The sequence below is a fragment of the Chrysemys picta genome, chromosome 14, assembly GCF_011386835.1.
Source record: "Chrysemys picta bellii isolate R12L10 chromosome 14, ASM1138683v2, whole genome shotgun sequence".
NCBI lineage: Eukaryota > Metazoa > Chordata > Testudines > Emydidae > Chrysemys > Chrysemys picta.
This window is the reverse complement of record NC_088804.1, coordinates 37,265,793-37,388,439: the sequence shown is the minus strand read 5'-3', so window position 1 is coordinate 37,388,439 and position 122,647 is coordinate 37,265,793. Positions and strand designations below refer to the sequence as shown.

Genomic DNA, 122,647 nt, shown 5'->3' with positions numbered 1-122,647 from the left:
AAACCCACTTCATCGGATGCATGGAGTGAAAAATACAGTATTGAAATACATGATGTTTTACATTTTATTTTACTCATCTCCCTTATGGGGCTGTTTAGCTGTTTTATTTGTTCCCAGATGCTTGATTCAGTGTCAGAACTATTTTTCCTAAAGGAATTCTTCCCAGAAAGGATATGCATGCATATGCAGAAATTTAGAAGGGGAATTCCAGGCTTCTCTGGCTGCCTGGATACAGACTTGATTTCCCAATGTCATAAAAGCTTCTCTGGCAGTTAAGTTGAAGCTGTCCTGGTTAGCTTTGCTGGTGCAATAGTACTATCTTGTTCTTGTGATATATAATACAGTGGACCCAGGGGCTGGTGGTGCTTATGAAAGTGCCATTTGGAGGAGGTAGAGCGGAATTCCTCTAGTGCCTTCTTTATTGTCACAAAGCGGCTGGCTCTTTAAGGGGATATGAGTTTCAGCCTCACCTGTGACACAGCCAATCCCTCCTTCCCAAGTGGGCAAAATTAAGGTCATGTGACCCAATCAGGCTTCTGGTTGTAGATAAGACAGGCCTGGGGAAACATGTAGATATAGAAGGGGTGGGAGTTGTTGCTTGGTAAAAAGTAGTAAAGTGGGTTTACTGATGGCTTCTCTGACACAGACAGGAAATGGCCCAAGGAAAGTTTTGGATCCTCTCCTGGGGGACGAAAGGACTCTAGGTACTGGTAGGAAGGCCTGAGTGTGAGGGACTGATTGAAGAGTAGCTAGTATGGGTTGGGAGATGCTGCTTGATGGAGAGTGTTGATAAATTGTATAGTCAATTGCATGACCACATGTTGGTTTGTTGTTTGAGTATGTAATATACTCAAGAGACCAGATAACCAGTGTCAGTAGGTGTATTAATATGGTACAAGGAAAAAAAGTTCTATATGATACCAGTCTCTCAAGAGCAGTCCTGTGCAGTGATGTTACATTCACCTTATCCAGAAGGTGTGCTCCCCAAGTTACACATTTCAGCTGGTATTATTTATATGATTTTACAAGTGATGCATTTCTTTACATGTCACTAAAATCTAATCTATCAGGTTTTTCCAGTTCCCTAACTTGTTCTGTTCCTCCTTATCTTTGTCTTGCATTCCAGGTGCTGGTCCATGAAGCTACTTCCTCATCTTCTATTAAGACATAGAATGAACGCATAAGCATAGTTTGACTTACTTGGGGGAGCAGTGCTAGTCAGGCCAATGGGGCTGTGTGTGGGGGGGGGGGATTCTGCACCTGCTTGCAGTTTTGGGGGGCAATGCCCTTCTTGTGCTCCACAAACTATGCCCATGAGTCTTGATTATTATTTTTTGGCACGTTTCCTATCTGCTTATGCCAAATCCTTACTTGAGCAAATGCAAGGAGTTATGGAATACTTGGCACATGTGAACAGGATTATGGTATAGGCCATTTTAGGCTATATCACTTACAAGATTTGTACTCAAGGGTATTGGTGCTTGATGGTCACTAATGTATAGTATATCTATGGTGCAGATAATGCATGATATTAATATGGTCTATATTTATATGCTAGCCAACATATATTACTCAACAGGAGCAGACTGGGACTGAAGTGGAGCCCCAAGATGTATTGAAGATGCCAGAGCTGAGTATGAACTCCTGTGTTGTGTTGGAGTTAATTTTGGGACTTTGTGGATTGCTTTGAACTAGTTATGATAACAAACTAGCCCCCGGCAGTGGTGGTCTTGGTAATAAGAGAGCCTCTAGTGGAGTTTTCAAGGAACCTGAGGGGGAACTGAGGCAGGGTTGCTGCAGGACCAAACTAGGTCACAGTAGAACCCTGTTACCTTTCTTATAAACCTGGAAATGCTTTCAGTCACTACTAGTTCCGTATATGGTGTTTACCTGGTCTATTGTATCTCTGATCTTTGAGCAGAGATAGGCAGAAGAGGCCATGCTTTGTTATTTGTCTTATAAAGTCTCAGCAGCTGGATTTTTGACTTTGGAAAACCCAAGTCAGTGGTGGTTGGGACGTGGATTCCATTTGATTGAAGCCACCGATGTTCAACAGGGTTCAAATGACAGATTTCAGTTTGGGCTTAGCTCTCTAGCTCCATTTTCAGGATGGACACCAGCAATGTCTTTCAAGACAACTCTTTTAGGAATGATAGCTCAAGCTAAGGCTGCTGTTTTGATTCTTTTGTAACCGGTAAGACTCAATTCTCTAAACAAACTAAACGTCTCGTATCCATGAAAAATTTCTCTGCAACATGGAACATTTAACATATCTGAAGGGTCTAGCTCCCCCTTCTTTTTTTCTGGATGATTTTCTTTTCTTAAATAACTATAATCATTTTTGAGGGGAGGTGGGGTGAAATTACTGCTGGTAAAGAGTGCTTGCCTATTGATGTTCTGGAAAGGTGGGCAGAGCCTATCTAAAATTAAAGGCCTGCCTCCTCACCTGAGGGAGGGACCACAGAAGCAGATACAACTAATTTCTTGGGACAGCAAATGGAAGGAAAAAAACCCAGAGATGGGAGTGAGGGTCAGAACCAGGGCACCGGATGGGGACACCAAGCAGAAAACCCCACACGGCACCTACTGCTCTATGAAGGAGTCAGTAGATGCCAGATTGAGATTCTCTGTTGTACTAATCTGAAGATAAACAGAGAGCTGCCCCACCAACATGCTTAAACCTTAACGTGAAAAGGGGCTTTAATACTTGTTTAATCTGCATTGCCCATTTAGTCCTTCATGAAATTGATAACTTATACTTACATGGCTTCCATAACCATAGTATCTGTACCTCACAATCTTTAATATACTAATCCACCTGCTTATGAGATAGGATAGTGCCATTATCCCTATGACTGTAAGAGGCTAAATGACTTAGTTTAGATCACAGGCAAAAGTCTGTGGAGGAACAGAGAATTGAGCCCATATCTCACAAGTCATAGGTTAATGCTGTAACCACTGGCCCAACCTTTCTGCCACTGGTGAGAGTAACAAAGGTGCCAGTGGTGCTGGCCCTGTGATGTGGACAACTGTCCAGTGGGCGCTGGGCTGAGACTACTAGATCAGTTCACATGGGATATGATAACAGAATTAGGTGTTTAAAGCTGTTATTTCTTACACTGATTTTACAGCAGTGTGACTCCATTGGCTTCAGTAGAAGGACTCCTGTTTCTACACCTGTGTAAGTAAGAACAGAATCAGGCCCTTCATATCTTTCTTCACTAAACTTTCCCTCCTAAAAAATGAATGCAGCCACCCTTATCCGTATAAACATTGGGCAGGGTCTCAGCCCATGAAGGTATCACAGCCCAATGAACGTTGATCTGCTACTGCCATAGCACTTTAAGACCCCACTGCAGAAGGTGTGAGAGAGGGATTGCCGATTCTTATTGCGATTAGAAAACTAGACAAATACTTAACACAACTTGCCCAGAAAAAGATCAGACTCTTAGTCACTGTTGAGATGGGGTCATAATTGGCAGCCTAGGAACAAAAAGCTCTCTGAGGCAAATCGTCAGTGGTGCCAAACTCACATTTCTAACGGAGATAGGGGGAGATAGTAGCTCTGATACCCCTTTCCACTTCCCTTAATCCTGGAGCTGTGGGGGCCAAAGTGGCCTCTGGCATAGCTTAGACCAGCCCTTAGGTTGCAGTTACCAGTGTGGGTCTGTTAATTGTTGTCATGGGCAGGGCCGGCTCTACCTTTTTTGCCGCCCCAAGTAGCAAAGAGGGGGGGGAAAGCTGCTGCCGTCATGCCGCCGCCGAGGGAACCGCCGGAGGAGCTGCCACCGAAAGCTGCCACAGTGCTGCCCTAAGACCGCCCGGGAAGCCGCCCTTTCCCATTTGCCGCCCCAGGCGCATGCTTGCTAGGCTGGTGCCTAGAGCCGGTCCTGGACATGGGGCCACTTTACATCAGTTAGGCTGTTGCCCAAGAGCTGTAGGGCAGGGCTAGTTTCTTCTCCCTTCTCCCTCTGCCTCCCACATGAAATATCCCCATCACAAAGTGGCCCCCTGGGCCTGGAGGCATGTTGGAATGTTCTGGAGGAGTGTGGGAAGGGCCACAGCCAGGATGAAGCTGCAATTCTGCATCCCTTCAAAGCCCCAGAGGGCCTCTCACAGCAGGGAGCACATGTTAAAGTCATTCTCAAGACATCTTGTCTGTGACAAAGCCCTGGCTGGGATGATTTAGTTGTGGTTGGTCGTGCTTTGAGCAGGGGTTTGGACTTGATGACTTCCTGAGGTCTCTTCCAACCCTAATCTTCTATAATTCCAAGCAGGGATGAATGATCTCTTATTTCCAAATAAGTGAGCCTGGGAGTTTTGTTTGACCTTTTTGCTACAGAGTAGCAAATAAGGCAAAGCACAGTACCCAATATATCGTCACTAATGAGAAGTGATTGCCACCTGCGAGGTCTTCTTCATTAGGGCCTGCTCCTGCTCAAGTCACTGATTGTCCTGCCATCCTCTTCACTAAGAGCTCCAGCAAGCCCTGACTCTGGCGCCCTTACAAATGGGAGTCTGTCTGTTCTGGAAGATGTGCATGGAACAGATCAAATCAAAGGTGAAAGGACAGGAACTAAAGAGTAGTAAGAACAATTGAGTGTAAATGTGGGTTTAGAGCCTTTGCTAGTGTAAACTTCATTGCACCACGACTCCCTTCTGACAACAAAAATTACTACACAACCCCAGGAGGGGGGGACTGAAGCCTGAGCCCACATGACCCCCACTGCCTGGGGTGTGGGGGAACGACAAAGCCTGAGCCCCACCACTCTAGGCAGGGGGGCCAAAGGCGACCCTATTTGGAGAACCACTGGCATAGCTCCATTAACAACAACTATGCTGTACTGACTTGACTTTGAAACATACACTTGACATATGATGATGATATGTGGCGAGAGGGCAGCAGCACAAAGGTTGTTTTCTCACCTTCAAACTTGGTTAAAAAGAGAGTCTCTTCCAGAAAGTCAGGCAATGAAATGGTTCACGATTGTACCTTTCTGATATCCTGTATCAGGGCAGCCATGATTCACTACAGAAAAAAACCCCTATAACTGAGAGCACTATGAATAACAGCTCTGATTATTTTTGTTCGTAGTTATGCACAAATCAATAGTAACCAGAAAAACATACATTCGGCTGTAACATACATTCTGGACTTCACAAACATATATAATTAAACTCTCAGTTATATTGAATTTCCACAGATATAAAGGTCTAAGAAATAAGGTCATGTTCCCTTAAAATGTTAATTCATACTTATTACCCTTTGTCAAACCATTGATCCCTTTATATAAATTCAACACTATTCACTGATTTCCAGTTTCTAACAATTGCTCTTTTGTCACCATCACTACCATAAGCCTGAATGCTTCACAAGTCTCATTGATCCCTGAAATGCTCTCTGTATCCCTTATTCCCAAAAGTGTTGATTTCTATTAACTATCATATGCATGTATCAATACATCATAAAGGTAGACACCAACCCTTGCTAGTATATTTAGACGTGCTGGAAACTGACAACAGAAAGAATTGAACTGTTCTGCTTTATGCAGTGATGTTGGATATGTTTCTGGATTTCTTAGGTTGCTTGTTCCAGGAACTGAAGACATTGTTTCTGAATGATTTAATTATCAATATGGTATCACATGAAAATCAGTTCCAACTAACAAGACTTGTCAAAAAATTTAATCAAAGTCATGACACCACTGGTACTGCTTATAAAGAGGCAGAAGAATGGTATGTACACAAAGCCCAGCTCACCAGGCACCAGTTCCAAGAAAAAAGATTGTGCAACACGCACTTTTATTACCACAGATGCTTCATTCTGAATTTGTGTGTTGCTATTTAAATATTAAATACTGTAACCTATCCCACTTGTGCCTGCAAGTTTTGTGAGTACATGAGATGTGGATTCTTAATGTTAGGTATCTAACTGCCTAACTTACACACCCAAACAGCTCTCATTAAAGTCCATGGAAAGACCTTCATTAACCTTGGGGGAGGGATAGCTCAGTGGTTTGAGCATGGGCCTGCTAAATCCAGGGTTGTGAGTTCAATCCTTGAGAGAGCCACTTAGAGATCTTGGGTAAAATCAGTACTTGATCCTGCTAGTGAAGGCAGGGGGCTGGACTCGACTCAATGACCTTTCAGAGTTCCTTCCAGTTCTATGAGATAGGTATATTTCCATAAGTGAAATTCATTGGGCAGGGCCTGAAGTGTCTCCACACTCAGGTCCATGTCTTCCGCCTCCAAGCCCTGCAGAGACTCCTTTATGGTGCAGGTAGTCTGGCGTGGAGAGTAGGGGCACGTGCCTTCCTGCGCCACTTCCAAGGGCTCCGATACGACCAGCAGCTCCTTTATCTCGATCCGAGAGGTCTTCCGTGAGACCTCCGTGGCGGCCACCGAGGGGGCTGATCTCCTCATGGAGCCCCTGCTACACAATCCCCAGCTCCGTGTGCAGGTGGCGGAGTCCCCCGCGGTGCGCCAGAGGTTGGTCCTGGTGGAAATCACCAGAGTCGGAGACCTCCTGGATTACAACCGGGGAGACTGGCTGGATCCCCTGATGCTCACTTGGCGTATGGGGCTCTCCAGGCCTTGTACTCCCCACCGCGTACTTCAGGAGGTGGGGGCCGCTTTGCTGCCTGCTGCTCGGGCCTACCTCGACCGGGTCCTGCACGAGGGTGAGCACCACCCACCCCGTGCCCTCCGGACCTTTTCATCGGGCCCCTGCCTCGTGGACCCAACCGCCCCCCTGCCCCTTCTCCGTGAGCCAGCTGCACAATCTGCAGCCGGTCCACTTCCAAACCGCGCAAGGAAACACTTATACACGCTTGTGCTCCATACCCTTCACTTCCTCATCCTCGTGTCCCGCCTCGACACAAAGTTTAGTGCTTTTAATTAGGTACCTTCTGCATGTCCATTCTGCGTGAGAGAGAGGGTACAGGGGTCTCTGTGGGGAACTGTGACCCTCCGCCACATGAGGCGGGCCGGGCATCTTGTTATTCTTTCTGCCTTGTCCCTCAGGCTGCTGTCGGGCATAGGGGCACCAGTTTAATAATACTGCATAGGGCCCCATAAATCCTAAGGACGGCCCTGGGGGTGCCAAAAAGCGGTGTCCTGGCTCGCCAGGGAGGAGCCGGCTTCCGGAGGCACCGGAGAGCCAGAGTGTCGGCTTGCAGCGGCGGCGAGCCCCAGCCATGGAGGAGCTGGTGCAGCGCAGGGGGGCAGGAGCCTTGCAAAGGCGGTGGCACCACTAGCGGGGAGCAGCTGCGCCCCCGCCCCTCCTGCCCAGGCTGTGGCCTGGCACCCCCCCCCAGGGGGCTCCTGCAGGCTGCAGCAAATGCATGTGGGCAGAGGCCCCCATGTGCTCCCCCGGCTCCTCCCTTGCCACGCTCGGGCTCTGCGGCACCTGGGCATGTGAGCTGCCGCCGGGGTGCGGGGCCTGAGCCTGCTCTGGGAGGGGCAGCAGCGGCAGCAGCTCACGCTCCCGGGAGCCGCAGAGCCCAAGCGTGGTGAGAGGGGAGCCGGGGGGGGCGCACGGGGGCCTCTGCCCACATGCATCTGCTGCAGGAGCCCCCAGAAGACAGCTCCTCCCTGCCGAGCTGCAGCAGCGGCCCAAGCCCGGCAAAGCCAGTGAGTGGACTCGGGGCGGGGGCTGCCGGCGTGGGGTGAGGAGAGCTCACGGGGGGGTGGGGCTGTGCACCCTCCAGGGGAGTTCAGGGGGCAGGTGGGGGGAAACCTGATCCGGGGAGCAGCCCCTGGGCATGGCTGGCCCCTGGGGTCTATAAAGGCTCGTTGGGATTTGCCCCTCTATGAACTGATGTTATGGGGGGTGGGGGGACGCAAGGTGGAAGTTTCGCCTAGGGTGCAAAATATCCTGGGTGCGGGGAGGGAGGGGGAGACGCTGATTGGCAGGGCTGCCGGTGGGCAGTAGGTGCTGGGAGCAGGGGAAGGGGAGAGCTCCTGTGGGGCTGCTGATGTATTACTGTGGCTCTTTGGCAATGTACATTGGTAAATTCCGGCTCCTTCTCAGGCTCAGGTTGGCCACCCATGCTCTAGACCTTTCCTGTGTACTAAATACTCAACATATGTGGCAATATTTGCTGAGCCCAAAGTGGAAATGGCCCAATTAAAAAGGAAAACTGGAAAGGGCATTCTCTACAAATAATTAGGAGATGGGACTAGCCGTTTGACACTGCATCCAAACCATGTGGCTGGCCCCATAGCTAGAACGGGCTGATCCAAACACTCCTTTACTTTGAGAAAGTTCAGATCTGGAATAGAACTTCACACCTCAACTGCTAGCAGAGCACCTCACCCTCCCTGATTGAACTAACCTCGTTATCTCCAGACTGATTTATACCTGCCTCTGGAGATTGCCATTACTTGCATCTGAAGAAGTGAGGTTCTTACCCACGAAAGCTTATGCTCCCAATACTTCTGTTAGTCTTAGAGGTGCCACAGGACCCTCTGTTGCTTTTTACAGATTCAGACTAACACGGCTACCTCTCTGATATATGGCAGTATAAGCACTTATATACTGATAACTGTATCCACAGTCAGTAGTATTTTTTGCCACTTCAACTATACCAGTATAGTGAAAGGAGCAAAACTTTCTAGTGTAGATAAGCAGAGACGTTGCTTTATGCTGTTTCTTTCAATGTCCCACTAGATGGCATTCATGCAACAAGCAAAAATCACGCACTGCAAAAAAAGTACCTGTGATTTTTTTTCAAAGTTTGTCATCGTTCAGCTGTTTACACTTTTGTTTTAAATGATTGGATATGCAAAATGCCAGTTTCCCCCTTCTGAATCTTATTTATAAAGGATAGTTTGTAAGCATCTGCCATAATAACAAATGGAAAATAATGAAATACCATAATAAAATGGTGTGCAGGACTTCAATAAAAATCCCTTTAGAAAGACTGAAATCAAATCATCGGCTGTACTGAATTTTTATCTAGCCTCCATCCAGCTTGTTATATTTTCAAACAAGCACCATCATGCTTTCTCCCCTGCTGCTCCTTATGCTTCGGAGGAGCTCCCCATAAACATCCACAAAACTAGCCTGCTTTATCCTTCCTCACATCCCTCCTTGAATCTCTCCTTTGCCATGAGGCCTACAAAAATCTTGATAACGGTTGGGCTGCTGGTGTGTTGAGACCACTGTCATTCAGACCAATATTGTCTCATTGTTTCCTTCTTCTCCCCCGTTTTGTCTGTCTGCAATTACTTGTCTCTCGTCTTATATTTAGATTATAAGATTTTGGGGGCAGGGGCTGTCTCTTCTCCCCCACACACACACAGTGTTTGTACAGCACCTAGCATGGGGGAGGGTACAAGTCTGTAGACTAGAGCTCTTAGGCACTATGATAATTCAAATAATAATGTTTTGGGGCCTTCAGGTGTAAAGAAAATGTGAGGCAGATAGGCCTGCATATAAAAATTGAACACCTAAATAGTGTGTGTTTTTAAGGAGAAAAAGACTTTACTCTGACCACCCAGATTCAAAAAATGTGTGTCAAAAAATGCTGTTCAAAGTCTGCTGCTTAGTATTGAAATATAAAGGGGGAAGTTAAAAGCATCTGTCCTTAAAAGAGGAACTGTCCCTCTCTGTGCATGGCTGAATGCATGTATGATCAGCATCTTCACAGGATTTCCAAATTTTGCTACCTTTAGGATGGTTGAGATAATGCCTTGGGACTGACCCATGACCTCAAATGTCTCAAACTACCTCGGATCTACTGACCAGGTATATTTTTGGATCTATGGACTTTCTTATCCCAAATTTACTGGAGCAGGAAGGTTCTTCCTTTGTATAAAGGTGACCTAATCAGCCCCCATTTGATGATGCCAGTTGTCACAGTTGTTAACTGCACTTCTGAACCCTCCTGGGCAATTCAAGTACACCCCTTTCAGGTCTTGGGCCTCAAGCTGTCACCTCCCTTTTAGGATGGAATCACATGATTCTTCCACTCTGACCATGCCTTGGGCTGCAGAGCAGTCCCCTGTGATCAGCCGTGATGACCTCATCAGGTCTGATTTATGTTCAGCACCAGCAGTCTTCCTGTCTTGAAGAGCAATGATGTTGGTATTCAGGAACCAGGGCCGGCTCTGGCTTTTTTGCTGCCCCAAGCAAAAAAAAAAAAACCCCAAAACTTGCGGCGTGGCCAGAGCCAGGGTGCAGGGGGACTCCCTGCGCTGGTGCCCTGGCTAGCGGGGGAGAGAGCGGGGGGAGAGAGAGAAGGGGGCAGCCAGAGCTTCAGTGGGGCGCTGTCAGCAGCCCCAACCGCCGAGCCGCCTGCCGGGAGAGCTCCGCGCCGCAGTCGGCTGAGAGGGAAGGATGCGGCTGCCCTACCGGGCTTGCTGCAGGGCGCTCCCTTCCTCCGCACCACTGCCCCCTACAGGGCGGCTGGAGCGGAACAAAACAAAACAAACAAACAAACAAACAAAAAGCGGCCGTGCCGCCCTAGGATTGGGCCGAATGCCGCCTCGTACAATCCGACGCCCCAAGCACCAGCTTGCTCGGCTAGTGCCTGGAGACAGCCCTCTCAGGAACCAAGCAGTCTTCTTAAAGCAATGTTTTATTTATTTTGGAACAAAAGCATTTAAGAGAAAACAGATCTTAAAAAATAAGCCAGTCTCTACTCATGCCTGCTTTTCCTTAAGCCTTACCGTTCCCTAGATCTGGGAAAGCCCAGCTTTTTCAGACTCCTTCTCCAGAGCCTCTGACTATATCAGGAAGTCTCCTTGGACCGTTCTTGACAATTGACACCCCACCCACACATGTTTTTTTAAACTGTTTATAGTCTTTCATCTTAGTTCCCAGAACTGGCAGAACAGCTGTGTCACTTTGGCCTGGAGCATGGAGCATGGAAGGATGCCATTGTCCTGTCACTGCTTCCCTGGTATTAGCTGAGAAGTTGCTTTTCAATAGCTATTGTGTTATTTTACTGCTTGTTTTCCCCATAGCCCCCTATAAAGCTAGGTCAATATGCTGATATACAACAACTTCACTTCACTGGCCAGGTCACATACAGTGTTTTCATAAAATTATCACATCTCCACATTGTTGGATTGTTACAGAGCATCTCCTCATCTGTCACACCAGCAACCTCAGAAGTGGAGTGACACGTTCTGATTTGCCTAGAACAGGGGTCGGCAATGTTCGGCACACGGCTCGCCAGGGTAAGCACCCTAGCGGTCCGGACCAGTTTATTTACCTGCTGATGTGGCAGGTTCGGCTGATCGCGGCCCCCACTCACCGCGGTTCGCCGTCCAGGGCCAATGGGGGCGGCGGGAAGCAGCGTGGGCGAGGGATGTGCTGGCTGCGGCTTCCCGCCGCCCCCATTGGCCTGGGACAGCGAACCGCAGCCAGTGGGGGCCGCGATCGGCCGAACCTGCCGCATCAGCAGGTAAATAAACTGGTCCAGACCGCTAGGGTGCTTACCCTGGCGAACTGCGTGCCAAACGTTGCCGACCCCTGGCCTAGAAGCTCCTGAGAGAAGTTCCAAAAGGAGGAGCTAGCCAATACACTATCATCAAAAAGCTGAAGGAAAGGAAGAAGCCTTACTGTTGGCTTGCTTTTTCCCCCTGCACTAGCTGCTGCTGCAACTATCAGTTGCTGGTCTCCAGTTATGCAATGCCGCCATGCCTGACAAATCAATCTGTGCTTCCTACACAGTTCCCTGGCAACTGAGGAATAGGAGTCCAGCAACAGGCAATATCTAAGATTTGACAGCTACAAGCAAGTAACTTTAACCAGCTAGCATGTTAGTTGATGCTAAACATCAGCAACATTAAGACCACCAGTTCATCTTTTTAACCCTGTACCAGCTTCCTGAAGCTGAATGAAACCACAGTGGTTGTGACAACCATCCTGCATAAATATCAACCGGTTTGATTGGGTTCTGTTTTCCATTCTGTATTAGTAGAGGGACTCATCTATCTCAGCATTTTGCGCTTGATTTTAACTCCAGCAGCTGCCTTGTAGTGTGAATGGGTGTGAGTGCTTGTGGCTAGAACCCACAGAATGTATTTGAGAATGGTACCTATAGATTAATACCTCAAATAGCTAACTGAGTCCTAATTTAAACAGCCTTTCTCTCTAAAAGATCACACATAAGCGTTGCATGTTAATCCTGAGAAATAATGTTTTCACTTAAATTTATTATTTGACCATTTAATGTAACAAGCTGTATCACCTTGTATTGTATTGGAATGTTTCATTGTAACGCTGTGATGGAAGAGGAAAAATAGCTGATAAAGCAATAGCCAATAATCTATTAGAGTTGGCATCAGAGGGGTAGTCTGACATTCCCTTCAGCAGGGGAATGATGTGGCTGGAACTGAACTAGGTCCATTGGCGTTTAGATTGATAATGCTCTGTTACTTTTGGGGGTGGGAGAAAAGAGACGGCAGTAACATTGGCAGGGGTTGCAGGAGCGGGGTATCTAGCACAACTCCTACCCCATGCCGTGAGTGCAGGGGAGAGGCACAGGGGTAGGGCACTGCCCAGAGCTCTTGATAAGCTAGAGCGGCTCAGGCAATTGTACTTAGATCCAGCTGCTTAGACTGGGCAGCTGGGGCGCATGCGCAATGCCTAACTCTCGCCTATCGCGGCCGCAGGAGGCGTACACACGCCGCTTCCCAGCCAGGCAGGGGGCGCACGCGCACTTCCGAGACGCTGCTGGAAACCGGCCGCATTACGCATGCGTCTTCCCGTGAGCGCCGCGCGGCCGAGGCGCAGGCGCAATGCGGGGAATCTCGCTTCCGGCGCGGGGCCGCGCCGCCCTCTCTCCTCGTTTCCGGGATTCGCTGATCCTGTTGCTCAGCTCCGCGCTGTCGCTGCCCGCAGAGCCAGGGGCGCCCGCCGGGATGGGCTCGGCCCTGGCGCGTGCCGCCCCGCGCCAGCAGGACCGGGGGGCCGGGCTCCGCGCTGCTCTCTGAGCCGCCGGGGGCCCGGCGCTGAGGGCCCGGCTGCGGTAAGTGCGGGGCCGGGGCGGTACCGCGCCCCGGGGCCTCCCCCACGGACCCTCCCGGCTTCCGTCCTGCCCACCTAGAGTCCCTGCCCCCGCCTTGCTCTGCCCCCCAGCTCAGCCTCCTGCCCCCGCCGCCTTGCTCTGCGCCTCCCTCTTCTCGCCCGTCTGCCCCGGTCTTGTTCCGCTCCCTCGCCATCCGCCCCTTCTGACCCCAACCCCCAGTCTTGGTTCCTTCTCCCGCTGCCCCCCCCCCTTGTCCCGCTCCCTCAGTCCCTCCCCTTATCCCCTCCCTGCTGTGCTCTGCTCCCCCAGCCCCCCCTTTGTCCCCTCCCTGCTGTGCTCTGCTCCCCCAGCCCCCCCTTATCCCCTCCCTGCTGTGCTGTGCTCTGCCCCCCTTTACTCTGCTCCTCAACCCCTCCCTCTTGTTTCCTCCCTGCTGTGCTCTCCCCCCAATCCTTCCTCTTGTCTCCTCCCTGCTGTGCTCTGCCCCCCTTTACTCCGCTCCCCAACCCCTCCCTCTTGTTCCCTCCCTGGTGTGTTGTACCCCCCCTTTGCTCTGCTCCCTCAACCACCCCTCGTGTCTCCTGCTTTCCCCAATCCCCATTCTTGGTTTCTTCTCCCACGGTCCCCCTTGTTCTGCTGCCCCAACCCCTTCTCTTGTCCTTTCCCTGCTGTGCTCTGCCTCCACCTTGCTCTGCTGCCCCAACCCTATCTGCCCCTGCCTTGCTGTCCTCCCTGTGTCGTCTCCTTATCTTGCCTTCTGTTCCTGCTCCCCCACTCTGGCACCCCCATCTCTCCCTGCTCTTTCCTTTCCCCACTTGCTTTTGGTCTCCGTTTTGGGGGATTCTCAGCTTGCCCCCACAACACAAGTTTCTCCTCCTCTGGAGTCCTCTTCCCTGGTCGCTGGCCAGGGCTCTCCTATTGCTTCCCTTGTTGTGGGGGGAGGCTGGGATGTGCCTTGGCACTAGGTCCTCTCCCTCCCCATGGCCCAGCCCAGGGCAGTGTCTGCATCTCATTTGTTCAGAGGGTCAGACTGGGAGGGAGCTGAGTTTAATCAATAAAACATCAGACATAACCAACTTTTCCTTCCATCCCCACATCCATTCCCAACATCCCATTATTGGTAACTACAATGAACAGAGTGTGAATGTGTGTGTGTCAGAGCTGGGATTTGCTACTCTCTTTGGCTGGTTGAGTCTGCTGGATAAAATCAATTATTCTCAGTTTCTGCAGCCATTGAATAAGAAATTGGTTTCTGAGACTTTTAATCTCATGCTGGTGCTGCAGTCTAAATTGAAAAATAAAAGGACTTGAAGTAAACAGTGCTAGCATCACAGTGAATAAAAATGGCAACTTACTTCCCCTCAGCTTACTTACGTTGTAAGTAATAGAGATCTGAAACCTCTCTTAAGCAATGCACTAGTGCTGAAGTAGGTGAAGAAGTTGTTGGTGCACCACATATTCTAGTCTACAGTTTCTCAAACTTGTCTGGGCAATGCTTACTGGTGGTCCACAGAGATCTAGCTTCTGAAATGGAGCTGCCTCTTTGTTTCCGTCTGGGAGGAACAGAACACATAAAAAGGAGAGATTAAATTAAGAGCATGCAAATAAAGACATAATTCAAGTGGAAGTGAGGTATCCACAATAAAATCATAATGTGAGCTACACTATGAAGTTGGATAACCCCTGGGGTAGGATACACTGTACTATGGTATCTAGACACCAAGTCATGACGACTTCACTCTTCTGTGGTTTGCTGGAGATATGAATGTATAAGCATATGCCCTGATCCTGCAAATGCTTACGCGCGTGCTTCAAGCACACAAGTAGTCCAATGGACTTCAATGGGATTACTTATGTGCATTCATAACAGGCTTAGAAGATCTTCTGAAATATTGACTCAGTCAGGGGATGCTGTATCTAATTTGTCAGAGTTGTAGAAAAACACTGGGACCTAGTGACTCATGACAGATAAAATGGATGTAAAATCCCTTCAGACTAGAGTTCAGAAGCTGACAACCCTTTGTATTGAAGTAGCGCATGTCAAATCATCTTACAGTTCTGTCTCTATAACTTGCTTGCTTTGACTTTGATTTCAAATACTTTGTGCTGTGTGTATCTGAATAAAATAGTTCTTACCTGTGTTTTATGACGGCATTAACTGGGTTACTCCCAAGGGGAATAAATTAATAGTCTAACACAGCAATTTAGAAATTGAGGTGCTGGTGAAGCATGGAAAAGAACTAGCAGATTTTGCATGTGTGGCATGCTCAGAAGACAAAATTGTTGATGTTTTTAAATAATAATAATAATACTTGTCACGCTGTTTTAGATTAATACTGAAAATGAATAACTTGACAGGCTTGTGAAAATAGTTCAGCTTTGATCTGTGTTGACTTGTTGAGTCCTGAAAGGAAAGATTACTTCTGGGGCACATTAATTGACAGAAAAATGTGTTGCAAAGTACAGTCAGTAAATATGGCAAACCACATTCAAATGGTGGTAAGGATTTAGCTTAAATTGATAAACTTGGAAATGCTAGAGCAGATACATTAAAACTTGTAATTTAGGATCTTAACACATCAACTCATTAGTAGCAAGTAGGAAATTTTTCCTGGCCATTGCTGCAGAACTTGCCCTTTTTAAAAAGGCAGTAGCTTTCTAGCCCACTGGAATGTGAACAGAGGAAGTCAGGTCTGCCTGAATCTGAAAAAATAGAGATCTGAACCATCTAAGGCCCAAATTCTACCACCAGTGCACAGCCCAGAGATGTAGTCTGTGTGGTGTTCTTCTCTATCTGGCTGCTCTGTCCTTTCTAATGTAACTCAACTACTTGAACCTCTACTATTTAGTGGATCTATGAAGAGGTAAATCTGCTACCGCTTCCGCCAAATCCCTGCTGTGATTGAGGTCCTATGGAGGGAGTTTTTTGCATGGGTTTTCCAACTCCAGCTGTGGAAGAGTGGACTGAAATTTTGCTAGAAATGTGAACTGCCTATTCGTTTCGGTGGGTTATCAATTCTGGGCCTGTTTCTCAACTGCCTTACACCTTGGCTAATACTTTTACCTGTGTAAAGTGCTACTAAATCAGAAAGGTAGCATATTACACCCACTTTCCGCTTACTTTACACAGGTGTAAAATTGCTATAAAAGGTGCAAGGTAGTGGAGAATTGGGCCCTGTGTCTTAAACCTAGGCTGCTATAAGTGTGGAACTTCAGGAGTTTCAGCCAACCCAAATCCTGTGTTGACTTTGAGCACAGGCAGTGAGTAGGTCAGAGCTTCTGGTTAATGCCTATTCGAGGATTTGACAATGGCAAATCTAAATTCTGAAAAGATGTTGGGGGTAGATGGACTCAATGAAACAATATTTTTAGCATGATAATAAATGAATGTATCTCAGTGATAGCAATGTAACTTGAATGTATCTTTATAAAGATGCATTCTCAATACTTGTTTTTATGCAGGGTATCTCAGCTGTAGTTTATATAATGAGGGGTGACAACCTTGTGAACGTCTAATGGTAATCTTACAAAAAATGTTTTAATAGAAAAAATTCCAGATAGCTGTGTTAGTAAATAATACGCTTCCTTGGTAGTGAATTGTATTGTTTAGTATTCTTTATAAGGATGGACTGTTTTAGATTCAGAAGCAGGAGAAAGAACATAGTGGTTAGAAGAATACTGCTGTCAGCAGATTTTTGTCATTTCTAAATATAAAATATTTTCATTAGTAATACATTATGTCCTTTTCTCCATTGTACTGATAACTACAACACAGCCACATTTTACTCTTTCTTGTGAGGTGGTGGAAACATCTTCAAGGTTTAAAAAAAAAAAAAAAAAAAAGTTAAAGGCCTAATCCTGTGATGTCCTGAGCTCCCTCAACTTTCATTGACTTCAGTAGGAGTTGAGGGGTTTTGTGCCCTTCTTTGCTGAGCTGATAACACAGTTTTTTAACAATAATTTGTTTAGTACTTTATGTACATGAAGACGCATTCCCTGCTCCAAATAAGTTAGTCTAATAAGACAAGGCAAATGCAGTACACCAGGAAAACAGCTTAGTGAAGAAAATATTTATAAGGAGGAAGGAGAGATTGCCTGAAGTGGTTTAAGGTGGGAATAAGAGGAGACTGGGTAAGCCAAAGGGATCTAGGCCCTGATCCACAAAGGTATTTAGGCTCATAACATCTAATGAGATCAGTGGAAGTCAGGAACCTCAATACTTTTGTGAATCTGGGCCTAAGAGAGCATTGGGAGGAAAAGTGGAGTAGGGAGACAGAAGCAGAGAGAGAAACGAATGTTAGATTTTTATAGGACTCTGCCGTGGGAAGAGGATAAAGAGGTGGCATGTGGGGGAATGGATGATGTGATCAGAGCGCAGGGAAATGAAAGATGTCTATAAGTGGCATTTGGACAGACTGGAAAAGTTGTGAGAGGCCAGAAAGGAAGAGGTTACAGGAATCAGTGCTTCAGGGAATGGTTAGGCTGGATGATATTCAGGAGAAGGAAGTTGACAGGTACTTGGGCAGGGCTTTGGATACGGAACGAGAGGAGGGAAAGGTAGGAGATGAGATGTTCATAGATTTAAAATCACATCTTAAACTTACCACGGCATCTGCAGACCTGTGAAAAACTCAACTTTGGACTCCATGTTTCACCTGTATGTGTATTAATAGAAGCACACAATGAATTTTCTTCTTGTTGGGTAAGAGGAAGAGAAACTGACTTTAGCTGTCTGGGGCAGGGAGGCTGTCAGGACTTCCTGATTCTTAAGCTATCCCTGCATACTCTGTGCCACCTTTGCATTTCCTCTGTTTTGTCCAGGCCAGTGCCTACCTGAATATTTGGTATATGTGAAAGCAGACTAGGGGCTACCCTAACTTCCACCTGTCATACTCCTGGGTTGCTTTTACTATTTGTTTTGAGGCTGGATTTTGTGGTATGGGTGGCAGTGTACTCAGAAATCCCACATCCCTGCCTGCCAGAGCCAGTTTAATACAGTTCAGGGTGCAGTGGAAGATGTATCTTACGGCTTGTCTACATGATGCCTTAGTGCGCACCCGGAGGCGTGTAAATTCTAATGCACACCAGCATGTCATGCATGTCAGCAGGGCCCACACAGCCCAGTTAGTGCAATAAAAGTTCCCTGGTGTATATTAATGTAGTACTGTTTTGAAATGAGACTACATTAACATGCAATAGGGAATTTTTAATACATGCAAGCAGAGTCCACATGGGGCAGTTAATGCGTGACACACTAGTGTGCATTAGAATTTAAACCTTTGCTTGTGCACCATGTAGACAAGTCCTCTGTCAAGGATTTAACAGACTCACTGAACCATTTCAGGGACAAGCTATGCAGAGATTTACATAAACTTAAAGCTAATTTTGTATTGTAAAGTTACCAAGTTTGTTGCTGATAGGTGATATTTATAAATACCAAGGAAATGCTATGTGATTTGATAATTCCAGCTTCATTTTGCTTAATTGTTTGTTCAGAATTCTTGATGGAATGTCTTAGTGGCATTTGTAGGGGGTTACCAACATAGAGGCATGTGCAGTCATGTGATGAAGCTTTCATTGATCTTGGCACAGCTGAAGTAGCCATTTTTTTAAGCAGCGATGTTTAACTATGTTGCTTTTTGGAAGGTTGGGGGGTGAGGAAGCATTTCCTTTTTAAAGGTAAAAGAGGAAGCTTCCAATATTTCTTTCTTAAATGCATGTACCTGCTGTAGAATGAAATAATACAAAGTGGTGATAAGCAGAGACAGGCATAATAAAGGACATTAGAATAGTTCTCTAGATTGTACCATGTAAATATATACTCCTATCAAAATTCACCTCTTGATCTCAGAGATGAGCCTTTACATAAGGGTCACATGGGGAGGGGAGAGAGAATCCTTTTTGAAATTCAGTTGCAGAAAACCACGTTATTCTGTTACTGCCTAGGCTGTTACAGTGTGACCTTGAATATTGGATACCTGGAGTAAATAATAGGTGAGTCATGTGCTGAACAGTAGCTAGAGCCAGCCAGAGCTGTCATCTTTTAACAAAGGGTCTTTCCTGGATCTTAGCGGTATAGTGAAAAGTGACTTCTTATTCTACTAAAGTAGACACTGATTCTCTTTTAGTAACTTAACCTTTGTGCACAGAGAGATTTTATGTGATGCCTTAGCTTTGTCTGACAGCTTGAGGATCAGGATTACATGTGTACCATTGTGAAGGTGAGTTTTATCAATGTCAGACAGTTGCGATCTGCTGTCCATACCTCCCATGGAATTGTATGCAGTGTCATGTTCCTTCAGGTGTGAATTACTGCAGCATTTTAAACTTTGACCTTTCAAAGGCAATCTGTTGCTTTCAGTTAGCTAGAAGTCTGTTGCACCAACCCTGTGCTTTGTAGGTAACTTTGTCTTAAGACTCGGGTGGCTTTAAGTAAATCACATTTAAGCTTTAGAAATTGACCTGTCAGCGTCTTACTGTTGTATTCTAATACTGCATGCCCTGGCTTCTCTGCAGAGATCTATTGGTGGAGTTGTTGGCACCAACTATTAAGTAGAAATGTTGAAATAGAGGTTTTTCATTTGCAGCGCCACAATCCCAGCATGGATTTTATTTAAAATAAAAACTGTTCACTGTGTAACATAAAAGGAAACCTAAAACAGAAAGTATCAGAGGGGTATCCGTGTTAGTCTGAATCTGTAAAAAGCAACAGAGGGTCCTGTGGCACCTTTGAGACTAACAGAAGTATTGGGAGCATAAGCTTTCGTGGGTAAGAACCTCACTTCTTCAGATGCAAGTCACCTAAAACAGAAAATATACTTTGATTGCTGAAGTATTTTTAATCTTATTTGTATATTGAGGTTTTTTTCCTGTTGTTGTAAGATACCAGTGAGGGGACTTTCCAGAACGATGCTATTTCTTATAAAAAAGATAGTCTTCCCTGCTGTAGTTGGTCGTAAATCATGCTTTTTTTTAAACTTTTTTTTTATTTTTTTACTTTAGTGAATAACACGTTCACAGGTTGGGACATACTAGTTATCCCCTTTCCTTTTCCAAAAAACCCTTTCTACTCTTATTGGAAGAAAGTTCTTGAGGACTACCTTGATGCAGTATCTGATATTAAATAGTGCTGCAGTCTTGCAGATGCAGTGTGTGAGGGAGTAAAGGAGTTTGCCAGCAACTGTTTGTATGTAAGGAAATTGGGGACCTGGCTCAGTGCTGTGGGAAAAGCTTAAGATTTTTAAGTAGTTGCAATAGTCATTTGTGTAATACATTTTTTTGTGATTATTAATTTTAAATGTTATTACATTGTGGCATAATCTGCGGTAATGTTGATAAAGTAGCTTTTATTTTGTAATCTCTGTCTGAGCAGCCTGGTAGTCATTTGTCTTAATGTCATTATTATTCCAGTAATATGTCTGCAATTTGGGTTTACAGCATTTCACTAAACAAGGGACACAAATTATAGGATAGATGGTATATTCCAAGGGAAAATCTCAGTTGTGCTAAGATTGATACCTAAATTGGAATCAGGTTTCATAGAACACCAGGGTTGGAAGGGACCTCAGGAGGTCATCTAGTCCAACCCCCTGCTCAAAGCAGGACCAATCCCCAAACAGATTTTTGCCCCAGATCCCTAAATGGCCCCCTCAAGGATTGAACTCACAACCCTGTGTTTAGCAGGCCAATGCTCAAACCACTGAGCTATCTCCCCCCCATTAATTTTGATTAATCATTTGTGCAAATGGTTATCATAAATGGAACATACTGTGCATCTGTTATTTTCTGACACAAGATAAAGATTTTGAGGATTTTGGAGAAAAAAATTGTTGATTGGACTAATGCTTAGTTTTAGTTTAAAGCAGAATACTTAATTTCTTGAACTGTGTACTTAGAATGTGTGAAGAGCATTGGCAGACTGAAAATCACACATTGTGACAAACACATTGGGGTAAACAAATCTGTAGTCCTGGGCAAAGCTGCGGACAACTCTAGAAGAACCCTGAGCACTTATATCTTCTGTGGTGGGAAGCGGTGGCCAGCACATCCCTTGGCCCGCACCACTTCCCGCAGCCCCCATTGGCCTGGAGCGGCGAACTGCTGCCAGTGGCAGCCGCAATCGCCGAACCAGAGGACACGGCAGGTAAACAAACCGGCCTGGCCCGCCAGGGTGCTTACCCTGGCAGGCCACGTACCAAAGGATGCTGATCCCTGATGTAAATGTTGATATAGCATTTTGACTTTTTAAATGTTTCACCCCCAAAGATTTGGGATGTGGCATCTTTTCACCAATGTCTCTCTTTTTAGATTTATGAAAAATGGAAGTTTAGATTGATAATGTGAGTAACCTTAAATGATCATGTGATTCACTTTACCAGCATTCTCCTTATCAATATCTACTTACATTTACATTGCAGCAAGCTGATGGTCACAGTAATAACTAGTTTGCAGTGGTGTAACAGTGTTGGTCTCAGGATATGAGTGACACAAGGTAATTGTGGTAATATCTTTTCCCGCATCTGAAGAAGAGTTCTGAGTAGCTCAAAAGCTTATACCTTCCACCAACAGAAGTTGGTCCTGAAAGAGAGATTACCTCACCTATCTTGTCTCTTTCACACCAATTAATACTTAGTAAATATAAATCGTGAGAATTAGTATAACAAATATAAAAAAATAAGCAAAAGAAAAAATCCAGAAATCCCATACAATTAAGCATCTGCTTAGCTTTCAGAGGAATACACAAACTTGTTAAGAAAGAGGGGTAGAAGTTGAGAGCTGTCACTTCTTGTTTCTCCTGGAAATCTAGTGGCTTGTGTTTTCATTTTTAATAATACAAGAAAATATTGATGAAAATATGAGAAATTCTATGTAATGTGTTACAAAAACTGGCTTAAGAAGGAATGGCTGCTTTGGAACAGGGGCTAGTTTTACTGGAGTTCTTTCACTGAATATAGGTGGTGGTTTAACATTTGATAAATTGCGGAATAGGTAGAATATTTGTTACTACTTAGACTTATGAAGCTGAAGCGTCCAGATTAAATGGTATAACTGCTGTGTCAGGAAGCTTAAAGTGGGTGCTGTGGACTAAACTGTTCAGAAATAAACTTAGTTGCTTGTCTAAACTTCTCAGATTTCTCTTGTCTGAACCCATACCGTAAGGATAAAGCAAAAATTAATTTAAGAATCCTTGTTACTATATTAATAACCTTTCATGGTAAGCTAAAGATGTTTAATTACAAGCCATATGTATGGTAATTGGTACTTGCACCCAACAGAGCTGAGTTAAGGATGCTATAGATATTTTTACTCTGTCTCCTCACTGTTTTTATTGTATAGATTAACTATAAAAAGTAATACACTGCATTAGTATATCTTAAACTGGACCACTGGTGATCTGCAGTGCACTGTTAGTTAATAGTAGCACATAGCTTCAAAAAGCACCTAATACAGTCCATTTTCTTTTAACTGTCTTGCAACATGTACATTTAAACTCAAATCAAGCAGTGAAACCATTGAGATTTTGATTGCAATATTGATTTTTTTGTCGAGCATATATTGAATATTAAGATGCATATTTACCAATGTGGCAAATTACCATAGTTAAGATAATTTCTTTTGTTATTTAAATTTTCATTGGCATAGATTTTTGCATTTACATCTCTACCCTGATATAACGCAATTCGATATAACATGAATTTGGATATAACGCGGCAAAGCAGCGCTCCGGGGTGGGCGGGGCTGCGCGGTCTGGCGGATCAAAACAAGTTCGATATAATGCGTTTTCACCTATAACGCGGTAAGATTTCTTGGCTCCCGAGGACAGCGTTATATCTGGGTAGAGGTGTATTAAACTGACTGCTTTGAATAAATAGGTTTGAATAATTTGTTTTATTTTCAGCTTAACCGTAAGGGGGGCATTGATCATTAGAGTAGGAAATAGTTCTAAACTTACAAAGTAACTTACCCTTTGATAACGTAAAATAGAGAACATGCTTGCCTTACCCAGCTGTTACCAAATGCCTTATTGAGAGCTCCCTAACAAAAATGGCTTGACTATTACTCTGGAGGCTGAGGCCCTTTAACACACTATCTTATATTTTCACCAAACAAGAATAAAACTTGACTGATAAATGATGGAGGAATAGATCATGGTTAAAGTATGCGTATCTGGTCTGTCTAGAAAAATTGAAGAATTGCATAGCAGAACAGACTTCGCTAATTGTTTACTTCAGTTAGGTAATCAACACAGTTCCTGTTGTAGGGTTCTATATATTGATTCCATGACTGATCAGTCCTAAAATTACTTCATAATTGATATAGATTTGCATACTATACTTCTTACACTTCCAAAGTCCTTCAGTTGTAATAGATTATGCGTACTTAAAACTATTGCCCTGAAGCAACAATGCAGTTCTATCCAGTTTTTGACTGTCTTTTCAGATTACATCAGATATGACCATGTGCATATTAGAAGCCTGAAGGAAGGGCATGATGTCAAAATAACACGCACAACATTTGTGAGGTATGTGGGTTTTTGTATTATGCTGAAACTTTCACCCAGGCTACATTTGTCTTTAATACAGTTGTTAAACATAAACAAACTACAGTAACTTGAAAATGAAAGGGTCTAAAGCTAAAGTAGATAAAATATTAAAAGAATCAATTTCTAAAGTTCTCATTTGTCTTGAAGTATAATAGGCTGGGTGAACTGTTGGTTGGGGATGTTTTTGTATGTTGTTGTTTATGATGATTTGTTTGATTTTTTTATGCTGCTAAAGCCTGGCTCCGGCTGAAAGATCTTTATGGATTACTTCTCATTTTTGAGTCAACATGTTCGTTTACAAGCCCTTTGAGTTTTACTGACTTTTGCTACTTTAATTTGTGTGCAACAAGTTCCAAAAGCTGTTGCATCTCTAAGTCATTATGATGGGTAAACTTCCTGACATAACACATTATGTTGTTATCCTGTTGGCGTCCTATAGAGTTTGTTTTGCCTTCCGTTCTTTGGGTCATGTTGAGTTTCAACCCCCAAGTCTGAAAGCTTTGCTCCCTGCAAATTACATGTTACTTCCTTGTAATATATTCCGTTGTAAAGGTGCTTAAAAGGTGTATTTTCTTAAGTAATCCTTGTATAGTCTTCTTGCTTTCCAGGGAAGTCATTTTTGTTTTGTTAATTAACATAAATTCCAGTTATCGGTCATATAGTGTATTTAAAACTTCATATTACAGCTACAAAAGAGAGCTAAAAGCTTGATCCTGAGAAGCAATTCAGAGTCCTAGTGATGCTAGTGGGCATATGTGTACGGGGCTGCAGTATTAACTGTACAAAATTAAAAACATTTGTTTTTAATCTGGTTGCTCAAAGGTTAAGTCATTTGGAATTGTCACTGAATATTAAACACTAGAAAGAAATACACCTTTCCTAACCAGGTTCATTTAATCGTGAATTATATGGGAGAAATAAAGTTTGTTTTCCCAATACATTTTCTAGAATGCAACTATCTTTACTGTCATTTGTAACTAGGCACATTTTTAATGTATTGCATTCAAATGAGAGAGGACTTTTGTATAAAAGAGAATTTACTTGACCAATAGCTTCATGATTTACTGTTGCTATGATTTAAGAACATTTACTTTAATGGAATAAATTTAATTTAGCTAATCCAAATCATAGTTACAATATGTTAATAGTGTCTGTCCTGGGAAGGAGTGAGTCTTTGATTTAGCAATCTGACACTAGAGTCAGAGGGAGGGAGTAGATGGAACATTTTTAATTAGGATAGCTAAGAATTAGCAATAAAGTCTAGAAAAATGCTGAAAAATTTATGTAACTTTGTCTGACAGCTACCACAAGTGTGAGTCCCTCAGAAATTAATTGGTAAATGTAGGCATTGTAGATTATAATTTTGAATTAACAAAGCAGTAAATATACTCAAGGTTTTGAGGTATGACCTAAAGTACCGTAAATCCCAGTGATCATATGGAGGCTACCATTAGCGCAGAAAAAATACTGGAGACATCTGCTCAGCTGTCACCAATCAATATAATGCTTTCAAGTTTCTCTCGGATATGGCCTTTACTAGTACAGAATCAATAGCAATTTTAGGACTGAGTGTACTTCTAGGATTGCATACTATTCTTGGAACTTTGTGTTCAGACTGTAATCTGTCTCCTGTTTGTTGATAAAACTTTAATTCTACCATTCCACACTGCTAGTTATAGGTGGCTGGAAAAAATTCTGTTTTACAAGAACTTTCACGTTTTTGAACTTTGTTTTCATTCTTAATTAGCATGAAAACAAAACCTTTGGAAGGTTTTCACAAAACAGAGCTGTATCAAAACACCCCTTTTCAGATTGAAACGGTCAGGTTTTTGATATTTCTCTCCAGAAAGTCCACACTGGACCTGAGAAACCATCCTGTCAAATTTCTTCGGCAATATGACAACTCAGCAGGTTGTTGCTGTAGCTTGTTAGTTCATTGGAGACAACAGCTGTATTTAATGGGGGCTTTGCCATACTGGTCAGAATTGAAAAGCAGGAGGCCCCATTTTAATGCAAGGAGAAGAATGATGTTTGGCAAGTCAACAAGACAAAAATATAGCCCATATGAAAACCTCATATTTACCATTAAGGCTGTGATGCAACCAACAACTCTGTCATCCATTTTTGCTTCATGGTGTAAAAATATTCTAGCCTACTAAGTACTGTTTTGAAAGACAAAAACAGGGAATGTGAATTGCAGGGAGAACATCTGCAAGATTAAATTGCTACTTAGAAAATTGCTGAGCATAATTCCTTACAGGGGTTTTATTTGCCTATGGCTGTTTGTGTGACTTAGCAGGAAGGCCAAGGGCTGCTCATCTTACTGTGTGAACTGATCTGAATTACTGCTGCATGGCTTATAGCAATTTTTTCTTGGAAACATATACTGTGTAAAACTAAATCATCCCCTCCTCTGTTTTTTTCTTTTTACTAACACAGCTGCTAAAAGATTTTTACACCATAGAGTCATACCTGTTAGTGCAGCATTGCGCCTTTAGTTATACCAGTGCCATGTGCACGTAGACAAGCTCCAAGTCTGAATCTGTTCCTATGTCGACAATGATGCCTCAAGTATTGTCATCAGATGAAAACATTTTAGTCCTTCACGTTCTGGAGTAGCCCACACTCCCTGCGTAAATGATTTACCAATACAGACTTAATCATTAACCTCTTTAAACTAAGAGCCCCTCCAAGGCACAAGCTAGAGGACCCGAAATAGCTTCCCTGAACTAGGAAAAGGCAGAAAATGGTTTGAGGAGACTTTACAGGTCACTTCAATTTATTTTATTTCCCCTGGAATAACATTAAGTTTACATGGAATTTCAATACTGCAGTCTCCTCTCCTGTTTCAGAAACTTGGTGTATTTCAAGGCATCAAGAAGGAAGCAATAAACACACTGTTTTATTTGACTGTTTATGGTAAATGATTTTTCATTCTTAATGCTAACATTTCATAAGACATCAGGATATAAATGAGTATTAGGATTTGTTGTAGAATGTCACAATTTTAACTTTCTGGAATTGTGTAGATATGCGCTTTATTTTATTTAATTCTGTGAACAAGCAATGAAAACCTATTAGGTTCTAAGGTGTTACCCTCTGCTTAATAGATTGGCCTTTTCTGCAGAGTCTGCAGTCACTTCGTTATGACTAAAAAAAGTACTTGAAATGGTTTGCAGTTATGACTTTAAGTACGACACAAAATTGCAGGAGAACTTTGACTTTCCTGTGCTCCAGAGCAGGAGAATCTGATTACACTTGCTCATGCCATGAAGTTTCACTTATATTTTTGAAAGTTAACAACTGTCACTGCTGGGAAAGGAATGTGAAACTGACCAGACAAGCATAGTGTTTCTGGTATCAGAGCAAAAAGGATATTCATAGGAATTACCATTCTGGGCCAGAACAATGGTCTATTTAATCCACTATGCCAGTGGTTCTCAAAGCTGGTCCGCCGCTTGTTCAGGGAAAGCCCCTGGCGGGCTGGGCCAGTTTGTTTACCTGCCACCCCCATTGGCCTGGAGTGGCGAACCGCGGCCAGTGGGAGCCGCGATCGGCTGAACCTGCGGACGCGGCAGGTAAACAAACTGGCCCGGCCCGTCAGGAGCTTTCCCTGAACAAGCGGCGGACCGGCTTTGAGAATCACTGCACTATGCTATCTCAGACAGTGGTCATGTTTCAGAGGAAGATATGAGGAAACCCTAAAGTGGGAGATTTTGGAATTATCTGCTTGTAGAGGAAGTTTCTTTCTAATCACCTTGGTTGATCAGGTTTATACCCTGAAGCATGAGGATTTATGTCCCTTCCAAGTTTTGGGGGTTTTAATCCACAGTAATGTATCACTGGATACACTGCATATGAACATGGGCAAGTTCATGCTTCCTGTAAGCTTTACTCTATTGTAGTAATAAAGGCAGCAAAAAAGATAATGCATCTCTCTCCAACCCTTTTCTCACTATTTGCACAGGATGGGTGGCAGAAATCTCCTCATATTTAAAACGCTTCTGAAAAATATGGATTAAAAATTCCTCCTCAACTCAAACTTGCAGTGTTTCCAGAAAAATGAAATTAAAGTCAATATACTTCCCCTCCTTTTAAAGTAATGGGTTAAATAAGGGAATTGGTATTTTAAATTACTGGTATTTTTAAATGGAAGGAAAATGCCTCAAAGAAAACCAGCCTCACGATTTTACACACACAACTAGATTTTGCCACCAGAAAATATGACAAATTTGTACATAAATCTCCAGACTCTGTATTTTCCTTAATTTTCCATGCATTTTGTTTTTAAATAGATGATATGGTTTCATCTTGGGCCAGTGTACTAAAATCAGCTTGTCCTCTTACCATCCTTGTAGCATTCAGAATCTTAGTTCTACTTGTGATTTAACCTTAGTCCAAGTGACAGATTATCCATAAGGAATATTAAAGCTTCTTTTGATATTCATGCAAATTAAGAGACTCCTCCCTGAATTTTTTCTCTTTAGAAATGTGTGTATTACACAAGTGGCTCATACTGATTATACAAATCTCCTTATTCTTTTGTAAACAGCTGATTGCATATACCAGAAGTGTTTATAGTCTGTCATCAATACTGACAGTGCATGAGGAGAGATGGGACTTGCAAAAATTACAGAAGTCTTGCAATTAGAGTAAATATTTTTAGAAATAATAAGTTTTCAATAAATAACTTACAAAATTGCAGCTAAGGACTTGTAAATGAGTGTCTTCAATTACTTACAGAACATTCCAGCTTGAAACAATCATAGAATGTGAATTCGTAATTGCTTGTTTTGCTTACTGTGTCATAACAATAAAAGTTGACATCTATTTTTCATGGCTTATTTGTGCATAAACATCGTCTCTCCATCTTTCTTCAGGGCAAGTCCAGAAAACCATGCAGTCATCGGGGCACAGATTCCGGGACATTGAGCACCATCCCCTCCTTGCTGAAAATGACAGCTATGATTCTTCTTCATCGGAAGCCGATATGGCAGACAGGGTTTGGTTCATCCGTGATGGCTGTGGCATGGTCTGTGCTGTGATGACGTGGTTTCTGGTTGTCTATGCAGACTTTGTAGTGACTTTTGTCATGTTGCTGCCTTCCAAAGACTTCTGGTACTCTGTGATCAATGGTGTTCTTTTTAACTGTTTGGCAGTGCTAGCTCTGTCGTCTCATCTGAGAACTATGCTAACTGATCCTGTAAGTATATGATTATCTCTTGAAATTGGGTCATTCTCTCATGTTTAGTCAGTTGCAGAGAATAAAGTAAGCAACTCTGAGTTCTCTTTTATAGATAGGTAGGGTCTATCTCCTGCTGCTAGGATAATTCTTTTGGTTGCAAATCTTGAAACTGATTGAAGCAGAGGTTGGTCTCAATCTCCAGCCTTTTGTTCTTTTATGGTATCATAAACAAGTCTTGAGCTGAGTGAAAAACAAAGCAGAAACTGTTGAAAACTGCAAGGGAAAGGAAGACGCATGGGAAGTGTAGGGTCACTTGTTAAATATTTACTATTCAAGTCCAATATAGAAGATCATTAAAATGCCTCTTTTGTTTTATAACTTTGTTTGTTTCATAGTTATATTATCAAATCTAGATAACTTTATAAAAGTTATTTAATTCCAGGTGATGTGGTAAGAAAATCTTCTGCTTTTAATGAATAGAAAAAGTTAAAGGTTTTCAAAAGTATCTATGCCACTCTTGAAAATCTGACTCCTCCCTAAGACTTGTTGATATAAACTGATAGGCAATAACATTTACCAGAGTTTGTTGACCTGACAGTTAAAATTTGGAGTAAGTTGATCAATGTAGAGGGGAGACTTAGGACCAGGGCTCACTTGATATTATGGATATTTTTCTCTCAATAAATGTAAGGTTAAAATGTTATGAATATTTTTATGTTATTGAATAAGTTAATTGAGATTAGCAGAAAGATTAAATTATTAGTGTTCTTCTAAGACTCAATGTAGTTTTACCTAGTTTTCAATAGGAAACAAACATTTGGAAAAATTAGCTATCACTTCCTGTAAAAAGTATAATTCAGTTAAACTAAAAGCTTTCATCACAGTATGACTACTTACAACTTTAAAATATATAGTTTGTATACAGCGTACATACAAAAATCTAAAATTACTTTGGAAATGTTGCTATGAAAACTAAATTAAGCAGTTACATCTTCACAATCTTAAAATGGTTTTTGATGTAGTTAAGTGGGATTAATGGTAAATAAGTCTGTTCCTTGCTACCGAAAATAGTTCTGCAAGGTAAAAATTACAAATTGCCACAGTTTTACTGCCGCACAAAATTTGAATTAACATATGCGAATACATTTTAGAATACATTTCTGTCAACATGCCTAGTAATAGCTTTATGGCAGCCTAAATGGTGTATTTTCAACTATTGCTATAACAATGTACCTATTTCCAGTTCAGTAGCAGTTGTGCTTATAACTAGTTGTCTAAAATTATATTCTTCAATTTCTGGGTTAACTCTTGTATGGTGGAACTGGTGGCAAGATAGTGTTTAGTATAAAATGTCATCCTTAGAAATAGTAGTGAGTATCTTGCTATAAAAGCCTTGACACTGACATCTAAACGGTGAATTTGGTGGTGTCTCAGCTCTATACTGAAGCCTGTGGGATTTGCAGTGTCATGGGAAATCTCACTGCTTAACTACTGGAGCATGGTGAATGAGTGGACTTTGATGTGTTTAAATTGAGATTATAATTCTCCTCACCAGTTCAGGTCTTTGCAGCTTTTTATCATTCATTATAGCAAGTATTCACTGCTCAGTTTTAAAACACACTTAATTTCCAAAGTTCTGTTAGTAAGCAAGCCCAGTCTACATAAAACTACAATTTTGAATTGGTATTGTAAACTATAAACTGATTGGACTGGATTTGTTAGAGTTCATATACAAAAAAAGAGTTTTTATTGAGGTGCGGGGGGGTGGGGTGGAGAGACACACCTATGGTGCTCCAAGAAGTGATTTTGGCAATTCAGTAAAGGGTGCTAGTGTCTGAGTAGTTCTGAGCCCACACCCAGTGATGAAAGATTCTTTCTTGAAGCCAATGCATTAAACAAGGCCTACTTGAAGAACCAGTTAGTGTGTTTATGGGTATGTTAAGCACCGATTATTAAAAATACCTAAGATCTTGAGACCCAAGATATTGTTTATAGACAAAGTATGTCTTAATCTGTTTCACTTAATGTACTTCCCATATTACCAAAAAAAAAAAAGCTGTGTAGTAGAAACTGTTGACTGTTAAATAAGAGTAAAGGAAAATTAGAATAAAGTGTCTCTCAAAATTCATAAGAAGTATAACATTACATTTGAAGACAAATAGATTTTATGATCTTATAACCATGAGAATTTCATCAAAAGTAAACTGGCTACAGTTTTGAGATTATAAAAGTCATAATCTTTCCAATGTTTGTAACTGGAATCAAGTATTATTGTCTTTATTTGTGATTACTTGTTAATTCAGCAAAATGGCAAAGACATGAGATCAAGAACACTTTGATAGTTACGCTTATGAATGAATGAAATTAGTGGAAAAGAGGTGGAAGGGTTTTTTTTTCTTTTTTTCTTTAGAACTAACTAAATCATCTCTTAGGTTTTGTCTTCAGTGTAGTGTTAATTCCATTTTGCCTAACTTGACTGAGAATGGTCACACTCGTAAACGATGTTTGAGCAGCAAAGAGTTGTGGAGTCTGCTCAGCATTACTAGCTCCAGCATCAACATGCCCCCTGATGGGCCAGTTAGCTCAAGTGTACAGAATCACTTAACTTGAGCTAGAGCTTTTTGTATGTAACAGGAGTCTGGTTAGGAGCAACACTAAGGGCTGGTCTTCACTGTGGGGAGTTCGGGAGATCAGTGCTGCTGCAATCAATGCAGCAGGGGTCAATTTAGTGGATCTAGTGAAGACCCACTAAATCGACGGCAGAGCACTCTCCAGTTGACCCCGGTACACCACCTCTCTGAGAAGAGTAAGGTAAGTCGACCGGAGAGTGCCTCCCATCGATGCAGCACAGTGAAGACACCGGGGTAAGTAGACCTAAGCTACGTTATTCATGTAGCTAGAGTAGCGTAATGTAGGTCAACGTACCCCAGTAGTGAAGGCAAGCCCTAAGTTATACCTTGAGTTAATACTGTAGTGAAGAGAAGCCATAGAATGTGAAACATTGGGGTGTGGACATAGGTTGACAAAACATTCTGCTTCAGTGGAAATTCCCTCCTACTGAACAGGAGGGAAATACCCATTCCTGTGTTAAGATCTGGCAAAGCTCGGTTTTCTCTCCAGGCAATTAAATCGTTTAAGTAACCTGGTCTTTTTACTAGATTGTGTAAATGAGAATCGCATCACAAACATTGCAAAGACTGACAATAACAGGCTCCAAATACAACTACTCTTTTCCTGATACTTCTCCATCATCACCCAGAAAATCAGCCTTTCATTAGTGTGTTCTGAGTGTAGAAAAAACAAGCAGCACATTCCCCATTTTTAGAAAACGGGTTGGGGGGAGCATGAGTGAATTTTTACCATGTAACACCTTTGCTCTTATCACACACTCCACACTTCCTTCATATAAATCCTTTTGATTTCATTCTAGCAGTTTGACTAAACCCTTAAAGGCAAAACAATCCAAAGTAAAAGCTTTCAAACTGTTCTTGGTTCACTCTGGGCCTCTTAGTAACGTCAATAGCTGATTGCCCTAGCTTTTGGGCCTCAGAATAGTTAACCTACTATATATACGTAAAAGGAGGCATGTCCCTTTCCTGATTTGCTCACTTACAACAAATCTTTTCAACCCTAAGCAAAGCTTCTGACTGCAGTTTTGACATTTGTAGGTAAAGATCATGGATTCTATCCAAGTTTGTGGTAGTTCAGTTGAAACTGAACTGGGACTAATGGGTTGTGGTTTCTCTGGATGACGTTCAGCCTTATGCTAGGCCTGTTTTGATCAAACTGATTTAGGAAATTTTGCTGAGTGCAGGTTCCTATAAGAGGAAAATAATGTCTGTACTAAAATGGGCTTAGTGTGAAAAACATTTTATATTTAATACACTCGGTATTAATGTTGAATAGTCAAACCTGTTCAAATCTACTGTTAAAAAGTGATTTTAAAAAGTGTTATCTTTCCTAATTTAAGATGATTTCTTCTCTCACTCTGTTTTAAATATTTAGGGGGCTGTACCAAAAGGAAATGCCACTAAAGAATACATGGAGAGTTTGCAGCTGAAACCAGGGGAAGTGATCTACAAATGTCCAAAATGCTGTAGTATCAAACCAGAGCGTGCACATCATTGCAGGTATATCATTATTTTCTTTAAAGTAAACATTCATAAAGATATTTGAAAGTGAAATTCTAAAAAAAAGTGTAAAGTAGCTAATGAACATGGTCTGCAGGTTTCTTGCTTTGATTTAATGAAAGTTTTGCAGACTTTGTACTACAAAACTGTGTGTATATTTGTCTAAACTTCAGGTGGAGCAGGGAAGAAGCCTAAAAGTTTTAAAAGCTCTCGTTGCTATTTGGTAAATTTTGCTGTAGAACAGAAAGTTTTTCCTCTTATCATTTACTCCTTTAGCTAAAACCTTAAAAAAAAAAAAAAAAAATCTTTTATATACTGGTTTTACTTTGATATTGGATTCTGGAGTTATTGTTTCGGTCATTTTAAATGAAGAAATTAATTTCAAGTACATTTGAAATGGCCACCTCAATGTGTGCTCTTCCTGAAACTTCGAAAAGGTCTGTTCAAAATGACACGTTCCTGAGCATGTGGATTGACTATTCGGTTGTTGTTTTTTTCCTAGGCAGCATGCATAAACAGTTTGTTAAACCAATTAAATATTCTTCAGTTCATTGGAGAATGTTCTGAGTAATGAAAGATGTGATTATCATAATCTTGATTAGGATGTTGTATAAAATATAGTAAATCTATCTACTTTAAATTCACTCTGTTCCTTTTAGCTTGAAGGCATATTTTAGATGTACCTGTAATGTTCAACCACTGGAAAGATTAACTTAAATGTGTCTGTCTCTGTGTAACTAAGAGACTTGTCAATATTTGTATACTATGTATGCATGTTTATATATACAGAGCTACATGTGTGTAATGTTTTTAATAGCACCTCTCTGTATAGAGTAAGGCATATCCAGCTGTGTAATATATTGACCGTTTCTGCTCACCTAAAGGATGCGAGTGAACTTTTGTTGGAACTCTAAAATGCAAATCATTATGGAAATGACTGTAAAAAAATCTGCAATTGATATAAATTATCTGTTTTGTCACTCTAGTGGTAAGGTTATAGTTGAAAAGTCACTTCCATTATAAGCTGTCTGTCTTGGAGCTGAAATCTTGTTCTTATCTTAGATGTAAATTTTGTTTTAGTATGTGGAGTGGGGAGGACTTCAGATGAGACTTCATACATGTTCTTTATACACAGAACTCAAATGCCTTTTGTTTTTAAACCTAACAAGGGCTTGGCCTGTAAGGAATGGTGCTTGTGAGGATCAGAGCCTTTTCAATTTTAAGTACTTGTGGCACCTTAGAGACTAACAAATTTATTAGAGCATAAGCTTTCGTGGACTACAGCCCACTTCGCATATGGATCCGAAGAAGTGGGCTGTAGTCCACGAAAGCTTATGCTCTAATAAATTTGTTAGTCTCTAAGGTGCCACAAGTACTCCTGTTCTTTTTGCGGATACAGACTAACACGGCTGCTACTCTGAAACCTGTCAATTTTAAGTGTTTTCTTTAAGCAATATGATTGTATTATTTTCAGAAGGTTACAATTTTTTACTTTCCCTTACTTTGGCAAGCTCATAGGTCAGATGTTCCAGATAGCCACAAGCATTGTTTAGTCATCAGACAGTAGAACAGGAGCCAAGAAGTGCATCTCCTAGCCTGGTTCCTGGAAATCTGTCTCCCAAGTTCCTCTATAACTGGCTCTTTATTGGACTTAATCTCTGCCTTAGCCTACCTATTAAATAGATTGTAATGGTAAAGCACTTTTTAGACCTTCGATTGAAAGGTACTCATGACTATTTTGGTGTTTCTAGGAGTCTTTTTTTTTTTATATGCAAAAAATACTATGGAAATGCTATGATAGCGTTAAGATTGAAAATTTAATTGCACAGATCAGGAAAACAACTTTCAAAGCATCCATAACTTGGGGTGGATATGTAGGTTAACACTATAGTTAAAAAGTGCAAGCAAGCTTACTTTTGGGAATCATAACTGAGATTGTAATCACATAATAGAGAAAAGTTTCTAACATTGTATTATTTTTCTAAATTCGAGTCTTTAGTGAATGTTGTTACTTTGGTTGCTTCCTTGGGATGGTTTTAAAATAAACCTATCTGAATATATTTATTGATAATACACCAGAACTATTCATTTATTACTCTTGAAGTTGAAGAGATTTAATTAGGAAAATGAAAAATATTTATTACTTAAATGGGCAGTTTGGGGAAAGACAGCAACAAAAGTAGCAACAGTTTTATTTTGCACTGTAGAATGTTGAGATTTTGATTGGATTCTTTTGCAACTAACTTCAAGAGAAATGTTGGTTGATAGCCCTTAGGTCTAACAAAGAGATGTGGTGAGAGATTTCTGGAATTTGTCCAACAGACAAAGCCACACACACAAAAAGCAGATATAATTTGAAGGCATGCCTTGAACAGCCCATTGGTACTGGTCCAGCAGTGGAAAAGATGATACTACATCTGAATGTATGTTATATATCATATGCTGCTCCTGATTGAATCTTTTGTAATTTAATGATATGGATAGATTTTATTTCTGAGAAATGAGAGGGAATTGACAATTTACAAATGAAGTTTAGACTGTTCTCTGAAGCATTTTGCCTGTGCGCACATGTTCAGTATATTTGATGGACCTGCGTGGGTAGTAAAACAGCTGTGAAAATTTCTGGGGGGATTGAAAATCTCCCTTTTTGCAGATATTAGGTCAACTTTTCTATATTCTGAACCAGATTTACACTTTGGATATCTGTAAGATGAACTAGGTACTTTCTGCCAAATTTTGCTTCTGGCTGTTTTTTTTACCTTGAATCTGGAAAGGATTGAAGCTCTACTTACATGGTGTACTCGTAGCTGCAGGGTTATTAAAAAATAAAAAACACACACAATTGGATGTACACATTTATCCTTTTTGGAGCATGGCAATATTCATTTTAGTGGGTATGAAACAAGTCTTTTCTAGAAAGTTATTTACACTCTCAGAAGTCATGGCATAAATTTTTTTGAAGAAAACATATTGCTCTAAATTGGTAAACCACAACAGACAAAACTAGTTAAGACCTTTGCTTTTTTCCCTTCAGCTTTCATTAAATTCTGCATATTAATTTTTGGCTGAGACATACTGCGTGTTCTTTCCTACAGTGAAATTTAAGATCCTTTTAAAAAAAATAAATAAAATAAGTGCCTATTTCTCTCTCCCCTTCCCCCCTCCAAGTATTTGCAAGCGATGTATTCGAAAGATGGATCATCACTGTCCCTGGGTGAATAATTGTGTAGGAGAGAAAAACCAGAGGTTTTTCGTGCTGTTTACGGTGAGTACAGATTACCAACAAATTGTTCTAAATATGAAAATTGTTAACTATAGGTAACAATTTTTCACATACTTACCCCAGGATTAAATTGCTCGCTATTTAGCCATACCCTTACTTTTGGGGGATTTCTGCACCAAAAAATTAAATATACGCAAAATTTTTATTTGACAAAATAGCACAATATAATCAAGCCAGTTTCAATTATTTTGATAATTTATTTCAAAATACCTGTTAACAAGTATGTCTCTAACAATATAGATAACAAAAAAAAAAAAGATTCAGGAAATGTTTTTTGACAAGTAGATTCCTTACTAAGCATATTAATACAGAATTTTGAATAATCAGTCATATGAACTACAATACAGAACTGTATTTCTCACACTCTCAGAAGCAGTGCAGAGGCTTGAAGGAATCCAGGGTAATGAAGGAGCTGAGGGAGAGGGAAGTAATTGCTGGGAAGAAGCCTGGGAATGAACCTGGAGGGTTGTTGGGTGTGGGTGGGAGAAGTATGGAACAGTTTTGTACCCAATGGAAAGGGGCACGTCCGGCTCTTCGGTGGCAATTCGGCGGTGGGTCCCTCAGTCCCTTTCGGAGGGAAGAACCCGCCGCCGAAGAATGAAGCGGCGGCAGTAGAGCTGCTGCCGAAGTGCTGATCGTGGCTTTTTTTTTTTTTTTTCCGCTTGGAGCGGCAAAAACGCTGGAGCCGGGCCTGGGCAGGGCTCTGTGAGGAACGCAGCTTTTGCTCTCTCCCTGTCAGCTGCTGACCACTAGGCAGATGAGCAGTCAGCTGGCTGCCGCTGTTCTGGTGCCACAGCAGCCCCTGGTGGGCAACAGGCATAACTGCAGAGCCTCTCCAGCAGAATCTATTGTCTGCAGAGAAAAAAAAAAATCTGTGGGACATATGTATTCTGTGCGGGCATCGTGGTGCAGAATTCCCTCAAGAATACATACCCTGGATGTGCAGCATTATACCATTTCACTGTTTGCAGTATCTGGTATTATACAACATAGTATGTTACTAGTTTTTAAAGTTTACAATGTGACATAATTATATGCCTGGGGGCAAGACTTGGATCAGGCTGATATAATATGCTGGTACCTCGCTCAAACTGCAGTCTTCTTCTGCGGAATGTTAATTTTCATTTTAAAAAGTCTGTTTAGGGTGGCAAAGAGAACCTCAAATGTGAACTGATTGTGATAGCTACAAGAGTCTGAAGTAAGCCTTGAACAATAGCTCTGAGATGCCCGGTGGTGATTTTAAATGTCATTGTTAACAATTTAATTCCTCATGTAAGAAAGGACAGGGAGCATACCTATGTCTGCACCATTCACAGTGAGTGACTTCTCCTTTTGGTGCCACAAGTGAGTGTTGCTTAGGAGAGGGCAGCACTTTCCTTCACACAAGAAGGAGCCTGGTAGAGCCCAGTTGGGAATCTGAGACCCACTGAGGGGGACATAAGTCCAAGGCACTAAGGAATTGAGTTCAGAATGCAACCATATTTTGAGCATCTGCACAACAGGCTGAATGGCAACTCACATGGGCAGACCTTGGAAGAGTACCACTGCCCTTCTCCTTCCCCTAATTTCTCCCCTGCCTTGGAGAGGCTATTAGTAGATATTAGCCATGCTTGTTTTAATCAGTGTTTGAGTCCAGTTTTTCAATGACTCAAAATCCATTAGTTCTTCGAGTGCTTGCTCATGTCCATTCCATGTTAGATATGTGTACGCCGTGTGCACCACTGCTGGAGATTTTTACCTCAGTGGTATCCGTCGGGCCAGCTCTAGCGCTCTCTGGACCCACGCGCTTATGCACTGGTATAGGGGCACCACCAACACCGCACCCTCCTCAGTTCCTTCTTACAGCCTGACACAGTTGCTGGAACAACTCTTGCTTCGGCAAGGCATTCTTCTCAGTGGTTTCTTACACTGTTTCATAGTTTGTCTTAAGTATAGTTGTAGTGTATATATTGTAAATAGCGCTAGTGTAAATAGTTAGAACTCCAGTCTCCTTATCATCAAGGGGCTTTCTTCGTCCCTGGGGCCAGGCATGCCCGGTCCACGGGTTTCAAACCCGGTGCCTCTAGTGGCAAGCCTATGTCCATGAACAATTGTCTGAAGAGTTTGGGAAACTCTCCTGTCTGCCACCGGTCTTTGGACCCTTAGCATTGAATGGAGGCTGAGAGGGTACCGCTCCACCATGGTCACTTCAGGAGGGTTCTTCATCTGAGTCTGAGGTAGAACCATACGTCCAGCCTAAGGGCCACCACACCGGTACTCATCCTGTGTACCACCCGACCTTGCTATGGGTCCTCCCACCGGTGCATGGCCAAGTGAACAGTGGCCTATGCAATGGTCGTACTGGAATCCTTGTGAGTTTCCCCCAGTATGGGTCCACCTTCCCGCCGATCTTACTCAGTTGCTTCTGAGAGGTGGGGTTCCGCTCCATCCTGCTCGGCATCGAACCCCAATTCCGGTACCAACCCCAATACCCATATTCAGGATGTAGTCCCCAGGGATGTTGTTGAGGCTGAGGAAGAGAAAAAAACCACCTCCCTCTGGTACAAGCCTCTTCCTCCTCCTCCTCAGATGAGGCCGTCTCAGGGCTGAATATCTTGCTTCCCCACAAGCTGACTTCAGGACTCATCAGGAGCTTCAAAAGCAGATAGCAGCTATCCTGGGGCTAGAGATTGAGGAACTCAAAGAACCATCCCACATCCTTGTTGACATTCTGGCTGCAGCAGCTCCTTCTGAGGTTGCCCTGTCCATTAATGAGGCTGTAATGGGTATGGTCAGGGCCCTGTGGCAAACTCTTCTTCTCTGCCCTCCACCTCTAGTCTTGGATGCTTCCAACCTAGGTTGGGGAATCCACCTAGTGTTCCTCCCACAGATCCCAGGAAAGGTAGTGCAGATACTGATGGACAACACCATGGCTGTGTTCTACATCAACAAACGGAGGAGCCCGATCCTCTGCATTGTGTCAGAAGGCCATCTGTCTATGGAAATTCTGCGTGAAGTACTCCACACGCCTCAAGGCTTCACATCTTCCGGGAGCCTGTAGAACACCTTGGTGGATCACCTCAGCAGATCCTTCTTCTTTCACCACAAATGGTCCCTTTACCCAGAGGTCACCAGGTTCATCTTCCAAGGGGAGGGGGACCTCCCCAGGTAGACCTGTTCGTAACCAAGCAGAATAGAAAATGCCAACAGTTTTGCTTGTTGTGTGGGCACAGTCCGGGCTCCCTCGCCGTTGTTTTCCTGCTTCCATGGACAGAGCTACTATTCTGCGTATTTTTTCCGGTTCCTCTGGTTCACAAGGTCCTCCTAAAGATCAAGCTTGACGAGGCAAGAGTTATTCTTATAGCCCCGGTGTGACCGTGCCAGCACTGGCTTGGCACGCTGCTCCCGCTCCTCCCACACCTGATCTCATAAGACCACGGTTGGTTATTCCACCTGAACCTCAGCTCCCTTCACCTAGCTGCATGGAAGTTGCATGGCTAAACCCAGAGGAGCAGGCCTGTTCGGAATAAGTTCAACAGGTCTTGCTGGGCAGTAGGAAGCCATCCACTAGGGCTACCTACCTCGCCAAATGGAAGCGGTTCTTGATATGGTCATCCCATCGAGGTGTCTCTCCGACTCAGTCTTCCCTTGCGTCCACCCTGTACTACTTGCTCCATCTAAAGCAACAAGGTCTGGCTCCCGCATCTAGGAGCAATTTTGGCCTTCTACCCACCGGTGGGCGGAAGATCAGTGTTCTCTCACGAGATGACACTGCTTTCTTAAGGGATTGTACCCACAAGTTCACTAGCTGATTCCCCTGTGGGTCTTAAACTTGGTCCTTTTGAGACTCATGGGTCCTCTCTTTGAGATGCTAACATCATGCCCTCTGCTACTTTCCTGTAAGGTCGCATTCCTGGTAGTGATCACCTCAACCAGAAGGGTCTCTGAAATCAAGGCCCTTGCGTCAGAGCCTCTACACACCGTGTTCTTCAAGGGCAGAGTCCAACTATGACCCCACCTGGCCTTCTTGCCAAAGCTGGTTTCACAATCCCATAGCAACCAGGCCATTTTTTCTGCCAGTCTTTCCCCCAAAGCCTCACCAGAATTCAGAAGAGTGGCAGCTTCTCTCACTGGATGTTAAGCGTGCCCTCACCTTCTATAGCAAGTGGACTAAATTCTTTCACAAATCCATACGACTCTTTGTAGCAGTAGCAGAAAGGATGAAAGGACTTCCAGTGTCAGCTCAGAGGATCTCATCCTGGATAACCTCCTGTATTCCGGCATGCTACGAACTGGCGAATGTCCCATCTCCGGCGACCCTAATCACTCACTCCACGAGAGCTCAGTCCTCTTCAGAGGCATTCTTCCTGCAGGTTCCAATCCAAGACCTCTGAAGGGCTGCAACTTGGTCATTGGTTCGTGCCTTTGCAACCCACTATGCCATCACCCAAAAGGCTTGAGATGACTCCAGGTTTGGAAGAGCAGTGCTGCAGTCAGCATGTCCCTGAACTCTGAGCCCGCTTCTTGAGGTACTGCTTGTGAGGCACCTAACATGGAATGGACATGAGCAAGCACTCAAAGAAATAAAAATGGTTACTATCCTTTCTGTAACTGTTCTTTGAGATGTATCTCTCATGTCCATTCCACGACCCACTTTCCTATTCCTCTGTTGGAGTTGGCCAGTAAGAAAGAAGTGAGAGGATGTGGGACCGGTGGCGCCCCTTATACTGGTGCATATGTGCACTGCTCCAGAGAGCGCTAGAGCCAGCCTGACTGATACCACTGAGAGGAAATCTCCAGCAGTGGCAGACTTGGCATGCATCCATACCTAATATGGAATGGACGTGAGCAACACCTCTCAAAGAACAACAGTTACAGAAAGGTTAGTAACCCTTTTTTTCCACTTTATAACATTTGTAATTGTAATGTGATCCAAAGAGTAATAAATTAGTGTACATCGTTGTACTTGCTGAGATTTTTTTATTTGAACTTTGCTGGAGTTGGTTTTACTCCATTTTACCCAATTAATAAATGATACTGCACCCAAGCATATAATTTCCTAACAATAAAAATTGGCTGCAAGGAATGTTTGCTTTACTGACTGACAAAATGATCAAGACTAAGCAAATTTCTATTTATTTCCAGATGTATATAGCCCTAATTTCAGCTCATGCACTCATTCTGTGTGGGTTTCAGTTTTTCTCTTGTGTCCGAGGACAGTGGACTGGTAAGCATGCGTTTACTTCTACCACCATAACCAAGCAGTGTTTATAAATAAAAAATCATAAAATGTTTACAAGTGTTTCAACTGTTTAACACAAAGTGCCATGAATATTCTTTTGCCATCTTATTTTCTTGTGTGGTACATAGTTGAAATTAGCTAATTCCTCCATGCTTTCTTGTGCTTATTAGTATATTTCAAGGCAATGTTTTGGTGCACCAGAGCTCGCTGGGCTGTCAAGATCATGGGGAGAGTTATATGGCTGAAGGAATATCCGGGTCCTTAATGCAAGGGGATGGAGGATCATTGCTGTAAATACCAGGGAAGGCATGTGGATGAGGGGCTCAAGAGTCACCTTGAATAATAACAACTAGAGATGGGCTCTAGAGCATAGGTGGGGCAGCATTTCATAAGGGTCTCAATACTGGGGGAAGTCTTAGGACCAAGTAAGGGGCTTAATTCATTGAGTCCTGGGTGAGGGTATTCAAACAAAAAATGCCTTACTTCAGTCTTTCATACACACATCTCTTTATTTCATTTTTTGCATATTATAATGCAGTTTGGAATATGCATGGCTCATCTTTAGGGGAACCTGTCCAGGCAGGACTGCAGTCGCTTTCGAATTAGCATTTACTTGTCTAATAAACTGAGTTGTCTAGAACTGTACAGCCTGTGGGATGGACAGTAAAAGATTTGCAAAATCTGGGGTTGAGCTGATTTAGACATTGTAAAATAAATACAAACATATTTTATCACTTTGTGTTGAAGAGGAGGCACACTGCTTTGGAGTTGCTATTTGCATGGGTTCTTGGTGTGATATTTTTCATAATTAAGTTTATTCTTTTCACAGAATGCAGTGACTTCTCCCCGCCTGTAACTGTGATCCTGATGGTCTTTTTGTGCCTTGAGGGTTTTCTGTTTCTCACTTTCACTGCTGTTATGTTTGGCACCCAAATCCACTCAATATGCAATGATGAAACGGTAAAACCTACTTCCCTTGCTTGGTGTAATAATTCTAATATAAGACTTGACTAGATACAGCTTTATTTGCCTACGATAGAGGGGCTTTTATGATGGTGAAAATATTCAAATCATAAACACATATCTATTATTTTCCCTGCTACTGGGAGAATCAGAAATAATTATTTGTTTTTGCTAAAGAGCAGATGTGTAACAAATGTGTTCTCCTTAAGGCCTGATCTACACTAGGGGGCGGAGATCGATCTAAGATACGCAACTTCAGCTACGAGAATAGCATAGTTGTAGTCGACGTATCTTAGATCGGCTTAGGATCACTTACTTCGCGTCCTTGCGGCGCAGGATCGACGGCTGCTGCTCCCCCATCGACTTTGCTTCCTCCTCTCGCCAAGCTGGAGTTCAGCAGTCGACGGGAGAGCAATCGGGGATTGATTTTTATCGCGTCTACATTACACGCGATAAATTGATCCCCGGTAAATTGATCGCTACCCGCCGATCCAGCGGGTAATGTAGACGTACCCTTAGTACTGACTTCCCCTACATGATGCGGTAGGGTGAGACTTTCAAAGGCTTTTAGAACAAGTTGCATTGTCTTTCAGTGGGGCTTGCGCTCCTAAATTACTTCACTTGTGGGTGGAATTTTCATAATTCTTAGATTGTCACCAAAAGTATACATGATGTACCTAATCTGGGATTCGCAATGTGCTTTTTTGCACCTTTTTTACTGCACTGAAATAATGTACTGGCCGATACTTGGTGTTAATTCATTTTCCTCCCCAAATCCCAGTGTAAACATTGGAAGAATGTCATCCAATGTGAGTCATTGACTGAAGATGTAAGGGAGTTGAGTTCACAGTGGCATTCTGAATTTTCTCAGCTGATGCTGCTTTGCAAATGTTGCCCTTAGATATTGAAGAGCTGTATGCTTTGCAAAAGGGAAAACAAATGGTACATGTTCCGCTGGCCTTAGTGGGAAGTGAGGACTGTAAATGATCTGATTTGAGTTGAGATTCTCAGTGGACGTTTTATTTCATTTTTGATAGATTCAATAATTGTAGTTAACAGCTTCTTATTAGTACAGCTCCCTAGCATGCGGTGCCGCTCTTGTTCATTTTAGCTTTTTGTGGTGCTTAGTGTTTCGCTTCTCAGGGAATACTATTTACTAAATATGCAATGTATTCAGCAAACTTTAAATACTTACTTTGTGCCGCATTGCCCCACAGTTCAATGAATCATTCTGATTTCTTTCTTAGAAAAAAATAGCACTAATTTGTTTCACACATTCCAGTTTGGTGCCTGATTGCATTGCTGCACAGGTTTTGTCACGATTTCTAGTTTAGACCCCACTTCTCTCTTTGAAGGGGGACAGGAAAAAGTCTTGTGGGATCCCCCAATTCTGGCCATTCCGTAGTGGGGAGGGCTGGGTGGAGTTGTTTCTTCAAATCATGGTGCTGGTCTTCCATTCAGCTTTAAAGGTTTGCTGGAGAGTAATGCAAGACACTTAGTCCTTGCAGGTCTTGGCTAACAGCATCTTCACTTGTACCCCTTAATATAGAAGTGCACTGTACTGTTACTAGACATCCAGATGTAACATTTCGACTGCCGGAATTTGAGTTGTTCACACTCTGAATCTGATATTAGTACAGTAATGATGCTCCCTTTTAATCCAGAACTTTGTTTAACCAGATATTCCATGTTGCCATTCAATTTGTTTAAGATTTTTTAATGTTCTATAGTGACCAGAGGTGTGTGTGCATGTATCAGGTTAGTCTGCGTGTATGCATAATGCATACATAATTGAAGAGCTTCGTAGTCTGAGTGGTACTAATGAGAATTAACCTTTCTTTAGGAAAATAAAGTACAGATGCAAAACACTGTTAAAATTGATGATTTAAATCAGGGTTTCCTATCTATGTCTTGATTTAAATCAATCCACCCTGCTGGCTGTTAAGTGTATAACTGTTTGTTTTAATTTATGTGCAGGAGATTGAGAGGCTTAAAAGTGAAAAGCCAACATGGGAGAGGAGACTACGTTGGGAAGGGATGAAATCTGTCTTTGGGGGCCAACCTTCACTCCTGTGGATCAATCCTTTTGCAGGATTTCGAATCAGGCAACTTTTGCTGAGAGCAAAGAAAGGGGGACCTGAGTTTTCTGTGTGAGCCTGCCTAATCATACTTGAACTTGCAAGAATACTATATAAATATTTATTTGGGGCCAGAAATGGCTGTCTACATATAATCTGTGACCAACTGAAACAAACAAGACATTTGCTTGTAGCAAGCAGAGTTTTATAGTCACAGACATCTCATTAACTTTCAGAAACGTAAACTGGATGCTGTAGCAATCTTTCAGCAGGATAACAAAAGAAAGGTGTGTAACCACACTAAAGAAGCCAAAATGTCGTCATACTACTGTAACTTATTGTTTAATGGGATTAATTTTGCATTTTTGTTGAACTGTTTATTTGATAAATGTTTTGGGAATTACCTGTGTGTTTTATAAAATTATGAGCTGAGGTGCAGTTTTCAATCATGAGATTAAGTAGTTAAGTTGGAAGCCCATTTTAAATGGCATCAAGCTTTCTAAATCCATTAGTTTTCAGGGAATAATGACTTAGTCCTTTAATTTTATTTATATTTTCATTTGTCCTGATAGTCAAAATTATACTGTTACGTCCCACTTCAGACATGCAGTCCTTGCATACTAGTAATTCGAGATTTGTGCGCGTGGTTACATAAACATGTCAGATGCACTCCTCCAGCCCTGCCAAATGTCTTCCGTGATTCACAATAGCATGTCTTGTATTTGGCAGCATTAATCTTAAATGGCATTTAGGTAAATTCTAAATGTGCAGTAATCAAATATTTTTAACTTTACCTATGGGTCAATTCTGCCCTGCGATACTTGTCTTCAATTCTCAGTGCATTGACTTTAAAGGAACTCGTGTGTGGGTATCTGAGGGACCAGTGACTAGATCCTCCTGTAGGATTAAAAATGAATGTATTGCAGATTGGTATAACTTTGATCCAAAGAACAATCATTATTGTAAGGTCCTGAGGCCCCCCCCCCCTTTTGTGTGTGTGTGTGTTTATAGATTTTACACGCCTTCAGAAACTAGTAAATAGTTCACCAGTCACTTAAATAGAAGGAGGGAGACTTCCTTCAGAGTTAGGGAATGTAATCCCAGCCTCCTTTGTGCAAGTACAAGAAATCTGAGTGTAAAATGGAAAATGTGTATACAGTATATAAAGGGGGGAAACTTCCATTTCACCATTTTCCAACCAAAACTGCTTGAAAACAAAAGAAACGAACAGTGTAGAAATGTAACTTTTTGTGCGTCTGACAAATAACAGTAGTTCTAAGATGTGTTCCTAGATCTGTAAGTAATGACCCAATCTGCAAGTGATGAAATACAGCTGAAAATGGATTATCTAAACACTACAGATAGAAGAATTTTTGTGTTTATCATTACTTTGTTGTCTTTGAATTATCCACTGCACAAAGGATAAAACAGGAGCCTTGATGCATAGCTTGAAACTGTGCCTGGAAAGTAAACAGCTCCCTGTTCTGGGACTTGCCTTAAACTTGTCCAGTTTTTGTTTTTGCTTTACCATTAGCATCAACAAGTTTATCCCACCTCAAGCAGTATGATATGCTCAAGGATCTCCCATTAGTAAGTTTACATTCACAGACTGAAAATATACTTTCTTTTCTTAGTGACTTGTTTCTCCATTTCTGTGCAAGTCTTTGTGGAATCTTAATTCTTAATCATACTGATTCTTCATCACATTTATGTCCTAGTATGTGTCGGTTTACTAAGGGATCCATTCAATATACCATGGTCCAATGAACAAAACTGTGCAATACTTCAGAAGATGTATACAGTGCTTAGGGAGTAGGTATGTAATATGGAGAATTGCCAGATGAACACATCCAATAAAGCCACAGACAGATGAACAAAAATACATGTATCATGTAAATGAGGGGGAAGGTTGGAAGTTGGACAAGACTCTTCGAATATTCAGTTCAACATCCCCCATAAATATTGGAGAAAAATGTATCTGGCTTTGTCATGAGGCTTTTAGTATGTATATTGTTTAATAAAAATATACAGATGAAAATCAGAAAATATCATTTAAAGCAGTTGAAACCTGTGACTTTGTGCGTGTGTGTGAAATCAAGTTGACTTGGCTTTTCAAACCCTTGTTACATTGTAACTTTTTAATGTAAAAATAAAGTAATGAATAAGTCTTAAAGTTAATTAACTTCCACTCCCTATCTCAGTCATTATCTTACCTGTGCTTATTTAGACTGGAAGCTCTTTAGTTCAAGGACCATGTCTCTTTGCCTTTTAGATTTACAAATACACTTACTAAATTTTTCAGTGCATGTGAGAAATATCATAGGTTACAGACTACAAAACCAGAAGGGACCTGCTGTGATAATCCAGACTGACCTCAAACACACACACTAAATATTGACCCTGTGTCATGCTTAAGGATACAATCCATTTTAAGGGCATTCAATAAGATGGCCATCTGGTATTGTTCAGCTTCATGGCCACTCTGTGTTGGCAATCAAAGGGAGAAGCTACTGCTGCATGATGCTCTGAACTAATTAGTATTGGTTGGGTAACAGCCATCTATAAAACAGGGACTGTCCATGAATACGGAACGAACTCCCCACCTCCACAAAGTCCGATGATCCTACTGAATTCTTCCGTTCAGGAGATTTCATTTCCGTAAAACACTGCATCTGTTTGTATAGATGGTGTTTAGTCTGGAAAAAAGAAAGAGAGGGGACATAATAGTTTTCAAGTACATAAAAGGTGGTTACAAGGAGGAGGAAGAAAAAATATTGTTCTTAACCGCTGAGGATAGGACAAGAAGCAATGGGGTTAAATTGCAGCAAGAGCGGTTTAGGTAGAACATTAGGAAGAACTTCCTAAGTGGTTAGGCACTGGGATAGAATGTCCAGGGAGGTTGTGGAATCTCCATCATTGGGGATTTTTAAGAGCAGGTTGGACAAACACCTGTTAGGGATGGTCTAGATCAGGGGTGGGCAAACTTTTTGGCCCGAAGGCCACATCTGGGTATGGAAATTGTATGGGAGGCCATGAATGCTCTTGAAACGGGGGGTTGGGAGGGGGTGAGGGCTCTGGCTGGGGGTGTGGGCTTGGGTTGGGCCAGAAATAAGTTCAGGGTATGGGAAGGGGCTCCCGGGTTGGGGGGGGGGGGGGTCTCTGGCTGGGGGTGCAGACGAGGGGTTAGGAGTGCAGGAGGTTGCTCCGGGCTGGGACTGAGGGGTTTGGAGGGGGATCAGGGCTGGGGCAGGGAGTTGGGGCACGGGAGGGGGTCAGGGGTGCAGTCTCCGGGCGGCACTTACCTCAAGCAGCTCCCAGAAACAGTGGCATGTCCCCCCTCCATTTCCTATGTGGAGGCATAGCCAGGCGGCTCTACGTGCTGCCCTATCTGCAGCCCCCTCCCCCCGCAGCTCCAATTAGCCGTGGTTCCCGGCCAATGGGAGCTGCAGGGGTGGCGCCTGCGGGTGGGGCTGTGTGCAGAGCCACCTGGGCGCGCCTCCAAATAGGATACAGAAAGGGGACATGCCGCTGCTTCTGGGAGCCGCGCGGAGTGGGACAAGCTGCCAACCCCGCTCCCCAGCTGGAACACCGGAGCGGGGCAAGCCCCAGACTCTACTTCCTGACAGGAGCTCGAGGGCCGGATTAAAACATCTGAAGGGCTGGATACGGCCCCTGGGCTGTAGTTTGCCCACCTCTGGTCTAGATAGTCCTGCCTTAAGTGCTAGGGGACTGGACTAGATGACCTCTCGAGGTCCCTTCCAGTTCTATGATCATATGGTTGTGGTAATCCGTATTTCTTGATAAAATGTATCCTTACCTCTTCCTAGCCATGCAATACATACAATTAAAAATGTAAGGTAAGTGACAGGTGGAGGTCGGGGGGTGCAGGGTGCATGGATAACTTTAAATAGTGTGGGATACTTAGGGAATAATATTTTGCGTTCTTGTAAATTGTAAATCTGAGTATAGATTGTATATTATCTCTTCTCACGTCAAAGTATACTGGGTTGGCAAAGGTGTGCACTAATGTCTGTTCACTAGTACTTTGTAACCTGTTTTAAAACCTCTTCTGGGATTAAAAAATCCATTTTTGTTAATAACTTTTTCACAAATTGGCATATTGAAATATTGCTCACCTTTGCATACTTCTTTTCCACCAATCAGGATGGGAAAGTAAGGTACCAAACTGCAACTGACTCAAACAACTGGCCAAAAATTAACTTGTCCTCTCAGATGTTGCCAATCAGGGCCGGCTCTAGGCACCAGCAAAACAAGCTGGTGCTTGGGGCGGCACATTTTTAGGGGCGGCATGGCCGGCGCCAGAATGCTGCCCCTAAAAATGTGCCCCGGCCGCCCTAGCTCACCTCCACTGCTGCTGCCACGGTGCGCGAAACAGCTGATTTGCGCGCCGCTACTCGCCCTCCCTCCCAGGCTCTCAAACCTGGGAGGGAGGGGGAGATCCCGAGCGGCCGTTTCGCGCGCTGCTGCTCCCCCTCCCTCCCAGGCTTGGGCGCCTGGGAGGGAGAGGGAGAAGCGGCGCCCGCGCCGCGGCCACTTGGAGTCTCCCCCTCCCTCCCAGGCTCTCAAACCTCTCAAGTAGCCACGGCGCGGCACCGCTTCTCCCCCTCCCTCCCAGGCTTGAGAGCCTGGGGGGAGGAGGCAGGGCTTGGGGATTTGGGGAAGGGGCGGAGTTGAGGCGGGGCCGGGGGTGGGGTAATTAAATAGGGGGGGGCAGCCAAAATTGTTTTTGCTTTGGGCGGCAAAAATCCTAGAGCCGGCCCTGTTGCCAATTCATTTGGCTTTTTTTTCCTAAATAGCGGGTGTGGGTAGATGTATTCTGGATCAGCAGCTGCCTTGGCATATCGTTTCAGACAATAGCTGTAATTCTGCCATTCCCAAGAAGCTGTGTACAATGTGTTCCAGGTGACCATCCCAACCACTAGCATCAGGAGTGGGAGGCTGGCCAGCAAGAAAAGTTTTCTGCCTTATAGAAGGAAAGGGTAGAAGAAGAGAATGATGAGCCACTTGAAGAAGGGAAAGAGATGAGGGACCCATTTTGGTGGGCATGGGAGGAACCAAACTGTTCTCTACTGAGAGCACCAATACATCTGGGGTTGGCTCTTTCCATACATGAGACTCGTTGAACTATTCTTTAAACTGCAAACTACCCTTTCCGTTTATATTGAAGACCATATAAGATGGTCTTTTATTCCTCCCCTATCATTAAGTCTACATTAAAGATGGGGAGGAGGCAAAAGCTCTTGAGAGTGCAGGGGGGGGGGGGATCTTACCTTAAGGTAAGACAAATTACCATTTGATATTTTACCTGTGGCTTCCTGGAGAAGGCTTTAAAACCAGTACCAGTTAATACTGTAACTGTCCCTTTGAAGCATCACAAAACAAGCTTTGAAAATCAACTGGTGGCTTTTCTTTAACATGCATACTTTGATAATTGGGATATTTCAGTAAACTCTTGAAAACTAGGAGCTAAAGACGACTCATTGCAAGACTTCTGCTTGGCGTACTTTTGTTCAGTTTTCAGATGTCTGCTAAAACTGCTTCTGAGCCTCAACTGAGGCAAAACCTACCTCCTGGTTTGCTAATCGGTAATTAAAACCTTATCCAAACCAATGCAGCCTCTTCCTTTACACTAGCTGACTCAAGTCTCTGGTTTATTTACAAAGCTGTGTAGGCTCCCATCATTTGATCCTTTCTTCATTCATGGCAGCTTGTATAGAAAACTACCTTAAATGCATTTATATAAATTTGTGCTAACACTTTTTAATTGTATTTTGTAGCACATTTTAACAATTTCTGATTTTGAGACGTTCATACACAAGTAGTTAAGCCGTATTGTAGTCACGGTTGTCTTTAAAGGTATGTCTGTCTACACTGCATCTGGGAGCGAGTCTTCTAGCCCGTTTAGACAGGCTTGAGCTAGTACACACAAAATAGCAATGTGGATGTTCTAGCTCAGGCTTTCAAGCCTAGGAGGTTGGGTGGACTTGAGAGCCTGAACTTCTGGCTGAGCCAAAATGTCGGCAGTGCTATTTGTAGTGCTCAACCTCAAGCCCTGTTAGTATGTCTGCCTGGGTCATGTGTCCTCTCCTTCAGCTGAAATAGAAACTCCATAGCTGGAACTGAGGGGGAGGGATAGCTCAGTGGTTTGAGCATTGGCCTGCTAAACCCAGGGTTGTGAGTTCAATCCTTCAGGGGGCCACTTATGGATCTCGGGCAAAATCAGTACTTGGTCCTGCTAGTGAAGGCAGGACTCAATGACCTTTCAGGGTCCCTTCCAGCTCTATGAGATAGGTATAGCTCCATTCATTATTATAACTAGCCAATTTATCCTTTGCTGGTTTAATTTAGATCAGGGGTTCTCAAACGTCATTGGACTATGACCCCCTTCTGACCACAAAAATTACTACATGACCCCAGGAGGGGGGACTGAAGTCTAAGTGCCCCACCTTCCAAGCTGTGCTGCCTTAGGTGGGAGGGGCCAAAGCCTGAGGCCCCTCCACCCTGGGTGGGGTGGGGTGGGGTCGGGGGGCCAAAGCCAAATCCCAAGGGGGCCTATAACCTGAAACCCTCAGGTTTGTCCTCAGGCCCAGGCCCCAGCAAGGCTAACGCCAGCCCTGGTGATCCCATTAAAACAGGGTTGTGACCCCCAGTTTGAGAACCTGTTTGAGAACTGATTTAGAAGTAATGTGGTCTATTTCATACTCCTTTTCTGAAGTCTTGCACTGCGGCTGAGACTAGTGTCAGTTTGTCCAAAAACATCTTTCCATATCCTAGAGGAAGCTGTCATGTATTCATTTAAATACCTTCTCCATTAGTTTCTCAGGGCTATCATAATGCTCCATTGTCTTCAAGGCTGATGATGACTTCAGCAGAGAAAAATGTTCTCGAACTGTGCGCACTGAGAATGTTCTGAATACGTTACCTGAATGTGGCTAATTAAGGTAGAAATGAAACACTGTAGATGGAGTCTCTTAAGTGAGCACATGAACATATTGATGATCACCTGTTCTGCATTCACATTTTTTCATTCTGTATGGTGCCATCTGCCTCAAGTGGCAATTAAACGTCTTTGCAATGCAAATAGAATATGAGGACAAAGGGTCCTGCTTTTTATTTTGAAAATGTGACTTGGGCTGAAATGTCTATATGCAGGTATAGCTTTCTGGTTATGTTCTGAATTTCTTATAGAAATAGGTACTGCTAGTAGCAGTCCTTTCAACATTTTCCAGCAGTCCCACAGTAGCAAATCAGAGTAACTTGTATTGCAATGGTATTTAGTACCAAAATAACAAAGTGGATGGTCACCACCACACATCACAGTTGCATAGTCTAGTCATTAATATAAGTGAAAACATACTGTGTACTGAATATTTCAATAGTTTCCCTTGGGTCTATAATATAGTAAGAAGTTGAAGTATACATGAGACTGTACCTTAATATTTTCCACATGCTTTGATCTGGTATGTAAAAGACATATAAATAAAACATGAAAGAAGAGGTAACACCGTGCTTTCTAGGATATCTGTTTCTTTCAGTAAAGCAGTAGACATGTTGTCAAAGTATAGAAAGGTCTCAAAATTCATTCTTGCACCTTTATTTAAAAAAGAAAATCCAGAAATCTGGTACAGCACGTGCTATAACAACTTCCAAAGCATATTTGAATACACCTTAACAAATACATTAGATTTTTTTCTTTTTGAAAGGCCTGTGCTCTTGGTACGTGGGGGGAAGGGGGTGTGTGGAATGGCCAAAGAGGGTGTTTCCTTGTGAAAAATCATTCCAACCCTGAGCAGTGTTTTTTTTTTTAAACAGATAAGAACACAGTGTTTTTAGTAATGAGATGCTAACAACCAATTTGCAAAGATTTAATGTGATATCTTCTTTAAATGTATTTATAAGATCAAATATCAGTATGTTGCCATAGCAAAATATTTCCCCCCATCCTATTGAGCCATGAAGTGCTAATTACACAATGCTTATAAGCTATAGCGTGACTTTGTGGCTATGTCCAATTAAACAGGTTGGCATATATTACTTGCATGCTTACCAATATCAGTTTGTTTTTCTAACCTTTATATGCTTTGGGTGAAAATCTTTAGAGAAAGTGTATGCTCAGGAAAATCAGTGCAGAAACTTGAGCAACTTGTTACTAAAATGATTCGCAAAAACAAAGTAAATCAGAATGTGGAGCCTTTCCATCTGAGCTTTGTTTATACCAGGGGTCTGCAACGTTTGGCACGCGGCTCGCCAGGGTAAGCACCCTGGCAGGCCCGGCCAGTTTATTTACCTGCTGACGCGGCAGGTTCAGCCGATCGCGGCCCCCACTTGCTGCGGTTTGCCGTCCCGGGCCAATGGGGGCGGCGGGAAGCAGCGCGGGCCGAGGGATGTGCTGACTGCGGCTTCCCGCCGCCCCCATTGGCCCGGGACAGTGAACCGCGGCCAGTGGGGGCCGCGATCAACTGAACCTGCCGTGTCAGCAGGTAAATAAACTGGCCCGGCCCGCTAGGGTGCTTACCCTGGTGAGCCGCGTGCCAAACGTTGCCGACCCCTGGTTTATACATTACCATATTAACAATATTCAAAGAATGGAACTTGCTCACTTGATAGATTTATATTTAGCTACATTTCATTCATTATCAATACATGAGCTTTGTGTACATGGGGGAAGAGAGGGGAATGGAAGTACATAATGCTATGTTTGTACACAATGCATCTTTTATACTGAAAGGTTGGTTGTTTGCACAAACTAAAATCAAAATATTCTTCTAGCTTATTGGCATCGAAGGCAATTTCACAGAGTGCAAATTTGAGGAACAAAAAGTACATATACTGTTATATTACAAATGGGGTTCATAGCAGAAATTCAACCCTTGAGTATCCGTCTTTGTGCAACACTGGAAAAGACTCACAAATCATTAAAGTGGGGGAACTAGCTGCTGTTGGAAGACAGCAGTATTAATAACAAGTTCATTCTTTTCAACTGTGAGCTTATTCCTAGTCCTCCAAAAGCCTGTTAAAAGTTCAGTGAACTTTTGTCTATGTAAAAAACAAAAACAGGGTTGCGGTTAGTGGTCTTTAATGTACTGTTGATCAATGTAGGCAGCCAACTAAGGTTGTGTTTGGCTGCTTTTTAAGAATACTTTTGTTGTATACATTGGTTATTTGAAGTAGTTGGAGCCTGGCTAACTTAGGAATTACACATTTAGTACTGTGATACCCCATGATGTAATAGCACAGAATAACATTTTTTCAAAATATATAGCTCAGTGACAGATCCTTGGGAGAGCTGCTTTTTATATATATATTATTATATATATTATTATATATATATATATAATATAATATATATAAAAAGTCTATAATTCAGGGCTGTGAAGTTTTTGTTTTTGTTTTTAAAGGATGTTTGCATACTCTCTGCTCCATGAAGCTACAGCAAAACTATATCTACGTGCTAGGGAAAGGATCTTCATGTTTTAAAACTGTCACTTTTCCAGATACGGTATGAAGCCAAGATGTTTGCATGTGCATAGTACAAGCAAATATGTTGGCAAACCTATTTTGTTGGTTCCTTACACTTATTAGCAGTTGCATTGTTCCCAAGTATTACCTACAATTCATGATCAGCTCTCCTACCAACACATTAGATTTACAAAAGACCTAATGGAAGTATCGAAATGCGGTAGCTGGGTTCCAGATGTATAAACAAATGCTGCCTCCTGCATAGTACAGCAAGTTTGTTAGAATCAGAATAAAGAACACTCCTTCCCGGGATGTTTAGCACAGACCAAATATGGGCTTCAGCCATTAAAATATAACAATTCTTGAAACCTGAACAGCCCTAAGCACAGGTTAATCTAAATTTAAGGTCCGTGACTCATAATCCACAGCATTATATGTTAGTAAATAACAGCATAAAAATCTTGTACAATACCAGGTCTGTGTGGCATAAGGAAGCCATAATCTCCTGTAGGTTATAAAGAGCATCTCTGATCTATGCTTCAGACAGGCTTTCTAGATTTAGCTTGAAGGACAGCAGGAGTGATGGGCATGTACTTCAACTTTTAATAGGCAGTGTGAGAAGGTCTGTTTCTATTTGAGGTATAGCATGCTCATTAGCAATCAACAATAGCTATATGAGATACTTATTTATATTTCTGTAGTCAGAGCCCCCCAGTGCTGTACAAACATGAAGTAAGAAGTCCCTGCTCCAACGAGCTTACAGCTTTGGTGGTTCTAAAATGAACAACAGCTTCAAGTCCGGGCTGCTCCAGTAAAGAGGGTGATGATAGAGAACATTGGTGAACCACAGTCTAATGACAGTGCCATTTTAATCACTGACAGGAAAGGGTGTCATCAGATCTCGTTATAAGCAGGCAATTGCTGGGCATTGCCATGGCAGAAAGCAGGGATGGTTTAACTTTACATAGGGACATTGGGTATTGCTGTTGGCTTCTTTTCCTGTCCCTTATAAAATCTCTTGCTTGGGTACGATGGTCTGAGGCAGTATTTTCACAACGGCCTCTGGCCCTGCGGTTGGGCCTAGTTTGTAGTCTTCGCTTCCTGTGCTGGTAGACGGAGAAGGAAGGGATGTTTCTGGAGATGCTGCAAGGGAGAAAAATAAAAACAAAGAATGAAAACATATTGGGAGACAATATTTTTAATAGCACGGTACCTGGTTAAAGACACCAAAGTACAGTCGCAAGAATCAAGATGGTGGGGTAGATGCAAGTTCATGAATAGCACTAAATGTAGAACATAAACATAATTTCTTGACTATCTTGAGTTGTCTTTATGAAATAACTGAAGATGTGCTAGCTTTAATACCTTTTTTCATAACAAAAATTTTTTTTATTAGATCATTGTATTTAGGAAATGACTCTTTGGTAGTGGGGACCATGTAAGTTCCTAAGTGTCTGAGCCCCTCAGTCTTTAACACATTTATTCTCACAATACCTCTGCAAGATAGGGAAGTGCTAATAGCCTCATTTTAATAACCTGCTCTTAGTATTCTTCAGCAACCACTCTCAACACACTGCGTAAGGGAGGTAAGTCGCATCATACCCATTTCACAGATGGAGGAACTGAGGCATCGAGAGACTAAATGAATTGTCCGGGGTGCCACATGCAATCTGAGGAACTGAATCCAGCTCTCGACTCGCAGCAAAACACTTAGGAGGACAGGTGGTACCAAAATGGGGTGGTAGCCGGTTGTGAATGCAGGTAGCCTCTTCCCCCTTTCACTTTATGATCAGGGACTTGGTGGAGGGTGGGTTATTAGGAGTTTCACCAAGCAACGTACTGCATTGTCTTATAAATAGTACTTGGGAAACTGTGTTCCCACTTCAAAGTGCTGATCTCTAATTAGAGCAATGGCTCTCATATTGTGCTCTGTGAACCAGTGGTAAGCTGCAGAGTGCTAACTGGTCACATGATGCTGGCTCTCCTCGTTGTGCCTAGCTGTTAAATAGCATCGAAAATTGAGCTAAACTATCCTCCAGACATTATTGCTAATTACTTTTCCATGCCCACATTTGCTGTCGTTGCTACGAGACAGGAAATGTGAGTATGAGCGGAAGAGGTGGTTTGTGGGAATGGGGAGGGCCAATTGTCCACAGCATTTCTATTAAGTTGCAGTCCGTGCTATGGAAAAAATGTAAGCGGGACAGAATTAGGGCCATTTGCCAATTCAGTGAATACCAACCTTAAGCTACCATGAAAGGAATAATAAAATCAGTTGCCTAATAATGGGCTTTCTTAAAAAACCTCAACAAAAGTTTACTGGAAGCTTTAAAGATTCTACACCTAGGAACTGGCCTTTCACGCAGGGTGAATGTTATAATTTCTATTTTGCTGACAATTTACTTTGCATATAATAAAACAGATCGCACTGGCTGCTGTGTGCGCTACTTTCTGAATGTTTACACTTCTACCTTTGCGCATATAAGATAGCGTTGCCCATGCTCCTGCTTTTTATTGAGAGTCTCGTGCTATTTGGTGGTCTTAAAATCCCTGCTCCTGGATTCACTTTTTATACATGAAAGCTAAGTTTCTTGTCCTTGTGGTTGTGGAAGAAACCTGGGAAATGTGTAACCTAAAGGTGCAAAAACTAGAAGGCAAATAAAAAGGACCTGGAATGTATTTTTAAAATCTCATAATTTGGAGGGATAGGATGGGGGGTGACTCATGATTTTTGAATGCTTGGGGTGTTGATTGTAAATATTCTCTTAAATTATAAGTGGAATGATGACACTGTCATGACTAGGGCATAGTGAGATGTAAGGCCCAGTGCATCTTGAACCTATGTCTAAAGTTCTCCCCTTGTCTTCAGTGGCAGTTTTGCCAGGAAGGATCCTGAGGTTTGGACCCCTATTTTGTCTCCTGCTGCTGGATCTAACACAACAGGTCCCATTTAGCCCCACAAAGTCTAAGCGTGATGCTTAAATAATCAAACTAAGCTTATAGGCCCAGCAGCTTCCTACCCAATCCCGCACTATGCCTGCCAATAGCATAAAGATGGACACCTACGGTTTGGAACTGTGTGAATCACAGAACTCATGTTTGTTAAAGCTGCGTGTCCTGGCAGAGGTTGCAGGTCGAGGTTGGAAGGTCCTGATTGGTACTGTACGTCAAGAGTGGTTCCTGCATAGGAGCATGGAAAAGAAGTCATTCCCCCCCTCGTTATTAAACTAAAAACCAGCAGAAGCATTCCGATGACCCGAGGCATATCACATATTTGTACAGGGAGTGGAAGAATTGCTTGTAGCGGGATGACCCAATTTCCTCAGTCCCCTGTGTCCCCTCCTCCTGCTCCCCTCTCTCCTGGGGTACCCCACCATTTCCAACTATGCCACTGTCTGCTTAGTTACCTAAAAGAACTTGATTTCTGCTGCTCCCAGCTCCAGCATTTTGGCTACTCATCCATGGCAATGGCTGACCACACTGTTTGCAGGTGCCCCCAGTTCAGCCCTGGATATGATGTTCTCACAAGGTTACAATTTACTTTTTGTATTAATACAAAATGTTGTACCCTTGGAGGTGTGTGGGGTGGAGGGGGGGTCAGTTCCATCCATCCGCTAATGAAAAAAGGTCAGATCCTCAGCTAGTATGAATCACCATAGCTCCATCACCTTCAGTACAGCTATGCCAATTTATATCAACCTCTGATCTGGCTCCAAAGTCTCTTTAATCTGATCAATCTGAAAAGTTCCCAGGGCATCCCTAAATATGGCATTGGTGCTAGGACTGTTGTTAAGGCCTTTGAAATACTCACGGTTTTCAAGGCATGCAGGTAAGAAAGAGGGTCTCAGTGGGGTCGTACCTCCCAGAAGCATTTCTTGCAGCAAGCTGTCAATCCTCGCCACGCCAAAGAGTTTCATGAATTGGACCTGCTCTATCATTTGCCAGGTGATGCTCTGGAGTGGCGGCAGGAGGAGAAGAATGTCGCTGAACCGCCCTCGAGAGTCGTACTGCCGGTCGTTGATGTAATCCTCCAGGTTGACCTGCACCTGGAATCGCATGTTCTTCACCTTCCCAGGCTCGCTCAGGCCTTTACAGTCTGGGAGGTAGAAAGATACAGACAATTTACACCCATCCACACACACACAAGCTGGAACAGCTCTGTCAATCATCCAGATTCTAGAAGAAAAGATTAAATACACCTCTATGGCAAGTGACTTTTAAACAAAAAAATTCTCCTTTAGCCTAGAAGTTGGAATGTCTCCAGAGTAACGTGGCAGCTCAATGTGAATCTGTCAATAGTTCACATCCCACAGACAGCAGAGCAACGTCTAAAGGGAATGGTAGGAAAATAGGAGTTTGGTTCCTGCGGGTAGGATGATTAACAAGCATGAGGGGCGGGTATCAGAGGCCAGGGGAGGCTAAGCCTCCCCTAACCCAGGCCTATGGCCCCTCCCACACACTGTCCTGCCATCCCTCTCCCCTGAAGATGTCAGGGTGGCCTGGAGCTCAGGGCTCGGGCCCACCAGTAGCCGGCCCAGCAGAGGCAGCTTAGGCTGGAGCTGGCCAGTAGCCTGGTGCTGGGGCCAGCCTGGGGGTTGGGCTGGCCAGCACGGCTGGAGCAGGCCGGCCAGTGGCTTGGGGTGGCTGGGCAGGCCAGCCGGGGCGCCTCCGGCTGCAGGAGCAGGGGCTCTGGGCTTCTCCGGCCATGGGGGTCATGGCCTCAGGTGGAAGGGATAGGGCCGGTGGGCTAGCCTCCCTGAAGGGGGGGTTCACCTGCCACCCATGTTAACAAGCAAAGGCAAAGATAGGAAAAACAGGAGCTTAAAATTATTTATGCCCCAAAAGAAGTGGGCGAAGTGCTGAGGACCCAGCCACTGCCATTGAATTTAGTGCATGCTTGGCCTTTCTGAAAAACCAGGCCACTTCCTTTGGGGCATAAATATGAATGTAGGAGCCTGTCTTTTATTTTTCAAAATCATGGCCAGGATTTTTAGGTAAAACAAAGGGTGTTCCTTGGGGTGGAGAGGCCTGTGGGGAAATAGATTGTGAAGGTGGAGCCGAGAAACAGCTGTTGCATGAATGCCTCGTGTAAATGTACAGATTTTCAATAGATTCCCCGTAGATTTTCTAGTTAAATTCAGAATCTTTCCCCCTATCTTCAAAGCACTCCACGGCCTGGGCACAGGAAATCTGAAAGATTGTTTTAAAGCTGCAGGATAAAAACTGCAGTTGACAACTCCCCTCCTTTGGCACAATGGAACTCTCAACAATAAGAATAAAGCTCATCTGTGTGGGGAGACACAACTTTCTCGGGGGGCTGGTCTGCGACTGAGGCATGAACTCCCCCAGTAACTAAAGACCTTCCCACACCGTACCAATTTCCATTTCTGCTGCAAAGCACATTTCTTTGACCTGCCTTCTTTAACATCAGAACAAAGCAACAACTATATTTATAGTTTAAAAAAAAAAAAACTAAGACACACCCACTGTACAGGCTTCTCACCTCGGGAGAGGCTGAGAGAACAAACAACGTGTGACAGCTGTGTAGTCACATTTCTTAATGCAATCCTGGTAGGTGCTCAGATACTACAGTGATGAGCTCAGTATAAAAACCTATGTAGAATAGTAAAGGGCAATCGGGATCAAAAACTATCTATCCTACGTAGTGAAAATAATCCTGAATGGATTTTGGAACCATCCAGTGCATGCTCCATGAGAGACCATCCGATCATCCTAGGGGACTTCAACTGTGCAAATATCTTTGTGGGAATGGCACAGTAACCTGAAAGAGCTAACTGCGGGATCACACAAGAAAAGATGATGCTCAGGGCACCTCAAACCACAGACTGGGTCTGAAATACACTGCCCTGCTGGACCAGGAAAGAGGCTTTGTATACTCTAACTAATGGAGATGGTACTTCTGGTATCTGCCTTAGCTTTTGCAGCGTATAAGTCTAGATGTGATATGCAGCGCATTTCTATTATTTTAATTGGATTTTCTCTGTATGTTCCTAACAAATCTTTTCTTTACTCCAATCCAGGCGGTTTTAGGCTGTTTGAAAATTTCATACAGACTGTCCCAAAGAATTGAAGCAACTTTCAATGTTTAAGGAGAGGTAGGTAGGGCTGGGTGCCTGCAGTTTAGTCTGTTCAGGACAGTCATGAAGAGTATGGACTAAGGAGACCTCTTCCATTAGGTATGTTGCTTCAAGGCTGCAGCCCTCCAGATACACAGGAAACGGCTCAGGGCCATGATGAGAAATGAGTTGAAGACACATACGGTGACAGGTAAGTGCCAATAGAAGAATGTCTCATTTAGCGTTGGCCTATGTTCAGTTCTCGAGCTGTAAAATGGGGATAAAAGCACTTCTCTGACTCAGAGGAGTGTTGTGAAGGGCTCAGATATTACAGTAATGGGAGCCATGTGAGTAAAAGATAGGTGTGGGGGAAGGGACAGAAGGATGGATGGATCGCACTCAGCAATGTGTTATAGTAAAAACACAACTGTTCAAGACCATGTGAGCAAGGAAAGCAGCAGGTCTCTAAAGTTCTACTGCAGGCCATGCCTTTGATGTGCACTTCTCTCTTCTTGTATGCGAGGTGGCCCCATCCTATACCCTTCATTCATGGTTTGTTCTTCGTATTATTCCCCCTGTTGAGTCTAGCCCAGCGTTCAGCAACTTTTGGTCAAACAACTCAACTCTAATAAGTGATAAGACACCAAAAGAGTGTTATTTTTTAGAGCCCCACCCATTTGTAATGCTCTCACAAACCCTGGAATGTGTCTTCATTTGTCTCACTTGGAGCCTAATCCAAAGCCACTGAAGTCAGCGGAAAGACTCCCATTCATTCTGACGGGCTTCAGATCAGGCCCTAATTTCCCGTTCTCTTTTCCCCAAATCTTTTCTTTATTCTGTCATTTTGTACTCTGAGCGTGAGACGTTGCAGCATCCTTCCTGATGTTGATGGAAACTGCAGGCAATCAACACTTCTCATGGCCTAACCATTTGTGAATTTTATGCTCCCTCCCAGCCCCGATTTAATCCCCATTCTGTTGCTTGGTTAATTCACAGAAAAATAAAATATAGGCATGCATGTCCTCATTTTCTATTGATATATATCACTAAGTGAGGCCAAACTCTGGAAGCAGCTCAGTTCCTGCAGGTTCTGTAAGGTTTCGCATGTCTCCCGGGCTGGAGCTAATGCTTTGCAAATAATAGAGGTATCTGCAGGAAAAGACCAGTTTTAGCTTGCCTGCTAATGCACTGCTAAGCATTATTCCTTTACAGCTGAGAGCCAACTGAAAAGCATAACTGCAGCCTGGGAGCTGTCATTAGTAGCCAAGATAGCATACAGATTCTGGGATTCCTAATCCTTGACCTAATGACAAATCCCATCATTTCTGCTTTAATACTTACAAACCTTGCAATTAGGCTTCTTAGGGGAGATGAGGGAATGGAGCACCACAAAATGGAGGAGGATCAACAATACTGGCATTTTCAAGAAATGCCATAAATGATCCATTTTTTTTCTCCCCTCACTCCACCCATTTATGTGCCATTTTATTTCTATCAAGATTCTTCTCTTGGAATCCCATGATCTGCCACTGATGATAGTGGTTTGGTAAATCTGAGACACTTACCTGGGTCAAAAAATATGATTGCTTTGAGGCACGCATACTCATTGTCATCAACCTGGATGTCACGTAAGGGCTTTACCAACTCATCCAGGATTCGAATGGCTACGCGAGCAATTTCCAGTTCTGGGCAGTGCATTGGAATGATGAAATCATTTCCTGAGGAGATGAAAAAACATCAGTATCAGCCATTTACACCAGTTCTTTGGACATGGTGCATTACAAAATCACCCATTTCGTCAGACACCGACAGCCATATTTGCAGAATGCAGCACATGATTATGGATAATCTTGATTGTTTTTAGATGATAGAAGAAAACACCATCTTAAATTACAAGGAAATATCGATCTAATCTAAATTTGTTCTAATGTCTCTTTAGTATTTCTAAGGGACCTATCACCTTAATTTCTAGGCATCAGTGTCTAAGGGGATGTCTACATCACAAAGTGACAGGGTGATGGTAGCATGGTATGCATACCTGTGTCATCTGTAATTTAGCTAGCACGGGTAACAATAGCAGTGTAGACGTGGCGGCACATGTTAACAAGCAAAGTACTTATTCAGGGACCTCAGGGGGCTTGGATTCTGGTTGCTAACCTGTGCTGAAACTGCCACCACATCTACACTGCTATTATTACTCATGCTAGCTAGATTAAAGCTGACATGGGTATGCCTACCCACACTGCAATCACACCTTCCCTTTGCAGTGTGGACAGAGCCAAAATGCTGAGTAGAACAGTGAGCATTCACTATGCATTAGCAGAGGTAACATTTACATGCTGTCTCTAACTAAAGCATCATTTTAATTTTCTGACTATTCCAGCTCCAGCACAAATACATTGAACCAAAACTCAAGGCCTCCAAGACCCATGTATGAGTCTCCCCACCTGGTCTGGAGATAAGGAGTGATCTCTTGTCTCTGCGGTATTTCTCCCCTTGCTTTTTCCTTGAGCCAGTACCAAGCTATCCATGAGTCTGGGGATCTATGCAGTGGGAGTTCTATGGGGCCGAGAGGATGCATCTCTCCACTGGCTCTGTGGCGTTTCCCTGGCAGGACAGCACAGCCCTGGGCAGTAACGATCCTCCTTAAAGAGGGCTCCTATGGAAACTACTGACTGTGGAAGTCCTATCAGAGCGGCTCTCTTGGAGCACCAATGCAGTTAGGCAGCATAGGGTACCTGGGCCCCTGCTGATCCTTCAGTATCTGTGCAGATCCTGGTAATACCTGGGGTCTGGGAACCAACCTCATGACCTGTTTATTCCCCCCTCAGTGGACCATGGGGAAGAAAGCACCTCACAGAGAACCTCATGGAGATTTTCCCGCCCTTAGTCCTATGGGTTTTTCCTTGGGATGCAAAGATAAAGCCCTGAATTTAAGGGGTGACAATTACAGTCTTTAAGTACCTACTTGGGGAACAAATATTTAATAATGGGCTCTTCAGTCTATCAGAGAAAGGTATATCAGGAGCCAATGGCTGGAAGTTGAAGTTAGACAAATTCAGACTGAAAATAAGGCACACATTTTGAACAGTGACAGTCATTAATCATTGGAACAATTTACCAAGGATCATAGTGGATTCTCCATCACTGACAATTTTTAAATCAAGATTGGATGTGTTTCTAAAAGCTCTGCTTTAGGAATTATTTTGGGAAAGTTCTATGGCCTGTGTTATACAGGAGGTCAGACTAGATGATCACAATGGTCCCTTCTGGATATGGAATCTATAATAATAATATATGGAGATACACTTATCTCATAGAGCTGGAAGGGACCTTGAAAAGTCATTGAATCCAGCCCCCTGCCTTGACTAGGCAGGACCAGGTACTGATTTTGCCCCAGATCCCTAAGTGGTCCCCTCAAGGATTGAACTCACAACCCTGGGTTTAGCAGGCCAATGCTCACACCACTGAGCTATCCCTCTCTCCTGCGGCAAATGTGGAATAATAATTTATTGTACAAGTCAATTAGATACTCAGAGGCATAAACCTAACAGAGAGCAAAGCATGCAGGTTTCTTCCTCCAAACTCATTGTAAGTCTGCCCTCCAGTGTTCCAAAGCTGGGTTGCCACAAGGCTTATTGTGCCTAAATTTAAACCTGGAGGGAAGCAAAATCGAGTAGCTTTATATCGACATTCTAGCAGTGCTATAGAAGCAGAGGGGTGGAAGGTGCATGTTTGCATGTAATTTGGTGTCATTCTGTAACTGAAGTTATCATGTCAGTGGGCCACAGTTTAGTTTGTATTTATTTATTTTTCTTAGTCATAACAAAAAAATTTCATCCTAGCAGCCTAAATTATCAATACAGTTTGTTGGCTAAAATACAATGATGATCTTGCCTATTTATATATTGTCTGACATCCAGAAAGTTCCCCAAACTCTTTGGTTTACAAACAGATGTACAAGCTCTATGGAGAGAGGACTTTATCCACCATGGCAGTGCGGCCACCTCTGGAGAAAAGTAGCAACAATTTAACAACATAAAGCATAACAGGTGAAATATATCTTAGCTAGCTGAATGCAAGGGGAATTGCAGATGGGTAGGATACATAATAATTATCCAGCATGTAAATCTGTGCAAACTTCAAAGCAAGAATGAATTATATTATTTTACCTAATAATAGAAAATCTGTATATGGTATTGACCGTTTAGCAACTCCCAGGAGTAGGTGCTCTCCTGCATGGGCTCTTAGCAAGACAACCTGCAGATTACAGGGAAGAAACAGAGCGTATTACACTTCAACAGCAGACAGAGGAACAGTCGGGTGATTGATGTGTAGAGAATGGGGAAAATTCTGCTTTCATTTAAATCAGTGCAAATCTGGAATAGCTCCACTGTAGTCAATGGAATTACTCCTGGGATAATTGAGAGCAAAATCTGACAGTAACTTGACTATACTTTGACTCTTTAGATGTTAGAAGCATTACATTTACAGAACATTAAAGCAAAACTCATTTTGCAAAGCAAAAGCAAAGGAGAACATGTTTTATTTGATATTGCCCTGGAAACAGTGGCTCTTGGACCCTTCTACCAGCAGATGATGGTAGAAAAAATACAACCTCCCTTTTGACCCATCATTCCCAGTGCTGGCTCAGCTGATCATATGCAATATTTTTCTTGTCTTCAGTGGGTGGCAATCATTTCTAATTAATTAGTAATAACAAAAGCCGGCCCTTTAAAATTCCACCTCTCCTGCAAGGAATTTCTTGCTTTACATGGTGAATTCTATTGAATATCACCCAATTGGATGTTAAAGGGCAGGGACTATGTGTTTATATTAAATAAATATATTAAATATAAATGGATTGAGGGAGTGACAGAGCCAGAGCCCTATTTCACCTGGTCATCCAGTGGAAGTTCACAGAATGCTGGGATATATTTCGCCCATTCAACAAGGGCTAAAAGCTGCTGTTTCATGGACTCACACACATCATTGATGGTTGCAACCTTCTTCATCGCAATATCAGCACTGTGCACTGGACTCAGAGCTGAGTACTGAAAGAAAAACAAAGCAGAATTTGTATGTAGACCAGGCTTAAGTGTTGCTTTGTTGAACAAAATGCCTGGTCAAGTAGAGTCTAATAAGTGTTTCCTACATATCACGGGATTGATGGTTAATACAGGGTTTCTATAAAGCCATTCATTTTGTCCTATTTCAAATATAACGTTTGCTATTCACAATGATTTGAAGAGAGCTGTACGTTTGATCCAGGGTTGAACATCAATGACGCAAGAATGTTGGCAGTCGCCACCGGGTGGCGCTGCGTCCCAACAGAGGCATAGTGACTTGAGCAGCTAATTGTCAGTGTGTTTTACAAGCGACTCCTCTGACTTGAGGAAGGGATTTTCTTTCTTTTGATCAAAAGCACAGGGTCTGAGCGCCCTGCTAATTGTTTAATATGGCAGACCCAAAGAAGCAGCTCCATCAGCTCCCCCAGCCTCCCAAGCAGCGGCTTGTTATAAAATACAAACACCTCCATGCATCAATCTCCCGACCTCTTTTACAAGGTCCGTGGCGACAAATGGGCCCAGCAGTGTTAACTCAAGACTTGTTTGGGCCTTGCAAACACAGGGGTGAATCTGCAATGTGCTAGCTTGCCATTCAGAAACGTCGTTTGTGGGCACTGCTGCAGCACACTAAAACGTCCATAGGGCCCTTTATTGAATAGGTTATTGCACTTCAGATTCACGCCCGGGCCCCCACGTCCTCTGTAGACAAGCCCTGAAAGGTGAAGCTTTCAAATGCATGTTGTGAACGCAGCAATTCTTGAAGAAGTGAAAACATTTTTATATGTGAAGAAAATCTGCACCAGGTGTGTGGAAGAAAAGGACCATTTGTATTGGAAATTAAAAGGATGCCTTTAGTTGTTTGTGGTTGTTTTCTTAAATCAAACTGGAGCATGTGGTAAGGGAAGAGGAAGGAAGAAAGGAAGGAGAAGATGATAGACTTCCCTCAGTATAAATGCAAGATCTGCAAATGTAAGAGCATTATTAGGGTAACAATTGTAGAAGAGCAAAGAGCTAATAAACTGGGATTTAAACCCAACGCTCCTAAGTTCCTAACAAGTTATATACTGTACCTACAGGAATTTCTTCATGCATCATTGAAATGCAGCCACCTCTGGGGTGAAACAAAGCAAATGAAGTGGACAGCAAGGCAATGCAGCAATTTAGGATAAGAAACGAAGAAGACTACCGTATCCTACTGGACCGCCATGGGGAATTGGTAGGCGGAATGTAATTGCTCAGACCTGTAGCCAGGACGTAGATGCTAGGGTCCAGATCCTCAAAGCAATTTAGGCTTCCTGATTTCAGCGGAAGTTAGGAGCCTAACTACCTTTGTGGATCTGACCCTAGTTGCCCAACTCTTGCAATAGTTGCGATGGGATCTTTAATGTCTTCAAGTTGGCAGGAATTCAGTTCTGTGTCTCATCTGAAACATGGCACCTCCAGTAGTACAACACCCCCTCTAAGGATGCTTGGGCACTGGTTCAGCCGTGACCCAGAGAGAACGTGAGAAAATCATTAATATTGCTTCCTGTTGCAATTAGTTGTTCCATCTAAGTGCCATCCAAGCACTGAGTAGACTCATCCTTGCTCAGCTGGACAAGTTCACAGTCCCAAGTGGCTATAAACCCTTCCAATTATGATTGTCAATGTGTTTCATACCTGCTGTGCCATCGCCTCAGCCTGCGTCAGTACAGTGATTGACAGGGATCCATTGTCCTCGTAGCTACTCCTGCGAATGCTAATCCTGTCCCGTTCATTCTGCACAGCTTCAAAGAGAGAAAGAATGACAGTCACGTGATGCATTAGAGATTGCCTTTCCCTGTCCTCACTGGTCCTCACTATTTACGATCATCGAGAACTCTGCAATTTGCTCGTCGTTTTATGAATCAATAAAGACATACTATTCAAACTGTCAACAGTTTAAGTAGAGAGACAAGGTGGGTGAGCAAATATCTTTTATTGGACCACTCTCTCATCGACAAACAGTATTACATCACTCACCTTGTCTCTCTAATATCCTGGGATCAACGCGGCTACCACAGCACTGCATACAGCAATTTAAATAGTTATTTTAATGTTAGTAACAATTTTATGAGTATGTTACATAGGGGGGGAAAAGATTACCGGCTGCAATGGCTTCTCTAATGAGTGTTCCAGCATGTCCTACCTGTAGGAGAGCACATGTGTGACATGCCCTTCAGTTTCAGGGCCTACTTCTGCTACTAAATCCATATGGACAGATCCTTGCACCCACATGGAGTAGTTCCAGTGGTATTTATTATTTGTATTATGGTAGAACCTAGAGTCTCTCACTGGGATTGGAGCCCCATTGTAACCCACAGTAAGAGACAACCCCCTGCCTTAAAGAGCTCTCAATCTAAATAGACACTAGAAAATAGTCAAGGATGGAAGGGAAAATAGGGGTATAGAGAGATGACATGACTTCCCCAAGATCACCCTGCAGGGTTAGTGGAAGAGTCAGGAATATAAACTTGTGTGCCTGGGTCCCATTGTCTCCAAACTATCCCCAAAGTGTTTCACAAAGTCAACCGTTTGTCTCTCTCACCAGCAGAAGCTGGTCCAATAAAAGATATTGCCTCTCCCACCTTGTCTCATACAAATCAGAGCAGAAGTAGGTGGGAAATCAGAGCCAGGGAGAAAAAATGAGGCCAAGAGTTGACAACATGAAGAAATACAGGCAGGCGGGTCCAGATGCCAAGAGCTGCAGAAGAGGCAACTCATGAAGTAAGAGTGGCGAGCAAGAGTAAGAGAGGATGGTGCAAGATGAGCAGAGCAAGCTGGCAAGGGTGTAGAGAGAGAGATTAAGAGTCTCATCCAAAGGCTGAGGAAATCAATGGGAATCCTTTCATTGATTTCAGTGGTCTGTAGATCAGGCTCTAAGCCCATGAGATTTGATGCAGAAACGCCATGGAACATTTGAAAATCTGGGAAGAGACTTCTGAATGGGACCCTGAAATGAATAGGAAGTTGTTTGAGGTTTGCGTGATGTGGTCCCATTTCTCAGTGGTTTGTGTCCCCTACTGCCACACCCTATTGTTAATCTCTAAGGTGCCACAAGTACTCCTGTTCTTTTTGCGGATTCAGACTAACACGGCTGCTACTCTGAAACCATCACCCCATTTGCCGCACTCACAACACTGGGAGAAATGTTGTGTGATGTGCCTATGGAGGGTTACTTTATTTCTGTCCTGTTCTATACACAGTCTTATCCACATTCATCACCGTAGTATCTGAGCTCCTTCCAGCAGCGCATTAAGAAACGTGGCTACATCTCTGCCACATGTTGTTTGTTTTCTCATCCTCTCCCTAGAGTGAGAAGCGTGTGCAGTGGAGTGTCTTGTTTTGGTAGGTGTTTTGTTGTTGTTGTTGTTTTAATACATAGATGTGGTGCTCTGTGTTTGGTAGAGAAAGCAAGGTCAAAGAAGTGTGCCTTGCTCTTGGAGCAGAAAGCAGTGAGGTCTGTGATGGTCCTTAAAGGGTAAGAACTTGGCCATGTTACTCTAGTTGCACATGTGACAATGGAAAATCCAGTCTGGGCCTCTGCATCAGGAGAACCCAGCAACGATTGTACTGTATTTCCTGGTACTGGGACTCGGTCTCCAGGATGATTTCCCAGTGATGGGGTTGGGGTTGAGGAAGAGCAGCAATCATCTCTATGATCACTGCATTAAAGAAACCCACGGATTCTGTAACCCTCCCCGTAAAAGACCAGCAGACTTGTTCATGATGCTGATCATTCCGTACAAGAGATCACTCCTACTCAATGGACTATCTACCAAAAGAGGATGCTGGTGCATAACTAAGGAAGTAAATAAAGAAAAGATTTATTTCAAATTCTGGTTGAGGGAGACACAAATGATCGCTGCAAGAACATTTCAAAGTGTCCCATTAATAACAGCAACATAACTCCCCTTTGGAAACATTCTTCCCTTCGTACACAAGGGGGAACAATTCCCAGATCATAAATTGTCAGACATTCAGCAACTTGTTCAGACACTTGCGAAAGTTTCTCAGTTGAGAAAGTATCACACTGTCTGCCAGGATTTTCTTTCTAGGCAGACAGACAAACCCACTCTCATCTGCTGGATACAATTGCCCTGACCTTTCAGCTCTGGGCTCTACCACTCAGTGTGCTGCAAAAGAAAATGAATGGACTGATACCTGGCTTTACAATCAAAAGCAGTAAGAAAATCACAACTGGCCTTGGATGGGGTTCTTTGGTTCACAGAGTGTTCTGCTAGCACTGGGTTTATCGCAGCCTCACAGCTTTGGGTCCCCACTGTTTAATAGTGACAGAACAAGGAGTAATGGTCTCAAGTTGCAGTGGGGGAGGTTTAGATTGGATATTAGGAAAAACTTTTTTCACTAGGAGGGTGGTGAAGCACTGGAATGGGTCACCTAGGGAGGTGGTGGAATCTTCTTCCTTAGAGGTTTTTAAGGTCAGGCTTGACAAAGCCCTGGCTGGGATGATTTAGTTGGGGATTGGTCCTGCTTCGAGCAGGGGGTTAGACTAGATGACTTCCTGAGGTCCCTTCCAACCCTGATATTCTATGATTCTAAGCACCAAATCTCTAATGGGAAGAGCTACTGCCTTCAATGACCGCAGCCAAACACCACAGAGGAATCCTGTTTATAATGCTGAGCGCCATACTCTGCTCACACAGAGAAACCCAAGTGCTTGCTTGGCTGACGTTTTGTCATCCCAGGTGAGTGCTCAAAATACTGGGCTAGAGTCAGTATCTTTTGTCTGGCCTACTGAATATTTAAATATTTATGCAAAGAGAAATAACTCCAACAAGAGCACTTGAGAAAGCCCGAGGCTATGGCCCGATGGGTAGGGTGCGCCTCTGGAACGTGGGAGACCTGAGTGCAAGTCTCTGCAGATGAGACATTTGTGTTTAGATTTTCCACTCACCAGGTGACTTGGCTCTTCTGGGGGGTCTCATGTTTTTTCATGAAAAATTTTGAACGGGCTCGGTTCCTTCCAATGAGGAAGGACATCAAATTCTGAAACGTCAACATTTTTCATGTAATGGAATTTTTCTGACCAGCCCTAGATGCAGTTGAAAATTGCCATTCTTGTTTTCAAAATGGAATTTTCACCCTCTGGCAGTTGGTTCATAAGCCTCATTTGCCGAACCGGGGGGAACGTCTTTGAAATACATTATTTGCAAATACATTTTTTCCCATGGCTCAACCAGACTTAGCAACTCTTGACCCTTGAACTTTGTTAAGTACATTGGGATACGATTTGTTTGCAGGATGCTCTGCAAAATAAAATGCTCTAACTGTAGGGGATTTGACTATTGAATAAAAGCCCAGCCAATGAAAAAAAAACCCTCCCCTTTCTTTGCAAACAGAAACTAGCTCTGAAAACGGTCTGTTCTGCTCTGAGCACAGAAAGCAGGTAAAGTAATAACAGAGTAACAAGTGGCTTTGCTGAGAGTTACAGCTCCCTTTCATTTCTGCATCAGTTTAGCCTGCGGAACTCTGTTCCCACACTGTGGACTCGCTGCAGCAACGAATGATCAGCGCGATAAGCATACGCGAGGAAAGATCCTGAGCAAAGACTCAACAGTATCCTGACAGTTCAGACATTTTGGCACAGTACGGCTCAGAAATTCAATCCGTGGTTTCGTAAAGCTCAGGGAGCAGCAAGGTTTAGCCCGTAACAATAGTACAGTACATCTCTACCTACTCCTACGGACATGTTTGAAATCAAAACTCCCTTTGGTTACATACCGGGATGACGCAGATGGGCAGACTAGGTTTAACTCTAGCAAGCAAGGGTTCTGCTGCCGTTCTTGATATAATATATTAACCCCCTTGCATGGGGCAGGGATCGCTAGCAGGAGGGATCTCTGCCAACTGAAGTCACCAAGACACAGGATTTGGGGACTTCATCAGCAGAGTCAAGGGAAGGGTAGGGACGGTTTTGTGGCCTGCAGCATGCAGGGGGTCAGACCAGATGATCATAATGGTCCCTTCTGACCTTAAAGTCTATGAGGCCTTGGCTACACTTACCAGCTAGTTCGACGGCTGGAAATCGAAGTTCTGGGTTCGACTTATCGCGTCTAGTCTGGACGCGATAAGTCGAACCCGGAAGTGCTTGCCGTCGACTGCGGTACTCCAGCTCGGCGAGAGGAGTACCACGGAGTCGACGGGGGAGCCTGCCTGCCGAGTGTGGACCAAGGTAAGTTCGAACTAAGGTACTTCGACTTCAGCTACGTTATTCACGTAGCTGAAGTTGCGTACCTTAGTTCGAATTAGGGGGGTAGTGTAGACCAAGCCTAAGTCTATGAACTATATGTTGTAAACTCCCCGGGACAGGCTCTTTTTTTGTCATATGGATGGACAGTGGCTAGCACAATAGGAATGTTCTTTAGGACTCCCAGGAGTTGCTGCAATGCAAATATTAACTAATCATATTGTACCCAACCATGTTCTCCTAATTATCCCTTTAACCATCAGTTTAAAAGATACCAGTATTCTAAGGATTAGCTGGATGGCGCTTGAATAAAAAAGCAGAATCCATGAAGCCTATGGAAAGAGTTGTGCTTTCCTATTTATCTTATTTACTTCCTTGTCGTCGTCTTCTTTTTTTTTTTTTTTTTTTTTTGGCATTTCAAAAGGTTTTGCTTAAAAGCCACTCATGTCCTTAAAATACCAGACGGTTTAGGAGCAGCCTAAGATGCTATCAGAGTGGGTGAATGGCAATGAGTGACAAGCCTTTGAAATGTATTTAGGTGCCTAACTCCCATTGGCACCTTTGAGGATCTGGGCCATAGTGACCAAATGTTCCCCTCCATTCGGCAGCCTGAGTAAAACGAGCGTGGGGGTTTCTTCCTTTTAGGCAGAAAAATGACTGGTGCTCTTATGGGGGTCTCAATGAAAAGACCGATGACCAGGGCCGGCCTTTGAGGTGGGCGATACGGGTCCCCGCCCAGGGCAGCCCGCCCAAGTGGGGGCCGTGCGCAGGGTTTCCCACCTGACCTGCTGCCGAGAGGCCAGCTGGGCTGATGGAGGCGTGGGGGAGTGGGAGAGACGACCAGCCTCGGAGCCAGGTGACTCCTCCGGAGCAGGGGTTCCCCTCTTCTGCTCTCTGTGTTCCCCCACCTTGCCTTCTTCCTGGAGTCGCCCCTGGCCACTCCGGACTGGGAGCATCCTCCTGTCCACTCTGCGGAGGGAGGCTGATGGCGGGGTGTCCCCCTCCCCTGCACCCATGTACCCAATTTCCACTAAGCTGGGGTGACGGGACAGGGGGAATCTGTGTGTGCTGCTGCCTGTCTGGGTCCAGAGCTGCTGGCAGCTGTTTGTGTCTGAATAAGCCTAGTTCAGGCTCCTGACCCTGAGTGCTTTCTGAAAGAGACAGTGCGCTCCCCCACTCAGGCACACACACAATCCCCTCAACACAACACACCCCTTCACCCAGTCCCCCCAACACACACACCAGGGCTCCCTGTGTCCAGGGCACTTCCTACCTGGGCTGTGCTGAAGCATCAGGAGCTGCTGCTCTCCTGCCGCAGGGAAAGTGACCTGGATGCAGGAAGCCCTGACATCGCTCCTTGCTCCCCCCCCCGCCCCAGCCCCCTAGGGCTGCACGGGGCGGAGGAGCAGCAGTCCAGTGTAGGAGCGAGCAGCAATGCCAGTTGCTTTGTGCATCCAGGTCAGGTTCCCCACGTGAGTGCAGGAGGGGGATGCAAGTGTAACCCTTCTGCCCATCTAAGTTGGCAGCAACAAGGGCCGGGTTCTGTATCTAGGGGTTCCGTTTCAATAACGCAATGCAAAACCGGCTCGAGCCCCCACCCAGTGACCTGGGACAATTACATACCACCCCCTGGGCACCTCTAAGAGGCAATACTTCCCCTCTCGCAAGCACGGAGTCTGAGTGTAACAGAAAATGTTTAATAACATGAGGTAAACAACATCAGCATTAAATGGAAAAAACACCACAACTAGAGTTTTTAGACCAAACCATGAGCGAAGACCCACCCCAGCAAATTGGGCCGTGTCCTCTCCCGTTGGTTCTTGAAACCAGCGACCCAAGAATCACCAAAGTCCCAAAAGTCCACCAATCCCAAAGTCTCTTGGGTCCAGCAACCCAAGAATCACAAAAGTCCCAAAAGTCCGACAACCCCCCCCAAAGTCTCTGTCCATGATCAGTGCAGCCCCAGAGTTCAAGGGGGGGGGGTGAGCAGGGCGTTAAGGGGCACCTTACGTGATCCGAGGCCAACCGGCTGCTTCTCCGTGGGGTTCCACTGCAGCCTTCACCACGAACTGCTCCACTCCACCCGCAGTCCCACGAACTGCTCTGGCAGCCGCTCCGCTCACCGACCTGTGAGCCGCGCTGCTCCGCTCCGCTCACCGACCTGTGAGCCGCTCCGCTCCGCTCACCGACCTGTGAGCCGCTCCGCTCCAGCCGTCCCTTGGGCCGCTCCCACAAAGCTCTGCTCTGCTAGCTGCTCCTCCAGCCGCTCCGCTCACCGACCTGTGAGCCACTCCGCTCCGCTCACTCCCCGCTAAGCTAAGTTAGCTTAGCTATAGCTTCAGGCTCCCCCACTAGTTAACACAGCCTCAGTGATCTCAGCTCTTAAATAGCTTTAGCTCGTTTGTGATTTCAGCTCTTAGTGATTTCAGCTAGTAGTAGGGGAGCCCCAGTGCTGGTGCACTATTGGCCCAAAGCGAACTCAGCTCAGCAGTCTGGAACTAGACTCCTAAGGGAATCAAAGTCAGCTCTGACATTCAACAGTGGAGAGAGGAGGTAGTGCAATTGGTGTTTCAACCCCCTTGGGGAGGGGGCCACACCATCAGGTACAAATACCTGTCCCCATCCTCTCTCAATTCACTGGGTTTTGTAACCCATGCCCCTTGACAAGCAAATGCTACTTAGGTAATGGTGAATGACTCACTCAGTCCTTCTGTCATACACCAGTTCCACTGGCCTTGATTCACAGAATCAGGGTAACAAAACTTTATTCTTCCTGCCCCAATAACAGAGAAACTGGGGATCCCACACCAGCCAAAGTAACCACTTTGAGTTGCTGTTGTTTCCTGCCAGGCGAGTGGGTGTGCCTATGCAAACAAGATCAGCCCCTGGAGTTCTTTTCCACACTCGCCATAATTCACCACCAGATGTCAGGGTAGAGCTCATCCTGACTCTGCTTACATCAGGTTTAGGGGGAAAGGGGTCACAGTGCAGGGGGTAGGGGCTCAGGGGGAGGTGCAGGAGGTAGGAGTGAAGGGGTCACAGTGCAGGGGTTAGGGGATCAGGGGGGAGGTGCAGGGGTAGAAGTGAAGGGGTCACAGTGCAGGGGTTAGGGGATCAGGGGGGAGGTGCAGGGGTAGAAGTGAAGGGGGCACAGTGCAGGAGTTAGGGACTCAGGGGGAGGTGCAGGGGTAGAAGTGAAGGGGTCACAGTGCAGGGGTTAGGGGATCAGGGGGGAGGTGCAGGGGTAGAAGTGAAGGGGGCACAGTGCAGGGGGTAGGAGTGATGGGGGCACAGTGCAGGGGGGAAGGGGCACAGGAGGGGACAGGTGTTGAGGTGCAGGGGCAGGGGTTTGGGTGAAGGAGGTATGCACGGTGCAGTGGTTAGGGGCTCAGGGGGGAGGTTCAGGGGTAGGAGTAAAAGGGGCACAGTGCATGGGGTAGGGGCACAGGAGGGGACAGGTGTTGGGGTGAAAGGGGCACAGTGCAGGGGTTAGGGGCTCAGGGGGGAGGTTCAGGGGTAGGAGTAAAAGGGGCACAGTGCATGGGGTAGGGGCACAGGAGGGGACAGGTGTTGGGGTGAAAGGGGCACAGTGCAGGGGTTAGGGGCTCAGAGGGAGGTGCAGGAGGTAGGAGTGAAGGGGGCACAGTGCAGGGGGTAGGAGTGAAGGGGGCACAGTGTAGGGGCACAGGAGGGGACAGGGGTTGGGGGGCAGGGGTTGGGGTGAAGGGGGCACAGTGCAGGGGTTAGGGACTCAGGGGGGAGGTGCAGGAGGTAGGAGTGAATGGGGCACAGTGCGGGGGGTATGAGTGAAGGGGGCACAGTGGTGGGTGTTGGGGCAGAGGTGGGGACAGGTGTTGGGGTGCAGGGGCAGGGGTTTGGGTGAAGAGGGTATGCACAGTGCAGGAGTTAGGAGCACAGGAGGGGCAGGGGTTGGGGTGAAGGGGGCACAGTGCAGGGGTTAGGTGCTCAGGGGGGAGGTGCAGGGGGCACAGTGCAGGGGGGAAGGGGCACAGGAGGGGACAGGTGTTGGGGGGCAGGGGCAGGGGTTTGGGTGAAGGGGGTATGCACAGTGCAGGAGTTAGGGGCATAGGAGGGGGCAGGTGTTGGGTACAGGAGGGGGCAGAGGTTGGGAGTGAAGTGGGTGTAGCGATTAGGGGTGAAGGAGGGGGAGCAGGCATTGGGGTGAAGGGGGCACAATGCAGGGGATAGGGAGGAAGGCAAGGTGGGGCACATGGGAAGCCCTTGGGGGCCAGGGGCAATGGGGGGGTGCCATGTCCATGGAGGCCAGGGGCACCAAAATGCAAGTGCGCCCAGTGTGCCATTTTCCCTAAGGCTGGCCCTGTCAAAGACTGAAAAGATGTGGAGACCGAACTCCCTTGGAGGTGGCTAAAATACTTTGGTGGCGAGGAAGCGCAGGCTGCCCAAGATGTACCTGGGCTGTAGAGAAGTCTTCAGGCTCCAGGGCACATTTCACAGACAGTATATTCATGTTAAGGAAAATATTATCCTATGAAAAGAAACAGTATCTCCCTCCAGACCCTCCTCGATGTGGAAGAAAGCTGCTGTTACTGGTAGTTTTCCAGCCTTGTCATGAGACTGGAGATTCCAGAGCTCACACCAGTTTCTTACTGCCAAGTGGAAACTGGGTACATCTTGAAGGCCTTGCATCAGGGCTTAAATTCACCTGGAGCTGTCCAGAGCAGAGCTCCAGTAAATATTGTCAAACCCGGGGGAGCCCTGGCATGCCCCAGGGGCTAAAGCCCCAAATCCCATTGCACCCCGCAGGGCGAAAGCCCTGAGGCTCTGGGAGGTACTGGGGGAGAATTTAAGCCCCACCTTGCAGCATTTGTCAGGATAGAGAGACAATGGGGCACTAGGTAGGGTGCTCAATAGAACCACTTGCCTGCCCTCCTGACCCAACTATATTAAGAGCCAAGAAGGTGAAAGGAGCCAATCAGTGACAGGATAAATATTTTCTGTTATCTACCCTGTTCAGAAATACAGTATTTGGCTCTAAAGAATTTGAGTTTGCTGTGTAGGTCTTCCCTCTTTTGGGGGGCAGGGGATAACAGCGTACACTGCATGATTCCCATACAAAAGAGTCACTGGAATATTGTGTAATGCTTAGGTACTGTGTGTACACATCCCTTCTAAGACCTGGGCCACCCCTCAGTAACACGGGGAGCACCTTCTCTTTTAAAAAAATGATAATGCCTATTTCTTAGATGGGGCTTTTCATCAGTTGATCTCCGCAATCTTTAACGCATTTCTCCTCACAACCCCCTTGGGAGGGAGGGAAGCATATTATCCCCATTGTACAGATCAGGGACTGAGGCCCAGAGGGGCTAAGTGTCCCAAGGTCACACAGAACATCCATGGGAGAGCAGAGGATTGAGCCCAAGTCCTTCACATCCCAAACCCGTGCCCAACCACTGGGCCATTCTTTTCCCTTAAAAGACTACCGTATTCTACCATAGGGGGTTGGCGCCATTTCTGTACAACCCTGGGCTGTTCTTATCTAAAGGCAGATGTGAGAAGATCTGATGCTCCAAAGCCTGGCTTTCATAATTTTATTGCAGCTGTAGGATACCTACACTTGAGTTACATGCTAAACGTTATCGCCCATTCACAGGTGTATCAGGAAAAGTCAGCACTGATTGCAGCATGCAGAAGAAATCTCACCGTCCACTGTCTTAGAAAGCCAGTCATGAAATCAACTAGAAACAAGCTTTGCTGAATTTTACACTACAATCGGTACGGAACTTTTTGCAGCAATCAAACTTGGGGCTTGATCCTGGAAATCCAACTCACCCACGTAGCCCTGTTGTGTTGAATGGACCTTCTCATGTGAGTAATGATTACACGTGTGAGGAGGGTTGGAGGAATGGGCTATATAACCAAACCCCACCACTTATTTTATAGAGGTCCCATAAAGCAAAATAAACCCATTAATATTCCCATAATGATCAGCTCCCTTTAAAAGAACTGAATTGTTCCTTGTTTATCTCACACAAGTTTCCAATATAGATTTTATGGCACATATTTCAGTACTTCCCACACACACTGATAAGGTCTATCTTCTAGTGTAAGTGGATGGTACACAATGACTTTCTCAAGGTGATTTTGTTGTTATCACTAAAAGAACCTAAGAAGCCATCGCATAACACATCTAACGTAGTTAATATTTTACATACTATGAAATCAAGCGATTGCTACATGGTAACTGCATTGCAATATTTATTATGCTTGTAAAAATAGGGGAGAGGTCATCTGAAATGCTGCATGTGGCTGTGATGGCTGAAAGGCTGGTACTCCAAAAAATGGATAGCCCCAGCAACCCAAACATCACGCTTGGAATTTGCATTGGAGTTGGCAGACTTGTACAAAGGGCCAAATCCAGTGCAGTATCCCATAGCCACCTGTAGCCTACTCTTTCCAGGAGACGTTTGTTCCACAGTTAGGGCAAGACTCAGGTACTCCAAGACCACACATTTACTTGCCCCTTGAATAGCTGCTCAAGACACATTTCAAATATTGGCAGAACCTGAAATTGCATCAAATTGTCCTCTCTGGAGTGAGTGCCTAAGGGCTTGCCTACAGAGCAATTGAATGCGTGGCAAGCCAGAGTGTGACTCCACAACGCACTAGTCTGCTGGGCGTGAAGGGCACATCTACACAGCAAAAAACGGCCTGTGGCAACCAGTTGCAGAGCCCAGGTCAACTGAAGGGCAGTGTGGACGTTTGGGCTTGGATTTGAGCCCAGGCTCTGAAAGTTGGCGAGGGGAAGGTTCTCCAGCCTGAACCCGAACATCTACACTGTTAGTTTTAACCCCGTACCAAAAGCCAGAGTCCGTTGACCTAGCCTCAGACTTACTGCCGCAGGTTTTATTTTGCTGTATTGACATACCGGGAGTCACTGTGTGGAGCCTGCTACAGCCCACACGAAGTTCCCTAGCATGCATTGACACACATCTGTAGCAACATCCACACCATGACTAAAACATGACAAGCTCATGTGCTGTGGATTCACACCCTGGCTTGCTGTGCACTAAGTCACCGTGTAGACAAGCCCATAGTCACAGGACTAGGGCCATGAGGGGATGTTACTGGTCTACGTGCACTGAGATTTTCCGGGTTGCTGTCGGTTGATAGCGTGGAGGAACATCCTTTATCTGTAGGGCTCTATGCTTGGCGTTATTCGCAAAGGGCAGCAGAATACCTGAGGCTCAGAATACCTGAGGCAGGAGTTCTGGGATCCAATTCTAGATCTGCCACTAATGTGCCGAATAGCCTTTGTCGAGTAGCTTTCGTTGCCATTGAAACACCACCTTTCCACAAAAAAGCCTTTCGTCAAAATAACTCTGACCAGCTGTAATCATTTCCCAACCGGCTAGAGGAATGGAAAAAGCATAAGAGCAGAGCAGACGTGACGAGAGACCTCGGCTGAGTCATAGACAGACCTCCTGACCTAAATGAGAAATGCAATTCCCTGCAGACCCCCCGATACACTTCCTACAGAGGGGAAATCCACAGCTCAGGCCCGGTTGAACAATGCCTGCCCTAGACCGTTCCTGATTAATATAATGACTGACACTGCAGCAGACCAACCTGTGCTGACTCTAACAGCTGAGCAGGAATATGGGGCGAGGTCTCTATATTGTGTGTTGTTAGTGTCTGAACCCACATTGTCACACTCAGCCTGTGAAAGCTTTACTCACCTTCAGACTTTACTAGCTTCTCTCATTAATCCCAATCTATCACCCTGCAATTATAATATCAGGCGAAGTGATAGGGTGGAATAGACAACTCTTGTTTTACAGCCAAAGAACAAAGGAATAGTGCATTGGGGAATGGGCAAAGCTGTAGTCTCATTTGGGTTTCCTTCAGCCCACTACCCATCCAAAAGAGCTCTGCCATCTATGCTTGCCCCTGTCAGAGTCCGTCAGTGCACACAGTGCTGGCTGGAGTGGAAGTCAGTGCTACAGACACAGCAAAAAGAGAAGCCAACCTTCTGATGGCAGCAGCTGCTGGGTGATGAAAGGAAGGGTATGCCCCGAACTTTTCAATAATGAGGCAGGAGGGAAGGAACCTTGGCATGGGACCCTGATTACTGCTTAAGCCTGTGTCCCTGAAGAGACAAACAGGGAATTTGTTATAGCTACAACCAACATGCCCTGGCATGTTTGAACTATCCTGACTGTGGAAAGCACAAATCAAACTAAATACGTTCTCCATCTGACAGAGAAGAGAGAGCTTAAATTGTTAGAGCTGGCTTGGGCCTTTCTTCCATCAGGAGTGCATTAAATGTGCTAGCCAATCAGAATCCAGGCAGATTGCAAAGCACTGCACCTATTGGGCTCCTGAATAAACAGTGCTGTGTTCGTCATCCTTGTAGTGGAATTACAACAAACAGATCTTATTTCCCAAACCTTTCTGTCCTTGCTCCATTGCCACACAGGCTAGAACGGGGAACAGAACATGAGTCATGAGTGTGCACCAACCTGAAATCCGATAAATAAAAGTGTCAACATTGATTCCACTTCAGCAGCAGCAAACCCATCCCTCTCCACAGAAGTTTAGGCAAAAACTCCCGTTTAATAACCATCCGTCCAAGTTAATTGTTCTATAACAGTCAACGTCCTCATTTAGCTTTGCCATTCTTGGAATGATCTCAATAAGCCAACTGGAGGTCCTGAAGCAAGTGCGTGTGTGTGTGTGTGTGTGTGTGTGCAGATTGACAACTATGAGTTACACAATAATGAATCTGGCAAGGAGATCTGGTGACATCTGGTGAGCTTTCACAATCTTCTGATCCACAGTAACAAATTGACCCTTTCTGTTCCCTGGCCTGAGCAGAAGAGTCTGATTTTTCAAAAGGCCTGAACCCGACTTCTGATGTTGTGGGTGTGATTTTGCACCTGCAACTAACCTGCACTATCCATGTAACTGCCTGCTTTCTGAGTACAGTGAGGTATAGAATACACATGAATGCATTCGGCTGTGTCTGCAATTACTTGTGGGAGCCAAATTATGGCCATAGAATCTGAACTTCTTGTTTCAAAAGCAGGAAGAAAAGATGTGAAAACTACAGCTAAGAACCAAGTTATGAATGTTTTGAACCACTAAGCAAGAAAGCCCTGGATACCTGCCTAGAAAAAGAAATTGAAGTGAATAATAATAATAATAATAATAACAATAATATAAATATAATCCTTTCTACTTCTGCACATGCTCTTTATCAGAGGAACCCAAGGAATTTTACAAACATTAATGCTTTCCCTCAAAGGGGTATTGAGAGCTTAAATATTAACTCTATTTACAGATTGGTAAACTGAGTCCCACAAAATTCAAAGCTGGGATTTTCAAAGGAGTTGAAAGGAGTTAGACTCTTATTGACATTTGGGGCTTGTCTACACTTCTGCTTAAGTCGATGTAACTACCGCTAAAGTCGATGTAAGTTACATTGACTTACAGATTTACAGCGGTGCCTACACCACGCTGTGATGCTCTTCTGCCAACAGAGCTTCCGCCTCTCATCGAGGTGGAGTAATTACGTCAATGGGAAAGCGCTCTCCCACCGACATAGCGCGTCTTCACTAGACGCGCTACATCAGCACAGCTGCATCGACGCAGAATGGGAGTGAAGACAAGCCCTCAGGGCGATATGGGCACTTTACTCTCTACACTTAAACACACTTACTCTACACTTCAAATTTATATTTGTCACACCCCGGAGCACCATAGTTAAGCCGATCTCACCCCGGTGCAGACATGGCTAGGACGGTCAATGGAACAATTCTTCCATCGACCTAGCTTCTACCACTCGAGGAGATGGAGTTCCCATAGTGACAGAAAAAAAACCTTCTATCCATGTAGGAAGCGTCTATGCTACAGAGCTGCAGTGGCACAGCTACGGGAGGCAGCCCAGAGATAGCCTACGGCTCTGGAACTATACTGCTGATGTGCCTGTAGTGTAGACAAGCCCTTGGCCTTCTTTGAAAATTCCTGCCAATATAAATGGATGCAAGGTTACACCAAGTCAGTGCCAGGGCTAAAAACAGCCCCCAGTGTCCTGATTCCTAAGCATTAGATACACTTCCTCCTTTAGTGTAAGGTAAAGTGTATAGTGGTAGAAAACTTACATGGAAGCATTGTGAAAGGAAACAGGGATCAAAGCTTCGCCTACCCAAAGCTGTTACGTCAGGAATGAGAACGAATGTGAAAATTACAGTAGGGTATATTCATTTGATCTCAACACCTAATCACATCCCATTCTCCTGTGTAAATTCCATCAGTGACCTAAGAACCCTTTCCCTCTGTCAGCAACCTCAGAGCAATTCTCCACTACAGACATTCAACTAGTGTCCTGAGAACCTCTAAGCACGCTCTGGTCTCCTTTCTGTTACTTCGATCTGCAGCCTGAAAACTTCTAGTCACATTCTGTTATCTCCAGCCAATTCTACCAATGAACTAAGAATATTTAATGCCTTTCAACTAACCATCCCTTTCAACTAACCAATCTATATATCCTGCTGCATTCTCCTAAGCCAGTTCAACCAGCAACCTGAGAATGTCTGGTCACATTTTAGTCTCCCACATCAGTTCCTTGAATGACTTGAAACTTGTAATCTCTCCAAAACCGCTCAGAAACATGTTCACAGCCCCAACTCTCAGGAATCAAAATTAACAGAAGAGGTAGACTCTTGGCTTCAGGGTTAGGCCCTTTAAATAAAAAGTGAACATTTAGGAAACAACAAAAGGACGGTTAAAGGTAAGGAAAAATGGTTATATCCCAGTGCCTTTGCCCCACAATTTCAGATGCTGCTTACTCTATGGTCCTTAAAGTGTGTTATTAAAATGTACTTCATATTATACAGGTTTTTAAAATAGTGCTCTATTGTCAGAGATTCTACACTAGGATTTTCAGAAGTGCTCAATTTTGACCTAATTTTGCTCTGTTTGAAGTCAATGAGACTTTTACCATTTACTAATTCTTTAAGCCAAATTCTTTAGTTTGAAGTATACATTCATTTTGGGCATCATTCAAATGAGATGTAAAACCAAGATCAGAAATCCAATGATACTTTTCACAAAAACAGGTGGCAGCCTTAGGCTCTGGCAAATGCCAGTTTGGATAACAACACCCTGGTTCCCTAAATCCCAAAATTCCAGTTTGTCAAAACCAGATCTGCTTGGGAAATAAGACTGGGTTCGATGAATTTCTCAACTTCTCAAAATGTCAAGAAATACTGTTTCGAAATTTTCAGAATATTTCATGTTGACATTTTTAAAATGTCAAATTCCAGTTTTTGTGGTTTAAATTGACTTTTAAATTAAACATTTAATCTAATTAGTCCAGAAAAAGTTGAAATCAAACGCTCATTACATTTTACAAGTAGCGGGGTGTTCACCCCACTCCTGCCCTGAGAGGGTTAAAGCAGCCCTGGAGAGGGCTGTGGCGGAGAAATGCTAGGCTGATTGGACGAAGCAGCCACTGGTGGGGCCACAACCCAATCAGGCCACAGCTGTCCCTATAAGGGGGCTGAGGGCCAGAGACTGAAAAAGGCATTCTCTCTCTAGCTTTGTGAGAGAGAAGGACCTGGTTGCCTGGGAAGCTGAGGTGGGTACTTAGGGTGGAGCAGTGCTGGGAACAGCGCCGGCTCCAGGTTTTTTGCATCCCAAAGCAAATAAAAAAAGGACCAGAGTGCTGCCCCTTGAAAAGTGCTGCCCCAAGCACATGCTTGGGATGCTGGTGCCTAGCAAAGCCCCAGCTGCAGGCCTGGTTAAGGGCCCACAAAGGGGTACAAGGGCTGCCCAGAGATAGGCAGAGGCAGCTGGTCCAACCCCCCTTGCCAATGATGAGTGGTTTATAGACTGCAGTCCGCCCGAGGGAGCGGGGGCTAGATGGTGACTGGCAGTAGCCACTGAGGCAAGGTAGGGATAGAGGGTTGGGGGTTCCCCTGGGTGGGGAGACCCAGAGTGTGGGTTACTGCCAGGGCAGAACCCTGACATAGAGGGGCACCAGGGTCCGGGAGGGACACGGGGGCCAGCGGCAGGCGAGACACCAGCCTGCAGAGGGTGCTCAGCCCTGGATGACCAGCAGGAGGTGCCACAGCGGTGAGTCGTCCCCTCGCCACATTACAGATAAACAAAAAGCATTTTGAAATTATTGAAACTAAACATTTCAATTGACCCAAACCAAAGAAAATAGATGTATGTGTTGGTTCATAAATATTTTTGAGATTTTGACTTTTATGTCTGATTTTAGACAGGGAAAAATTTCTGAACTCAAAAATGTTTTGCAGGATGGAAAAACCAGTTCCCACCCAGCTCTATTATTGTACTCCAGATACAACATGCCAGGTTATTGATGAGTTTCGTCAAGATGAAAACATTTTAGGAACACAAAGTTTCCAAGCTTGTGCCTGGACATATTCAGCAGCAGGTGTGGCGGTGGTGATCATACTCTGTAGTGATGATGATACAGCCTCGTAATACCACACCCAAGGCACGTTCTGAATAATAAATATCTCAGATCTCTTCCATGTACTGTGAGAAGACAGTGTTATTGCCACATCCTGGAAAGCCTGATTGCTATTACAAATAAGCTTGCTAAAATATAGTGATGAAGAATGTGCCAAATTCCACAGAGTTGTGTCTAACTGTCTCAGTGTGTTATGGTGAAATAGTGGGTGCAAGGGTAATGCACAAATGTTTCCACTATCATTCTAGCTATCGAACAATCAGAAGACAAGTTTTTCTAATGCTTCTTCTTAAAGCTGAATATTTCCTAGAATTATTCAGAGACAAGAACTAGATTCGAATTTTTGTGCACACCACTGTGCAAGAAAATGATGCACACTTTTTGCATTCAGTATGGTGTGCAGTCAATCAAGAAACTGCTCTAGGTCCATCAAAATATTTCCTACCGGTTTGCAAAAAAATCAAAATCAAAATCACAAAATCAGCAGTGTTCTCATAAGTTGAACTTCAAAGAATTTGATTATGTGGAACTTACAGAGTCACCAAGCTGCAGTCAATATTAAATGAGTAAGCCAAAGCTTTACAACCGTTACTTTAAAATCTATTTTTAAAAATGAAGCTACAAACCAAGTAATGGTGCTGATCAACTAGATTTCAATATTTCCAGGCCATGAAACATGTAACCACTCCATCCACTATATGCTAACATTTAAGTTATATTTTATTGAAGGAATCTTTTTTCAAACATTATATTCGCTGTTCTCTAAAAATAAAACAGTTGGCATTCTTGCTGCTTCCTATCACAAAACAATTCCTATGCCAAATTTTAGCACACTCATTTTATCCAGGGAAGACACAGTCAAAAGTCTGGCAAGAGATTTGATCTCAGTGGGTAAAGTCGTGGCTCCACTGAAGTCAATGGCAAAATTCCCACTGAGATCAGTGAAGCCAGGATTTCACCCAGTGTTCTTAATGTATTAGTATAGACCAGTGGTTCCCAAACTTGTTCCGCCGCTTGTGCAGGAAAAGCCCCTGGCAGGCTGGGCTGGTTTGTTTACCTGCCACGTCCGCAGGTTCGGCCAATCATGGCTCCCAGTGGCTGTGGTTCGCTGCTCCAGGCCAATGGGAGCTGCAGGAAGTGGCGTGGGCCGAGGTCAAAGTGAGAGCGGAAATCAATCAGAGCTAGAAGACAGCCCTTGCCCAATAGCTTACAATCTAGGTACAGAAGTATCACCAGCAATGTTCCATCAAGCAGGTGATAGATGATCAGGTGTCAGAGATACCATAGTAAATAGCAAGGCAGTGTTTTTCATAGTGTAACTCAGGTAAAGTAGCTGTTCAAGGCTTTCAAGCAGCATCTCAGCTGAAGCATTTTCCTAATCTATGACAGCATTTTGGTACAAAGGTCTTTCCTGCCAATTGATGCTGCTTAGACGCATCATAATACCCCAGTTATCTCTTCACTTGTGAACCAGTTGGAAATGTCAGAGTGCATCTGATAATATTTGATAGAACAAGCTGGAGTTAAATGGGCAGTCTACAAACAGAGGCTGAGCGTGACAGCAATACTAATGAAGGCCTTCGTCCTGTTCCAATAAAGTCAATAGCAGTTTCACCAGCAATTTCAATGGGAGCATGATCAAGACCTACTTGTTGTGAGAGCTATGAGGGACATGTTGGTGCTGCACATAAACAGGAGCAGTCCTGGACCTATACTAGATAATACTTAGTCCTGCTATGAGGGCAGGTGACTGAACTAGATGACCTCTCGAGGTCCCTTCCATTCCTATGATTCTCCAGCTGTCCTGATTCCAGATTGTGCTAGTATCACAATCATAGAGTCATAGTTACAGACCAAAAGGGACCACCAGCTCATCAGTCAATTAAAACTCAGAACACTCCTTTGAATCAGGCAAGTATTTTTGTCAGAAAATGCTGATTCATTGAAAGAAAAATTCTTCATGAAACAGTGTCAGGTTTGACGAACCACCAGACTCAAGACTATTTTGATTAAAATGGTTTCATAATTGTTGAAACATCCCATTTGGAGAATCTTGAACTAGACAGACAAGGTGGGCGAGGTCATATCTTCTATTGAAACAACTTCTGTGGGGGAAAGAGAGCTTTCAAGCTACTCAGAGCTCTTTACCACTTCTGAGAAAGGTGCTCAGAGTGTCACAGCTAAAGCCAAGATGGAACAGATTATCTAGCATAAGTAATTAACACATATTGCAGGAGACCATTCAAGGTGAAGTGGCCAATTAATGCCTCTGCAGTCATAGGACAAAAAAGGGGGATTTGAGGGGTACAGATTGGTGTAATAAACTATAAATCTAGTAAAAAGAACGAGGAGTGCTTGTGGCACCTTAGAGACGAACACATTTATTTGGGCATAAGCTTTCGTGGGCTTCATCGGATGAAGTGGGTTTTAGCCCATGAAAGCTTATGCCCAAATAAATGTGTTAGCCTCTAAGGTGCCACAAGTACTCCTGTTCTTTTTGCTGATACAGACTAACACGGCTACCACTCTGAAACATATAAATCTAGTGTCTTTATGAAGACCATGAATTTGAGTGTCTAGCAAAGCTGTAAAAAGCAACAAAGAGTCCTGTGGCACCTTATAGACTAACAGATGTATTGGAGCATAAGCTTTCGTGGGTGAATACCCACTTCATCAGATGCATGTAATGGAAAATTCCCAGAGGCAGGTATAAATATGCAGGCAAGAATCAATCTGGAGATAAAGAGGTTAGTTCAATCAGGGAGGGTGAGGCCCTCTTCTAGCAGTTGAGGTGTGAACACCAAGGGAGGAGAAACTGCTTTTGTAGTTGGCTAGCCATTCACAGTCTTTGTTTAATCCTGAGCTGATGGTGTCAAATTTGCAAATGAACTGAAGCTCAGCAGTTTCTCTTTGAAGTCTGGTCCTGAAGTTTTTTTGCTATAGGATGGCTACCTTAAAATCTACTATTGTGTGGCCAGGAAGGTTGAAGTGTTCTCCTATAGCTGTGAATTTTAATTCCCAGACTCATCTTTTGAAGATGTTGTGCAGGTTTCCTTTGATGAGCAGGACAGAGCTCATATATGGGGTGATTGTTTTGTGAAAAGTGTTTGTCCACTGGTGGTCTGATGTCACTCACCTTGTCTCTCTAATACCCTAGGGCCAAAACAGCTAAAACAATGCAGTCAACAATATTGAACCAGGACGGGTTTTTTTTTTCTTTTTTTCTTTTTTTTTTTGAGTCAAAATGGCTTTTTGTTTCTAAACTTTTTGGAAATTAATCTTAAAAAAAATTTAAAGGAAAAACATTTGAAATCAAAATGAAATGTTTCAAAATAATTATCAGAATGAAACATTTTGATTGACCCAAAACAAATTTTTATTTTTTTATTTTTCAGATTTTTGGTTCACGAACATTTTCAAGATTCTGATTCTTTATCCCGATTTGGGATGTGAAAATTTTTGAAATGTCAGCAATTCTCTTGGGATAGGAAAACTGTTTCCCACCCAGTCCTAAAGAGAGCCACATTGTGGGTAGATGCAGAGGAAGAGAATCCCTGCCCTGAGGAGCCTTTAGTCTTGATAGATAAGACAAAAGGTGGGATGGGAAATAGAGGCTCAGGTGTGGAAATGCCTTGCTCAAAGTCACAGTGGTACAACGAGGGATAGACTCCAAGCACACCGTGCTTTGCAGGCTCTTTCCCTGACTACAAGACTACACTCCCGCTGTAGTGTGTTATGGAGGATGCCCTGCAAAGTTCATATGATTCTGTACCGTACAGTGAATTAACTGTAAAGAAGCAAAGGGCCTATACACGCATTTAGAAAAATAGATACTAAATGGACTTTCTGCTTCAAGAAAAGGGTCATGGCTCTACATTAATTTCTTTTTTAATGGAGATATACACCTAGCTCATAGAGCTGGAAGGGATCTTGAAAGGTCATTGAGTCCAGTCAATGACCTTGGGGGGAGGGATAGCTCAGTGGTTTGAGCATTGGCCTGCTAAACCCAGCGTTGTAAGTTCAATCCTTAAGGGGGACCACTTGGGGGATCTGAGGCAAAATCAGTACTTGGTCCTGCCTAGTGAAGGCAGGGGGCTGGACTTGATGACCTTTCAAGGTCCCTTCCAGTTTTAGGAGATGGGATATCTCCAAAAAAACCCCAAACCCATAGCTTTGAAATGATAGAGGACACAAAACCTTACAGTACCTACCTTCTTTCTTCATCCCGGCCCTGAAACACTTCTTCAGACGGCAGTACCTGCATTGGTTTCTCTTGTCTTTGTCTATCACGCACTGTCTGCTGAACCTGAAGAAAGCAGGGCAAACTTTGAGGAAAGTCCTGTACATTATTATTAGGTGAATTATAGTAGCACTTAGAAGCCCAAGACAAGATCAGAATCTCATTGTGCTTCAAGCTGTAGTGAAATACAGCCCCTGTCCTGAAGAGTTTACAATCTAAGGGCAAGCCTACACTATAGTGCTACATCGATGCAACTGCACCAATGCATTTGTGCTGCCGTAGTGTGTCTGGTGAAGACATTATGCTGATGGGAGAGTGCTTTCCTTTTGGCATAATTACTCCACATCAGCAAGAAGCAGAAGCTACGTCGGCAGGAGACATAGTGCTGGTGTGGACAGCACGAAACTTGCATAGTTTTGGGCGGAGGAGGAAATGGGACTTTTTTACACCCCTGAGCAACATAAATTATATTGACTTAGGTTGTAGTGTAGACCTGCCCTAAGTAGACAAGGCAGACAGACAATGAGTGAGAGGGGAAACAGTGACCTCCAACAGGTTGCTTCTCCTCTAGCAGAGTCCTAGGCTACTGTCCTAGCCACTGGACCATAAATAAACAGGGCAGCAGGTTGAAAATTTGAGTTATTGACCTACAATCAGTATAGAAGGGGAAGGCAGTCACTCTCTCTACCACAGATTTATAGCCTGAAATTAAAGCACAACAGTAACGCCATCATTCCTACATGGAACTCGACTTCTTTCGTAGGTGGTGCTGGTCAGAAATTTTATGACCGCACAGTTGGCGGGGTGGGGGGGTGGGGGTGGAGGGGTTGGCTTGGAAAATGCTGATGCATCGAAAGTGAAATATTTAATGGAAACGTGCTGATTTTGACAAAATTTCATTTTGGGGAAAAAAATGTAATCCAGCTTTCTGATAAGGTTGAGATGTTCCGTTTCGACTTTTTTGGAATGGAATGTTTCAATTTTTCCTTTTTGAAACGACTCTTTGTGTTAAAGTTTTCTTTTATATGATATAATACAACAGGTTTTTCTTCTGCTGAAAATTTTGGCAAAAATAAAAGCTCTGCAGTCTTTTACCATGTCCCTTGGTCTGTCCTGTCTATAGATGGTCTTGGTGATGGGAAGAAGTGTGTGCTAGGAGTTCCTTCCCACAGTGCACCATGGGAGATATAGTCTTGCCAAGGAGCCTGCCTATATGGGAGAATGGGAATCAGGGAGTCATAGAGTTTAAGGCCAGAAGGGACCGTTAGATCATCTAGTCTATAAAATACAGGAAAGTCAGGCCTCCAACACCTGCACACTAAACCCAACAATTGAAATTAGACCACAGTATTACAGCCCACAGGAGACACAGACAATATTAAGTGCCACAGGCAAAGAATAGGAGGGACCGAGGTGCACCTAATGCCTGAGGCCCCCCACAATGGCAGGGAAATGATTAAGTGAGATATACCCAAATAATCCTAGCAAGTGACCCACACCCGCAGGCCTCAGACAAAGGGTAAAATCCCTCCAGTGACAACTCTCATATAGCACCATGATGCCTTTAAGAATAGAAATATTGGGGTTTGGTCAAAATGTGTGGTTGGATTTTTTTTGTTTTTGTTTTTTTTTACTGGAAACCACAAGCTTTTCATTTTTTAGGCATTTAGTTTGTGATCAAAATTTTCAGTAGGAAGCAGATTTTTTTCACGAAATTTTTTAGTTAGTGGAAAACCCAATTTCCTGTCAAAAAGTAGTTTTGATGACAAATTTTCAACCAGCCCTAGTTTAGACTTGACACACATTGACAGGGCAATGTGACTCCATGCCACCCCTGCTGTACCTGTTCTGTGGCTAGACAAAGCATTTTCAGCCTCCAGAAACCACAACCTGGTACGTTTCATGAGCAGTAAGTACACATGACAACTTTTAAAAAGTGAGACCAATGGAGCATGAATCTACCAAAGGAAAAAGCTGTGCTCCCGTATGGTCAAAAAACATCCATTGGTTTCACAGAATGGCACAGCAGCCTGATTAACAACCCAAGAACTCTCTGAGGAATTGGCATCTGTGATAAACAATGTTGCTCTGAGCGAAGCTAAGGACAGAATGGCCCAAATAGCGATTCAGAGGATGCTTGGTGGGTGCTTGTCATTGAGTTGGATTTGAATCAGAAGCTCTTCCCTAAGATGCAAAGTATCACACTGTGATTCATAAGTAAAAATAAATTAATTAATTAAGGGCAATATCTTATCTCCTAGAGCTGGAAGGGACCTTGAAAAGTCATTGAGTCCAGCCCACTGCCTTCACTAGCTGGACCAAGTACTGATTTTGCCCCAGATCCCTAAGTGGTTCCCTCAAGGATTGAACTCACAACCTGGGTTTAGTAGGCCAATATGCAAACCACTGAGCTATCCCTCCTCCCAATTCATAGATTCTAAAGGGATAATACAGTGAAATAACTACTTTAATCTTGGGAAGACGGGAGCAGCAGCTCTGAGAAATCTGAAGAGATTTCCATTTTCCTGCTGAGATTAAATATATTTGGTTGGGGGAAGTGCAATCCATCAACCCATTGTCTTCTGTGGATGGAGTATTCTGGAGTGATAAGTGCCTTATATGCAGGTTCATCTAAAATGAACAGGGAGGCAAGTGTTTTACAAGGTTGGAACGCCTTTAACTGAGGAATATCGCTGCAGCAGAATGAAACTTCTCAAGTTCCAGTTCTATATGAATAATCCTCTATACTTTTTTCCCTTCTTTTAAGTAAACAACATCTTTCTAAAGTCAACCAAGATAACTGCTGTATCATTTATGGCCCATTCCTAGCAAATAATCCTCCTGGGTATACTTTTGCGTGCCAGAATGTAGATGAATCATAGCTTCCCCCATTTTTGTAGAATAATCAATATATGGCAATATGCAAGCCTTTATGTGTTTTTAAAAAACAAAATGAAAAAAGAAGCTTTGGAAACCTGCAGATTTAAATTGTAATTAACACAGAGAAAATGCAATAATCCCCCTGTTTGGAAACCAGGCCGTGGAACTTTGACTTCCTGCCACTATGGCATTCGCTAAGATCGTTGGGTTACCCAGTGAGAACCTTAGTGCTTTACATACATTAACCAATCCTCAAAAGTTCCCTGGGGATTTAATTGTCCCCTATTTTGCAGGTGGGGAAAGTGAGAAACAGAAACATCAAGTGGATTATTTCAGGTAACAGAAGGAATCAAGGTCAGAGATGGAACTAGAATTCAGGAATTCCCGGCTCCCAATCCTGTGCTCAGAAAACCAGATTTCATTATTATTATGTATATTACAGTACCGCCTGTGGCCCAAACTGAGATAGAGGCCCCATTGTGCCAGGCACTGTACAGAGACATAGTAGGAGATGGTCTCTGCCCCAAAGAGTTTACAATGTCAAAGCCCGGAAGTGTTTAATACCTGCACGAATAGACGTGATTCTTGCGGACACTTCTTCTGAAGAACCCTTTGCAGCCATCGCAGCTGGAAGCCCCATAATGTTTCCCAGTGGCTCGATCCCCACAGATGGAGCACAAGGAGCTGATGCCATTGGCTAGCAGGCTGGCATTTGTCGACTCTGCTGGTATGGCTTCTGCAGACCGGACACAGAGTCAGTTAGGCCTTTTCAGCAAGAACCAGGGAGAAATGAAAGCATTGAAATATGCACATAATTATACAACCCCACCCTCCACCCTAAACATATGTACACACACCACCCCTATGCCATTGCTTCTAGGCAGAGCGGGAATCCATACCATTTTCAGCACCCTCGAAGTACTAACAAGGATGTGCACAGGGCCATTTTGTTGAAAACAACTTCTAAATTTCTTCCAACAAGCCCTGAAGCCACAGCTACCACTGCCTCCTATCAAGGTTAATGAAGGTCTTTCCATGGACTTTAATGGGAGCTGTTGGGTGTGTAAGTTAGGCAGTTAAATAGCTAATATTAAGAATCCACATCTCATGCCCTCACAAAACTTGCAGGCACAAGTTTTAGAGGATGAAATTGACACCACTGTGAAAATTTGGCCCTTACAATTTACACATTTTTGAAAATTCTGCACTGACTTTAACCACAAGACCAGCCTTCCTCTTAATCCTTATAATTGTGGTGCAGTTTGGAAATGAGACACTTTTGAAAAGAGCCAGATGACGCTGATTGCTTCTTCAGGGGTGCCCAGGCGGAAGGTTTGTGTTAGCATTAGTCAGGACTGTGTTTTTCAGTATATAGGGCCTGACTCTGTGATGTCGTGAGATCATCATCAAAGTCAATAGCAGTGTTTCTCAACCTGGGGTCGCTGCTTGTGCAGGGAAAGCCCCTGGCGGGCCGGACCGGTTTGTTTACCTGCCCCGTCCGCAGGTCCGGCTGATCGCGGCTCCCATTGGCTGCGGTTCGCTGCTCCAGGCCAATGGGAGCTGCTGGAAGCGCAGGGACTTACTGGCCGCCGCTTCCAGCAGCTCCCATTGGCCCACAGCGGCGAACCGCAGCCAGTGGGAGCCGCGATCGGCCGGGTCTGCAGATGGGACAGGTAAACAAACCGGCCTGGCCCACCAGGGGCTTTCCCTGATCAAGCGGCGACCCGAGTTTGAGAAACACTGGAATAGCAAGCCCAAATAGGAAGAGGTAACACAGGACCCCGAAGGATACTCAGAATTAAAACTCTGAGAATGTTCTTCCCAGTTAGAATGGGTGGCCATCAGAGGTGGTCAGAAAATGCTAATTGTTTTATAAGGGAAATTTCAAAAAGAAATTTGCTTCATTTCATTTTCATCAAAATTTCACAAGAAAAAAAAAAGGTTTTTCCCATGAAAACCTAAAAGTCTTTGGTTTTCAAAAAACGAACATTTTTACCCCAAAAGTGACATTTGTTTTTGATGAAACGCTATATTTTTGTTGAAGATACTTTTTCAACCAAAAAATGTCTACCAATTCTAGTGACTTCTTCATTAATGATTAATTATTATTATTATTATTATTATTAATGTGGTAGTGCCTAGTGAGCAAGATGGTCAGGGTCGCGGTGTGCTAGGCATTGTACAAACATAAAAAGTGACAGCCCTGGCCCCCAAACGCTTTTACACTAAATGACAAGATGTAACAGGTGGATGAGGCAAACAAGTAAGCCATACATATGGGATAGGGGACAAAAAGTAGCTTAATAAAATAAATAAATAATGATTAATAATAAGTGCATAATTCTTAGCCAATAATATGTGCAGGAATCACAATTTGCTACTGTTCAAATTCTCTGAGGTGCGGTGCCCCCAGCTTTGACTGATGTCAATGAGTGGTGAGTGGTCAGCCCTTTGGAAAAGGTGCTCAATATCGCACAAGTTAAAGCAGTAGGCAGCAGATAACCCAAGTTTACACTGATCTTGCCAGTCTTACATTTGTGACGGTTAAGCATAGAATGGACTCTATTGGAACAATATCTCCAGCGTACTGTATTGTGTCAATATCAGCCGAAGCTTCTTGACCCACCTATTTCTTTTCTGAACAAGCATACAGTTATCCTGGCCACAATGAACAAAGTCTCACTGGTTATTTGATTTTGAGTTCTAGTAAAAAAAAAAAAATTGCACTACAAACATTATCAATCAGGAGGTCAATTCTCTCAGTTACGTCTATGCAACCCACATTGACTTCAGTGGAGATGGGCCAAGGCAACTCAGGACAGGATTTGGATCCAATGGGCTTTTCATTTTTCAATAGAGCCCAGTTCTGATGGGCAAATATCCCAGCAAAGGGCCAGACTGTGAAACTCTGGGTGAGTAACTGCTCACAACATCAGTGAGGGTTTCCCTACCTGGTCCTAAGTCAATGGGAGTTTTGCTTGAGCAAAGGCTGCAGGCTTCAGCTCCAGACTTTTGGGACCCAGTTCTGCTAGCCTTTCTCACACCAAGCTCACCTCAGCGGCAGTCCCATTGATTTTCAGTGAGCAAGGCATTACTCAGTGAGTAAGTGGGGCATAATCTGGCCCTTTATTAACACACTGGTAGCTCACTGTATCTAAGTACACCCACAATGTTGATGATCATTAGAGCTGGTCGAAAAAATTTAAATGAAACATTTTCTCATCAGAAGAGGTTTCATCAAAATTTTCTCTGAGAAAAGATCAGTTGGGAGAATGTTCCAATGGGAAAATGAGAAATAAACATTTCATTTTGTTTCAAGTTGGCATTAATCTCTGCATCTGCCTAGTGGAAGTTGTAGTTCTGGGTTCCCCGTCCTCTTCTATGGACCCAGTTCTGGCCAGACTACACCTCCCATGATGCACCACAGTTTCTCCCTGTGGCTGAGAAACCATGGTGCATCATAGGAGTCTCATGATCTCTTTGAAGTTAAGGACCAATTCTGCTCTAATTTACACCCATGAAAATGTCACTGACTTCAATGGAATTGTATAGCTGTAAAATTAGGCCAGGATTCATTAACCCAATGCCGCGTAAATCAGTCCAAAGTTCAGGCCACCGTGTGCACTGACGTGTCCTTTTCAGAAGATGATAGTGATATGGTTGGCAGTAGTTAGCAGCTCAGCCAGTGTGCGTACAAATGTCAAATCACTATTTATACCCAGTCACAAACTACTGACTGACTCCGAATAAGGAAGAGCAAATGAAAAACAAAAATCCTGTTTTCATGAAAATGTCACTAGACACGTGCTCAAGTGGCAAATGTCGGATCTGGATTTCCAACCTACACAAAATTTGGGGGTGCGTGCGGGTGGACTGAGCTCTACTAAGAAAGGCAGAGATACATAGTCACTAGAGGACATATACTTAGTCCAACATAAAAACACAGCATTGTGTAACAGTCACAGTTGCTCGTCCCCATAATATAACAGAACTGTCTTTAAACAGAACCTTTCCTAAAATTTTTCCTGTGAGACGTCTGTTGGTCTTCTGCTAGAAGGGTGCATCTAGTGGTGTTCTTTCCAACAGAGACCAGCCATTAGATACAGTCTGAAAAGCTGATCTTAGTCCTGGGTGGTTTCTGAACAGAATAGAATTGTCATTGCAGTGAAAATATCAGTCTACTCCCTGGGAGTATCACTGAGGCGTATTTGCTGCCAAAATTCTCTGGCAGAAAAATTACTCTCGAAATCCAAGACTTGCCTGAGTTTCAGAAGTGATGTATCATCAACATAAAATCTGGGAATTTATAGCCTAGCCTGATAGCTAAAAATTATATGAAAACCTCTGTCAAACTCAGGAAAGTTCAGATCTAGATAGGAGACCAGAAATTATCTCTGGTATATACTGTGTATAAGCATAGCATAGCATGGATGAAATGAAATTAGGCAATTACAGCAAATGAGAGAAAGGGTGGTTTTGTGGTTGAGACTGAAGAGCAAAGTCTGTCTTATATGGCTCACCATGCTGACATGATTAGGCATGTCAGTTTCCGCAGCCAACAGTACACAACGGACTGATGCAGCTACCATCATGTTTAACCAACTTTGACTTCCCTAACCTTATGGAACAGGTACCCATTCTGCAGCTGGGTGAGCAGGAGGTAACCTTTCAGTGTGAGACTGAGCAAGACGAATCCATGACTTCTGTGATTGCAGTCAAGTGCCTTAACCAGTCAGCTACCGCTCCTTGTGAAATTTATGCTACCTGGGTTTAATTCTCAGCTTAATTACTGAACTGCCACTTGCCCTTGGACAGTCACCTCTCTTTCTCCTCCAACCTCTTTGTTTTGTTTATTTAGATTGGGGCCCTGATCTTGGTGGAGTCTACTAGATACTACTGCAATACAAACAATAAATAAGAAGAGAAAATGGGCCTTAATCAACACCCAAGATTTGAATGCCCCAAAATTTGGACTAGGGCTCAGAATTCACTTCAGATCTGAATTTTGCTTTTCAGAGCTACCTCCAGTAATGATAAAGTCTTTAGTGGATATCTGTAGAGGGATGATAGAGCCTTCCATCCATGCCCCCACTGCCTATTATATCTTTGCAGGAATCTAAGTCCTCATTTTAAAAAACTGTTTATGCACCTAAAGTGATATAGCAAAAGGGGCATATGGGGTGCATATAGTGTTCAGTTACCAATTTTGAATGCACTAAAACTGGATTTAAATGTGCCAGATTTTCAGTTTTTGTTTGTAAATCTAAATTGGGGGGGGGGGGGGGCACAAAAATGTGAGTGGCATTGTCAGCTCCAAAACGGCAGCATGCAAATTCAGAGGCAGGATTGGAGTCCACTTTGAAACGTGGCTCTGATGCAATTCAAATACATTATAAATCAGTTTTGCAACCCCCAACAATCCGAGGTGAGGTATTTTAAAGATCAAAATCAAAACCAGCCTAGATTAACTGTTCCTAAACTCACACAGTAACTGACCTATCAGAGAGCTATCAGCATGCTTGCTACCTTGTGGACTATTCAGGCACTCACACCCTCTGACTGGCAGAACATTTCTTATTGCTTTAAAATTATCTTCATTAGCTGGACTTGTCCTTAACTATGACTGTACAAGGGTCAGATTGCAGCTTGGCTGAGAGTGAGTTTTTAAAAGGGTCAAGTTAAACTCTTCAGACTCAGTTTGGCGGTTGAATGCTATGGAAGGTAAAGGAATCACCAAAGACGGGAGCTTTATTTATTCTGCAATTGGCCAAGTGATTAATGTAAATTTACAGAAAAAATGATAACTGTGATGAAATATGTGATGAGCACCACATAAAGAACTAAGTAACAAGATAGATGCAATTGTAGCCAAGATAAAATAAAACAAGATTGTACCAAGAAGGAATATTTCTCCAGTTAATAACACGGTATAAAGGAAAGAAAAGACTAACATTGATTTTCCCTCTTTTTTTTTTTGGCCACTCTTTCTGTCTGAAATAGACAAAATTGTAATGCCCTCTTCCACTCCCGCAGTGGATTCCTTTATTCATTTCTGAATTAACCATTGCTACATTAACCACATTTGCCAATTGTATATAAAGTACTAAGAAGCTTGAAGATTCAGAATTAATTCATAGGCTTCCCTCATGTAAAAAGAAAATTATAATAGCTAACAAAAAAGTAGGGTTAACTCAAGAGTTGGTTGAAATTGTTCGATTAATGGCAAATTTTGATGACAAATGGTATTTCAAAGAAAGCAAAAATGTTTTACAAAACAACAATAGTTTCCTTGAAATTTTCTATTTTTGACAAAAGTTTTAATTTTCATTGGGAAAAATACTTTCTCTTGCTTTTTTACCTCTCCTCCCAGATTCCAAAGGAGAATAGAAGAAAAGCAAGAGAAAATAGCTTTTTTTCCCTCATGAAAATAAAAAAAATACAATTCTTGAAAAAATTCCAAATAGTTCATTTTGAAATTGTTCATTAAAAATCATGTAAACCTTTGAAATAAATGAAAAATGTTCATTTCCTTTGAAATTTTTCATGATATATACTCACCTTTTGGCTAACTAGCTCCACTTAACTTATTGCCCACTTATTATTAGTTTGTGGGTACAACTTATCTTTGATAAGCTGTATAAAGGAAATACTAATTTTACAGGAAAGCCAAATTTCAAGAGGTGTTTCTGATATTGCCACAGTATTTGACAAGTGTCCAATTCTACTAGCTTAACCCAGAAGAACTGACAATTTCACTGAGCTCCTTTGAACATAACTTTTTATCCATAGCTACCGTAATTATACAAACACAAAACTATGATTATTTTAAATGTTAAGGAAACATTTAGACTAACACCCTCTACCACTGCCATACTGGAACAGACCAATCTTCCTGCTAGTCTGGTATCCTCTCTCTTAGAATCACTAGTGTTATATATTTCAAAGGAAAGTGTACGTCACCCAAATATAGTGCATTAATATACTCCACAAAGGAAATAAGTTCCTGTTCTCAGCTCATGATCATTTTATGGCTTGAAATTTGAGGACTGAGAGCCCTTAGCTAGGATTTAAAAAAAAAGATAAGTATAATTACACATTCTATTTTTAAATATACCTTTATATCTTACTTATATTTTAAAATAAACCCGTAATCACTATTGGCTTCTATAATATCTTGCAGTAGTGAGTTCCACAGGTTAATTATAAATCACAAAAAGACCTAGAATTTCCTGTTCTCCATTTTAAATTTGCTGCCATTTAATTTCATTAAGTGATTCATAGATTTTAGAAAGAGGCTTAAGGGCCTGATTCTGCTTTCATTTACCCCAGGGTAAATCAGGAGTCACTCCACTGAAGTCACTGGATTTATACCAGTGTAAGGATGATCAGACTCTTGTAAACTCAGAATAAGGCCCTAAATTCATTAGAATATATATATTGAAGACCTGCTCCTGCTCCCACTAAAGTGTAGAGCCAAATTTCCATTGGTTTCAGTGGGGCAAACTAGGGTCCTAAAAAAATGTATATAGATTTAATTTGAACTAATTCCCTGGGTTTTTATAAACACTATCTAAAGTGAGAATATTTTTTTATTTTAATACTTTGTAAAAATATTGCTAAAACAGATTGGGAAGTCATGCATCCTGAATGCTGTTGGTTTAGAATACATTTTCATGCAGAGAGATTTCCCCTCTCTTTTTAAAACTATTCTTACAAACAGTAGAAGAGGCTACTTACCAAAGACAAACAAGCTAATTTCAAAACAGCTAGTTCCTGAGAGAGCCAGTTACTTATTAACAATAAGGCAAATAGCCCAATACCAACCTAGATAGCCTTCGCCTTTAGAAAAAACTGAGCCTGTAATTTTTACCTAATGAAACACCACAACAATACAGGGTTTTATGTCACAATTACAATGGATTTGGGGACAATTTGTGCAATAGATAAAAAATGTTTCTTGTTCAAGAAGTGAGTGCCAGGGCAAAACATGTTTACTGAAGACATAGTATCAAATGGAAACCGTTCAGTGAAAATAACATGAAATCTGATATACTCAATTTTGAGCTGCCAAACTTTTCAAAAGTTCTTTTCCAAAGGATGAACTTTTCTTGAGACCAGTTGACAATTCTAATTTTCTTTGGGCCTTTTCATTTTCTTTTGAACATAAGCTCTGAAATCCTTTGTGTCCCACATAAGCATGCATAATAACTTTGAGTTGCTGGCAAAACACATTTCAAAAGCTGTTGTTCCTGATTTCCTTTTGATGAAACCACTAATGAGCAAGTATAAGTGATGCAGTAAGAAATTAATCTTAACTAGAATAAATCTCTTGACATTTCACTTACTTAGACTATCCAGGCAGGCTGGACTATTCCCAATTTTATTTATGATGTTGGCCTTACATTGCATAATTTACAGTGTCCTTCACCTCACATTTCAGGCGATGGACGATTAGTGTTTCTAGAAGAGCGTTTACTATTTAAAATGACATCAAACAAACTTCTGAATGCTCCAGTCCCAAATGCTGCTGTGCAACTTTCCTGGAGTTCTCTAGACAAGGCAGATATTTGCTAGGGTCAAGCACACATTACAGTCATGTTCCTTGTGTTTTGAAAAGACTTGGGTCAAGCTTAGTAAATGAGCTGTAATTCCCAGGTAGGTGATCAGAACATTTGGATATTTACTTTACTAGCTAAAAACGTTCGAATAAGTGACCCCAGCCCACAGTGTATTTTGTGAGTAACAACATAGATGGCGCTTATAAGGATTAAATTGCTCAAACCATGTATATATACACTTGTCTTTTTTCCCTATAAGTATCGCCATACATTTGTGTCTATGTCATTTTAGGAGAACATTTTTTTCTTTGTGTGTGAATTAATTTCCCTGCTCCTTAGATATAAAACAGAATGCATATTACAGAGCACCAGAGATATTGAAACTGTTCGTAACAGGTTGCAAGCTCTTCTGGGCAGGGTCTTTACTTGCATCATACCTAGCACACTAGGGGGCTGAATAAATGATTAAAAACAACCCCATGCATTTCAGTTTTGAAAGGAACGATCGTACTCTGGCCTGAACACAGCCACAGCCACAGCCACAACAAAGGCGGATAGTTCCTCGCCTTAAATATTACACCTTCCACCTTTTGCCCTGCACCTCCTATCTATCTTTTCTAGACGTCCAACTTTTTCAATAAGGTAACCGGGGTTATTTAAGAGGAATTGAGCAGAAATCTCACCCGTGTTGGTTGGCAGCACCCGCAGGTTTTCAAACTCCAGCATGGTGTAAGAGGAGTCCAGGGATTCGACATAATCTGGCATATCCATATCCATTATGGCTTGACAAAGCTTCATTATTACTTGTCAACAGCAACGGAACAGGCCAAAACAGCCCTGCTGTCAATCATGGCCAAGGTTTCCTTTGCAAAGAGAGACAACCCCAAGACCTTGGAGTGACAAATCATTACCTAGCTCCCCCACAGTCCCCTCCCAGTGCCAAGAGAAGGCTGGAGGGGAAGAGGTCCAGTCTTTACCTCTCTCTCTCTCTCTCTCTCTCTACCTGCGTGTCTGTGTCCTGTATCATGATTATATGACGCAGATAAGGCCTGGGCTAAATCAGCTTGGATTGCATCCTCGGTTCAACACCATGTGGTTTATGGCAATCCCTGTGTAAACATTTTGAAAAGTGTAGCAGTGAGGCATTCACACACTGAACTGTTCTTTCAGGACAAAGCTCTGGGTCATGTCACTTAGCACTCGGGTCACTTCAATGATACTTTTCTCTGCCATTTGCCATCTGCCCTTGTAAAAATGCCAGGTGGAGTCACTTGAGCCAGTGGGGGTGGGGGCCGAGGAGGAGGAGGAGGGGGGGGGGAATCAGTTCCATAGATGACCAGAAGGCTTCACATGTATGTAGTACTTGCTTCCTAATCCGAAACTCAGTAAAGCCAATGGGGGGAGGGATAGCTCAGTGGTTTGAGCATTGGCCTGCTAAACCCAGGGTTATAAACTCAATCCTTGAGGGGGCCACTTAGGGATCTGGGGCAAAAATCAGTACTTGGTCCTACTAGTGAAGGCAGGGGGCTGGTCTCAATGACCTTTCAAGGTCCCTTCCAGCTCTATGAGATAGGTATATCTCCATATATTAAAAGACTTCCATTGACCTCAATGAGCTTTCAAACCTCTCTAGATAGGTGAGTACTGCAAAATAAATAAAACCAAACAGAACTCTCAGACTTTCATTCTAACCCATCCCCCACAAAGTCACATCTGTGATATTCACAACCTGTTTTATCTGTTTGCCACAAACATTTATATAGCCCCCCATTACCACAGTATCTGAGCAGTGTCATACAGTCTTTCATGTATTTATACTCACATCACCCCTGTGAGGTAGAAGGAACCTTTTATAGATGCTACATTTGACAGATGGGGAACTGAGACAGAGAGACTAAGGCCCAGATCCTCAAAAGGTAATTAGTTGCCTAACTCCCATTGATTTCAATGCAAATTAGACATCTAAATACCTTTGAGGATTTGGACCTATGTGACTTGCCCAAGCTCACACAGGAAATCCACAGCAGCAATCCCAGGCTAGTGCCCGAACCATTGAACCATCCTTCCTTCCCGTTCATGAATATTCATAGAGGTGATTTATTCTTGTTTGGAAGGATGTCTGCAGAAAATGAAGTCTTGCAAATATTCATGCATATATGTGTTTGCATGAAGAGTCACGCCAGAAGTCATCACACAGAAAGCTTGAAATCACCATAATTTCCCCTTTCCTTTTTAATAGAAGTTTCATTTATCCAATTAGGTATTACAAACAACGCAATGCGAGATTTAGCTGACCAATCACACACCAGGAATAACAAAGCGCAAGCCATGAAGAAGTGGTGTGGATGCAAATAGTTTGCAAACAAACCTAAGACAGGGAGAGCTGTTTATATACAATATTTGAACAATGAGCAAATTCATAATAATCTAAGTCTGTTCACGGATAACTTGCAAACAGAAGAAAGGACTAAGTTCATTGAATATATTAGGCGTTTTGTCCATTTCTAATTGCAACTTGCATCCAAATGTGTCCCTCAAATTATAGCCCTAAACCTGCCATCAGTAATAGAAATGTTGCCAATATAAAAAGAGCAGGATCAGGAGATGTTGTGTACAATTGCATATATGGAACTTGACCCCCCACTGAAGTGCTGCTAGCTCTGAGGTAACCATGGCAACTAATTAACAGTAGACAGCTCAGTTTAGAATGGGAGTGAAGATGAGCCCTGCTCCCCATTGAAACTACAGAGGACTTCAAGTATCAGAGGGGTAGCCGTGTTAGTCTGGATCTGTAAAAAGCGACAAAGAGTCCTGTGGCACCTTATAGACTAACAGACGTATTGGCGCATAAGCTTTCGTGGGTGAATACCCACTTCGTCAGACACAAAGCTTATGCTCCAATATGTCTGTTAGTCTATAAGGTGCCACAGGACTCTTTGTCACTTTTTACAGCGGACTTGTAAGGTAGGCAGATGTAATTAACCAATTCAGAATTTGGGCAGGACACTGGAGTTGATATCACTAGTCTTGTGCCAGGGCATAATTAATGTCCACAAGTGCATCGATAAATGAAACCCATGATAGAAAAATGAACAACATTGACAATAGTCAAGACCTTAGTTTTAATTCTCATCCAATACTACTGTCATCATATTGCCCCTAACAACATGGAGGCATTGGTTCAGTACTGACCCAATGGGAGACGGTTACATCTCCTGAATCACCAACATCTGCTACCTACAGCATCTCTGTTCTTCTCCCACCTATTGTCCAGGCTCAGTCTTTCAGTGTTCATGAGACCATGGTCTAAGTTGTTGTTGATAAAGGCCCATATGGCAGAAGGTACCAGTCAAAGTGAAGTGTGAAACTATTAAAATAGTTGGAAGCGGCATGCCAGTGTTCTGCACAGTCTTTTGATATTGCATTTGTCGTTTGGTTATGGACAGTTCAAAATCATGCCAATATAAACATTTGTTTCTCAATAACAGTCTGTGTTTTGAAGTCAGGCAATATTCCAATTTCTCCTGTCGAGTTCCAAGTGCTCCATATTTTCTTTTCTTTTTATTTCAGAGTTTTGCATAGAATCTCAAGATTTTTCGTTATTAAGATTGAGGAGTTGGGAGCAAGAAGACTGGAAATGAAACTCTCACGTGCAGTGGTGTCTGTTACTAATGCAGTATATACCTTTATATGTTTGGAACGCAGGAGCTATCACCAGCCAGGTGCCTTGACATCTTCCCTCATTTTACAACTCCATCCTCAAGGACATTGTGGGAGAGGGAGAGCTCAGTGGTTTGAGCATTGGCCTACTAAACCCAGGATTGTGAGTTCAATCCTTGAGGGGGCAATCTGGGGCAAAAATCAGTACTTGGTCCTGCTAGTGAAGGCAGGGGGCTGGACTCAATAACCTTTCAAGATCCCTTCCAGTTCTATGAGATAGGTATTTCTCAATATATTATATTATTGCTTGTGTTTCAGAGACTCCTTCCTACAAGGGCATTCTACGGGATCCAGTTTGACATCCTGTTGAATTTGGAGGAGAGAAGGGTCTTGAGGAACAGGCAGAGGCTTTTCCAAAAGGAAGACTCATGGCCAAGATTAGAGGTTGCCAAATAGTCTGAACTCTGAATGAACCCATAATTAGTAGAGCGCAATGTAATCTAGCAAACCCTGTAATACAACTGACAAGAAAGGTACCAAAATCAGGTTTTGAAAAATCTTAGATTCGCTCTCTTTGACCTCATTTACTCAAGTCAAATTTACCTTTCAGGCAGCAAGGATTTCCCCCATGTATCAGGGAGGTATCGTAGACTTTGCAAAGTGTTAACCGTAGATGTGATTTTCCTAGATTTCTAACTCTTTCTCTTTCTCTCTCTCTCTCTTTTTTTTTTTTAAAGAATACGTTGTAACTAATCCCACACAAATGACTCCTTGCTTAGATAAGATTTATTTTTTTATCCTTGGACTGTGCCCCAAGGCACAAAGTAATGCCAACATCAGCTAAATTAGCATCTGATTAGTCATTCTTGCATCTTACTCAAAACCAGCCTTGACTAGTTCTATTAATCTGGCACATCTTTGTAAAATGCAGGCTGGACCCAATCCTGCAAGGTTCTGAGCACCCCTTTCAAGGAGAGCCGAGCATACACAGCATCTCTCTGGGACCCCTCAGCACCTTGCAGGATCAGGCTATATTAGAAGGTCAATAACAGAAGATTAGCCTGGCTCCGAAAAGCATTCAGGGAAGGAAATAGATCTTACTAATCTCATTTTATTTGCTTCATAAAAGCAAAACTCATAGATACGGGAGGGGACTATGGGGCTGTTATGTTGATGACCCCTTTTTTTATATGATTTTATGAGAAAATATTTGTTGTAGACATGCAAGTTCTCAGAGCAGAAACAAGCTTCACCCGCCCCCTCCACCTCCCAGGACATCACTGTTTTATTTCTTATATAGGAGTTCAGTCTTTAAAACAAGACTGGCTCAAATTAGTAACCCTGGCAGAAAACTCCTAGTGTGCACTGGCTGTTTGGTAGCCCACAGGAGACAAGTGAGGGACGTCAGCCTGATTCCTACTGCCCGGCGTTCCACCCCACTGAAAAGCACCATGACAGTCTTGAAAGGTTTCAGAGTAGCAGCCGTGTTAGTCTGTATCCGCAAAAAGAAGAACAGGAGGACTTGTGGCACCTTAGAGACTAACAAATTTATTAGAGCATAAGCTTTCGTGGACTACAGCCCACTTCTTCGGATGCATATAGAATGGAACATATATTGAGGAGATATATATACACACATACAGAGAGCATAAACAGGTGGGAGTTGTTTTACCACCTCTGAGAGGCCAATTAATTAAGAGAAAAAAAAACTTTTGAAGTGATAATCAAGCTAGCCCAGTACAGACAGACAGTTAGATAACAAGTGTGAGAATACTTACAAGGGGAGATAGATTCAATGTTTGTAATGGCTCAGCCATTCCCAGTCCTTATTCAAACCGGAGTTGATTGTGTCTAGTTTGCATATCAATTCTAGCTCAGCAGTTTCTCGTTGGAGTCTGTTTTTGAAGTTTTTCTGTTGTAATATAGCCACCCGCAGGTCTGTCACTGAATGACCAGACAGGTTAAAGTGTTCTCCCACTGGTTTTTGAGTATTTTGATTCCTGATGTCAGATTTGTGTCCATTAATTCTTTTGCATAGAGACTGTCCGGTTTGGCCAATGTACATGGCAGAGGGGCATTGCTGGCACATGATGGCATATATCACATTGGTAGATGTGCAGGTGAACGAGCCCCTGATGGTATGGCTGATGTGATTAGGTCCTATGATGATGTCACTGGAATAGATATGTGGACAGAGTTGACATCGGGGTTTGTTACAAGGATAGGTTCCTGGGTTAGTGGTTTTGTTCAGTGATGTGTGGTTGCTGGTGAGTATTTGCTTTAGGTTGGGGGGTTGTCTGTAAGCGAGGACAGGTCTGTCTCCCAAGATCTGTGAGAGTAAAGGATCATCTTTCAGGATAGGTTGTAGATCTCTGATGATGCGCTGGAGAGGTTTTAGTTGGGGGCTGAAGGTGACAGCTAGTGGTGTTCTGTTATTTTCTTTGTTGGGCCTGTCTTGTAGGAGGTGACTTCTGGGTACTCGTCTGGCTCTGTCAATCTGTTTTTTCACTTCAGCAGGTGGGTATTGTAGTTTTAAGAATGCTTGATAGAGATCTTGTAGGTGCTTGTCTCTATCCGAGGGATTGGAGCAAATGCGGTTATATCTTAGAGCTTGGCTGTAGACAATGGATCGTGTGGTGTGTCCTGGATGGAAGCTGGAGGCATGTAGGTAAGTGTAGCGGTCAGTAGGTTTCCGGTATAGGGTGGTATTTATGTGACCATCGCTTATTAGCACAGTAGTGTCCAGGAAATGGACCGCTTGTGTGGATTGATCTAGGCTGAGGTTGATGGTGGGATGGAAATTATTGAAATCATGGTGAAATTCCTCAAGGGCTTCTTTTCCATGGGTCCAGATGATGAAGATGTCATCAATGTAGCGCAAGTAGAGTAGGGGCGTTAGGGGACGAGAGCTAAGGAAGCGTTGTTCTAAGTCAGCCATAAAAATGTTGGCATATTGTGGGGCCATGCGGGTACCCATAGCAGTGCCGCTGACTTGAAGGTATATATTGTCCCCAAATGTGAAATAGTTGTGGGTGAGGACAAAATCACAAAGTTCAGCCACCAGGTTAGCTGTGACATTATCAGGGATACTGTTCCTGATAGCTTGTAGTCCATCTTTGTGTGGAATATTGGTGTAGAGGGCTTCTACGTCCATAGTGGCCAGGATGGTGTTTTCTGGAAGATCACCGATGGATTGTAGTTTCCTCAGGAAGTCAGTGGTGTCTCGAAGATAGCTGGGAGTGCTGGTAGCGTAGGGTCTGAGGAGAGAGTCTACATAACCAGACAAGCCTGATGTTAGGGTGCCAATGCCTGAGATGATGGGGCGTCCAGGATATCCAGGTTTATGGATCTTGGGTAGCAAATAGAATACCCCTGGTCGGGGTTCTAGGCATGTGTCTGTACAGATTTGTTCCTGTGCTTTGTCAGGGAGTTTTTTTAGCAGATGGTGTAGTTTCTTTAGGTAATCCTCAGTGGGATCAGAGGATAATGGCCTGTAGAATGTGGTGTTAGAGAGCTGTCTAGCAGCCTCCTGGTCATATTCCAATTTATTCATGATGACGACAGCACCTCCTTTGTCAGCCTTTTTGATTATGATGTCAGGGTTGTTTCTGAGGCTGTAGATGGCGTTGTGTTCTGCATGGCTGAGGTTATGTGGCAAGTGATGTTGCTTTTCCACAATTTCAGCCTTTGCACGTCGACGGAAGCACTCTATGTAGAAATCCAGTCTGTTGTTTCGACCGTCCGGAGGAGTCCACGCAGAATCCTTTTTTTTGTAGTGCTGGTAGGGAGGATTCTGTGGGTTAGTATGCTGTTCAGAGGTATGTTGGAAATATTCTTTGGGTCGGAGACGTCGAAAGTAGGATTCTAGGTCACCGCAGAACTGTATCATATTCATGGGTCTGGAGGGACAAAAGGAGAGGCCCCGAGATAGGACAGACTCTTCTGCTGGGCTAAGAGTATAGCTGGAAAGATTAACAATATTGCTGGGTGGGTTAAGGGAACTGCTGTTGTGGCTGCTTGTGGCATGTAGCAGTTTAGATAGTTTAGTGTCCTTTTTCCTTTGTAGAGAGGCCATGACAGTCGCCACTCTTGTTGATAGTTATGACGGAGATAGAACGAGCATGGAGAGGACCCTGGCAGCCCTAAGTCAGGGCTGAGGCTCATTCGCAAGGGGAAACGGGAAGTAGCAGGTGTGCTCTCACATTTACTATTCTGTGACATAAAGAGAGATTCAGGGTCAGTTTGTCACTTTTCACCATCACTCTTGACCTGAACAGCCAATGGCTCAGGCCCAATCTGTCAACACCTTTTCCATGCTGGTGAGCAGCTATTCACTGGAAACGTCCCACTGATTTGTCATTGTTTTCCCACCTCCTCTCTACTGTGCTGCTACTGCCCCTTGTTGCGTCACAGCTGCAATTAGATTTTTAAGTTCTTCAGCGTGGGCAACAAGTCGTCTTATTGGCACTGGAAGGGGCCTGCCTCGCTTTTAGGCACCATAATCCATAATAAATACTGCCATAGTAGTAAAGCAAAAGTCTGTCCTAGTAGAGACCGGGCAGATCTGTAACTGCTTTCCCAGTTACCTTCTCAAGAATCCCACCTGAAGAAGCAGACTAGAAAGCTTGGACAGAAATCTGAGGGAGATTTATAAAGGCACTAATGGGCAGAATAGGCATTTAACTGCCATTTACTTTGAACAGGAGTTAGATGGCAATTAGACACCTTTGCCCTTGAATGAGAGCAAAGGACAGGCTATGTGGCTAAGTCTGAAAGCTATTCACTTCCTACTATGGCCAGCATCTCCCACTGCTTTCTATACCCCAAGTACCTGCCTTGGTGGCCATCAGTTGAAACCACAGGTAGTAAAAGCCTGCCACATGACAAGCATAGCCATATAAACTCTAGGGAGAGGCGAAATCTCAAGGCATTTATGCTGAGGGACACTGGTGAGGAAGGAATCTGTAAGTAGAAAGGGCTGGGTAATATTTGGATCTCTTCCCTTCCATTATCTCAGAGAGTTTTACTTTGTGTACAGAGGATGTACAGAAAAAGTAACTCTAGGGTGGGCCCAGTGATTTGAACTCTGGCCTGTAAGGCTTACAGAGTTATAATAAACCATCTGGGAAAGTGTTGCTAGCATCTCTCTTCCATTAAAAGAAACAGAACCCCGGGCCTGCTGATGGTTCTGAAGTACACTGACCAAAGATGGGTAAAGCACAGTTGACACCTCGCTCAGCCCCTATATACACTGTGATCTTCTCTAAAGAAGGCCCCTTTTGTACCAGCTGTTTTAAAATCCCTAAACACAATGGGCTCAAGTGTCCATAGGGTGAAATTTACCCCTCTGCAGGGGACTAACCCAAGGCCTATCCACCATTTAAATTCTACCTAAGCCTTATTTTTTAAAGACTTATGTGAGCCTTAAGTGGTACCTAGGCCATTATTGGCCCTCTGTGCAGGGTAACTTTCACCCTTAAAAAAAGCTAAGAAACAGAAATAACCCACCAGAGCAGGCCTCACTGACTCCATGATGACAATGCATCTCTTGCCATGGCTGTCACCCTGTAGCTGCACAACCCGTGGCTGATTACATCATGGCCTAGTATCTCAGGAGCTCCGATTCCAGCCTCTCTCGTTGGGGTGGAAGGCCAGGACAAGATCCCCTCCAGTTACCTTGCGTTGGCTGCCTTGGTGACGTTATCCCCAAGCTTCCTCTTTAGCCCTGGATTTGAAACAGATTGTGAAGGAATGAAATGTTTTCACTGTACTGCAGCAAAACTAGTTCCAGTGTCATGAGTCACCAACCTAGGGCAGCAGGCGGCTCTTGGGTTTCTTTAAGCTCCAGCCAAAGTCAAGTGTCAGAGAAAGGGAGCCAAATGTTTCAAGTGGACCGATGCATGAAATCAGGCTGCATCAAGTGGATATTATCACTCCCTGCTGGTGTGTAAATACCATAAACCTTTACTTGTTGAATTGTTAAGAGATACTGGGGTTGGGGGGCAGCATGTCCAAAGAGGAGAACACACTTAATTCAACTTTAATTTTTTTTGTTTCATTGTAATTGTTCCCTGAAACAGTAGAGTCCACCCATTCGAGTTCTTCCTTTCCCATGTTTACTGTGGAGTGAAAGATTTTCCCAGCGGATTTCTGTTCCATGGAAAATTCAGTGGGGTGGAGTGTGCATCATCCCTTCTCTCATTAGCTGTGGGAAGGGAACACCCAGGCATGGTTTTTGTGTAATCAGTTCAATGGAGCCATTAAATATAGAGGGGGGGAAATAATTAATTATAGACGTCAATCGTTCCATCTCATGCATCATAGGGGGATGTGCCTCAGCAGATTCATGCAAGGGGTCAGACTAGATTGTTGCAATGGTCCTTCTGGCCAAAAGGGATCATTGTGATCATCTAATCTGACTTCTTGCATAACTTTGACCATAGAATTTCACCCAATATTTCCTGCACCACATCTTGTGGCTGGGCTAGAGTATATTTTTTTAGAAAGACATGCAATCCTGATTTGAGTGATGGAGAATCCACCCCCCCATCCCTGGGTAAGCTGTGAACTGGATGATTGTCAAGCCTGACCTCCTGCATATCACAGGCCAGAGAATTTCAACAAGTGATTCCTGCATCAGGTCCATATCTCCTGGCTGAGCGGCAGTATAGCTTTTAGAAAGACATCTGATCTTCATTTAAAGACTTCAAATGATGAAGAATACACAAGATCCCTTAAGCAAATTTTTACAGTCCTTAATTACCCTCATTGTTAAACATTTGAATCTTATTTATAGTTTGAATTTTTCTAGCTTCAGCTTCCAGCCATTGGATCATATTGTGCTAGCTTAAAGAGCCTCTATTCTCAGAAATCTGCTCCCCATCTAGGTACATATAGACTGTGATCAAATCACCTCTTAACCTTCTCTTGAATGCACTAAATAGATTGACCTTCCTTAGCCTTTCATGGTAAGGCAGGTTTTGCAGACCGCAAATCATACTTGTAGCTCTTTTTTTATCCTTTTTTAAAGTGTGGCCACCAGAAATGTAGAATGTCATATACAGTGGTTCTAACACCTCCCGTGCTCAGTAATACCCTGATTATACATCCTAGGATTGCATCTGCTCTCTTATGCAAACTACAGAATAGAAACTTTCTTATAGCACCATCTTCCTTCCGACAACTACAGCTTTCTACAGTACATGATTAAAGACAGAGCAAGTATTTTAATAGCTATCTGTAGATAGGTCTGGTAATACTATAGACAGTTCTCATCTGCGCTGGTCATGGGGAAGTCATTTTATCCTGTCCAAACAATCACATTTAAATCTTTTTTTTTTTGTTCCCTGTTATTCTAGCTCATTTGTGCAATAGAAGAAAAGGGAAAGGAAAAAACATCTACTTCTATCCAAACTTTTCTGTGTCACCGTATTGTTGCGGTTGTGAGAAGGCAGCAGCCCAGCTGTTGAACACCCGAAAATCTCCTCTAGGGACAAGAGCAAATCTTTTCCATTGTGTAAATATGTCATTTGTGCAAGAAAAACTGTGATGGCCTAAGCTTTATCCAGCAATCACTACTGTGTGTCTACTGGAGTCTTGAGATTTGAACTGTGAATGCTGTGCTCTGCCTCTCCCAGCACATAAATGTGTTACCTGTGTCCTTCCCTGTCATCTGGGAAGGATGAAGAAACTGCCTTACAAGGGAGGAGGAAATGAAGGATTAAAAGTACCCGCTCAGGGGTGCAGCAGTTAATGCAATGCCTCTATTTTTTACCCCTGGATATGATGGGGAAAACTTTTAATTTTCTTCAATAAGGATTGCCCCGTTTTCAGAGTGGGCTGGCTGTGTAGTTTATGGCACCCTGTTCCGTATTTGGGGCTCAGAGAATTTGGTGTCTAAGCAGCTAGTGCAGGGGTCGGCAACGTTTGGCACGCGGCTCGCCAGGGTAAGCACCCTGGCGGGCCAGGCCAGTTTATTTACCTGCTGGCGCAGCAGGTTCGGCCGATCGCGGCCTCCACTGGCTGCGGTTCGCCGTCCTGGGCCAATGGGGGTGACAGGAAGCCGCGGCCAGCACGTTCCTCGCCCGCGCTGCTTCCCACCGCCCCCATTGGCCCGGGACGGTGAACCGCGGCCAGTGGGGGCTGCGATCGGCCTAACCTGCCGCATCAGCAGGTAAATAAACTGGCCCGGCCCGCCAGGGTGCGTACCCTGGCGAGCCGCGTGCCAAACATTGCCAACCCCTGAGCTAGTGTATGGATGTAGGTGCTTTGTACAGTAGCCACAAGTCAAATTGAATGGCATAATATAGGCACACAAATTTTCAAATTGATGTCAGGCCTCTTGAATATAAACATAAATAAAAGCAGCCCGGAATAGAATTATTTTCTTAATACTGCCCATTTGCATCATTGAAGAATTGGGGAGAACGTGTTGGAGAAACAAGAATTTTCAAAGCAGTGCTCTCGTAATAGGTCAATCTGGTTTCTTATATATCTAAAGAGAACACAGAATGAGAACAATGATGAGCACATGGTTTCAATGAGAGGACACACTTATGCCTAGAAACTAAGAGAATAGTTTTGGACAAAGAAAAGATAATAAATCTTTGATGAATTAAGACAGGTTACTGACTTCCGAGAGATCTTAGTTTGATGCAAAACTCAAATTGTTTTGGCTAAGCAACTGTCCGGAGAAGATGTTTTCAGACTTCAGTGTTTCTATATTGATCAGTGTGATCTATTTTTAAATACAAATGAGGCTGTACTGTATGCAGAGGTAGAACACTGAGACGATTATTGATTCAGACATTTAAGTAATTAGTAGAAAACGCAAAATGATGCTAAAAATATTAAAATTTGGTATAGAGATGATACTGTAAATTTTCCAGCACTCATAAACCACAAGGCATATCTATATACACTTAAGAGAGTTTAATAGTATCACAGAACATGCGATAATGAAGGAAATTCAAAGATAAAGCCAGAATTCCATCCTGAGCTCGAACTGTCTATAAAGGATAGGGCAAAATCAGGCTTCAACTTAAATTTTCCTCCATTCATCAGCTAATATGCCAGTGTAACCAACAAACATTCTGGCTGTGGTGCTCTGTCCCATCTAGTGGCACTGAGACCACTTAGAGATTAAGGAGTCTGCTGTACAGCCTTATCTAAGGGCCACGTGGCATTTAGCTCATGCAGTAGAGGCTCATGCATTTAGCTCCAGAGGTTCAATCCTTCCCGCCAATAACCAGGGTCCCTTGGTGTTACACCAGTATCACCATAATATTATTTAATAATAATAATATTATCTAATACTTCATCATATTTTATATTCCTACATCTCCACATGCTTCAGAAAAATGTGGGGATTTACCCCCATTTTACAGATGGGAAAACTGAGGCTCTGAAAGGTTAAGTGTCATGACCAAGCCTCATGACCAAGTATTTTAATTTCAATGGTGGTTAGGCGCCTAAGTAGCTTAGATCTGGGCCTTAGTGTCCGTGCCTCATCTCCCCATCTGTAAAATAAGGGTAATAGCACTGCCCTGCCCCACAGAGATGTTGAGAGGATAAATACATTCAAGATTGTGAGGTGCTCAGATTCTGTGGTGACAGGGGCTATATAAACGCCTAAAATAGATAGATAAAGTTAGGCTCCTAAACCTATATTAAGATAACTAAGTATAGCTTTTTTTAGTTTCTTAAATATAGCATTAAAAGCCTAACTTTAGGTATGTAGGATTGAATATTTTGGCCAAAATGTCAGTTCCAGCGTGCCCCAGCTCTCCAGCCACAAAGTGGGAATAATAATCTTTCCTGCTTAAAAAGCGTTTTGTGAGGATAAAATTATTGTGCATGAAGTCCTCAGACACTACAAGTGATGGGGGCCATATAATTACCCACTTAGAGAGGTGGTCTCTAGGTAAGCGCCATAGCCAAAACACAGAAACCAGCAAACCGTTTATTTTGGGGGAACATACAATTAGGAACAGCGCACTGCTGAAATAATAAGCAGTGTGAAATCAAATCATTAGTGGATAATTTTATGGCTGCAGACATACATTTACCAAGACCAGATGGCTATAAAATCAGTCCCTTTGTTTCTACAGTGTAATTTTTTACTGCTTGTGTTGTATTTAATGTTGAATAGATTCCTAGGGTGTATTTAGCAGCCAAACTCTGTTGCTCTTGTAAGTTATTTCCCTTGACTACAAATGCTGCTATTCCACTTGAACAGTGCTGTGCCATTTATTGTATAGTAAGTGGCCATTTGATTTTTTTGATATCTATTGATAAGTATGCTGTCTGTCTCTATTTGGCAGAATTATTAAAACATAACAAAAAAGTATTAAAACAACCCTATGGTTAATAGTATTCTGCCATCCTAAAAGGTATAAAGATTGTATTTGTATTATAACGTATCATATTTTAATTTTAAGTTGAATTTGATTTGGGGGGAGGGATAGCTCAGTGGTTTGAGCATTGGTCTGCTAAGCCCAGGGTTGTGAGTTTTAATCCTTGAGGAGGCCATTTAGGGATCTAGGGCAAAAACCGTACTTGGTCCTGCTAGTGAAGGCAGCGGGCTGGACTCGATGACCTTTCAAGGTCTCTTCCAGTTCTATGAGATAGGTATATCTCCATATATATTTTAATAGGCAGCAGGTTTAAAACAAATACAAGGAAGTTCTTCTTCATGCAGCGCACAGTCAACTTGTGGAACTCCTTACTTGAGGAGGTTGTGAAGGCTAGGACTATAACAGCGTTTAAAAGAGAACTGGATAAATTCATGCTGGTTAAGTCCATTAATGGCTATTAGCCAGGATGGGTAAGGAATGGTGTCCCTAGTCTCTGTTTGTCAGAGGATGGAGATGGATGGCAAGAGAGAGATCACTTGATCATTACCTGTTAGGTCCACTCCCTCTGGGGCACCTGGCATTGGCCACTGTCGGTAGACAGGATACTGGGCTAGATGGACCTTTGGTTTGACCCGGTACAGATGTTCTTATGTATATGGTGCAATCCTTAAGCATTTAGATGAAAACTTACACAAGCAGTCACACACAAGATTTCATTAGCAATATGCACCAAAGATCATTATTGTAAATTTTTTTAAAGACAGGGAAGAATTAGTCTTTATTATATACTGTATCTATGGTGTAACAATTGCATAATATTCTGTATCCCAGCCAGTTTCACCATTAAGTCAAGGTGAGCAGTCTTGCACTTCTTATTGGTGCATGCTCAGTTCCTGGCATATATGTTTCTTTCTACCTACCAGTTAAGTTACTGGGCTAACCCCTACTGAATGTAGGGAAAGAAGATTCATACATTCTGTTCTCTGAGATCTCTGGGGCAGAGACTATATTTATTTTTTATTTCTGGATCATGCTGAGTATACAGTCAGTGCTAACAGAATAAATCATCATCAACAACTGATATTTTTGGAGAAGCAAACTGTTCTACAGCGTATGCTCCCACTCCTCTGAGCGTATTAAAGAGGTAAATTTGAGAAACCTTCAAAGTGAAGAGTATGAGCTGAAACTTTAAAACTACAGTATTTATTTTATGTCCATATATGCTGATAACAGAGGCATTCAGCTCAGGCATTAACTAATCTAATTTATAAATTAATTGCGATGTTTTGATTTTTTTAAACAAACATGAATTCACAAAATGTTTCAATGTCACAAAATCTGGAACTTTTATCACCACCCTACCCACAAAAAAGTTTTGGATGAAATTTTTTTGCCCAGCTATATCCAAATCCCATAAGCAGCTTTTGAAAACCTCAGCCCAAAGTTCAACCCTGCAGCTCTCTTTCAGCACTGTCAGAAATGAGGCTAAGAGCAGAAATGTTACTGTTTGGCAGATATTTCTTTCTCCAGGGCTTTAGCCTGCTTTCATTGAAGTCAATGTCAAATTTCCCATTGATTTCAATGGGAACAGGTCTCTGTTCTGCAGCTAGTTATCAATGATTTGCTGTAACTGGCATTAAAAAGGCCAGACATAGCAGAAGCATGGTGCAAAATTCCAGATCATTATTGTTACTTTTTTTTTTAATAGACAGGGAAAGTTATTCAAGATGAAATACTTATCTTTAGACAGTATATGTATGATGGCAATAATTGTGCAGTAAACTGTACCCGAGTCAGAATCCATTATTTTCAAAGTCATAAAGTCATTATCTACACTGATCTGATGTAGTTTTTAAGGTCAGCAGATACTAATGATGGGTGAATCTCAAATAGTTGTTTGGATAACTATCCAGAATATTAAATGAATACCCACGCTTCTCTGAACCTCCTTTGTATTAAAGCTAAGCTGGAAATCTTGTGAGATCATTTCCTGGCCTGAAATTTTCTGCACTTCCTGATTGCCTATAAGCTAATAAGGAGAGAGCATATCCTGCTGTTTCCTAGTACACCTCTACCTCGATATAACGCTGTCCTCGGGAGCCAAAAAATGTGACCGCGTTATAGGTGAAACTGCGTTAGATTGAACTTGCTTTGATCCACCGGAGTGCGGAGCCCCGCCCCCCTGGAGTGCTGCTTTACCGTTCTATCTGGTAGCATTATATTGAGGTAGAGGTGTATCATTGCTTCCTGTCCTGGCCAGAACTAGTACGGCCTATGAAGAGGACATACAAACAAAGGGCTAAATCCTCTGGTTCTAATACAGCAAAACTCCCATTGACTTCAGTGCGAGGCTTGCTCCACTGAAGACTGCAGAATTTCATCCAAAGAGAGGACAAAATCCAGCAGCTTTTACTCAGTCCCCATTCAGCAGCTGATTGTGCCATTTGGGCACAGTTCAGAGTAAAGAACAGCACATATCCCGAGGGAGTCCTGGGAGGCATTCTGTCTCAAAAGGTTAAAATGCCTGTTGGAGCTCCTGGCTGGATGGAAATGGCCTCCTTTGTGGGGCGTGGCTGATCTGCTTAGCAGGCCGGAGCATAGCATGGCAGAGTCATGTTCTTTCTTTTCCTTTCTCTCTTTGTGGAACTAGATGCCTCTGGGAAGAAGGGAAAAAAGCCGCTATTCCCAAGCACAGGGGCTGTGATTCCACTTTTCTGTTTGTTGGGCTACTAAAATGGGGGTACCCCATTTGCCCTTCATACTGTGGATAAGGGACAGCAAGAATTTGTCCTACGATAATAACATTCACATTGAAGGCAGTGGACATTTTGACTGGCTAAAGACTTGGCCTAAGGAAGAGCTAGCCAAATCTTTTTCCAAACCTCAAATAAATCTTGGGTCTGGTTTGGTGAGAGTTTTGGGTTGCCTCTTGTTTCAGCTCCCGTAAGACACTCAGAGCAGAAACAGTGGCTTCTCACTTTCCAAACATCCCCCTCTAGAGTCTAAATCCACCAGCTATAGGGCTCCTCACAGGGGCTCAACGTGTCTGGAGCACAGCCCACAATCAGGACCAGGGAGTCACAATCTGAGTGAGGGGCCAAATAAAATCTAATGACCTCAGGATTTGGTCTAATAGCTCTCCTTGTTGATTCCTTACCAAAAAGTGGCACCACAAAGGTCAGATACAGACAACATACCACACCAGCCATCCCATTGCTACAACTGCCACCAAGGGTTTCCTCTGGACCTACTGCACCTACAGTGGTGATGGCATTAAACATGCACCCTCTTTCACATCCCAATTATTGTTATATCTTAGTATCTCCTATTCTCAATATAGGAAGATACCTTGTTTTCTGGAAATACAAGGGGCAATGAAGTTGGTGTATTTAATGGTATTTGTTCTACGGGGGTGTGGAAAACCCAATAACCTGGGAATGCTATTTAAATTCACAGAGAAAACTTCAATTCACAAAGGAAGATAACTGAAGGGTATTTCTTGTCTGTGAACCTCTCATCTGTGTCCAGAATAGACTAAGCCAACACATTCCTTTCTAGTGAAACATCTTTCAAAGCTTGAAATACTCATGATTGGGGCACTACTACTGCATGCAAATATGTTCCGGATTTCTATGCTTGCGTCATTTTGATGCACTAAGTCAATCATAAGGGGGTATCTTTTTGGTTTAACTGATTTCTTTTGCTGAACATATTTGGAAGTTTGTACCAGAAAGATTATTATTGGGGTGAAATTCACCCCTGTGCAGAGGAAACACACAGGGATTAGGCGTTCTCTAAATAGCGCTTAAGTGGGAATTAATGGTGTAAAGTCATTATCCTCTGCACTGAGGTGAATTTTGTCCAGAATGACCTGTTTGCAGCCAACCACAGAGTATAAAACAACTCACAACAAATTAATTTAATATTCCTGCTAGAGTCAGGCATTACTCAGCATGAGTAAGGGTGCAATAGTAAGTTAACTCAGTTTTAGTTATAATTCAAGTAATAATTAATTTGCCCCTAACAAATCCTGTTCACACACAAAAAAAAACTTAACTCAAGTGTGGTAGTCTTTTCAAATCAATTTGGCTGGCCTACTGGGGCTAAAGGCTACTGCTACGGTAGCTTGAGCACAACTCCTCGGCTGTTAACACAATTACTCTGTCGTGTGGATGCAGGCTAACTTCACTGCCAGTCCTTCCAAGCCTTCCCACAGTTCCTCCCCGAGCCCAGAAAGCACAGACAAATCCTTCCAGAATTCACTGGGAAACAGATCCTAGAACAGCTCCATTTACTGCAGAGTAAAGAACCATGGGTTGTGACACAGAAGTTTTAGGGCCACACTGAGGATAGGTCTACACTACCCGCCTGAATCGGCGAGTAGAAATCGACCTCTCGGGGATCGATTTATCGCGTCCCGTCGGGACGCGACAATCGATCCCCGAATCGACGCTCTTACTCCACCAGCGGAGGTGGGAGTAAGCGCCGTTGACAGAAAGCCGCAGAAGTCGATTTTGCCGCCGTCCTCACAGCGGGGTAAGTCGGCTGCGATACGTCGAATTCAGCTACGCTATTCACGTCGCTGAATTTGCGTATCTTAAATCGACTCCCCCCTGTAGTGTAGATGTAGCCTGAGTGAATCCAGCACCGGGGTGGACATAACAGTGTGAGTGTTTCTTCACGGTGTGGCTGCTCTCACTTGACCTAGGCTAGCTCACATTTAGACAATGAGAGTTGTCTGCAGGGAGGACATACTCTCAGACACTGAGCCTCCAGAATTTTTGAGGCTACATAGGAAAACCAAAATATGTGACTAGTAGGTCACTTCCTTCATTTTTCTATTTTAAAAGCCTCTTTTGCTTTGTTGCTGTCGGACAGATTCAGTGAATTAATTGTTTTGCTTTTAAATCAGTTCAAAGTTGAAGCTTCAATTCTAGCACCCAGGGGAAAATAGAAACAGCAAGGCAAGCTCTGGTCATGCTGATGAGCACATTCCATTAGTGTGAAAACTATTTTTCTAACTTCTTTTTGCCTTTGAGTGCTTCTGCCATCAGGCTTAAATGATGGATTCTAGTACTTTCACGTAGCCAAGTGCAGATCACACACGGATGCTGGTGTCAGCCAAGATTTAAAATTAATGAATTCAGCATTCAAATTCCCAGTAATTTCAGCACTGTTCTAATTGTTCGGCTGAGGAGCAATATGGATTGTATTTTGGGAATGAAACTAAGATGTTCTGCATTCCTGCAGTGACCTGCTGTTCACCTGAAGATTTGCCCTTTGTGAGTTCTTTTAACTTACATTCCCTGACTCTGGTGCTATAATTACAATATATTGTTTTAGGGCCAGATTTCCAAAAGAGCTCAGCTCCCATTTAGACATCTAAATGGAACAGTCTGATGTTCAAAATGCTGAGAACCCAGGAGAACACGGGGCAGGTTTTTCAAAAGGGTCCCCTATTTTGAAAATATGTCCTCTAAAGCCCTGCCACCCGACCCAAACCTGATGAGACCTGACGTCAAGTGTCAAGTTCAGGCATGAAAACAACCCAACCTGCTCGGGTCAGGTCGGTTCTGATGACCTTTTCCTGCCCAAGGGTCAGCACATCGGCGGCTGTGTGTCCCGCTCCTGCTGACCACCGCCACCTTGCTGCGCTGTGTGGGCTGGAGAGTTGCAGCAACTTTGGCTCCGCAGTACACACGCGGTGCAGCAGGGGGCCGTGGCCAGCTGGCAATGGGCATGTAGTTGCCCCCACACTGACAACTCAGGCAAGAGGCAGCCGTGGTGGCAGCGTGGACTCAGGTTCGGGAAGAAGCATCGGGATTGGGTCCAAAAATAACTCAACCTGCTTAAGTCAGGTTGGGTGGGCTTGGGTCCGACTGGGCTTAAAAATTAGGCCAACCAAACCTCTAATATCTGCTACTTTTAGGTGCCTCAATGGGACCTGAGCTCTTTTGCAAATCCTGCCTCTTATTTAGGGACCTATATGGAGGCTCCTGGGTTCTTAGCTCTTTAGAAAATTTGGCTGAGTGTCGCCTTTTAGCGAGAGCTGAGCGACTTCTGAAAAAAAATATTCCCAGACGGTGCTTTGGATGAAAGCAAGGTATTTGCTTCAATTCCTCACAAGCTCTTTTATTTGCTCTCTATAAACAACATTTTGTTAGTAAGAATAAGAGTTCAGCAGGAGGAAGTAGCACAAATTATCTTGCCACCATGTGTCATGTCCACACCAGAACCACCATGAATACTTCTGTTAATTCAAGCTGGCTGGGGAGTTGTCATCTCATCATTTTTTCCACCAAAAAATGCTGATTATTCAAAATGGAAACTGTTCATGAAACAAGGTCAGTTTTGAGGAAGCTTCTGGCTTGAATTTAAAAAAAATAAAATTAAAAAAAAGGTTTAATGTGGTAAAAAATAACCCATTTTGAAAAATCAAAAAAAGTGGGTTTTTTTCTTTTCAAAAGACATCTTTTCATTTAGAAATTGTAATTAATTCATACTAGAAAAGGATTTAAAAGGAGAGCGAAAAGTCAAAATCAGAACAAAGCATTTCAAAATTATTGAAATGGAATATCTGAGTTGACCTGCTCCGAACAAATTTTCAGATTTTTGGTTTGTGAAAATTTTTGAGATATCGACTTTTTGTCCCAATTTGGGACACTAAACATTTTTGATATCTCAAAAAACAACAAACAAACAAAACCAGGAAACCCATTTCCTTCCCTGGGCTACTGTTTATGTACGTTCCCACCAAAAGTGATTTGTTCAAGCTTTCCTCCTGTTTATAAAACTTCTCATTAAACAATCAAGGATCCGATGACTGGTAAATAATAGTGCAAATAGTGACCTATGAAGTGAGAATTGAAAAGGCAAGGTCAGCTCCCTTTCAGAGCCATCTGACTAGGCATAGTGGAGAATCAAGCCCAATTTATCTGCCACAAATGGCAAAAAAAAAAAGGATAGTTCAAATCTGAGTCTGGGTTCCTGACATGGGTTTCATAACCAGCCTGCCCTTCCTCTTCTGCTAAATGGGGTCCTGGCTAGTTCCCTGCTAGATGGGAGGGGAATTCTCAGCAGAAAACGCTGTGCGAGGGCAAAGTGATTTTCAGGGAAATAGGTGGGGATATAATTTAGAAGTCAACGAGATGTCTGCATGGTGCACTGTGAGGAACACGAAGTGACAGAGAAGTGACGGTCAGTATACAAGAGGACTGTCAAGTCAGTGACAGGCTCCTATAATGCAGTGAGACAGGAAAATGACTGAAGGGATACACTGCAGCTGCAAATCAGTGACAGACTCACTGATTCACTCTGATCAAAAGCAAAGGAACGGTCACACTGCAATGTCAGTAGGGAATTACTGTCAAGGTCCAAGCCATGCTTGACAATGGCAGAAAATACCATAATCAGGCTGCAGCTAAATGCTGGTGCTGTGATGTTCTTCTGAAAGGGTTTTTTCACTGGCTAGCTGGTGACACTGCCCCTAGCAACTGGAGAGGAGAACCATGGTCTAGACCAGTGGATTTCAAATTTTTTAGGCTGTGTACCCCTTTCCAAATAATATAGTTTATCACATACCCCCATCTGAGATAGGGTCATAATATACCTATGATTAGATTGCCAAGTCTTACTAAATAAAATGCATCATCTGCCATTACAGGATTTTTCTCATGTATCCCCTGACGAGAGCTCGCATACCCCAGTTTGAAAACCACTGTCCTAGACACATTTTGTGACCTATTATTGATGCTCCATGAGCTGTGAGCAGTGTAGGATCTATGACAGTGGTTCTCAAACTTTTGTATTGGTGACCCATTTCACATAGGAAGACTCTGAGTGCAACCCCCCCTTATAAATTAAAAACACTTTTTAATATATTTAACACCATTATAAATGCTGGATGCAAAGTGGGGTTTGGGATGGAGGCTGACAGCTTGCAACCCTCCATGTAATAACTTCACGACCCCCAGTTGAGAACCCCTGGTCTATGACAAACAGTTGAGCAGTTTTGATTCCATCCAGGAGATGGTGAACACACACAAGCTCATTACCATATTAAGATTAGCAGATTTGCTAAACTCTAACTCATTCACCAACAATAATCTGTAGATATTCTAATCATTGATATTTTTGCTTTTACCCATGGATTCATAGCTGCTCTCACCCTTTGGTGATGGGACACACTGTTTCTACTAACATTCCTCCTTTTTGCTTTCCATCTGAGCAGTTCTTCCTCTGAGCTTACCCGGAAAAATCCACAATCAAAGAAATCACAAGAGTTTGGGCTAAACACTGCTCTTTGTTAGAACCACCACCACCTCCCCCAAATTATTAAAATTATTAAAATAATCTACGTTGGTAAAATAAGCTTTAAAAGGCTTGAAAGTTAAAGTTAAAGCATCGTGAAGAGACAGGGACTTGGCTGGCATTCCTGGAGCAATCAACAGGAATTTGGGGCTTGATGCAGCTTTTACTGGGTAAAGTGCTATAGCCTATGCGCTGCATGAGGCTGGACCAGCTGATCACAATGGTCCCTTCTGGTTTTAAAATGCATGAATCCAGGTGTGCAAGTAGGCAGGATCCGACCCTGAAGAGACAAATCCCAGAAAAGAAGAATGTCCTCTCACAGAGAGAATTTATTCTCCTCTCACTCACCCGGATATAAGAACATAAGAATGGCTATTCTGGGTCAGACCAATGGTCCATCTAGCCCTGTCTTCTGGTAGTGGTCAGTGCCAGACGTCTCAGAGGGAATGAATTGAACAGGGCAGTTGTTGAATGATCCATCCCCTGTCGTCCAGTCTCAACTTCTGTCAGAGGTTTAGGGACACCCAGAGCATGGGGGTTGCATCCTTGACTTATTGTCCTTGTTGGACTTATCCTCTGTGAGCTTAAATTCTTTTTTTGAACCCAGTTATACTTTTGGCCTCATCCCCTGCCAATGAGCTCCACAGGTTGTCTGTGCATTGTGTGAAAAAGTACTTCCTTTTGTTTGTTTTAAACCTGCTGCCTATTAATTTCATTGGGTGATCCTTGGTTCTTGTGTTATGTGAAGAGGGTCACTTTCTCCACACCATTCATGATTTTATAGACCTCTATCATATCCCCCCCCTTCATTGTCACTAAATGAAACGTGTTGTAGTCAAGGGGAGTTCTGCCACTCACGTCAATGGGACCAGGATTTCACCCTATAACTCCACTATCATCAATGGATTTCCCCGTGTGA

At 43.3% G+C, this 122,647-nt stretch overlaps 2 protein-coding genes across 4 annotated transcripts; one reads left to right on the top strand and one right to left on the bottom strand.

Annotated features, from left to right (window-relative positions):
- The first annotated feature begins 12,757 nt into the window (after positions 1-12,757).
- ZDHHC7 (zinc finger DHHC-type palmitoyltransferase 7) lies at positions 12,758-46,564 on the top strand. Of its 2 annotated transcripts, XM_005292288.5 has the most exons (8): positions 12,759-12,983; positions 23,424-23,505; positions 28,407-28,729; positions 32,717-32,841; positions 36,010-36,106; positions 41,249-41,330; positions 42,175-42,305; positions 44,286-46,564. In XM_005292288.5, exons 3-8 carry the CDS (start codon positions 28,424-28,426, stop codon positions 44,460-44,462), a joined length of 918 nt encoding a protein of 305 aa, XP_005292345.1. In that variant the 5' UTR covers positions 12,759-12,983; positions 23,424-23,505; positions 28,407-28,423; the 3' UTR covers positions 44,463-46,564. The 2 variants fall into 2 exon arrangements, with proteins under 2 accessions (XP_042708047.1, XP_005292345.1); XM_042852113.2 differs by lacking the exon at positions 23,424-23,505 and having other exon boundaries at positions 12,758-12,983.
- Positions 46,565-53,784: 7,220 nt separating this feature from the next.
- Positions 53,785-100,422, bottom strand: LOC101951058 (hepatocyte nuclear factor 4-beta-like). 2 transcript variants are annotated; one of them, XM_042852114.2, is made up of 10 exons: positions 100,087-100,422; positions 91,410-91,581; positions 87,937-88,031; positions 66,672-66,778; positions 64,842-64,997; positions 64,116-64,203; positions 61,509-61,661; positions 57,678-57,962; positions 56,933-57,046; positions 53,785-55,009 (listed from the first exon to the last, which is right to left on the bottom strand). In XM_042852114.2, the coding sequence occupies exons 1-10, from the start codon at positions 100,199-100,201 to the stop codon at positions 54,873-54,875; spliced, it is 1,422 nt and encodes a 473-aa protein (XP_042708048.2). In that variant the 5' UTR covers positions 100,202-100,422; the 3' UTR covers positions 53,785-54,872. The 2 variants fall into 2 exon arrangements, with proteins under 2 accessions (XP_042708048.2, XP_023961299.2); XM_024105531.3 differs by having other exon boundaries at positions 57,726-57,962; positions 100,087-100,418.
- Positions 100,423-122,647: the final 22,225 nt, after the last annotated feature.

Excerpts from the sequence above, each read along its gene's own strand:
- ZDHHC7 (XM_042852113.2), top strand. The coding sequence starts at position 28,424 with ATGCAGTCATCGGGGCACAGATTCCGGGACATTGAGCACCATCCCCTC. Across the intron at positions 28,730-32,716 it reads GAACTATGCTAACTGATCCT|GGGGCTGTACCAAAAGGAAA; the intron begins GTAAGTATATGA and ends TTAAATATTTAG. Across the intron at positions 36,107-41,248 it reads GGTTTTTCGTGCTGTTTACG|ATGTATATAGCCCTAATTTC; the intron begins GTGAGTACAGAT and ends ATTTATTTCCAG.
- LOC101951058 (XM_042852114.2), bottom strand. The coding sequence starts at position 100,201 with ATGAAGCTTTGTCAAGCCATAATGGATATGGATATGCCAGATTATGTC. Across the intron at positions 91,582-100,086 it reads GGTGCTGCCAACCAACACGG|AAGCCATACCAGCAGAGTCG; the intron begins GTGAGATTTCTG and ends TCCGGTCTGCAG. Across the intron at positions 61,662-64,115 it reads TACAGATTTTCTATTATTAG|GAAATGATTTCATCATTCCA; the intron begins GTAAAATAATAT and ends TCATCTCCTCAG.